Genomic DNA, 131,672 nt, shown 5'->3' on the forward strand with positions numbered 1-131,672 from the left:
ACATGAAAGATTGTTATCTTAATTTAGACAAAACAACTTTACTCACAGTACCTAAAATAATTATTTAATTTTTCAAAAGTGGGGGTTAAGGGGGCAGGTCTTCTTATGCCAATTACTTTAATATTATACTTTATATATATTTTATCTAGAATGCTAAGCTAGCACAAAATCGAATCAATAATAACAGAGGATACAATAAAAATAACTTAACAGAATTAGTTCTCATTTAAAATATGCTTTACGCTATTAACTTCTAAAATGCAATCTAGAAATATTTCAAATCAAAACATATTATATATACTTACTTTTTGTCTCTCGTTTCCCTTGACCATTAAATAATTTGGTTTTAGTTTGTGACACAATTCTCTTTAATAATATCAACATTTAAAACAGTTCCATCTTCTAAAACAAATCCTTTATCTAAAAAGTGGTTTCTCAGTAATTTGAGCCCACCAGAGGCCGAGCGGTAAAGTCGCTGAACACTGGTAGTTCGGTCCGAATCCCGCGAACGGGCTGGCTGCATGGGCGTTTTCGTGGTTTTCCCCATGTGTAACGTGTATACGAGCCAGTTTCCCTTAGAAAGTCCTCCACGAAGGCATCCCTCCCCTTAGGCAGATAGCCCTAGTGTGCTTTGTCATAATTAAATACACCAACACTCAGTAATTTGAGGCAGTGCGCTAAATCTGCAAAAACCCATATTTTTTTCGTTTGGAATACTGGATTTGGAAAATGAGAACTATTAATCGAAATCTGTAACTCTTTCCACAAAGTAGTAGATCCTCCTAAATCAGACACTATTGCTTTCACTTCTACTCTAGATGATTGAATATGTCTTATGAGTGAAAAAAGAAGTTCTTTCTTCATTGGAGTGTTAAAATCAAAAAATATTGGTTGTTTCCACTGCGAAATGAGACCTCTGATTAAAACAAACTGCACTTTTTGAAAAGGACCGATTTTGGTCTAGTTTAGATTCATAGCAGAGTTTAGAATCTATGTGCATTTCGTCGAAACTGAGAACGCATATTTTTTCTACAGAATTCAAATATTGGCATCTTTCCTTCATTACAGCAAGAACATCACTCTGAATTCCCGGACTACATGAAAATTTAGCGCACCATCTCTTTAATGTGCTAGTGCTAGGTAAAGGAATTCCCATTTTTTCTTTCCAAAAATCGTAGCTTTTAGATAACAGAGCTCTTAGGACAATGCAACGTGAAATATCTTCACTAGTCCACCGGATTTTTTCCTTCTTTTCTAGCAATGCGTTAATCTGCGTCTTTGTAAAAATATGCTTTAGACGTTTTTCCAAATTCTCCGATGTGTTCTGTTTTTTCCTAAATTTCGCTGTTTGGGATTTTAATTTCAGAATTTCCGATACAAATTTCTTTCTAGATGTCGTCCACCTTCTTTGTCGCTGAGCAAACATTCTAAAATCTTTCTTTTCTCTATTTTTCAATATTTTATTACAATTTTCTAAGGATATTATTTTGTTCTTCAAATTATCAATATATTCTTGTTTATCTTTACACTTAGGGCACTCAGGGATATTGTCACATAGGGCATTGTCACTTGTGAGTTTTATTTCAAAATGATTCACGTTTGATTTATTATTGTCAGCTTCAATTAGCATGAAATACAATATCTCTTCCTTTCGTATTTCTATAAGTGTTACGGCACGTTGCAACAGCACAAGAAGCCATATTACATAAAGGATACTTTAATTATAGAATTTAAAAGGAAAACCGACTAAAACTATTTATACACAAATTATTTTAAATATTTGCATTATTAGAAAACAAATATGTATGATTAAAATTAATTTGGGATATGCGATCTCCAGAAAATCGTCTCGCAACTGAATGAAACTACAGTTTTAAAGGGGCGAAATCAGAGCAGGTGCAACAAAGATACGTCAGATTACTTCCGGTTCCCCCCTCTATGAGACTCGCGTCGGCGAGGAGTCGAACAAAGGAATGACCTGCCCTTCTATTTATCCATGTATGTGCTCAGTGATGATTACCAGATGTTCACAAACATAGTTTATTCTACATTGCTCATCTACTATTCTATCTTACAGTGATGATTAAAGATAATAATAGATACAGTTACATATATAACATACACTATTGAAGATGTATCATGAGCTTGGCCACTAAGACATGTTCCGCTAAATTTTATCTTCCTTCCATCGCATGCTGACAAAAGTCCAGCTTGAATTACATCAGTTATTTATTATACCTACGCTTATATTCCGCACATGCTTAACGCTTTTACTTTACGCCTGCAAAGCTTTATTATATCTTTTTTTTTTTTGCATACGGAATGAAATTTCTGCTAAATTTCTCTTCATCAAGACTTCGTAGTAGAGATAGTTTAATTATGTTATCAATGCCACGGCTAATGTCATCATTAAGAATTAACATGTTCTTTAGTATTCAATAACTAATATTAAAAAAAAAAAAAAAAAAAAAAAAAAAAAAGTGAAACTTAGTTGCATGAGTTATTCTCAAGTTGCTGTTTGTTAAAATTCTGAAGGATTTTAAGAAAAGTGGGACTGGAATTACTCATTTTAATAAAAGAAGATAAGTTTTTGTGAATGCAATAAGTTCCAAAAAATCCACTTCATCAGTTGGAAGATTGGTTAATTTATTCTTTACGAATATAGATGCCAAACTACACTGCCCAAATATGCTATAATTTTCCCAAGAACTAAGGCAGTGATGAAAGCTTAAAATAATAAATAATGATTTGCCAGGTTGGCGTCCATGCCGAAGTAAAATTAAGAATCAGGACTCTGTCAAGTTTTATAATGAAAAGATGTCAAATGCGGAAGCGTAAAGCATACAAAAATAATTTCTAAAAAAAGGGGAGGTTTTTGGTGAGCCAGAAGTCCAGATTTTAGATCATTCCGGATTTCGGACTTTATACTGCATTTTCCATTCACAAAACAGGAAAACTTAATTTTACTATTATTTCTACAAAGATTGTGTACGCAGAAAACGGTGCAAAATCAAAAGGTCCAAAATGTTATTGTTTGAAAGGGAAATTCTATTTCATAAAAATATCAGATAGCTGCTGTCTTTTTTCTACGGCATTTTTCTCTCCTTTTCTTATAATCTTGCTTGCCTACTTGAGAATCACAGAGCCTTTGTCCCATTGAAAGTTTATTCCCAGCTATTTGTGTCTGTTTTAAAATGTTCCTAAAGCAAGACATGGGATTGTCATTGCAAATATTTATACAACAGCTTACTACTGCTTTATCAGACTGATAAAATTCTATAAAATTTTGTACCTTACCACATTTTACACAAATTTTGTGGGTTCATAACTTCTGTTAGAGGGAAAAAATCATTCTGAAATGAAAATTATTGGTCCATATAAAAAGTCACAGTAGAATGGCTCTGTTTCAGGATATACTACTACTACTACTTTATCCTTTCATGGCTTTCATGCATCATGATGGGGAAGGTATACTTTTACAGAACAGTGCACAATACATGGGATTACTATTACTTAAACACACTTTAAGGAGAACTTACCTAAGCTCTAAATAGAAAGTGATTTCCAAATTCAATGTAATAAAAATCCTACTGGACACCTCTATAGTGCAAATGGAAAATAATTCTGAGACAAATGTTTAGGTTGGCAATGCATATAATGTAGCGACACCAGAGCAGCATGAAGTTCCTCGAAGTTTCTAATAAAATCTCTACGCTGACATATACATGCTATTCGTTTAGAGGAAGACTGGCACGTTATTAAAGAAATACTTCTAATGTTTTGATTTGCATGTATAATTTAAATAATTTAAGAAAATTTTATTAAAAAACTGATATGTTTTATCAAAGAAATCAGAGTAATTACTAAGTTTTATAGTGACACATAGTTGGTACCATATAAAGTAAAAGTTTGAAATGACTAGAAAGCTCAATAAATAAACAAATTTTCATTAAAAAACAATGATTTTATTTAATATATATTGTATGACAAAAAGTAATTCATTTACAAAAGAAGAATCATAAATCTTCATTTAAACTTCTTACAGCAAACTTTAATCTTCATCTAAACCCTCAAGTTCATCTTCATTTCCTCCCATTGCTCTCCAAAAAGCAATTGCTACCTGGAATAAATGTAAACTTTTCTCGGTAAACTTTCAAAACACAAACTTTATACAAATTTATATCAAAGTTGTTTTAAACAATTTTCTAAACTACTTAAAACATATCATCAAACAGGGGAAGTATTCTTTTTTCCTCATTTGTTTAATCTACTGTACATAAGATTTATATCAACTTTATGTAAACACAAAATTTTAAATTAGGATATCAAATAAACAATGGAGAAAATTCCTAAGAATATGGAAATATGCTCTTTCTAATCTTTTTATTAATCTTTAATGAGAAAATGAAATTATTAATACAGAAAACATGCAGAAATCTACTGCAATATAGAATAGACCAAGTGTACATTTAAAGGATTCTAGGTAAATGATTATATGTGTATTTATCAAGGAGGTTAGAATAGAAGGAGGGAGGGTTCGCAGTTTCCTCCACTATCGGGGAATGAAGCTCCACGGAACAAGCGGTGTCCATGTTTGTAAATTCAAAACATTTGCCATACGGTAGTTAAACGTACGTGTTTCTCAGCTGTTAAATGCAGGGATTTTCCAGTAAAAATATCTTAAATTTATAATGAAATGCTTCGCTATGGTCAGTTTTTTGTTTTAAAGTTATAAAGATGATATCCATAATTTACTAAGTACAGAAAATCATTAAGAAATAGTTCGAAATCTAAATGATGTTTCTGCATAACTTCAAGAATTTGTATACGTTTTATTATCAACTTGTTGGGTATACTTTCCAATTGTTTCTTTAAGAAGTGATATTTCTGATTTATTCGCAATATTATTACAATTTATTAAAGAATCATTTAGAATAATTTTTACCTGAAATTAATAGCAGATAATTATCTAAAAAAATGGTAACATGTTGCTTTTTTTAAATGAATGTTTTAAATAGATTTTTTTCACAACCAACAACCTTATATCAACAAGCAAATAAATATTAATAAAATAAACCAAATTTATGTGAATTCAATGATTTCAGTTTATGCGCGTTTCATATTTATAAATCTCAAAGAAATTACCCTGAATTAAGCTGAATTACAGAAATGTACCTATATAAATTTTTGGATATATCTTTTCACATGTTCAATTGTGTAAATATTTTACTTACGTTTATCGCAATACTACCCAGAAATTTGTAAGCTTATGCAAAAACATTTTAACAACTGAACAGTTTATCTCGATCAAATGCACAAATTATATTCGTAACAGTTCACAAAACTTAAAAATGAATAATAATTAATGCATAAAGAAAGCGTTGCTTTATTTAACACTTTTACAATTCATAAAAATAGTAACAATTGATTTCTTACTTTTCATGAAAATTATGAAACTATTTACCTAAGTGTTCAAATCATACAGTTTAATTACTAGCACATATCATTGTATATACCAGCTGTAAGCAAAAACATTAAAATGTATTTAACATGTTTCAATTATTATTAAGTCTTTTTTTTCACATCTGGAAAGAAAACAACATGACATTGTGATATTTTTTAACATATTTATGAAATTACACACACACACACACAAAGAAAATCAATACTTACGAGTAAACAGTAATCCCAGGAATATTTTTTGAAAATCTATTTGTGCATCCATATGCAATATAAGTTGACATGCTTCAAAAAGAAAAGGAAAAAAATGTTACAATTACAGACTTCCTTGCACAAGTCACAGTGATAACAGTTACATAGCCGCCAAGCTTCACCGTTTGAGTTGAACCTTCCCTTCTTCTATTCTAACCTCCTTGGTATTTATCCTATGCTCATTCCTTATTTTCTTCTCTCCTAACATAATCACAGTTAATACTTCTTTCTTCAGATTTTTTCTTAAATGAAACGAGATACAAACCTAAGTAGCACAGCAATGTCGTTCGTCATGGATGTCGTCACAAAAACGTTGCAATATGTTGTCTTTAAGATGACCAGATGTCCGCAAAACTGTTTTGCAACCGTTGCAAAGACGTCTTTGCAGATGAGGTTTTTGTCGCATAGACGTTGTTAGTGCGTCTTTCACAGGTGATATTTTGGTTGCGAAAGCATCGTATCATGACGTCTTAGCAACAGCTAAATTTTTGCAAAATTCCACCTTTTTGCAACAGTTGTGAAAATGTCGTCATTATGTTATTATGTGTTATATACTGATTTATGTAGAAAAATAAGCATAATATATATTTCTTCTTTTTTAAAATTTTGTATTCCTTGTATTTTTATAAAGTTTAAATATTTTATCATTTCCTGAAAACCAGAAGATAACACATTTTTTTTTTCTCTTTAGACTAAATATGCATAATTAATAATAGCCTTAATTATTTTCAGTATTTCAGTATACCATATTTTTTAAATAACTTAAATTCTAAGTTATGATTATTTAAGATTTCATAATTTTTTACTTCGTTTTACAAAGTAAAAAGGAAGTATTGTAATCATGAAAAGTTTCAGACAGCATATTTTAACCCCTTCGCGCCAACTGTCACGTATACGTGCCAACAACGAACACACTTACCTACCGGCCGACACGCAGGCGTGACAGAGCATTTTCCCGTTTACTACCGTCACGTATATGTGCCAGTACTTTGAACGCTTTTCAAACTATACTTTCTGCCACAAGATGGCACTGTATGTCCATATGGTTTCAGATACATGTACATTAGACCTTCTACTCGAAATGAGAGAAGCATGACTCACATACACCTGTTTTTGATTATATAAACAAACAGGGAACTAAATGTTTCCGAATGGAGTGATTTATGACGTCTTTTTAAATCGCACTTTATTCGCACGTGGTAGTTGTTTATTGTAAGTAGAAGATTTATATGCGCTAAAGCGTTGAGTATTTCGGTTTACAGTTCAGTTTTTAGAAAATAATTATATCTTGTTAGACGTGAATTCTTTCTGTTTCTACCGTTGAATGTCAAAGCATCGAAAATGTTTAACAGAGCATGAAATAGCAGAAATGATGCAAAATATTTCAGATATTGATTCTGAAATTCTGATATTCTGATATTGATTCTGAAAGATTAACTGAAAGACGTTTTCCAAAACTTTGTTCAGAAGAGACTGATAAGAAAATGAGACGACGATGCTTCGTTTGTTTACATTCCCGGAAAAATCCTCCAAAACGGCAAATGAGTTATTACGAGTGCAAGGAATGTAACGTAGGACTGTGTGTAGATCCCTGTTTTCAAATTTTTCATACGAAAAGAGAATTTTAAGTAATATATTTAGTTTTCAGATGTATGTTAAAATTCATAAAATGGTGAGTAATTAAAATAAAATGTGTAAAATATGCATTTAAACAAGAAATAAGGTAATTAAAGTATATATATAAAAATATGTATAAAGCATAAGCCGTTTAAATACTCTATAGAGCATTATTAAACAATGCGTTGATACTTCGGAAATTTCATGGATTTAGGCTTAGTAGCAAAAAAGCCCCCGGCCCTGGAGAGACGCTCGCGTAAGACACTGCCGGCCTCAGCGATAAGCGCGCGTTTTCGCTACCCGGCTCAAAGGGGTTAAAGAAAATATCCATTTTGACCGCTATTGAATGAAATTTAACGATGTTTTTGCATGACATATGTATGTAAGGTTAGAATAAAAGACTCTTTTCCTCTAAAAATATTATAAAACTGCTTTAAAATGAATTCTGAAGAGAACTTTTCGTGGTGTCTATACGTACGTATCTCGCATAACTCAAAAACAAGTAGCCTCAGAATGTTGAAATTCTGTACTGCTATAATATGTAGATGTACACCTCGTATTTTGGTAGAAATCGGCCGCACCAAACGTATACAAATATATTTATATATACAATCAAAAGTCGTTAATCCGGACTTGTCGGGATTTCGGCGATTCCGGATTATAGATCATCAGTTTAAATCTCGTAAGATGGCATGCAGAAATTCTAAAATTAAAAATATGAAACAGTAATTTATGAAATAAAGAACAATTATGATCTAAAGGGTATCAAAATTTACAAAAAAAAAAAAAAAAAAAAAAGCTTAATATTTATTTGTTTACTTTATTAAACATTTCTTTTATAGTAAGTTGTTTAAGTTGCTTAAGTTGGTAAGTTGTTTAAGTTTATGTGATAATACTTTATCTTTAATTCTATAAACAGACATAATTTCTTGTTCAGTTACAAAGTTGCGCTGTTCAAGTCCTGTAATTGCTGTGCCGAGAATACCGACTAACTTGTCAATCGAAATTTTTTCATTTTCTTTAACCTCTCTGTCACCTTCTTCATGTCTTTATCCATTTTTTGCAGCAATTTCACTTTTAGTTTGATGGACATCGAAACATACTTTCGTTTTGTAGATCCTTTGGGAGCTCCAGCATCAGAAATTCTATTTGACATAATTGAAAGTTCAAGTTTACTTTTATAAAATCGATCTTATAGTCTGCAAAAAATAGTAAGCCGGATCCAATTCGAAGATTAAGGAATAACGCAATCATCAACATTAACCGAAATGGCTAATTAGATAATTTTAGATTATACCGTTCGTTATACATAAAACGCGCACGCGAAAACGTATTCTGCGCTTGCGCACACGCATATGCGCATTCGTAAAGGTTTTACATGTACGCCTATGCGCATGTGTCAACGCGGCGTATGTGCAGAAAGTTTTTAACTTTGAGGTCCGGATTATAGATCATTCTGGATTATGGGTGTCCGAATTAACGACTTTTGACTGTATATCCATTCTGTTACACAGCTCAGAGATCTCAGTTTTTCTATGTTCATAAATTGAGCATTTTTTGCTTTAAAATTATTGAATTATGTTGTTTTGATCTTCCAGTTAAGGTTTTTATGCCTTTAAGAAATCTGCAAGCAATATTTGTAAAATTATCAACTATTTAAAAGCTGTTTAAGTGCGGTTAAGCCTAATTTTTAAATAACATGGTGGACATATTTGTTTACATTTGAAACAGCAGAATAGTAGATTTGCTGCCAATCTAGAGAAAGTAAGCTTCGCAACAACAAAGATAACGCCTTCATTTATTATTGGGAATTAATTCATGCTTAATCCTTTCTGGAATTTTTCGAGAAAACAAGTGTTTAAAATTTACTTCAAAATTTTTAATATAGATATTTTGAATTTTTATGCATTTTTACCTAGTCGCGAAGTGAGAACTGAATTAATTGAATGAGAAATGCCGAATCATCCGTGAAAATTTGTTTCTTTTTTGTTTTGTTTCCTTAATTTCTTTTATACATCGTTCTAGATTTATTATAGTATTTGAATAAAATATGTGGCAACGTTTAGATAATTCTTCAAATGATATAAATTTTGTGCATTCTGAGTTATAATATGAACAAAATATAATGCTGTTAAGTGAACCTAGCACCAGAGTGTCGCTATGGTAAACAAATACAGTGAATTTATTCTATTGTGGTTTATGCGCTATCGACGAAGTAGATTTAATTCAATCCAATAAGTTTAAATGAAACGCAAGGAAAAAATTCGTATAATTTAATATTTCGTACAAGGAAGTCATGTGGTGTACACATCAAAATTTCCTTAAGTGAGAGTAATTATGAAAGTGGTTATTACAAATATATAACATTAATAGTAGGTTTTAAGTAAATAAAACTCAATTAGACATAAATAAAAGTAAAGATATATATGTGGGTAAAAAAAAAAGAGCATTTCTGATAACAGCATTATCACATTTATTTCTGTTAAATCTCAGACGTTGAAAATTGCCCGTCATGATATATTAAGAAGCGTTTCTTAACCGACTGCTCAATTTGTGGATTGAAACCACTTCAAAAATTGCAGTTGCCCCCCCCCATATTTTGAATCTATATAAATTGGAGAATTGAAAAATGCATTTTTACTTTCTAGAAAATACTTTGTATGTAGATTTTTATCATGAGAAACTATGTTGCCAGAAAAAACAATTTCAGATGTTATCAGCAAAAAAAAAAAATTTTTTTTTAAATAAATCAGTCGAATTACAGTTAATTTCTATTTATTGCATAATATAAAAAAGCAAAATGTATAAAATTTAAGAAAATATAAAGCGCTGAGGGAAAAATACCTTAGAAATGCAGTTTAGTCTGATAAGAGTTCAAAACAGGGTTCAAGGCAAAGTCCAACTTCACAGTTTTTGCACGAGATTCAATAAATCTAATAAATAATTCAATAATCAAGATAATCGCTGAACGTTTTCTGGCAGCCATTTCTGTAAGAAAAAGGTGGCAAAAAGTGAAGTTAAGCGCTAATACCATGTGCCTTCAAATGCCGCAATTTAGTGGACAACTAACGATATCTGTTGGCCAAAATGTAAACTAAACGTCTAATACTGTATATAACTTATTTCAATGCTTAAACGGGGAAAAAACGGGATGCGTTCCTCAATAAAGGAAGAAAAACATATGCCCGTGGGATAAGCAAATTTTGCTACATTTGAGTTGCCTGTGGAAATTGTGGGATGATCAGCCAGAGGGTTAAGGTAACATAATCAGTATTTTACCTAACTCAAGTATAAATTTATTCGCGTTTCACAGTAAAAAATATAACCATTAATTTCTATATCTCCAAGATAGTATAAAGTAGTTAATAACTGTGATCAAAAATATTTCATACAAAAATATACTTAAATCTACTAATAACTTCCCATATTCATATCTAAAATGAAATAATAACCTAACAAACAACATACATGAAAGCACTATTTAAGAAAAAACATGAACTAGTAATGTTTGAAAGTATAAATAGCACAAGAAGGTTTGTATTAGCAAAAATATTTGTGTTTTTCAAATAGTAAGCAATTAAAAATGCAATAATTATGGATTGCAGTATTTACTAGTAATGCTGATGTTTCTTAACACCATTTCTTTCGATCATATGTTAATGTAATTACTTATTTTTAGTTTCTACATTTTAGAATAGTGGTAAATTACAATGATTATTTCATGCACTTTTTATAATCAATAACTTTCCTTTTGTTACTGTACAGAAATAATTTAAACACTATAGTATACAATAGTAAGCTAAGTACGTTAAATAGCACATGATGAAACTTTTGTTTCTATTTATTATGAATTTCTTTGGTATCACCAGCACATATAAAGTAAGCGAAGAAAATAGAATATACAGTCAAAAGTCGTTAATCCAGACTCGTCGGGACCTCCGACGATTCCGGATTATCGATTTTTCTGGATTATAGATCATCAGTTTAAATATGGTAATATGGCATGCAGAAATTACAAAATTAAAAATATGAAACCGTAATTTATGAAATAAAGAACAGTTATGATCTAAAGGGTATCAAAATTTACAAAAAGAAAAAATTTAATATTTATTTGTTTACTTTATTAAACATTTCTTTCATTGTAAGTTGTTTATGTTGCTTCGTTTCATGTGATAATACTTTCTCTTTAATTCTATTAAACAGACATAATTTCTTGTTTAGTTACAAAGTTCCGCTGTTCAAGTTCTATAATTGCTGTGTCGAGAATACCAACTAATTTGTCAATCGAAATTTTTTCGTTTTCAATAACCTCTGTGTCACTTTCTTCACTATCGGAAGCAAATTATAATGACGAGGAACTTGATTTAAATCATATCAAAGACAGAGTACATTGAGAAGAAATACTACATTCAGTAAGGAATTATAAGCCAAATAAAATAAAAACATCTGCTCTGAAGATAGGGATAGTGCTGACAGATCAACTTCAAATTCATTGCGCTCTGCGGCGTTTCCTCCCCCCCCAGAGCAGCGTGAAATTGATAAACAGATTTCGTATTTCGAAACATACTTTCACTTTGTAGATCCTTTACATATTAGTAAATATATGTCGGAAATTTTATTTGACATAATCGAAAGTTTAAGCTTACTTTTATAAAATTGCTCTAACAGTCTGCAAAAACGGATCCAATTCGAAGATTAAGGAACAACACAATTTGCAACATTAACTGAATTAGATAATTTTAGCTTAGCTTATACCGTCCGTTATACATTAACCGCGCATGCGTACACGTATTATGCGCATGTGCACACGCATATTCGCAGCCGTAAAGGTCTTACGCGCACGCATAAACGCCTATGCACATGCAAACGTGAAGCATGCGCAGAAATTTTGTAGCTTTGAGGTCCGGATTATAGATCATTCCAGATTATGGGTGTCCGAATTAACAACTTTTGACTGTACTTAAATTTAATAAAAAATAAAACATAATTTCCAACATTAATTTATTGAGATAATCTAATAAACATACATATTGGCAATATAATTTACTTAAATTTAATAAAAAATAAAACCTAATTTCCAACATTCATTTATTGAGATAATCTAATAACAGTAATATTTAAAAAAACGCGAATTACACAGTGTTTAGAAGAATAGATACCAAACAAAAAGTAATAAAACTGCAATTTGCAAACAATAAAAAATATTTAGTGTTTTTTAATACTACACAATTAAATATCACATAATTATAAATGACAGTATTTCATAGAAATGCTAATGTTTCTTTAACACTATTTTTTCGATCATACATTTCATACACTGTTTAAAATCATTAACCTTTTCTGTATACTATACAAAAGACAACATACTTATAAAATGTGTATTATTATTAATTTTAATGTATTGCTTTTTGCTATTACATATATCTAATTCATCTTCAGGCATATTAAGTACTGGTACCAGTCCAATAATTTTTTTGTATTTTGAAAATAACGAACATACCATAACAGCTTGAATTGTTATTGCTTCTGTATTGATTAGTGATGAGTCGGTACTACCGAACCGGGTATTTTGTAACTGGTACTGAAAATCGGTACATCCAAGTACCCGTTACTTCTGTACCGAAATGGGTACTTTTCGGTATTCGTTACTTCTGTACCGAAAAGGGTGCTTTTCGTTATTCGCTACTTTGTAACGAAAATGTGCGTCTCTTCTCGGTATTTCGGTATTCGTTACTGGAGGATCGCTGAAGGTTCAGCTCCCTTCGGTTTTGGTACGAGGACAGTAGTATCTGGTTGTATTTACGAAATGGTGATATGCGCTCCTTGTGTCCATGAATGACCTTGAAATAGGGCATGGAATGGCAAACATGAAAGGGGGAAACTTCTGTTTCGTTCGTAATGGAGACTAGAGTTTGAGGTAGTATAATTAATTGCCTTTGCGTACGCAAGAGGATGAGTGTGAAATAGTGGAAATTTTTCGAAAGGTGTTGTGTGTGTGGGGGAGAGGGGGGAATAGTAGCATTTGGAGTCACTGTCGCCGGCATTGCTCGCTTGTGATTGGAGTTGGTATAATCAGGAGGGAAAGGGAGGGGAGCGCTAGAAGATTTGTGATCCGAATTGTGCATGTTTTAATTTTTCATTGTTTGTAGGAGAAAAATGCATGGATCTGAAATGATTGATTTGGTAAGTTGCTGTTGTTGGATTGGTGAATGGAATCAACTACCAACTAGATTACTTCCTTTTCCTCAACATACTTTTAGCATAAATCATGAAAAATATTTTTCGTTTGCTTGCTTAATAGGGCAACGTAAATCATATGATCCTTTTTAAATAAATATGATCCTTTTTTATCCCGCTGTACCTACTTCAGAAAATGTCACAGCATCTAGTGGATCACTAAGCCAATCAACATAAAATACAGACGCGATTTTAAACTTTTCTAATGAAAGAACAAAGATAACTGACCCACTTATGATAATTCTTCACCCTTCTAAAAACAGATTTTCATCTCGCCAAAAACTAAACTCAGGTCACGTGCCTAATGCAGGATTGTCAACACCTGCTTTACCCCCCAGGATGTGATGACGCTCCTCCGATAGGAAGAGAGGTGAACTTTGACCTGGCAGTCCGAATCTTCTTCTTTTCTTTTTTTTTCCCCTCCCTCTGAAGCTTATTTGAGGGGGGGGGGGAACTATCGAATGGAACACCGGAAATTATCCGAACATGTTTATGTAAACATACATGTCCCTCCCTTTTCTTCCTTTGCATTTTTTGCTCTTTCATGCCTGATTAATAGAATCATTAGGCGATATTGCACTTACACTTTTCACAGCGTAGTGTTGATTTTAGAATTTGCAGCTTGAGTGAACAGCGGAAGTCATTAATAGAAATTTTTTTATGCTTATCTGACGATGATGATGACCATCTCCCAACTTCGTCACTTTTCCCATAAGATTCATTCTTGTCTCGTACTGGTGAGTATCGGTACGTTATAGAATTGCTATTATTATCGTACTGGTGAGTAACGGTACGTTATAGAATTGAATCTCTATCAGTTTCTTACGCCTCAGGGAAAAAAAAATCGAATTGCAAAATGTCTAGTAAGAAAAGAAAATTCAGCTTGGTTTGGCAGCACTTTTCCTATACTAATGAAGATGAAAATGTTATGTGTGACATTTGTAAAGACCTTTTATCCATCAAAGGTGGTTCAACAGAAAATTTAAAAAAACATTTGCAAAGGAAGCATCCTTGTGTAAATCTGCACGAGAAACGCGCTTTGCCGAATCAAGATGTTGATGATATTGATGCCCAGCCCGTTCTGTCGCCACTAGCCCTGCAGATGGTGGGTAACCATGCACATCCCTAGACTCCAGCAGACTACACAACTTACGGTAGACAACAGTGCTTGTGATATTGTTGGTGTATTTTCACAAAAATCCCAGTCCAGCATAATGCAGTTTGTCCAGAGAAATACGATGGATGTACATAAAAAAAAAAAAAAAAGTAATCGGTCGCACACTGATCAAAATGGTATATAAGGATTTACAACCAATAAGTATCGTAGAAAATGAGGGATTCCGAGAATACTCAAAGGCTTTGAATCCAACCTATTCCTTACCTTCACGGAAAACGGTTTCTAAATCCTTGATTCCTGCTGTTTATGAAAAAAAAAAAAAAAAAAAAAGAATAGTTTAAAAAATGTTCTTAGTGCTGTACAAAATATCTGTTTGACTGTAGACTGTTGGAGCAACCAAAAGGCTGAAAGTTACATGGCCGTGGCAGGCCATTTTATTGACGAACACATGCAAAGGAAAACGGTACTGATTGACTGCTCAATTTTTGATGAACATCATTCAGCCAAAAATATTGCAGAAAATATCATACACATTTACCAACCACATTTTCCGATGGAAAAAGTGTCTTTAATAGTGACTGACAATGCCAAAAATATGATTAACGCTGTCGACAGCGAACTAAAGTTAAAACATTTAGGATGCACTGCACACTTTCTCAATTTGGCTGTCACAAATTCTCTAAACGGGGTTAACGACCTTCTAACGAAAATTAGGGATATTGTGATAGTTTACAGGAGAAGTAATATCGCTGCAAAAAATCTGCGAAAATATCTGTGCTCTAGCGAGGAGAGAAAAGACTTAAAAGTCATCTTAGATGTGAAGACTCATTGGAACAGTACGTTTTATACGGTAAAACATTTCTTTGAACTGAAAGACGCTATTCATTTTACAATGGGTTTGATGAACAACCCCCAGAGGCTCTTGACGTGCCAGAATGGGAAAGTGTCCAACATCTTTGTGACGTTTTGAAACCTTTTGAAAAGGTGACATGCGAGTTGAGTTCGGAAAAATACTTGTCAGCATCTATGGCGCCAGTGTTAATAGGCAGCCTTAAAAAAATCTGTGAAAATCTGCTTAGTAAAAGTGTTAATGAACAAGTACAAAATGTGGTACTAGTACTACAACGTAAATTGTGTAATAGATTTACAACTATCGATTCAAGAGAAGACATTGCTCAAGCCGCTTTCCTTGAACCTCGAATAAAAAAATTGGGGCTCAAATGTGATGTCGCCAAAAACATTGAAAGCGATATTATCTGTGAATTATCGGTAGTTGCACAAACTACCCATAATCTTGTTGAGGATGTGGAAGGGGATGATGAAGAGATAGACGAATCATCGGTTTGGTTCGAGTTTGAGAGTAAAGTTAAAGACTCTCGAACTTTATCAACTCCTGCGGCAGACGCGGCGATCGACAAAGCTACGGCAGAAGTGAAAAGATACCTGCAAGAGCCCATTCTTTCCAGGAAATCTGATCTAATGGAGTGGTGGGAAAAGGATAAAAATGTATTTCCTAATTTGTATGAATTATCACGGAAAAAATAATTCCTTGTGGCTACTTCAGTGCCATGCGAAAAGGTCTCTAAAGCTGGATTAATACTGAATGATCGGCGAAACCGTTTGAGTGGACAAAAGTTGAAACAACTAATTTTCTTACATTACAATTATAATATTTAATCATTTGTTTACCTTCTTAAAATTCCAACCTAAGTACAGCTTAAAATGTTTATATCTATGTTTATGGGAGTCAATTTTTTTATGCTTAATTTTTCGTTACATATTTTAAGTGGTCTTTATTAAAAAAAAAAAAAAAAAAAAAAAAAAAAAAATAGAAGGAATTAAATGCCTAAAATTTCCATAAAGTTAAAAAATTTGATACTTTTATAATGTTTTGCACAGCCTATCAATGTTTTATTTGTTTTAACTAAATGAAATATTACTTCATTCAAATGTCAATTTCTTGAAAAAAAATATTATTTTGAAATTGCATTTAGATTATTAATATAATATAAAGTTCTACAGTCTATTATTTACTTAGCTGTACTCACATATGTTAAGTTCTCATATAGCTAAAAGCATGCTATCTTATTTTCTAGTGTTTAAATCATCTTTAATTTAAATTTTTATATCGAATGTACTTATTGAATTCATATAATGCGATTTTACAAATATTTTTGTTGCTTTTTGCTGTTACAGCATCCAGATATTACGCGTTTTTAACCATTTTGCTGAAATTTACTTATTACTGTAGTACATCCAAACATATTACATTATCTCACTTTTCAAAACATATCTCATTTTCTAGTGCTTTTGGTAATTCAAAATGTTTAAATCAAATATATATGTTTATGCATTTTTAAAAATCATATTTTTTGTTTTTAAAAATATTTCTAATCATTTTGTTGTTTATTGTACGGTGCCAAATCTCCAAAAGTACAAATTTAACTCAAAATAAACCTAAATGTAATTTAAAAAGGAACAGTATAAACTTTTTTTGTGGAAAAGCTCTTCAACCATGTGTATATGAATAAATGTGTAAATTTTATTTTATGCCAGTATTGTACAATTAAACACACAAGGTCATTTATGTCATATTTAATGTTTAAATTATCTTACTTTTTTATTCAGAATTTTTAATATATATAGGGGAGTGTAGAGAATAAGAGATTTATCTTTTTTAAAATTTGGTAGCTTGAAAAAGTTTTATTTCGCAGTGGTACTAAAGATCATTATCTTATCTATAAGTGGGATAAAGGTTTGTGAATATTTTAATTTCTAGACCCTACGCACCCCTATGCCCTTTACTACCGAATTGAAGGTATTAAACGACTTCTGTGGTATGTTATTTATCCGTATAAATAAAAAATATCATGTTAAAACAGATTGATCATTAAATTTCTGATATATACTTAGGAAACTGCATCCTATTGGGTTGCTACACAGCTAGTTATAGTTAATTTTCTATTTTAAATTTATTGCAACATTTTTACTCATAGTATAGTGTTGCATCAAAATTTCTATTTTCCGATTTTTTTCCTTTGTTTCCCTCCAACAAAACAACACAACACAACACAGCCGAAAGAAACATAGTGTACTCCTTCAATATCATACAAAGAAAATCTTCCGACGTTTTTCAAGTACGCAACTATGCTCATTTGGGGCTGTCCATAAATGATGTCACACTTTTCTGCAACATTTTGGACCCCCCCTCCCCCTCTTTGTCACAAAGTGTCACACTTCAACATACCTCCTCCTCCTTTTGTCACATGTCACACAATATTACGTAAATTTATACTTGCAGTTCAAAAACGTAGCACTACGTTATAGATCATATTTCAGACTTTATTTTTAAATTTAAACTATATGTTTTAATGACATCTGTAAATATAACAATAATAATGATTCATGCACTTATTTTGTATGAAATAAGAGAGAAGTTTACAGCAAAAAACATAATTAATACACAATAACAATAAAATTACAATTTCTGCAGCTACCCTATTCTCAAAACCTACTCTGAATGCCTTTTTTTTTTTTTTTTTAGAAAAAAAGGAATGTAAGTGAAAAAAAAAAATCGCATGAAAGTTGCTTTTGCCACAATTAAGGAAATACCTTCAAATTTTGGTAATTTTAAAATAACTTCAAAATTCAATATGCTGATTTTAAACATTTTTATTTTAATCAAAATATGATGTCACACTTCTTGTTACCCCCTCCCCCACCTTGTCACAAACTGTCACAATTTCACTAACCTCCTTTCAAGCGTGGCATCATTTATGGACAACCCCTTTCACGAAATTGATAGAGCACCCATCGATTTTGCTGCACTTGCACACAAGACACAACCAAAAGCGAAAATGTTTCCATCCATCCACTTCCTGCGCCAATCCTCCAACCCCCACTGGCCATCAAAGACAATCTACACAAAAACAACACCAGAAACAACCCGCCGTTCTCTCCTGCTCCTCAGACACTTCCGTAGTTGACATGTTTTCTGATATTCAAAATCTTACTCTGTACAGATAAAATCAAACACATGGTGACGTGGCAGAGTTCCTTCAGTGCGCAAAATCGTTAGCTGCGTATTTCGGTACTCCAAATCATTACTAGGGTACTTCGGTACTCCAAATCATTACTAGGGTACTCCGGTACAGCAAACCGTTACTGGGGTACTCCGGTACAGCAAACCCTTACTCCGGTATTTCGTTACTCCAAATCGTTACTTGGGTACTCGGTACTTGAAATCGGTTTTTGGTACTTTTCAAAGTAACGGTTACTTGAGTAATGGGTATTTTGTATCGGGTACTTGTCCGTACCCGTTACTCTCATACCGGGTACAAGAAAGTACTGAAGTTGCCCATCACTAGTATTGATTGCATTTTCATCAAAACCAGAAAGTGCCTTCCCATTGTACGTTATTTTTGGTTTTATATGAATTAATTCTGAGAATCAACCTTTCAATAGGGACACAATAATCGATTAACATGAATGATATATGATATAGCACTTAGGACGTTATAACCGAAGCACTGTGTGTGTTTGTCTCCAATCACTGTGGCACCACTAGAACCACAGTGATTGGAGATAGACACTATTTCCACAGAGACACTATTTCACGAACGCTATATTGCACAGACCACAGAGACACTATTTCACGAATACTAGATTCAAGATTAGCATAGTAGAATTTCTTGTAGAGCAGATACTCCCAAACAAAATAAGCACAAATTTAGCATTCTCACAATGATTTCTCCTCAATTCAGAAGCTTCCAAACAGGAGCTCACAGCAATGGAATTTCACTTGCTGAAGGCAGTTGAAGTAAATGGATACAGAACAATGAGAAGATTCACAATGCCTTCTTTGACTGATAGTGCATTACATTTACTTTTAATATAAGCAATATTATTTTATATCAGTCATTGCTTGATTCAATTTCACACATGAAGTTAATCTTTTCAAACACTTTACAGATGGCATCTTTACCAAATTACTTGAAAGAACTGCTAGAATCTCAATTAATTGCACAGTTGCTTGTTCAAATTTGGCAGCTAGGCAAAGTGCGCAAATCTTGAGATGTTCGTTTATATAAGCATCCAGTAAATAGTGTTCTGTTCTGTTTTTCCTGACGGCCGATGAGTTTTCCGTCATATATATTGGACAGCCGTTAAATATGCATCATCTTTTAACAATAGACGTTTTTTTGGAATTCTTAAAATCGCCCCATTTTTATCCATGAATACATCTTCACGCACAACCATATCTTCGCAAAAATTGTACTTTTTGCACTGTATGCGGTAAAATGTTTCATATAATGTCACCATATTAATTCAAATAAATTCGTCCTTACTTCAAAAATAATAAATAAAGTCATATTTTAGTAATGAAATAATTGCTAACATACGATTTGCTTTGATTTCGGAAATATGATTGTTTAAAGTATATAAAATACAAAAAATTAATTACTTTATAGATTAGTTTCATTTTTAAATATTTTTCTATAGTATTTATAAAAATATTTTAAGTATTAATTATTTTAACAAAATTTTAAACAATTATTTAGCACATATTTTTAGTACTAATTAAATTTAATAAATCAAAAGTACTTATATTAAATTTACATTTCATTAGATGAATCTACCTTAGATTAATATATTTAGATGAAATAAAGTAATCAAACATTACAAAGTAAATCTTATGTAGACTTAAAATTCTTGAAAAGGCAGATGTAGTCTCTTTTCATTCCAAAAAATTGCCAAAATGCAACTGCAAATATTTTGCATCTTTGCAACGTTGTGAAAACATCGTAAAAGTTACCCCAACCACTTTGCAACCTCTCAGACCAGTTTGCAACGTCATGTGCTACTTGGGAATAATATAATTACAGGTTGTTCTGTTTAAGTTTGAATCAGGCACTTCTGAAATTATAGACATCATATCTGAAACAACATAGGTTAGCAATCTTCATGAAAATGTGGAAAAGGTAGTGGCTTGAAATTAATATGAAAAATACTCACTCCTTTGCAATAATAATTCTTTGTTTCTGATTGTTTAATAACTGCACTAATTCATTCTAGTAATGGTTTGGTTGTATGGGTGTTTTCATGGTTTGCTCCATATGTAATATAAATGTGCTGCCTGAAAGAGAACCTGAACCAAAAAGGTGGAGTAGAATGTGATGTAAACTGACAGACAGAGAATGCATATACAATTGAGTGTTTTTAATTTTGAAAAGATAATGCAGTGCAGTGATGGGATATACAGGGTTATTAGTATGAAGTAGGACCAAATTTTGCTGTGATACAAGCAATCTGCTATATGCTGTGACACAAGCAAGCTGCTACATGCATGGCATTAATGGATGACTTTATGTTTTCAGTCATCCTCCACAGTTTGTCTTTCAACTGAGGCTGGGGAAGATCAAGCAAACAATGATCAATCACATTTCATAAACACTTGACCAATGAAATCAGAATAACTTGGAATCTAAAGAAGCTTCTAGTAGGTATGTTGTAAGGCTTGTCTGCTAATGACTGCTCTGTGTGGTTGGGCGAAAACAGCTTTTTGAAGAAAATCATAATTTTGCAATCACTGAAGATAAAGTAGAACAACCAGCTATAGCAATTTATTTGCATATTATTATGCGATCATTGTACCTCTGATACAAACCAAATATGACCAACTATGCATGATGATGGGACATCAAGACATAATGATGCTTTGTTGAGCAGTATGATAGTTAAAAGTTGTGCCGGCACTGGACCTCTTTCCACATCACATTCAGACACATACTCAGCTACTGTCAGTAAACAGAGAAAAACTCACAGCTGTACACTACCTTTTGCCATTCAATCATTTAAGAGACTGTCTTAACACCACAGCAATCACTAGTGTTATTTATCGACTTTTGTTTCTGCGTAAAGAGCAGCATGATTGCAAACTATTTCCCCCCAATGGCAGATAGTAAACAGTTACAGTTTTGTAACAGATTCCATTAATCTATACTAAAGTCAGATGTGGTGGTCTCTTTATTATGAAAACAGCTAATAGGTGGGCCACCATTGCTCCTATGAAGGGACGGGCAGTTACAACCATGCCTTCTAAGGGATTTGAACCCAGGCCCTTCAGTATCGCAGTCAGGCTCCCATACCACAATAACCATCTGGGTGGCTTGTAAACTATTTTCAACTAACTGTTTAGCTGTTCTTACGATTATCGGCCCATTGAGGCCTCCCTGCATATTCTACATATGTCAAAAGTCATGCTTCACAAAGCTGCCACTACTTGTCTTCGGATGTGTTTATATCCATGAGCACTGACATGCATCTACAAGCACCAGTAACCCTAGCAGGATTCATTCACATTTCTTTTTTCAACCCATCCTCTCCAAATCCTTTGCACAGTGAACTCATGAAAATATGTTTCAGCTGTATTAGGGAGAGACCAATAAGCTATGTGTAAGCCTAAAACAGAGCCTTTCATGTAAACATCTGATTTGCCAAAACGGATTTTGGCTGCATCTACCATACATATCTTCCTTCCCTTTTATCTATCTAACTTACCACATGAAAAACTTGCATTTTAGATCTATATACAGTATAAAGTCTGTAATCCAGACGTCCATAATCCGGAACGATCTATAAGCTTGAACTTTCGATTATGTCAAAAAGAGTTTCCAATTCTGGAGCTGCCAAAGGATCTACAAAGAGAAAGCATGTTTCGATGTCCATTAAGCAAAAAGTGGAATTACTGCAAAAAATGGATAAAGGCCTATCCCTCTCAAAATTATGCGAGAAGTATGGCATTGGAAAGTCCACTATATATGACACAAGAAAAAGGAACTTTTTGAATTTTTTATAGAAGCAACTTACATTGAAAGAAATGTTTAATAAAGTAAACAAATAAATATTAAGGTTTTTTTGTGTAAATTTTGATACCTTTAAATCATTATTGTTCTTTATTTCATAAATTATGATTTCATATTTTTAATTGCATCATTTCTGCTTGCCATGTTACCAGATTTAAAATGATGATCTATAATCCGGAAAAACCCCTAATCCGGAATCGCCGAAGTTCGGACGAGTCTGGATTACGGACTTTGTACTGTATATATATAAAACATTCAGCTACACCACTGCAATTTAGATAATTATAAAACCAAATCTTTGTAGTGTTGCGTTTTTCTTTGTCAGGTAAGGCACAAGATAACTAACTCTCCTTAAGAAGTTCTCCATAAACGCAATCCTCCTCTTGAGAAAAAACATTTATAACACTAAACTTATAAAATGATAAGCCATTAGTAGAATTAAAAAAAAAAAAAAATCAAAGAAACTGACATGAAGATTAATTAAAGTAAAAGCATTTCAACATTTTTACAGTATCGTCTTCATCAGATGCAACTAAATGAAATACATGTACTATAATTATAAAATCAATGTTTCTAAAGAAATTGTACTAGCTACAGCATGTGTTCATGAAAAACAATTGCAGGGCTTTATTTCCTTAACTTCTGATCCTAGGTGCATACTTCTAATTAACAAAATTTTCATACTTAAAGCAGGAGCAGTTTCAGCACTGAGAATAGAATGGTTTTTATATCAAAAATTTAATTTCTTACACAGTCCTCTTAGCAAACGTAAAAGAAACCACATCAAACATGATATACAATGAAGTAAAATGAAGTTCGCTATTAAAAAACATGTGGGCCTAAACTCAAAAACAAAAGGAAAAAGATTAAAAAAAAAAAATACCTTCTCAGCATATTTCTTCCTTTCATCTCCAGAAAGACCAGATGCTCTTTCTGAAACCATAAAAAAATCCTTATTTTTTTTTATTTTATTATTGATTTTTAAATGAATTTTTATTATTATATTTGAATTCTTTATTTTTAAATTTAGTCAAATAAAAAATCATTTTACACATAGGAAAAACCTGAAGCAGTATTTTTATCCTTAATTATATGTTTCCAATCCCAATTACTACACCATAAAACATCACAGCGTCAGTAAAAGAATACAAGCCATGTTTCAAAAGAAAGAATGATTTCACCATTAATAAAATAAATAAATTACTGGTTCAAAATCTCATCCTTTCTTGCCAAGAGTGGTGAGCGACTGAATAGATTAGAGCAATTCTCAAGCTGCTTTGTCCAATGCATCCTTTTACCACTGCTAGAAGATCATCCCCCCTTTTCCATAATTTGAAAAATAAATATATGTGGTGATTTAGTGCATAGAAGGAATCCAGGTAGTGTAACAACTGGCATTCATCATGGCCGGGGTTTGATTATGTACTGAAGAAGATAACAAAACTGGGGTCTTGCAAATCACCAATCTTTGTTTTCTAAGTGGCTAGCCACAGGCTCAGGATTCGATCGCCGGGCTGGGCAAGATTGACTCAGCCTTTCGTCCCTTGAATGGGTCGATAAAATAAGTACCAAGTTCGCTTGGGGACTAAACGCCGGGGGTCCTGCAACAAGCTGACCACTTGCCCCAGGCATATGCTGATGCACCCCAAAGTCAGGAAAGCAGATTTTGGGGTGCTACAGACCACGGCCCACTGGGGCTGTTGCGCCACTCAGTTTAGTTTAGTTTAATCTTTATTTTCAAGCATATCAGATCATTTTCTTAGTAGATAAAATATTTCTAGATCATGTACACTTACAATAATTTCTTATATACACAGATTAACAGGGATATGATGTCATTGATAAAAGGATATTGTCATAGAGATTGATAAAAGTTTAGAATAAGAGAAAGACTGGCAGAGTAGCATAGGGTTGATAGCACGGCAGGAGCTAGGAAAAGAATGACGTAATTTCTTGCAAGCAATATTTACACTAAGTAGATGCACACAGTACTAGTACTCTAAACTATGACTGGTTAATTTTGGGTTTTAGTTTCATTTTTCAAGCTATGTTATATAACATGGAAAGATCTTGAATTTGGAAGAATAGATGAAATTAGGGACAGAGTACCAAATCTAAAACAGTTAATTTTGAGGTTGCCAATTACTTTTTAAAGTAGCCATCATATTTTATTTTATCTTACAAATACATACTTATCTGGATTCAGACAATTTTTTAGCATGTTTTATAAATTAAACAATGAAAAGTGTAGAAAATATTAATAAATATCAAAACTTGAATAAAAGTAATTTTTTATACTCATAAATTAAAATTAAACAGCTAAGTATGAGGCTGACCGCATTTTTTCCCGAAACTATAAAATTCTCTCCTATGGAGGAAATCCTCTCTATTGAGAACCCGTGGACTATAAGGGACTAGGTCAGTCCACGAACATTTTATGCATTAACATTTTAAAGTATATTTTTTCCTAATGTTTAAAAGCATTAAACGGAGCATTATTTTACCTCCTTTGACACGGCAAACCATTCGAGTGTAGTCAGGTTTCTGAGTGAAAAGGAAGAACTGAATTGCATTAGCTCTATGACAGGAAGGACCTTTTCCCTGTTCCTATAGGCTCTGTAGTCATACTGGTATCTACTGGTGGTAGTCTATAAGAAATTAAAATTTTCTAGAGAATCTTACGAGTGAAATTAATTTAACTCTATATTTTATGCTGCCTTCATGAGAGCATTCTTATCGTATTCATTATGTGAAAGAATTCAAAATAAAACATATTAAATACAATGATTCCAAGCTATGGAGAAGGAAGAGGTATGAAAAGCTAGTCCTTCGACAAGAGATCATAATGGAGCATGTGCAAGCAGCCTCCGAAACTGTTTCACCCTGGCATCTTCATCAACTGCCAGTGTTACAAACCCTATGGTCTCAATCAGTTGTCTCTTGTATTCTTTCGGTTAACATATTTTCAAGAGATTAAAAAATAATGATAAAAAGTAGGTCTAGTTTACATTTTTCTTATGTGCAAGCACAGAATATTCTACCATCATGCCAAAGCAGAACGCTATATAATTTCAAAATGATTAATGGTAAAAATAAGAAATAATCTAATTTGTTGACTTTTTGCGATAAAATGTTTAATTAATTATTTGCTACAATATCCATGAAGATTAAAAATATTTATTTACTTATTTATTATAGTATGATAAAATGTTGAACAGCTGTGGGAAGATTCAGATTAATGAAGAGTGAATGAAGCATGGTTCGGCTTCTCAAGAACCTGATCTGTGGAGTTCATGAGATAAAAGTTCTTGCAATGACAAAATTCTTCTGATGCCATATTAAAAGCAATCATGCAAACATAAAAGGGTATGTGAGAAGAACATGAACTTAGGGAATAATCCTGGCACATATTTGGCATTTAAAACACAGGGTTTGTGAAAACAAGAAAAGTCCTATTTCTTAGTACTTTCTGCTGTATTATTGATAAAAGTCTGAAAGCAAATTTGACGTTATTGAAATAATTCTATACTTAAAATCAGGAAAAATGCAACCTTTGTTTAGCATGAATAAAGTTTTATTGATTTTAAGGGTGAACACACTGATCTCTTATCTTCAGGAAGGGGGGATAGCACAGCAATATATTATAAAATACCAAAATACGAAGATACCGCTTTTAAAAAATTAATGAAGTTTTTTCATTTTCCCAAGCAAGAAAAAATATTTGTTCTTAAAGAAGATAAATCTGCTTGATCACTCTAAAAGAATTTTATTAAAAATTTATGCCAAGCAAAAGTTGCTTTTCTTGTCCAATTTAAAATTTTATACTGGTATATTTCTCTGTTATATTTTTCATTATATTTTTCATACTGGTATATTTTTCATATGTTAAAAAACGTTTGTAACAGAATTAACTTATATGCATTTTATGTAAGTATGCTTTTCAGTTTTTTGAAGCATGGTTGTTAAAACCTCAATGATGAAATACAAGTTGTTTTTCTCATTAAAATGCCTTGCTGTAAATCAGAATTACCTTATATATACAACTTAATATTTTACAGATAAATTAAGCTAATGTATCATACATTCTTGAAATTTTACATGATTGTGGGAGGGAACCACTACTACTAATACTGCTACTTAGTTTTTACTTTAAAGTTTAATATTCAGACAATTTAACACAGTCTACATTTATTATAGAAAAATTTTAACACATTAAGCTCATACAAATAAAACAATCTTAAATTTATATGCCCCCCTTGTAGAACACCACTGCATTTCTATCTTATGTAAGGATGTTAGTCAAATATGGTTAATATTTTCTATGCATTAAAGAAAAGGAATTCCGTATTATAAATAAATTTCAAGACTTATGATGCAAAGTTCATGACATGATTTATTGTGTTTTAATGCTTTTAAAGATTTTTTTCCTACATATGAAAAATCACATAATTACAAGAATTTCAAATATGGGGTTAAAACCGAATTGTTGCTTGAGGAATTCAATGAAGATCTTAATGCTCTTGAAAATTCTTTTAAGAAGAGCAAATAAAACATTTTAAAGCATTCTAAACTGGCACTATCTGTAACCTAATTGTTGTAAAACTGGTCTTGCTGTGGCAATTTTCATAAAAACTCTCTAACAGAAAGCTGATTTTGTAAATTAATAATTAACCTTGTAACTTAGTTTGAAGAACTCACTCTTTGCAATGTTCAGTCCTTTTCCAAACAAATATTTCACATTCTTTTAATTATACCTCCTTTCCCACATATTACACAATCTTTGAAAACTTAATAATATAAAGCACAAAACATATAAAATACTCTCATGTTTTACTTCAGTAGTTCACTTATTTCCTTTCAAGTACCTTTCATGCTAGCAAATCTTGAAAAGAGTGCTTCAAAGGAACCACCTGGATCTTCTCCACTGAGTACATCAGCAACCAATTTATCTTCTAATAAAATTTCTGAAAGGTAAAGAGATTTTGTACATATTCATAGTTTTGGATATATTTCAAGCAATTTACTTATTAAATTAAATTTCTTGGAAAACAAAATATTATTACATTAGAGAATGGAACCAATTTAAAAAGCTTCTCATCATAAGATCTATTATCACCCATCCTATAAAAATGCATACTTGCTTCCTATCAAAGATGCAGAAAACTTGAAAACTTTTATAGATAAAGTCACATATTAAACAGAACTACAATACCAATGTATTAAAAGCCTCTTAAACCTATTTCATGCAGCAAACTGGAATTAATAAGCGATTTTTAGTACAACATCAGCATTAAAAATCTTTCATGGCAACTACCTCTTAAATTCAACCACCAGTATTTCTGAAAACATTGTAGAAACATTAGATATTTTGGAAGCAGGAGTGATGAAAAATGAGCAACGCCCTCACCGGGAATCGAACCCCTGACCTCTGGAATACGCGTCCAGCATGCAGACCACTACACTATGAAGGCATGCTAAGAAGGCGGGAGAAATATCTTATAGCATAATTAAAAACTTATATTATCGAATTTGATCTCTAACAGCCACCTTTACAGAATGCTGATTCATTAATATATATAACACTGAATCATTAATATGTATCTCATCTCATGGTTGCTAGTCTCAGGGAAGTTTTAATGCATTTAAAATAATAAATTTTTTTCTGTAACATACAGAAATTTTAAATATGAATAAGCATGACTATTTTTAGTTTTATACAAGACACAGCAAAAAATAGTAGAGTCAAATACCGAAAATCCGCCGACATGAAATCCACAAACTCCTGAAAAGCTTTTATATTATGCCCAAAGGAGCATTTTTTTAATGTTTTGTGTGTTACCTTTATGTATTAAATATCATATTCTTTGCACTTAAAACATAAAATTGAATTCAACAGCAGTACCACAAAAAAAGAAGCCTCATGCATAAAATATCTGTGTTTGAAGATGCCTGTGATGTTAACGTTAATGAAACACTTTGAAAGCATTGAGTTTGTTACTCAAAAATTCATTACAGGTTTACAAAATATGAAATAGACAATAAAGCTAAATTTCAAATTTGGGCTTCCAGATGCCCATATTTGAGTGGAGGACTAAGTTATTCAAAATTTGATGGCTCTAGGTACCATTGTTTTTTGCAATGTGAGAAACATATACATTAATGCAGATTCTTCATTATTTAATTTCTTTAAATATAATGCATGGCTCTAATATTTGGTAGCAACAATTTGAAAAGTGATTCAGACTTTTATAATCAATTAATAATAACACAAAATGCCAAAATGAAATTAATAGCCCTTCTGGGCTAATTTCTTTGGCTAATAATATGAAAACTTGACCATACTGTCACACAAAAAGGTACACATGTAAAGTTTATACTTTGCATTTATGATGAAAGAAAAATCTACATAAAAAGCTATATACAGTCAAAAGTTGTTAATTTGGACACCCATAATCTGGAATGATCTATAATCTGGACCTCAAAGCTAAAAACTTTCTGCGCATGCGCCGCGTTGACACACGTGCATAGGCGTTTATGCTTGCGCGTAAGACCTTTACGACTGCGCATATGCGTGTGCACAAGCGCAGAATACGTTTTCGCGTGCGCGTTTAATGCATAATGGACGGTATAAGCTAAAATCATCTAATTATCTATTTCAGTTAATATTGATGATTGCGTTGTTCCTTAATCTTCAAAGTCGATCCGGCTTATTATTTTTTGCAGACTTCGTAAGAGCAATTTTTTTAAAAGTAAACTTGAACTTTCGATTATGTGAAATAGAATTTCTGATGCTGGAGCTCCCAAAGGACAAACGAAACAAAAGTATGTATTTACAAAACGAAAGTATGTTTCGATGTCCATCAAACAAAAAGTGGAATTGCTGCAAAAAATGGATAAAGACATGAAGAAGGTGATAGAGAGGTTAGTGAAAACGAAAAAATTTCGATTGACATGTTAGTCGGTATTCTCGGCACAGCAATTACGGGACTTGAACAGCAGAACTTTGTAACTGAACAAGAAATTATGTCCGTTTATAGAATTAAAGAGAAAGTATTATCACATAAAATGAAGCAACTTAAACAACTTACATTGAAAGAAATGTTTAATAAAGTAAACAAATAAATATTAAGCTCTTTTTTTTTTTTTTTTTTTTTTTTTGTAAATTTTGATACCCTTTAGATCATAATTGTTCTTTATTTCATAAATTACGGTTTCATATTTTTAATTTTAGAATTTCTGCATGCCATCTTACGAGATTTAAACTGAGGATCTATAATTCGGAAAAATCGATAATCCGAAATTGCCGAAGTTCCGACGAGTCCGGATTAACGACTTTTGACTGTATATATATACACTGCTCGACATTGAAAATGCAACACCAAGAAGGAGAGGTCAGAAATTTAAGCAAATTTTAGAGCAGACGCACGTCACTGAGTTATGCAAATGATGTGAAATGCGCAACTCTCCAATGCACGTGAAGTAAGATATAAAGCAAGGAACATGCAATATTTGTGTCGTTATTTCTGCCAGACGAACTATCAAAGAAAGTTGGTTTTTGTCCTGGAGGATATGTGTAATAGGAGAGAATGGCCAGGCCGCCGTCAACGAAGGCACTTCCACCAGATAGACGATTTTACGCGAGGTATGGTGATCAGACTGAGAAGGGTGGGTCAGTCCTTACGTCAAATCGCAGCTGGATGCGAGCACGGTGCATCGGCTATGGCGAACATGGTTGGAACAAGGAAATGTGGGAAGAAGGAGGGGTGCAGGAGCAGCCAGAGTGATGTCAGCAAGTGTGGATCGATGCATCCGCCGACAAGCTGTGCTGGTCTCGCAAGTTACTTGTACCACTATTCTGCAGCATGTGCAAGATATCCTGGATGTTCCTGTGTCGACCAGAGCCATTTCCTGTCGATTAGTTGAACGTGCCTGCACTCACGGCATCTGTTAAGAAGACTGCCATTCACCCCACAGCATAGACGCCAATGTTTAGAATGGTGCCGGACTAGAGTGATGTGGATGACAGAATGGCGAAACGTCGTGTTCTCAGAAGAGTCACGCTTCTGTTTATCCAGTGACATTCGGCGCATACATGTGTGGGCATCAACGTGGAGACAGATCTAATCCGGCAGTAACTATGGAACGCCTCTCTGCGCGACAACGTGATATAATAGTTTAGGGCGCTATTGCCTATGATTCCAGGTCACCTCATATTCAGGGCACTATGACGGCCCAACAATACTTGGATAATGTACTGTGGCCTGTGGCGATCCCCTACCTTCAGGGGCTGCCTAATTCAATTTTTCAGCAGGATTATGCCTGACCACACAGTGCTCGCATCTACCAACATGCTCTGCAAGGTATACAGATGCTTCCCTGGCCACCGTACTCTCCTGACCTGTCACCAATCGAACATGTGTGGGATGTGATTGGACGCCGTTTGCAGACTCTGCCCCTGCCTCGTTTAGAAGATGAACTGTGGCATATGGTTGAAAGGGAATGGAGAGCCATCTCTCAGGACACCATCCACGACTCTATGTCTAGACATGTTTCTTCATGCATCGCTGTCCGCGTTGGTCCTACATCCCACTGAGCCGACGCCGTTCTCGTCTGTATTCTGACTATCATTTTGAAATAAAGATCACTTATTGTTGCTTGCTGTCTCTGTCTTTTTTCCAAATTCCATCACTTTCTGATCACTCCTTTTTGGTGTTGCATTTTCAATGTCGAGCAGTGTATATATATATTATGTATGTAATGTTCTAATGCATAGTAAAAAACATTGGAAGTTTTAACAGCTTTCAATATCCATCATGGCTGGTGGTTAAGGCAACAAAACTGAATTTCAACAAATCACCAGTCTTTATTTTCATACATATCCAATTAATTTGGCAGACACTTATTCAATCATAATTTAAAATGATAAATTTCTATGTACATTGGATTTTTAAAAGAAATGACGTAGGCAGATGAGAAGCAAAGCGGCGTGAGGATGATAGAGCAGCACTTAGGGAAAGGAATGGAATGAAGTAGCTTATTTTGCGAGTGGTATTTATACTAATAGTACATGCAGAAAGTACTCGAAAGTTATGATTGATTAATTTTAGGTTGTTATATAATCATAGAAGGATCTCAAATATGGGAGAACAGATGAATTTAGGGAAAAAGCACCAAATCTAGAATCATTAATTTTGAGGTCGCCAATTATTTTTAAAGCAGCTATTGTATTTTCTTAATCCTATAGATTAATATATATATATACACACACACATATACACATTTTTATAAAATACCATCATTATCAACTTCTATTTTCTTAGATGTTTTAGACGTTTCTTGTGAAGGTGCACAAGTAGCAGATCTGCTATCACCTGCAGCCTGAACATTTTCTGTCTCTTCCTTTGAATTGTCTTCTTGAGAGATACCTGTAATATACATAATTCACTAATTAAGGACATCTATCAAATTCTCAAGCTATTTAACTTTAAATATCTTACAGATAAAATTTAAAAATAATGTACACTGCACAAAAAAAAAAGGGGGGAGCTGTTCTATATCTCCTATTCTATTGAGCCGATTGATGAAATTCAAATCGCATTTTTCATGTCTCAAAAGCGCGACATAGGATATATATTTAGATTTATATATAGCTTTATTCTAACATAGGTATTTTGACATAAAATCGAACTTTTTCTGAAATGAAATGCCAATTTTCCCCCAAATTAATTGGATATGTATGAAAATAAAGACTGGTGATTTGTTGAAATATCCCCCCCCCCGGTGGTGTACATCCTAAGAAGTATGTAACATTTTCAAATCTAAAGTACAGTAGCAATATTTTATTTTTCATAAATAATTATTCCAAAATTCATACTTTGGCAAAAATTTTTGGAAAAACTTCAACTGGAAAAACTTTGGCAAGATCATTTAAACATGTTAGCCGTTTAGCCTACTAATGCCTTTTACCTAGCCTATAAATCTAAAATTTTTACTTAAGCATATTTAAATTAATCAATCTGCTTACCAATGATTTGGAACACAACACCTATTAATATTATTGGGTTTAATCAATTATGGAACTAAAGCATCACAGCATGCATATGCTCTTCAAATTTACAGTACATGGAACCAAAACAAAAAAATATTCTATTGATAAAAAATAAGCAAAATAATTAAATTTTTTTATTTTTATTAAAAAAATCTTTTAAATTATAAGAATAAATTAGTGTCATTTTTGCATAATGAAACTCGCCAATGTCAAAAATAAATGATGATATATATTGGTGAGAGATTATTCTACCTATGTTTTGAGCCAGAAGTAAAAAAAAAAAAAAAAAAAAAAAACCTGCACTGTACTTCCTTCTTTTTCAGGCTTTATTCATTTTTGGACTATACTCCTGATTACATTGCCTAATAGGTAAGCCTGAAGATGTTTAAAACCTATAAATGAGTGTCTTGCAAGTTCTTTTTTCAACACTTCAATTTATATATTTGATTTGTGTCCTAGTTGAGCTTACCAAACTCTCTAACTTGTTAAGTAAAGATTTCATGGTTATTCTGCCTTATGATTCTTTAATAAAACTGTGGTAAATAAAGGATAGTGAACTTAAACACATGACCTATCATAAATATTTTTATATAAAACATACAATTGAAGTTATTCAAATGAAGAAAAAATTAATAATTACGTTATTTTTCACTTTTTGCTTTACTTATAGATTACATACTTATGGAATAAGGAAAAATAGAATAATTGTATAAGTTTTTATAAATTTACATGGAGAGAAATTTATAAGAACTATATTTTCCTGTAATAGTATTTGTTACAAATACCCACCCTTTATGACAGTGGTTACAAAGTGTGGGGTCACAGGACAATTTTTGGCAAGCTGCAAAAAGTTTTGAAGTACTCTTTTTCTTAAAGCATCATTGTATTAACTTGTACTTATGAATAACTTATTATAATAACTAGTGTATTTTATTTATTATTATTTTGTAACTACACTGTTTTCTTCTGACAATGTTCTTTTTTTGAGTAACTATATATGTTTAGATTACATACTTATGGAATAAGGAAAAATAGAATAATTGTATAAGTTTTTATAAATTTACATGGAGAGAAATTTATAAGAACTATATTTTCCTGTAATAGTATTTGTTACAAATACCCACCCTTTATGACAGTGGTTACAAAGTGTGGGGTCACAGGACAATTTTTGGCAAGCTGCAAAAAGTTTTGAAGTACTCTTTTTCTTAAAGCATCATTGTATTAACTTGTACTTATGAATAACTTATTATAATAACTAGTGTATTTTATTTATTATTATTTTGTAACTACACTGTTTTCTTCTGACAATGTTCTTTTTTTGAGTAACTATATATGTTTCGGTTACAACAGTTACATGCATGTGTGTCACGATAAGATGCAAGTTATGTGTGGATGAGGCTAAAAGTTTGGGAAACAAAATTTCTGAATTTGACTTATAACAATAATATATGAAAAAATTTAATTATTTTATTAAATACAAAGAAATCACACAGAGTTAACTTATATTTGTACACAAACTCAAATTAAATAAGGAATCAGCATCCTTCTATTTTTTATACACAGTAATCACAGAAAAACACATTATTTGAACTAGTAGTAACATATTTCCAGATTATTCAATATTTGAATATAAACAGAGAAATACTAAAAATGTATTTTGCAAAATTTAAAATACATTTGGAAATTACATACATTTGAAATTCTATAAACTAATATATATAAATGAAAATTCTATCAACTGAAGAGTTAAAAAAAAAGTAAACTAAATCAAACTTAATATACATTATCAAAATTTTAATGTCAGTAATCATTTATTGTGTACTGATCTGAATTTTTAATAACTTAACACAACCCTTGTGGCATCTTCTTTTTAACTAATTATTCAATATCAGGTAAATATTTATTAATTTTCAGCATCACACAAGCTTTCAAATGCATAGATATTAGAAAACTTGTCCGTAGTCTCACAGCAGCTTTTACGAAAAAAAGTTGTTTATATGTATAAGTTGATCCCAAAGTCAAAAATATGAATTACTGTTAAAACTTACTCAAGCAACACAGGACAATAGTCAAATAGAAAGACTTCCATTTATGTAAACATTCTGTTGAAATAATATCATCAAAATTACATTATTTATTAATGAGATATAAATAGATTTTTAGCTTTATGAATTTGCAAGTCTTAGACTTTGATCCGCATTCACTACTGCTTAAAATAACTTTCATTTTTAGTAGACTAACTGCCTAAAATAAGAAGTAAAACAGAAAAAATATATAATTTTAATGAATCCAGTCAGTGTAATATCATACAGTTATTTAATATTTCTAATTAGACATTAACTCTTTGAAGGGCACATATACCAGATGTTTGTCAATTTTTTAACCTCCTAAAAATAGCTAATTTTTCTACAACAAAAGCTGTAATCATAAGTTTCTACTGTTTTATTTTAATTCTAAATGGCAGCACTACCCTAGTTTTAAGTTACATATTTTGCAGTTATGAAATTAATATACCTCTTTCAAAGGTATCATGTTTGAATATTCATAAATTCCATTGGAGGATAGGGAAAAATGCACAATCTTCAAATGTATGACACACACATGCTGAACCGTTTATATTTACTGCATTTCAATCAAAACTGATAATTAAAAGAAGATTATGTATATGTTTCTAATACCGGTCTACTGAGGGTACCTTGTTAATAGATGGCAGCACCAGGCTTCTCCTTCTATACTCAGTGACATGACAGAATTTCTTTACATTATAATAGTTTATGATGCAATAATTTGCTTATGATTAATTTACATATTGTTTAAAATTCAGTATTATGTTCATGGGTGTATGGGAAGTTTACTGACCCTGTCCTAGGACTGAATACAAGTATATTAGTTTCGTTTTATTCCTTGTTTACAATACTCGAGTTTCTCATTCTTCTCTCTTTAGCTAAAATTTTAATTTCAGCACCCCACCCTTTCCCACGAGAAAGACTTGTCTGGCATAAAAAAATGTTGCACAACTGTAGAGGTTAAATGTGGCATTGTTAGCCCCCCAACACACCCGTTGTTTCGGGTTTTCCAAAATCTTATGCAGCGAATATGACAGGTGACAGACAACAAATTTGTCATGCACTGGCATATAAAAATTTCACACTAGATTTTTTTGAAGTCTCAATTTTGTGTCCTAAGGGTCTATAAGTTACAATTCATTCAAAATTTTACCACAATTTAAATTACTTTATATACCGCCCCTCAAAGGGTTAACAAATGCATTTTTATTTATTTCAATCAGACTAAAAAGTAGAAAAAATATTCTTACAGAACTGCATTCATTGCTTATAAATCATTTGATTTGTTAATCAATAATGGTACTTTAAATTTAAATGATAAATATCTTACGGTTTATTGAATGGCACAAAGCCAGTACATGGAAGATAAAAGTATTTTATTTCAAGCAGTGGCAACATTGCTTTTAAATAATTGAATTCATTGATTAAAATTGAAAGATAAATATCTTTTATTTTGCTGGATGACAACAGTCTCGTGCAACAGAGATAAAAAATGTTTTATCTCAAACAGTTTTGCCAAGCTGTCTTTCAAACTGATATTTTAATCAAAAATTCATTAAATTCATACAAAATATGAAATAAATAAAAAACAAATTCAAAATTCAGGATTCAAGGGGCACGTGTTTAGGTCCAGGACTATATGTGTTCAAAATTTGTTGGCTTTAGGAAATGCAGTTTTTCCCCAAAGCGAGAAGCATACAAACAGATTCCCTTTTTTTAAATTTTTTTAAATTTAAAAGTAAAGATTAAAAGTGAAAAATTTATACACTTAATTAAAATTTAATTTTTTAGGCGATTACTATATTTGACTTTGTTCCAATGTTATTTAAAATCTTAACATGTAACAAGTTACTTGAGATATATGCTAAGAGATGCTGATAAGGTTCAGTTATAAGGTAACTTAAAAGCTCTGTAGTATTTTCCATTAAAAATACTAAAATTTTATTCTTCCTATAGTCTAATTAGAATAAAACATTTTAAAAATTAATTTTTAAATTCTCATTCTAAATTTAAATATATTTAAAAATATATATATAATAAAATTTATCTCACAAATGTCTTACCTAAGACTTCTACCCCTGCTTTATCTGCACTTTGTTTTGTTTTACTTAGAAACAGAGTTTAATCTAAAAATAAGTATGTATAGTTTTACATATATGTGTTAAACAAACACTTTTTTGGAATTACCAACAAAAAATAAAGCATACTTTTTGATATAAAGCCCAAGCAACAGAAAACGCACATTGAGATAATGTTAAATGAGTAAGAAGTGCACATACAATGAATAAGAAATGTTCTACAATCAAAGAGAATGATTGCATCAAGAATGAATATTTTATTCCATCTCTGATTCTACAAATACTCAGAATTCAACTGCAAAGAATACTGAAACTGAAAACACATAAAATTTTTGGAAAGAAACCCTCAGATAATCACAAGCATATCAGCCTGGATTGACTATCATGCTTTATCAATTCACAAGGCAACCTCCTCATACAAAGCTCTTCTTATCTCTCCAGAATTTGTGAAGGAATTAAGTCTGCTTCATATCCATTCCTTCCACTGTTTTCGTAGCTCACGCTTGAAAATTCTATTAATATCATAATTAATCGCTTGAAAATTCTATTAATTTTACAATGACTGTAAATTTTTGTAAGCCCACCTGATATCATCAAGATATCGATGCTAAGTTTTTTTGCTTCGGATTTTAAAGTATCCACTAAGTGGAATTGCAATGAATCCAAATGATGAGTCCCCAAGGTTGGAAAAAAGGATCTTTTCTTTTCAATAAATTTCTATAGTAGTGATAACAGGTACATGATCTGAGGTGAACTCAGATGTGACTTCAAGAGCGATGGGAATAAATGTATTTGAGAGAATAATGTTCAAGATATCGGAGTGGCTACAATTAGCAGTCTAAATGTAGCTTCTATTGGGACATGCAGAGCAATAGGATGACTACATATGAAGTTATGCAGAGTACATTCATTGGCATTTGTTCGGCGGCAACCTCAGTTGACGTGTTTGGCGTTTATATCACTAGCAATGATGACTTGCTGATCTTTAGGGAGTAAGTTCTTGAGCATGTTATCCAAAAGTCTAAGCCTAGGTGGATTGTAGATAGCAGTAAAATGTATGATATCTTTATTTGGAAGCACGACAGCAGCGGTCACACCTTCATAACAATCAGGACAAACTGTAGAGACAAGGTGAGATTGAAGAGAGTTTTTTATAAGAATAGCAGCTCCACCATGTCTTTGCGTGGTTCTATCACCACGGTAAGTACGGTTAATTTAGCACATAAAGTCTATCGGCTGCAACGAGATGAGTCTCAGAAATCAGAAATCATGCCGATGTCGATGTTATATTCGGCTAAAAAGTTTGTATATTCATCAATTTTGTTCGAAATGCCTGCGGCATTCCAATAACACAATTTGAGTGGGTTTCGGAGATTATTAAATTTGCTCGACTGGTTTGGAAAAATCTGATTCTGTGTTTGTTTCCTGTTTTCAGATGTTTTGTGTTAAAAGTTGGATTCCTGAACTTTTCAGGAAATTAATCAGTGTTTAGATCTTCGAAGATCTTTTTAGCTTCATTGATGAAATTGGTTGTGGATCCATTTATGGTTTTGATGGCATCCGCAAAGGATTTGTTGATGATGAATCCATCTGCATAAGTTTTGGTAGGATCTTTTTTGGTTTGTTTGGGAAACATTTCACATCCTTTAAAGGAAACGGCATGATCCAAACCACAGTTGGCACATTTTGCTGGTGTGTTCTTGTCTTTTTGACACTTTCTAGAATTATGGTTGTCTCCATATTTGACATCATTATGACAGGCGGCTTGAGAATGGTGAAAGCCTTGACATCTAAAGCACTGGACGAGCGTCCTTTACATGGAGTCCTAAAATTTTGGTTTCTTTAGAAATTTCTTTGGATTTCTCATTTTTATTTCCTTGTACGAAGTAAAAAGGAAGAATTGTAATCGCGAAAAGGTTCAGGCAGCATATTTCAACGAAAATATTCATTTTGACCGCTTTCAAATGCAATTTAACGATGTTTTTGCGTGATATCTGTACGTAAGGAGAGAATAAAAGATTCTTTTCCTCCAAATAAATTAAAAAACTGCTTTAAAATGAATTCTGAAGAGAATTTTTTGTGGCATCTGTACTAATGTATGTACGTATCTCGCATAACTCAAAAACGAGTAGCCTCAGAACGTTGAAATTTTGTATACAAGACTACTATAACATGTAGATGTGCACCTTGTATTTTGGTTTCAATCAGCCATGCCAAACGTATATAAATATATTTATAAATATATCAACTCTGTTACCCAGCTCAGTATCTCAGTTTCTTTACTCTTATATGTTTGTAAATTGTACTTTTTTTTGCTTTAAAAATGATTGAATTATGTTGTTCTTATCTTTCGGTTAAGGTTTTTATGCCTTTAGTAAATCTGTATGCAATACTTTTAGAATTATCAACAATTTAAAAGTTGTTTAAGTGCCGCTACGCCTTAATTTTTTTGATGGCGGCCATTGCTTGTTTACATTTGAAACAGCAGAGTAGTGAATTTATTGCCAGTCTACAGAAATGTAGCTTCACAACAACAAAGATAAACACCTTCATTTATTATTGCACTTTAAATCATGCTTGATCTTTTCTTTAATTTTTTCGAGGAAATAAGTGTTAAAGATTTACTTAATTTTTAATAATTAGTAACTTTTAATACAGATATTTTGAGTTTTTTTTTTTATTTTTGCCTTGTCGTGAAGTGAGAACTGAATTAATTGAATCAGAAATACTCAATCGTCTGTGAAAAACTGTTTCTTTTTCGTTTGGTTTGCTTAATTTCTTTTGTACATTGTTCTAGCTTTATTATAGTATTTGAATAGAGCATGTGGCAACGATTAGATAATTCTTTAAATGATATAAATTTTGTTCATTCTGAGTTACAATATGAACAAAATATAATACTGTTAAGTGAACCTAGCGCCAGAGTGTCGCTATGGTAAACAAATAGAGTGAATTTTAAAGAACGCATTTATTCTATTGTGGTTTATGCGCTGTCGGCGAAGTAGATTTAATTAAATCCAATAAGTTTAAACGAAATGCAAGAAAAAATGCATATAATTTAATATCCCGTACAAGGAAATCATGTGGTGTACACATCAGATTTCTTTTGTAAAGAAATAACAGAAATTTTTTAACTTCTCCTTTAAATCTACGAGAAAGTTGATTAACACTTATACTTTATAATTTTTACTTAAAAGTTCTTCTTTAATTTCATCTGGGTCAGTGTCCATAGTAAGATGGCGGAAGACCACTTTGCGATTTTTTTCGTCAGGTAAGAGAAATGAGTGATATTTAATTTCTTTTTTTTTTTTTTATTAAGGATGCTAGTCATAGCTCTATGAGTATTGACATGAGAGACTTTAATCTTGAAGCCTTCCGTTTGTATATATCCAGTATAATTAGATTTATCTGATAAATTGTGTTCTGCAAATAATGCTTTTAGTTGCGACCAATTAAATTTTTTGTCATTTATATATATATGGCAGGTGGTGCTTTGCCTTTTTTATTTTGAAATTCTTCATTTGTCTTGAAGTCGTTTGGAACATCAGAACTTGTGTCCATTCATTCTTGTCTATGAAGGTAGAAGCGACAACTGGTTTGCGTTGAGGAGGATTAATTGGACAAAAATAACCCTTCTTCCTTTTACCCACTGTACTACCTCCTTTGAGTTTTTGTTTCATTTCCTGAACTATCTGTTTCTTGTTCTAATGGTATTTCATATGAAGTGTCATTATTTGGTTTACTTTGTGAGCCTTTCATACGTTTACATTTGACTATTTTCCATTCGCTTTCCTGAGAGGTGGAAAGAATTTCGTCTTGAGGACGTTCTAAAGAAGCTTTGATTTCCTCGTGAGCAGAAGTTAAAGCATCATACACTTTTCGGAGCAGATCGAGTTTTTTGTCTTCTTCGATTGAAAGACTTCCATTTTCTTTCTCGATTTTAAGCTCCTCAACAGTAGCTGCAAACACTTTCAAAAAAGATATTATAATCCATGAACAATCCAAACAAAATGGAGCCTGTGCAAATCCAAACCTTAATGGAGGGAGTCTGGCACCTTGGAACCAGACCCACACGAAGGTGTTCTGGCAGACAGATGAGCCAGCGAACACTCACAAGACAAGCGATCCCTTGTCTTCAGCACTGACAGCCAAAGCTAGAGGGTAACTATGTGAGGGAAACAATCCAATCTGAAAAAAAAAAAAAAAAAAAAAAAAAAAAAAAAAAAAACACAGGATCAAAATCCAGCAAATTAGTGATAAGCAATCAATGGCACATGATAAGCAACCACAAGGGCAAAAATGCAGACAAACTTCAACGCCGAGGTGGGAAAATACATCATCCATTTATGCGCTGTCAAGAACAATTGGTTTGTTATTCAGATAAACCCAGGAATGGTTCAGAACTGGTGAATTTAGGGCGGGTAAATTTTTTTGAGTTTAGTAAAGCCCCCAGCAGCAAAATTAAGGGATGAAAAAAGTTTTAGAATTTACGCAGATACTCAGCAGCAGAATTTTGGACCCGCAGAGATTGTAGCAGGCTGCAAAATGCCTAGCACCAGCCCAAAGTAAGCCTTAAGTATATGTGGGAATTAACTTATTCAGAACTCAGATAGCATTAGGCATGTGTGGAAATTAGGAAAAGATATAATAAATAACTAACGTAAATTAAGCTTAACTTTGTCAGCATGCAACAGAAGCAAAGTAAAATTTAGCAGAACATGCCTCAGTCATCACACTTATGATGTATCACCAAAAGTGTGTAGTGGATGCTAGATCAGCTTTACGATGATAGCTAGGAATTTGAAGTTTTTCATATATTGCAAACGAAAAGCAAAATTTTGCAATTAATGGAATTTTTGAAGAAATGTGCAGAAGTGGTAATAAATGAAGATGATATAACACAAGATTTTTATTGCAATGACAATGCCCTATAATGATCTAATATCGGAAAAGATCCCACATCAGGATTCGGCAAAGTCCCGATGCATCCAAATCTCAGACTTTGTACTATACTGACGTAGCAGGTGTTTAGTTTAATAAGTGCTTTAATGGCCACGTAGGAAATTCAGGTATAAGGTTACCAGACATACAGGATTGTTCTGGGTAGCACTGGATTCTTAATTAAATGAAAATGGAAAATGTCTGCAATTTTTAAAAGTGATATGATTGAAGTAGATTAGGATATTTAAATTTTGTCCAAGTACTTGAGGGTTATTTGCCACAAGCCTTTGTGGAGGACATTTTAACATAAATAGCTGGTATTCATGTTAAACATGTGGAAAATCATGAAATCTCCCATGCAGGTTTACGGTTTGAATTTGGGTCTACCAGCATACTGAGTTTTACCACTTGGTTATTGGTAAGCCAGCTGAAGAAGAATAAATAACAGCACAAAGTCCATAATCCAGACTCGTCGGGATTTCAAAGATTCCGGATTATAAATCATCAATTTAAATCTGGTAAGATGGCATGCAGAAATTATACAATTAAAAATATGAAACTGTAATTTATAAAATAAAGAGCAATTATGATCAAAAGGGTAACAAAATTTACACACACACAAAAAAAAAAAAGCTTAATATTTATTTGTTTACTGTATTAGAAATTTCTTTTAATGTAAGTTGCTTAAGTAGCTTCGTTTTTTGTGCTAATACTTTCTCTTTAATTCTATAAACAGACATAATTTCTTGTTCAGTTACGAAGTTCCACTGTTCAAGTCCTGTAATTGCTGTGTTGAGAATATCGACTAACTTGTCAATTGAAATTTCTTCATTTTCAATAACCTCTCTGTCACTTTCTTCACTATCGGGAGTGGTATTTTCTGGATCTAGAACCATACTACAGATTTCACCATCCGTTAATTGATTGATGATTGGGGCTTTATCCTAACAATGAAAAACTTTTGTTATATCATCTTAATTTATTACCGCTTCTCCATCTTTCTTTACAAAATCCAATACCTGGAAAATTTTACCTTTAGTTTGTGATGTCAGAAAACCTTCAAATTCTCGGCTATCATTGGAAGCTCCAGAATGGAAACTCTTTTTGACATAATCGAAAGTTCAAGCTTAATTTTTATACAATTGCTCTAACAGTCTGCAAAAAATAATAAGCCTGATCCAATTAGAAGACGAAGGAACAGCGCAATCTGCAACATTAACTGAAATGCCTTAAAAAGATAATTTTAGCTTAGCTTATACCATCTGTTATACATTAAACGCGCATGCGTAAAGCATACAAAAAAAGTTTGAGGCTTTGAAGTCCGGATTATAGATCATTCCGGATAACGGACATCCGGATTACGGATTTTGTACTGTATCAATTTACAAAAAGGAGAAAAGAGTGTGAAACTTTAGTGAAAGTTTTAGAAGAAAGCAATTATTTTAAGATAAAATCAGGTATTTTTTATTAAGTACCATTGCATCATTCACTTGTCGCAACAGATCTACAGAAAAACACAGTCTACTTTTCACTATTTTTGTTGAGTTCTTTGCTGTTCACTTGCCTTTGTTTCCTCATATCAACTTTTCGTTTGTCTCATGATCTTAAAACACTTATTTCTGTCTTAATATTGAAATTATTTGTTCATGTGTCCTAGGTTAGCTGTTTTAAAATCTGAGAAGCCTATTCATATATCATAAAAGAAATAATAAACAGGCTTACATTGAGACTGAAACCTTATTAAAAAAAATCTTTAAAAATCTGAAAGCTTTTAGATTTTATATTATGCAAAAAGGGGCGTTTTTTTTAATGATTTGTGTGTTACCTTTATTTATTAAATATCATGTTATTCGCACTTTAAACCCTAAAATTCAATTCAACAACAATATCACAAAATATTTAAAAGAGCATATTTTTAGAATTTCCGATACAGTCTCATGTGCTGGAGATAAAAATGTTTCCCATACAGTGTTGCCATTGCTCGCTTTGAAATCGTCGAGTTTGTTAATAAAAAATTCTTTAATGTCTGAAAAATATGAAAAAGATAATAAAACAAATTTCAAATTAGGGCTTCCAGATGCCCATATTCGGTAGAGAATTAAGTTATTCAAAATTTGATGGCTCTACCATTGTTTTATCACAATGCTAGAAACATACATACATTGATGCAGATTCTTCATTATTTAATTTCTTTAATACAAGTTTATACTATTATGTGGCAACGATTTAAAAAGCGACTTGCCAAGTGAATCAACTCAAAATGCCAAAACGAAATTAATAGCCTTTCTGAGACAACGCCCTTCGGGCTAAAAAAATGAGCAGCCACTATTCATAATGCTTAACAATATGCAGTGATCACCATGTGAACAACAGTACAGTTTACCATAAAAGGACACAGAATTTGTTAGTAAAAGTTAGAATGGACTACCAACAAAATGACCACCATATTTCCAACCTTTTTTGCACTAGAAGATGATATCATAAACTAATAATATCAAAGATTTAAATTCTTTACATACCTTTTATAATTAAATTGGCCCATGTATGAGATTGTAATGCTTGAATTATTCTTTCATAGCCTTTGACATCTTTGATCAGCATATCATCTGAATAACAAAACAGGTTATAAATACATATATTCAATACTAAATAATACAACAGAATAAAATAACTGTAATTTACCCTTGGTAAATTATATTCATATAATTGCATTTCCATACACACACACATATACTATAATAAAAATGAAAATTCAATAATAAAAATAACTCCCATTAACAGTGAGTCAAATGCTGCTGGAAAGAGAAAATCGCAAGATTTTTTTTTTTTTCTTTTGGCAAGCTAAGAGCAAAATAAAATTAAAATAAATAAATAAAAGTAGAAACATATATGTTAAAAATAGAAGGATCATGTAAAATTTTAGCTCTTCAATTAAGGAGCAGACCACAAGTTCATATGATCTCCTACACTTCTAAATTTATTTCTGGAAGACTTTAAATAATATTTTAGAATATGTAGTTAATTAAAAGCTACATTACATTCCAGAAACAAATCTCCTCTAACCCAGTCAGAATAAACAATGTAAACATGTAATTAGAAAAATCTAGAAAGAATTACTAAAATTTGCTAGACGAATAAAAGCAGAAAAAATATGTAAAAAAAATTTTTTTAGGTACTTAATATATCTCGTCAATCTGCCATGTAGCACGATTTAACATAAATTAAGAATGACCATGTCCATTATAATTCTGCAATAATGACTGGTGACCATTTTCAAAATTTCCAACAATGGTTGACAGGAGTATCATTTTTTACTTGTACAAAAAAGAAGTAATATTTGAACCTTACTTGAAATTGGTCAAAATTTAATTTATAATTATAAAACTGGCAAAATAAAACAATGTCAGCATAGCAGCAGTTTAAAAAACAACAGCATTATGAAAATTCAAAAGAACTTTCAGAAATAAAATGAAACACAATATCAAAAATACAAAGCTTCCAAAATCTGAAATACTTAAATTTAGGCTAAGATATGTAGGTAAATTGAAAAATAAGTTTCCCCTGTAGACTGTGGTCAGAGTTGTGTATGAAAGTCAAAAAATAGAATGAGACATTAAAGATATGACATACCTTTATTTTTCCACATAGGTACCAAGTACATTGAGACATTTGTCATATCGCTTGATAAGCTTCAAAAAGTCCTCCAGGAAAAAAATCAGGTTTTTGCTTATGGAAGAAGCGTTGAGCGGCTATGGGCGAAAGGCGACACAGCAGGAAAAAGCGCAAGTCACCGATACACCATTGGTTAGAGGTTGCTGCAAATCAAGCAGATGGCACTGTTGCAGTGCCTGTGCAAAGTGGAGACCAGCCTCTCATTTGAGCCCCAGTAGGTATGGAGAGAAGGTGCGTTTTGAATTCGTGGTCAAAGGAGGAAGTGAGAGCGGTTATCTACTATGAATGGGCACGTGGAGTATCAGGAACAGAAATTCATAACCGCCTCGTGGAAGTCTATGGCCCAGGTGTGATGTCGAAGCAAATAGTGCGGAGATGGTGTCGCACATACAGTGATGGACGTCAGCAAGCGGAGGACATACCGAGAGCTGGACGGACGCGCACGGCCACTACAGATGCAAATATCAGGAAGGTGGATGACATGATTAGAGCGAACCGGCGTATCACCATCGATGAAGTAGCGGAAGAACTTGGAATCTCACATGAGTGAGCTCAAAACATCATCCACGATATTCTTCGATACAGAAAAGTGTCAGCACGATGGGTGCCCCGATAATTGACCTCGACACACAAGGAACAACGCATGGGGGTCAGCCTGGAACATCTCGTGTGTTACCATGAAGATGGCAATGACTTTCTGTTTCGGATTGTGATGGGGGATGAAATGTGGGTCGACCATTTCATGCCAGAATCAAAGGCCGCATCTATGGAGTGGAAACATCCGTCATCACCTGTCCGAAAGAAGTTCAAGACAACTCCCTCTGCAGGTAAAGTGCTCCTCACAGTTTTCTGGGATGCCCAAGGAGTTTTGTTGCTGGACTTTTTGGAGGTTGGAACCATCAATGTTACGCGCTACTGTGACACCCTGTCGAAACTGAAAGAGGCGATTTGGAAAAAGAGGCCTGGCCTTCTCACATCTGGCGTTCTGCTGTTGGATGACAATGCCAGACCACATTCGGCGACGGCAATGCAAAACCATATTGCAACTCTTGGTTGGAAGCGCCTACACCATCCGCCAAACAGTCCTGATCTCGCACCAAGCAACTTCCATCTGTTTCCGGCTTTGAAGAAAAATCTCAGGGGAAGGCGCTTTGGAAGCAATACTGAAGTGAAACAAGCCGTTCAACGCTTCTTCCATATGCAAAGCCCTGATTTTTTCCTGGAGGGCTTTTTGAAGCTTATTAAGCGATATGACAAATGTCTCAATGTATTTGGTACCTATGTGGAAAAATAAAGGTATGTCATATCTTTAATGTCTCATTCTATTTTTTGACTTTCATACACAACTCTGACCACAGTCGACAGGGGAAACTTATTTTTCAACTTACCCTCGTAATATAGCAATACCTCACATAGTGCAGGTAGTTGGTTCTGCCAGTATCCTGGACTGCTTGAATCTGAACTAATCAAGACACTAAATACATATGAAAAAAGGGGGGAATTAGTTCCCCTTAAAAATACTTACTGTTTTTCAATTAAAAAAACAAAAGTACTTTGATCAGAAAATTTTTTTTTTAAATGCATGCTTTTTGTAATTCATTTTTTATCCTTTAAAAATTGCAATATGTACTTTTTTTTTTTTTTTTTGTTAGATCTTTTGTCCTAATATATTTCTCTGTAGCAACAAACTGTGATGTTTATTATTTAGCAAATAAGGCTATATTCTGTTAGTGGAATAGGGTATTTTGCATAATGAAATTCAGCAGTTTAATAGGACGGTGTTATGTTGTTATAACTTTATTTTTCGTACTCAATTTGAGCAGTTTTCTTAAAAGTTTTTACACCACATGCTATTCCTTTCCCCCTGCATTACAGATTAAGATTTTTACCATCTTAATAGTGTCTAAATGCATGAATGTCAAGTTCAACACTGAGATCCATAATATGCTCTGACAAGGTTTTAATAATTCAGTAACTTTTTATGGCTGTTTAGCTGTTAATCCTCATGCAGACACTTCAGCAGAATCATTGCTACTGTCTAGATTGTCCTCCCATTCTTTCATTAGCCAATTGTTTATCTAAGTTAATAAATATTTCATTGTTAATAAGTCATCATTTACATTTATCAAGTTGATATTTAGTTTCAATCCTCTATTAGTAACTTCAAAAAATGAGTTTCAAAAAGCAATGAAATCATTTGCACAATGTGGTATGATAAGTTTCCATGCTTTCATATTGCTTTGCCTTTAAATCATGCCATGCTTTGCCTATATTTTAGACAGCATTTTTTATGTTGAAGCTCTTCAGAAATTCTTTAAAGCAAGCCCATTTTCCTCTGCTGTAACATTTATGGATTGCAAAAAAGTGTGGCACAAATAATAAGTCTTAAATTTTGCAATGACACTTAAATCCCTTTCATCTAAAAAAACACTTCAAGTGCATAAAGGCTAAAAAAATTATTCATCATTTATGTAACAAAAAAAAAATAATTTTATGTACAAATTTTAAATTCAGTTTTTGCTCAGTTAAAATTTAGTTTGTTTTGAAATTTTCAAACCAGATTTTATACTAAATCCCGACTGACTGAAGCCAGCCTATGTGAGGTTTTGCAGCAATCTGGGAAAATAAAAGTATCAGAATGTACATGCTACTGCTTTAAAATTAAATGAAATTTACTACAAATTATTCAACAGTATTCTAACACTCAAAGCTATTAATCTATTATATGATCCACTATCTATGATCTTTAAGTGGTTAAGAGATTTTAATAGTTAAAGGCAGACTTTTTAACCCATTTTTACCAGCAAGTTCCTCATTCAAATCTTATTTAATAAAGTAAAGATTTAGATTGTTTTAAAATTTACCTTTATCTTCATTTTCATCAGATGGATTTAATTCAATTAGTTCAAAATGATTTTTAACACACCAATTCATGATGTCTTTTCTTGCCTGTGCTAAAGTATAATTAAAAACCAGACAATGATAAGCATAAAACTATACAGCATTGAAACTGACTGCAAATGTTTTGTAAAATTAAGCAAAAAATTAATAAAAAGATAAATTCTTTGATTAAACTGCCCCTACTTAGAAGTAATCATGTAGTAGCATATTATGTCACCAAAATAGTTATATGGCAACTCATGACATGAATAAAATATATTTACATGGCAACTCAGGGGTGTACGCCGGCACCAGTCTTGTGTTTAATTAAATGTAAATTTCCACCTTCCAAATTCAACAGTCTTTCTCTGATTACAGTTTGTTTTTGCACTGAGTATATTTTTTACTCGTAATAAATCACAATGGGACTGTGAAGTGTATTCAATGAAAAGTATGTGTTGAATTTCTTCAGAAATACTGCAAAAATTTTCAATGCATGAAACTATACTTCTTAATCGATCAAATTTTATTGAAATGCATTGTGAAAATTGCAAAAGGATGCTAAAATTGGATTGTTTGAAGTTGTACTTCTTAAACTTTGAAGATAGCCATATCTTGTTTACACCAGTTATTGACTTCATTAATTGTTGGACAAAAGAATGTAATTCAGTGAAGTTCTGTGAAGAACCCAAAATTATCCCCAAATGCAATTACGGGACTGATATGCATGAGAACAGCAATTAAAAAAAACAAAAAATTGCATATGGATTTCTTGAAAAGGGAAGTGTTTTATTACAGATGCTTCTTGCTCTTTTAATTTTATTAATTTATTGCTCTTTTATAGAGTTTTTAGTGCACCACTATTTTGATAATTGCTGCTGCCTTTTAGCTATTAACTTGATAAAAAATTAGTCAACGATCAGTTGAAAACCTTTCAGGAGAGGAGTGTGGATAATCAGAAAGTGCTAAAATAAATATATAAATAAATACAGATTTCATTCCTTAATATAACATTTTGATATTAGGAAGTCGCACTGTAAAGAACAGTACAACTTAAGCTGTTGGTTATGCCATTAACACAATGTACACATAGTGAAATATTCTTCAAACTTAACTCTCTATGGAAAAAATGGGTTAGGTATAGTACAATTATGAAAGTACATTATGTATAATTTAAAAAACCTAAATATTCTTGGAATTAAAAGGGAAAATAAAACTGTTTATTCAAAGGATTTTTATTAATGCTTAATAAGCAGATGCATGGCATAATTATTTTGCTTTAAGAAAGCTAAAAATTTTCCTTGGGACAATGACTGATACAACACTTTAAAAAAGTTTTAAAGCATGTTCAAAGTGCTCATAAAATGTTCTCTTCTTTCTTCATTTGGGTCAATTGCAAAATCAGACAGTTCTTATACCCTTTTTAAGAATTTGTTTAACTTCTTATCTTAGGCGCTTTATCTTATTTTCACCACAGCTGCTTTCACTGTTGGCTGGTGTTTAAAATCATCCAGTTCTTCATCATTTTCAATTTTGACTTCTCCATTCATCTTTGATTTCTCCTTCTTCCAGATCAGAAATTTTTTTGCTGCCTATTGCTTTTGGGATCTGTACAATTTCTATGGCTATAGCAAAATGGCCAACACTCTGCAGCACACCACGTATAAATGAACTTCTAATGATGGAGAAATTAAATGAAAATACATATGCACTAAATCACATTCTAAAAATCTGTGCTTGGTAAGGGTTTATTAAAATAATAGCAAAAATATTTTTATGCTTTCTAAAATAGCTTCAGATACTTATGAATTCTTGCAAACAACTTAGTGTCATCAAATTTTCAGAATATGTTTTTAAGAATGAGAATTTAAGTATCTTATATTTTAATGTATAATGCAATCCTTATTCAATAATTGAAATCTGAATTTAAAATTCTTAAAGTTTGTTTTACTTTGATACGCTGATAAAGCTTCTTGACTTAAGACAAATATCAATACAGTTTGGGAATAAAAAAACAAAATAAAATAAAAAAATGCAAAAATTGTCAGCTAGTACCCAATTAGCAATTTTGACTTTTTCAGTTGTAAAAAGTCACCAAATGGTAGCAATGCAGTTGCAAAAATTAGTACCTATTTTCATATTTTTCCATTTAAAACTACGTCAAAGCATTTTATATAAAAAAGCTAATCGTTCAAAAACATTGTTATCCATCTAAATCGTTACACTATGAAAGAAGTGCATAACAAATCTAAAAGTTGCATGAAAGCTAGAAAATGCTGGGATGTGTAATGAGTAGCATTTTATGACACATACACATTACAGGCAAATATATAACACATGGAAGCAGTATAAAAATGTAGACTAAAATGATGATTATTCATTTAAAAATTATGTTTACTCATACTTTTTTGTTGGAAGTTATGCTGTGCTTTGAGTGATAATGAACTTAACCAGGACATCTCAGAATTTTACTGAGCCTACTGGGACTGCTCATTCTTGTACAGCACAACTGCTGCTCAGATTAATTGAGATTCAGTTACTGTTATATGAATTTCTATACCTGTTTTTAGACCGATATTATAACTAGAATTTAAAATTATGATTTTTAAGCAACTGTAGGCTTATATTATTAATTCTGTCTTTGTCTAACTTTCTGTACATTTTGAACCTTCATATACACATATCGGGAACAGCTTTTTTGGGAAGAACGCCACTATCTTGCGGGGGGGGGGGCTACGCGTATCACTTACAACTTTTCTAACAGACTAAAAAATATTAAAAAGGTAAAAAAATTTTATTTATAGGCTGATTACGGGAATTTATCTAAGTCTGAGTAGTGGGTATTTAAAAAATAATATAATAAATAAAACATTGTACAAACTAGGGTTTCACTGTTAATAAACATTTTTAAAGGTTCAGTCAGTTAGGTTATGTATAAAATAAAAACGAATAATTTGAAACATTTAATTCTTAATAAATATTGAGCAGTCAGTACTTAATTAATGTGGTTTCTGAATATGTAATTTAATCTTAGGATTAGTTCTTGAAGACGCTTAAAAAATTAGATGTTTTGGGTTTATATCAGTTAATCCTTGAACAATTTTGATTTTATTAGGTTCATAATACAAAACATTTGTTCATATGTTGATCCAAATTTACAACAGTATCTGATAGCCAAACAGTGTAAATTTGGAATATTGCTTGTTGGTATAAATGTTCAAAATTCAATATAATCTGGATCATTTGCAGTTGAAATAAGTTCCTTGTATTTGCTTTTCAGTTTGGCAGGCTGTTAGATCAACAATTTTGATTTGGATTTCAGTTAGGTAACAATTGACATCTTGCAGAGAGAAACTGAAAAAGGATTTGTGAAAAGATCAACAATTTTTTTATCATCTTGAAAATCACATAACCTAGAACTGAATGAACTCTGCGAAATGGATAAATTCTTAAACCTATTACAGTTCGGAGCATTACTGAATTTGGTAGCTAGTTTCTGCATTAATGTGAAATGTATTAATATTTTTTCTCCAAAATCGAGATATAAAAGCATAAGTTTGTTCACAAAAGAAGATATGTCTAACTAGGGTAGAAAAAATACAATATTTTCCCTGTAATTTTAAATTTAAATTATTTAAATATCCCACAATGTCGATGAAAATCTAAATCTCACACTCAGTCTTCATTTTTAAGTAGCAAGCACACTAAGCAGTTCATCGTTTTCTTCCAAATATTTTAAATATACTCCCTCGAATTCTGTTGTTCAATTTAGTTGAACTTAGAGAACAGTGCTGGAGTGTCGCTACAGTGAAATAAACTAAAATTCAAAGAGTTAAAAAAAAATTATATATATTCTAATGTGTTTATATATGTATCTATCAAAGAAATTGATACAAATGATGATATTATTTTTTCAAATCTTTTAATTTTTCAATAAGCCTTTGCATGCCACTGTTAAAACTCCACCATGCTACACTTTGGTACATGTGCCGCAGGTTGGCCATCCCTAACATATGCAATCAGCAATTATGCACTAAAAAAAAATACTTAAAAATTACCAGAACTCACATTCCTGACAACAGTTATTGCATACTAACAGCTGAACCTCTGAATCAATGTCGCTTAAAAATGGCATCCAGTTTAAGACATCTTCGAAGCTAGAAAACTGTTTGCGAAAAGAGAAAAGTAAAAAATTGCAGTAACAGTTTTATGATAAATTATTGATGAAATTTAATTTTAAATAATGCATACATTAATATATGGTTGCTTTTTAAAAAAAACATCATACAGATATTAAAAAAATGTAAAAATAAAGACAATTAAAATAAAGAAAAATACATTTTTTTAAAGAACATAACATAATACAGACCTTTTTTTTTACCTGCTAACAGAGTTATCATAAGAAACAAATTATTTTTGTGAATTCTATATTAATTATGAAAATGCTTTTCAGTTAGCTAATAAAATTATACACATGTATATATATATAATCAAGTTTCCTTATAATAAACACTAGCCCTGTGTTGCTTAATTTAATGAGTTGTTTCAAGCACCTTTCAGTAATTAAAAAAAAAAAAAAAAGCTGATTTGTTTAAATTTTATTTACAAGCATATTTGTTATTAATTTTTCATTTCTTTCTCTCTCCTCACATCTCTACAATGCTTGAAACTATTTCATTAGTAAATATTAAAAATCTGCTAAACTTTCATTTGTTGATTTTGTAATAACTGAGGGTATATATGGATGGATTATCTGTATTTTAGCATATATGGTAACATGCAATATAAGGTATCAGAAAATTATTTTTATGCAAAAGCAGATCAAATAATTTATGTTTTGTAGCTGATATATTATATTTTAATTTATGCAAATATTCTGGCACTAAAATACACAGCTACTTCTAAAAATGCTTCAATTAAAACATCACCATTATCCTCAACAATAAAAACATAGCCAATGTCTGCTGTTTCTGCCTACAAAGAAATATAATGAATTTTATTTTACAACTTATACTTGATATGATGCAATCTATACTTGATACAATGAAGCTTATAATCTAATCAATCACCAATAAAGACTCCAACTGCTACTTAAGAATTAAGTCTCACACACAACAGGCATAATGTTTCTAATTTAAAAGCCATATCAGCTATGTGTGTTTCCATTCAGAACATATGTGCGTCAGTAATAGTTAGTGTTCCTTGCTCAGTGAATATGATAAAATATATTTTTTATTTCTTTATTTTCAAAATGTTAATTATTTAATTTACTTTTTTATTTCTCATATTCTTCTATTTAATGAAAAATAAGCACATATGTTTTTATAAACATAAACTGAATTTCACCTCGTCTCCCTAAAGTACTTTAGTGTAGATCATAATATACATGTACCCAGAAAAAACTGAGCCACAATTACAGACTTCAGCATGCATTTGTGGTTTGATGAGTTGTGTAAATGATCAAATTTGCAGCACCAATCAGCACTGAAGAGCGATACAACATATGTATAAAGTACGCAGCTGGTAAAAGGGCAGGTGTGGCAAGTGATGAGCATTTACAACTATGTTGACGGTCATTATTGAAACCAGTGGCTCAGCAAAGGCATTGTCAGTCACTGCAGAGCTTCAGGGTATCTCCAGGCCTACCAATGTTCAAGATGATCACATAATCAGAGGAGTTGTCTCGTCTGCACCAAAAGTTATGTTATCATCTATTCAAAACCATTTGTCAACTTGCAGGGGTCCCGGGATATGATTTTCAGAACACTAGTTGATGTTGGGCTTAGATCTCAACATGATATTTCAATACAAGCAGGGTCGTCTTGCATGATGCTGCTCTCGTTCAAGCTAGACAGTGTCCAATTGGACAACTGTGATCTTCAGCAATGAATCACACTTTTCACTCAATGCTGATGACCGACACACACAGAACTGGAGATGGAGAAGTAAATAGTCTAATGTATCATTTGTTACTGAGCAGCACAAAGCCAGAACACAAAGAGTGTGATAGTCTGAGGAGTGATAAGCTGGGACAGTTGTTCACCATTAGTCATGCTGCGAAGTACTCTGACTCCTTGCAGATATGTTTAACAACATTTGCAGTGATACTGCCTCTGCTAGCAGGTTATCCAGCTTCTGTTTTCTAGCAGGATAATGCTCAGTCACACATAGCATGACTTTCCAAACAATGTCTCTGATGTATTAATTTCCTCAACTGACCTGTTAAGTCTCCAGATCTGTCACCTATTGAACATGTTTGGGACATGTTAGGCAGGCAAATTCAACCACGTAGAAACACATCCCAACTCCCTGATCCATTGCTCCACTTGTGGCATAATCTGCCATAGAGAGACATTGAGAATTTAATAGACATCATACCCAACTGAGTATCAGCTACTGTAGCAACTAATGGTGACTTTACCATCAACTGATTTTCACATTCTTTGTATTGTTATTGAAAATGTTCTCCAGGAATGGGTTCTACTAGCAGCGAAGGGCAGGAATGGGTTCTTACAGTGATTACTGTGCTTGAATCACCATTTACCAACTAATGTAGTGATAAAAATTTACCAAGATAGAAGACAATATTTTTATTTATTACATGTGATGTTGCAAATGGCGATCCATCGACGTCTGGATTAAAGACTTTTGACTGTATATTTTTAATTTAGACAGTAGAAGAATGCAAGAATACATTTAAATTTTAAAAAATGTACCAGCTGAAAGAATTAATGACGATATTTACAACAATCATACAGAAAAGAAAGATCTTAAAAGGCAAATGTGTAAGAATAAACTAATAATATATTTCTTGCTCTCAAGAAATGTTTTCTATAGAAAATCAAATTTACAAACATGCCATGCGGGTTCAAAAGACGGATAATTTCCCCTTGTATATTAATGGACTCCAACAAAAGAATGCACTCTTTGGGGTATCATAAAATAGTCTTCAAGCCTTAACCGCTAGAATTCCTACCCTTGAGACTGATAAAAATGTGTCCCAAGCCCCCAGCAGATATGCAACTTACTCAGGAAATCTACTCCAGGAAAAGGTTAAATAATTGTGCGATATCTGTGCAAGAGCAAAAATGGTAAAAAGTTTATGTGATAAATAATAATTTCAAGTCATCAGCATTAAATGAGATATTGCCAACACTAATTAATGATAAGTATATTCATGCTGACTTGAATGCTAGCATTTCTTTTCTGAAAATGTTAAGAATAAAGGATCTTTACCTTTTTAAGCTTATTCTTAAAATGTGAAGCAATGAAAAACCATTGCACTTATACTTTTATTAATATTGCACCAAGACTATATATTACATGACAGAACATTGAAAACTACGATCTTCCACCAAACAGTAAAATGCTACTCCAAATCATACATGAATAGTCATGTCTGGGATTGGTGTGAAAGGATAGCATTTGAGCACTATATTTCTCTGCCATGTTTTGTTCTCACTTACCATTCACTCATTTTTCAATTAGTTCTTTCTGCAGTTTTCACTAATTTCTTTGAAAGGCCAGAGCTTAAATTGCACTTGAGTTAGCTGGAGCACACAGGAGCTCTAAATAAAAGAGCCCTGGCACTTCTTTTATGTAAGTTAACCACAATAAAAATCCCACCTATACACCAAAGTCTTACGAGCGGGTTAATTTTTCATTCCTGAAAGGTTTAAAAAGGCATCACCCTAGTCTTGCATGTACTACGCTAGTAACTTCCTACTGCAGAGTTCCTGTATACTCTTTGAAAGATATAACCAATCGTGAGGGACCACTACTGTCATCTGCATAGAGAAGTCTTATGTTTATTCTCACATTATTATTGGATCATATTCAGGGAAAATTTCTGCTTGATGGTTAAAATTACATCGACAGGGCCTGATCAAAAAGTGTTGGACTTTTCTCTCTTTATTTTCAAAGCTACTTTTTTCCATTAAAATTTCCTTCCATATCCTGATACTGTTTCTAGAATCCTCACCATTTTCCTTTCTGACACTTTAATCATTTTATCATTGATGTGCTGAAAAGAATTATTGTTTTTGTATCTATCATTCCTTGAAATGGTACATAATGTATGATCAGGGCTTAAATTCAAACGGAGATTCGCTGAGATACTTCTTAGCTTTTGAGTAGAATTTTAATTTCATCTGAAGCCCAAAATAAGACGAGGTCTGATAATTTATTTTCTATTTATTTATAATTAATTTAATAATTTATTAAATTCCTATTTATCTCTACATTTCTTTCATTTTAAATTAACTACTTAATAATTTTAATTTTTATTTATCTTTTTTATTTCTTGTTCCCTTCCTTCATAACAATCTTTCATAGGTTTCTGGCATTTCTAAAGTCTAGAAGTTAAGCCATATGAAAGGCAATAAGCCCCAGAAAAAATGAAATCATGAATACTCACTCAATAATACTGGAATAAAGCTGCACCTGCAAATCGGCAATTTTATAACTGTACATAATAAGCAGTGCTTACATAATTATTTTCTTAGCTTTGTTAAATACTAATGTAGATCTTTAGAACACAGTATGATTCTTTACTTAAGCTACAAAATAAACCAGAAATTAAAATTGCTACAAATCAGTAACTAGAAATATATAGCATTTTATTCATTTTCAACTGAAAATCTCCTTTATTAGCATTTAAATTATTTATCAATAAATTTAAGGTTTAAAGTATGTCTCATACTTTATGTATAATTAGTTTTACTGCATATTTAAGACAAATGAAAAATTAGAAAGTAAAAACACATATAATACCTTTTGACTGTCAAAGTAGAAAATAATGGCTCGAATTGAATCTACGAATTCTTTATTTAATGCAGTCTTTTCTTCTAAAGCATATAAATTTATTTCAGCAGTATAATATTTGGTTTCAAATTGCCACAGGTATCCTTTTACATTATGAACAGAACAAGCACTTGGAAGAGAGTCCACTCCAAGAATTTCTGCATGAAGGAAATAATTAGATACACAGGGGGGGGGGAGTCTTATATAAATTACAAATAATGTCAAAATATTAATCAACACATAAGCTTATCTTTGCATTATTGACAGGAAATCAATGTGTATGAACTTAAAAAATTTTATATGTAAAAGATAAGTTGATAAAAAAGCATTTCATTAACAATCTACTTCAATCGCATTAAAAATTATTTACTTACCTTCAAATATTTTTAAAAATCAAAAATATTTGATTAAGGATAATTTTTCTACTACAGTTCCATAATTACAAGGTTTTTGTTATTAGAACTTAAAACAGTTAAAAATAATAACACATGAGAAACTATCGCATACATTTCTCTACATTCTCTATTCTTTGAATATTCTTATAATATAAAAATTATCCATGTAAAATAAACTATATGACATCAAAGTATCCAACACTGCAATTTTAAGTTTTATATCTTTATTTGTCTTATTGATGAATACCACCCCTAAGTATGTGCCAAGAGAAAATTTTAAAAAAAAGGCAGCTAAAAGCATGTTTGATAAAGCACATAAAAATATGAAAATTTGGTATCTTTGCTAATTATCCCCCTCCCACCTCGAAAAGATGACAACTCTTTCTTGACTAATTTTTCTTCAAGTTAATATACAAAAGGCAATAGCCATTTTGAAAACTGGGGTGCATTAAGACTTCCATAAAAAAAATCAATGAATCAATAAAATTAAAACAGCAAGAAACATCCATAAAAACCCATTTATTTTTCAAATCTTTTTATGATTCATTTTTTGCACTCTGTTCTTCCCATGTACACAGCAATCTGTTTTCACTCAAAAAATATAAGATAATTATATAAATTTGGCACTGCACATGCTGCTGCTCTCCTCATACATATAGTAATCTGCTTTCATTAAAAATAAATAAATAAAAAATCAGAGCATTGCATAAATTTTGATCATTCAAGGAATACAACCTCACCGAATGCAAGATTCTGAATTTTTTTTATTGTGCGGTAAAGTGCCATATTTCTGAAGAAATTCAATGCTTTCATTTTCATCAGCTAACAAAGTTCCATTATGATTTCTTACAAGTAAAAATGTACTAAATTGGGGGGGGGAGAATCCAGAAAAATGACCGTTCAATTTTAAAGTAAAAATTCATGCTCATCTGCTACATGCAAATGGGCATAGTTGGGTTGCATATAAATGCAATTTCGTGAAATCACGAATTGCCCATTTTAGCGACATTGTGCATTGCCTTCTGAATACTTTTCAGGGAGATGCGAATAATTAGGAAGAACCTTAAATTTATTACAGATCCTTCACTGATTTTTGATTACTCTTACCAAGGATCTATAATAATATGGTGAATACAGTACAAAGTCCGTAATCCGTACTTGTCGGGACTTCGGCGATTCCGGATTAAGTGTTTTTCCGGATTACAGATCAGCAATTTAAATCTGGTAAGATGGCATGCAGAAATTATACAATTAAAAATATAAAACCATAATTTATGAAATAAAGACCAATTATGATCTAAAGGGTATCAAAATTTACAAACACACACACACACACCAAAAAAAAAAAAAAAAGCTTAATATTTATTTGTTTACTTTAAATATTTCTTTCAATGTAAGTTGTTTAAGTTGCTTCGTTTTTTGTGCTAAACGGGCATGCTAAACATTAAATGTGCATGCATAAAGCATACAAAAAAAGTTTGTGGCTTTGAGGTCCGGATTATAGATCATTCCGGATAATGGACATTCGGATTACAGACTTTGTACTGTAATAATAAATATTTTAATTAGATTTTCACGTTAAAATTTATGATACTACTCAGAATTACTTTAAGATAGCAATCCTTAACTTCTCATATGAGCCTATATGTATAAATTGAAGATCTTGAATTTCAGACATTTCCAGAAAATAGCACTGAAGATAAAAATCTATTCATAAGATGGCAAATTATGAAAGAAGCAAAACAAGAATGGTAACAGCTTACTTAGAAAATTAGAATCTAATACAGTACAAAGTTCGTAATCCGGACTCGTCGGGACTTCGGCGATTCTGGATTATAGATCATCAATTTAAATCTGGTAAGATGGCATGAAGAAATTATACAATTAAAAATATGAAACCGTAATTTATGAAATAAAGAGCAATTATGATGTAAAAGGTATTAAAAAAAAGCTTAATATTTATTTGTTTACTTTAGTAAACATTTCTATCAATGTAAGTTGTTTAAGTTGCTTCGTTTTTTGCGCTAATACTTTCTCTTTAATTCTATAAACAGACATAATTTCCTCTTCAGTTACAAAGTTCCACTGTTGAAGTCCTGTAATTGCTGTGTCGAGAATACCGACTAACTTGTCAATCGAAATTTTTTCGTTTTCAATAACGTTCTCTGTTACTTTCTTCATTACCGGAAGCGTGCATGGGTAAAAGCTTTACTGGCTTTACGCGCATGCGTAGCGGACACGCGCATCAAACGAGCATGCGTAAATGTTTTACGAGCATGTGTAAATGCATTACGTGCATGTGTAAGTTTGTGGCTTTGCGTAGAGTAGACTTTAAGGTAGACCTTGTATTATGGCGAAGCTCTTATCGCCAAGTTGCTATTTCACTTATGGTAGCCTGAGTATTTGAATGTTATGGAAACCCTATTGTGACGTAATCGGGTGCATTATTCTGGGAAATTTTGAATCATGGGATGTTTTGTACGCGTTTTTGTGGTGTGTGTTAAAACCGTTTAGTTGGATTTGAATGGGTTTGTAGGAAGAAAGGCTCAGATAGTCACTATGTGAAGCGTTCGATCAGAAAGAGTACCTGGTTTGAAAAAAGTCATTTGAGTATGATTGATATTTTGATTTTTACGTGGCTCTTGAGTGTACGAAGCGAACTCGAAAATCATGTTAAGTGAATATTTGCTTTTGGTAGTTCTTAAATGTATAACATGTTTTTCGTTTTTTATGTTATTTTATTGTTTGGTTTAAAATGTTTTTTATTGAGATTATGTATTTTTTGTTTGCCTATATTATAGACTTTGGTGCTCCTTTGACTTTTTAAGTCAAAATATATCGATGTGTACATGGACAAAAGTAAAGGGAGTGTGCAATGCAAGTTTGTGCACTTCTGGGATTTTTTGTAAGTGAAAATATGTCGACGTGTACATGGATAAAGTTAAAAGAATGCACAATGCCATTTTTGTGCAATTTGTGGTTTTTTTTAAGTGAAAATAGGTCGATGCGTACATGGATAAAGTTAAAGGAGTGCGCAATGCCATTTTTTTGCAATTCGGGGGGGGGGTGTTAAGTGAAAATAAGTTGATGTGTACATGGATACCAAGTTTGTGCAATTGTTTGTCTTGTTATTTTGGCTTTGTGTAGCGGCGATTTTTGGGCGAGTCAAAGAATTGCATAAAATCGGTATCCATGTACCGCCAAAAATCGCCAAGGAGTACCCTAAACTATACTTTTATCGTGGCTTTCAGGTCCAGATTATAGATCATTCCGGATAATGGACATCCGGATTAGACACTTTGTACTGTACTTGGTTGTAACACCAAAGCATAAAAGCCTTTTATTTATTTTAACCTTTCACTTACAAAATAATCCATTATTTATAAAATATGGTCTATTTAAATCTTCCTTTCATAATATCAACACATACTTAAAAATTTCACATACATGTTTAGTATTAATTACAGTGCTTTCTCATTACCTGTTCCAATATATGGTAGAGTTGCTATGTTTTTTGAGTATTTTCCAATATGCATGGCAATAACCAACCCATGAATGTGCATATGAATTTACATTTAATCAGCTTTTGCTGATCAGTGTTCAACATTACATTGAAAATATTGGCCACATATATTTTTATTTTTTTTCCTAAAAAAAAAAAATCTTGCTTTTTATTTAAAAAAAATTAATTATTATTTATGAAAAGAACATTACCTATGAGCTGTAAGATAACCAAACAAATGTTCGCACTTCCTGATTAACCACACCCCTACCGAAAATCCATAAAATGGTATCGATGAGGCAATACAGGTACAGGTACAGGTACAGGTACAAGTGGAGGGGATTTTAAGAATTTTGAAGGAGAAACTCTAGGGGGGGCTTTCTGAGAGTCGCCACTTCTCTTCCCTTACTGTTAAGTTTAGGATTGTGTATCCATAGATCGCCAATAGATGGCATTAGTGTTTGTTTGTAAAAAGAAACTGATGCCAATTATGTATATGTATCAGTTCGTCTTTGGTGTGCGTGAATAAATGTTGTGTGGAAGAACGCTCCTCTGTTTATTACTTTAACTGCGATGCAGTCTGTTTATTAGAGATTTACACATATTTTGTTTATGGTGCCTGCAAACCGGGATTATTACGAACCAAAAAATCGACAGACTGAATATTTCGAAAATGGAGGGCGTTCTTGAAAATTTGAAAAAGAAACGATCGGTTGTTAGACAATTAACTACGAAACTGATAAGCAAAGTCGAATCGAATTTAGCAAATAATATTCCGCTAAATGAGAAAATTGAGATAATCGAGGATTTATATGAACAGTTAATTGAGAAAATCAATGAACTGAAAAGTTTAGATTCAGAAATAGAAACGAAAGTAACTTCGGAGGAGATTGAAAATGAAGTTACCTTAAGTCAAGAATACCAGGATAAAACTGTTATATGGAGAGGAAGAATGCAACGATTTTTGAAGAAGAATTCGGAATCTTCTAGAAAAGTTCATCAGAACGAAACGGCTAATGTTGCACTTCCAGTTGAAACAAAACCAGTGAAGTTACCACGTCTGCAAATCGGAACTTATTACGGAGATTCGTGGAAATGGTTAGAATTCTGGAACCAGTTCAAAAATACAATTCATAATCATAGTGGATTGAGAAAAACTGAAAAATTTGCGTACCTAAAATCCTTACTTGGAGGTAATGCTTTAGCTGCCATTTCCGGTTTCGCTTTAAGTGACCTGAATTATGATTCCGCAGTAGAAATATTGAAAGAACGTTTTGGAAGACAAGATGTTGTTATCACTTCGCATATGAATAAATTATTATCCCTTGAACCAGTGGGAAACATTTCAAATGTTAAAGCACTGCGTAAGCTGTACGATGAATGCGAAGTCAACATTCGAAGTTTAGAATCGTTAAACGTTACTTCTGGAAGTTATGGAAATAGTCTCTGTCCTATCATTTTGCAGAAATTTCCAGAGGAATTAAATTTGGAATTTAATCGAAGTCGAAATATGGAAGCAGGATTTGATATAAAGGAACTTATAGAATTCTTAAAAAAGGAAGTTAACTGTCGAGAAGCTGCAAGTTTAATGAATTCTGCGAAAACGAATCAGAAACCATACTTTCGTCAAAATGAACAACGCACGAAAGTTTATTCGAATTATAAACCGAAAGTTCCGACTGCTTCAGCTTTATCAACAATTGGATATAAATGTATATTTTGTGACAAAGAAGATCATACGAAATATAAATGTACTGAGGTGAACTCTGAAGAGAAACGAAACATTTTGAAACGTACAGGAAAATGTTTTCTGTGTTTTGGATGTAAACATTTAGCTATCAACTGTAAGAACAAACAGTTTTCCTGCAAAAAGTGCCGCGGTAAACATCATGAAAGTGTGTGTGTGAATCCCGCATCAGCTGTCTCCAGTGCAAAAAATAAGGAAACCGAAACATCGGCGGAAATTGTTCAAAATTCTTCTGCCAAAACTGGCATGATCTAATATTATGCTTCAAACGGTGTATGCTGTGGCTGAGGGCAGAAATAAGAACTGTATTGTGAGATGTCTTCTTAACGGCGGTAGCCAAATCTCTGCAATTCGAGAAGATTTATCAAGAAAATTACAGTTACCAGTGAAAGGAGAAACTGTTTTAAATCTGCATACCTTCGGTGAAAAGAACGGGAAACATTGGCGTCGAAAGAAAGTTGAACTTACGCTCCAAAATATTAATGACCCTGAAAAATCCATAAATCTCGAAGTCATTGAAGTACCAGTCATAACAAATGCCGATATACGAGTACCAGATGTAGAAATCAAATCCAACCTCCAAGCATTCGGCATCACTTTGACAAACTGTGGTGGCGCCGATGGAATGAGTTATATTTCCGTTTTAATCGGCGCGGACATTATGTGGAAAATAGCAAGCGAAGAAATAAAAAGGATAAACAGAAATGCCGTAGCGATGAAAACCTTGTTTGGGTGGTGTATACAAGGCAAATTTCCTTCATCAGACTTTGAAATCCATGATGCGTGTTTAAACGTAAGTGTAGAAGAGAAACTTCTAAAAAGCGTCGAATCGTTTTGGGATATTGAATCTATAGGAATTAAAAATATTTCTGACGAAGAACAAAATGAAATGGTTATGTAAATATTTAACAACTCGATTACACAAAAGGGTAATAGATACGAAGTTAGACTTCCATGGAAAGATCAGAATGTGACTTTAAGAGGCAATTTTAAGAATGCTGAAAGACGATTTTTAAATCTGATCGAACAATTTAAATCAAACTTGAACTTTTATGCGCATTATAAAGAAGTGATTGACTATCAGCTTAAGGAAGAAATCATAGAAAAGGTCGATCTTGGTACTCCATCTGGGAGACGAACTTTCTACATACCTCACCGTGCTGTCATCCATGAAGATCATAATTCTACGAAACTTCGCATTGTTTATGATGCTTCTTCAAAGGAAAAAAATCATGAATCTCTAAATGATAATTTACTACAAGGACCAAATCTTCTTCCTGAACTTTTGAAAGTTTTAATAAATTTTCGACTTCATCGAATTGCATTTACGTCAGATATTGAGAAAGCGTTTTTACAAATTTCTGTTGCACCTGAAGATCGGGATTCAATGCAATTTTTGTGGATTGATGAGAATTCAAGTTTGAGCAATCCGAGAATTCAAGTTTATCGGATGTGTCGTGTAATTTTTGGAGCAAAATCAAGTCCATTTTTGCTGAGCGCTTGCATTAAGCATCATATAAAGAAATTTGAAGACATCCATCCCAGAACTGTAGAAATGTTAGAAAACTTCATGTATGTTGACGATTTTATTTGTGGATCAGATACGGAGGAGGAAGCTATACAGATATATCATGAAGCCAATGATATAATGAAAAAGGCATCAATGACTTTGACCAAATGGAATTCTAATTCAGATACTGTAAAAAACCAGTATAAATCAAGTGACAACTTCGTTAGCTTTAAATTGCCTGACTGTGATTCCCCCTCAAAGATTCTTGGACTTCAATGGGATACAATTAAGGATATCTTCTGTTTTAATGCACAAGATATTATTGAGTTCATCCAGTCAAATGACCAAACAAAACGCTGTGTTTTAAAAGCTGCTTCAAAAATCTTCGATCCTGTTGGGTTTCTAGCTCCATATGTTATTCAAGCAAAAGTTCTGTTTCAGGATTTATGGCTGAAAGGTGTTGATTGGGATGAAATTATCCCACCAGAATTGCAAGACAAGTGGAACAAATGGTATAGGCAACTATGTGATCTACCTAATATCCAGATACCTCGGTGGTATTTTCGTGATGTTGATGAAACGCCTGAAACACTGGAACTACATTGTTTTTGTGATTCATCTCAAAGTGCTTACGGAGCAGCAGTGTACGTGAAATTCCGTAGCTTAAAATATTGTGGAACAAGTTTAGTGATAGCCAAGAGCAGAGTGGCTCCCCTGAAAAAATTATCTTTACCAAGACTCGAGCTCATGGCAGCAGTGTTAGGTGCAAGACTTGTAACTACAGTCCGTGTGCATTTTCCTCAAGCTAAGATTCATTTATGGACAGATTCCCTTATTGTGCTTCATTGGATAAAGAACTCACCACAGCGATGGAAAACATTCGTACAAAATCGAGTGTCTGAAATTCAAGACAAAACATCCCTGAGCATGTGGCATCATTGTCCTGGCTCAGATAATCCGGCCGATAATCTGCAGTCGCTTTCAAGAAGCAAAAAGCCATCAGGGTTTGAAGGAATGCTACATGCATACCTGAAGAGCTACATAAGTGCTTCTTGATGACATCTTGGATTGTCACATAAATACTTTTTGGCAGCATGATACGTTGCCTCTTCCCATTCAGCCATTATTGTTAGTGAGACTGACTGTCAGACCGATGGGACCAAGTTCAAATCCTGAAGAAGGCATAAATAACTGTATCCATGCTTTCTTCAGGATTATGCTGTCTGTGTGGCAAGGGAGCATTCAAAATGTATGGTGAGCCAAATGTCCTATCTAGAGTTTAGTGGTAAGTAAACAAAATATGTTTAAATCTCTAATAAACAGACTGGATCGCAGTTAAAGTAATAAACAGAGGAGCGTTCTTCCACACAACATTTATTCACGCACACCAAAGACGAACTGATACATATACATAATTGGCATCAGTTTCTTTTTACAAACAAACACTACCGCCATCTATTGGCAATCTATGGATACACAATCCTAAACTTAACACTCCCCCCTATGCATCCGCAACGGATGCATCAATTTTATTGAACTTCAAGATTATAAAGTCTTTCAATTGGTCTTCTAACAACACCCTTATCCAACTGAATCTCACAAGATCTAATTCTATCATCTCTTCCATGAAATAATTCCTTAATCCTACTTATCTTCCAGTTACAGCGTTTCACATTATCTTCCCGTACAAGTACAACATCATTAATTTTAAACACGGGAGAATTCTTTGGAGTTTTTGAAAACATGACTGATCTTAATTCTAACAAATATTCTTTATAAAACCTTTTCCAAAAATGCTCTAATATTAATTGCCTATGCTTCCATCTTTTAATCAACTGAGATCTTGTAGATTCTAATTTAGATTCAGGTGAAGGTAAAACAGTCAATCTAGATCCAGTTATAAAATGAGATGGTGAAAGAGGATCAGGTTCATTTGGTTCATTGTATACATACGTTATAGGTCTAGAATTAATAACAGCTTCAACTTCAACTAAAACAGTATACAGTTCTTCATAATATAAAGAAGCTTTACCTAAGATACGTTTTAAACAAGTTTTTACAGATCTTACCAAACGTTCCCAGAATCCGCCCCACCAAGGAGCGCCTTCTACAATAAATTTCCATTCAAACCCATTTTTACCAAGGAAATTTAGAACCTTTTCATCTTTACATAATTTATACAAATATTTTAATTCACTATCAGCAGTCTTAAAGGTTTTAGCATTATCAGAATATATAACTCTACAAATACCCCTACGTGCAAAAAATCTACGTAAGGCTTGAATGAAACACTCTACACTTAAATTTGATAACAATTCTAAATGGACTCCTCGAGTCACTGCACAGGTAAACAATGAAATATACACTTTTGTACCATCCTTTAAATACAAAGGGCCAGCGAAATCTATGCCACTTACCTCAAATGGTTGAGCTTTCTCCACTCGGTCAGCTGGAAGAGGAGCCGATATCTCGTGTCCAGCTTTAGCATTATATTTTTTACAAAATCTACAATCATGTAACACAGATTTTACAAAACGTCTAGCTTTTAAAATACAAAATTTCCCTCTTACTTGCACTAAAGTTTCATTTACACCACTATGAAGTACCTTTTCATGACAATTCAAAATAATTAAACGAGAAAAATAATTATTTGGTAATATTATAGGCTGAATTTCATCGACATCTAATGATGATTTTACTAATCTACTTCCAACTCTTAAACAACCCTTTTCATCAATCACTGGATTTAACCCAAACAATTTGGAATTATGAGATAATGGTTTTTTACATTTAACATCATTCAACTCTTCAAAAAAATACTCACCTTGTGATAAGATAATCCAATAACGCATAGCATTACATATTTCATTTTTGGTCACAGGACCAATCACTCTATTTTGTGACTTTAAATTATTAATGAATCTAAATACATATGACGTGACTCTTAAAAGTTTACCTAAGTCACTAAAGTTTTCTATTTTTAACACAGGTTGTAAAGGTTGAACACTGCTAGTAACTTGAGTCACAACTCTTTCTTCAACACTATCTACTATGTTACAATGCTCGTTCACTTTAGGCCAATTTATTTCATCTTGATGAAGCCATGAAGGTTCATGCCACCACACTTGATCTACTACAAGATCACTCACTTTAACACCGCGTGTATGGGAAGAGGCAACGTATCATGCTGCCAAAAAGTATTTATGTGACAATCCAAGATGTCATCAAGAAGCACTTATGTAGCTCTTCAGGTATGCATGTAGCATTCCTTCAAACCCTGATGGCTTTTTGCTTCTTGAAAGCGACTGCAGATTATGATCCCTCCCATGGAAATTTCAGTATTCTAGCATAGTGGTGAATCACACACTACAATTTTCATCATCTTCGCTGAAATCTCAGCCTTAGCTTTCTGCATGCATAGAGCATAATGTGGCTCACTTAAGGCATCATGGGCCTTTTTTTCCTTCTCATTTTAGAATTTTTATTATTATTTTATATTAAGGTTTGCTCAATGCCAAATTTGGTAATTCTCTAATTTCTTAACTGGTTGCTGTGTATATAGGAAGAACAACCTCTCCCCTCCAAAAAAAGCAAGAAATCTGCATGTCTTGCATGGAAAAAAAGAGAAGACAGTATTAGATGGATCTTTGAAACAGATGCAAAGATACCCAAATATTTTTGTCTAATGTCACCAACAAAGTCTTTTATTTTCTCATGGGGAAAACCACGAAAACGCCCATGCAGCCAGCCCGTTCGCAGGATTCGAACCTCGGACAGAACTACCAGTGTTCAGTGTCTTTACCACTCGGCCGCTGGTGGGCCCGTGGGTATATGGGTCAGAGCATATATGGTGAATGGCTATAATCCTAATTTAATCTATTATGAGATGTTATGATTTATTTTGCATTGGCTACAACAGGCTATATAAAATGTCTTTTCATTCATTATTCTTTCTTTTCTAGAAACATAAAATTAAAACACATATATTTTAAAAGTTACTGTTTAAAATACTCATTACATATTCATATACAAATGCAAAAAATATGTCTGCTTAGTTTAGCAAACACAAAGTTTTTAAACTTAATCTAAAGGCATACCTATTTTTCATATTAAGAATTGTGCAGAGACATTAAAATATATATGCTTCACACTGACAAAACTGATAAGCTTGAACTGTTCAAATATACCCTACTCTATAATCACTTTTGTTAGCATTACATAAATTTAAGAAAATCTTTTAGAATTATATTAATTTCTTTAGAAAATATAAAGAGAGTAGGAATTCTATGGTGTCAGGCACTGCAGTAAATCAAAAGATGTTAGAAATTTTTAAAAAATTACAAATTGAATTATAAATTTTTCTACCATTTAATCCTTAATTTACCTTCTGAAGGCTAATCAGTATACTAATAAAGCACATAAAATAATTCCAAAAATTTGCTGAATACTGAGAAAATGATGGATAAATTCAAAAGAGGAATAAATTAACAAGGAAATCAATTTTACCTTATCCCAATATATAATATTTAGCTATTGAGAACTTGGAATAATTTACAAATCATCCATATTTTCCAGAACTTTGAAAAAAAAGTCATTAAACTGCAATCTTTGTTGAGAAAATAATGAAACATTCAGCTTTTTTAAACAAAAATTCAAATGAAATTACAATTATGTGTAAATTACTAATATAATCATGTATAAAATAATGTAATGCAACACTGAATAAATCCAAAATGCAAAATTTATCTGGATATCAGTTGTATTTAATTCCGACAAAAATATTTTTCAAACATTAGCCACATTAAAATATCCAAATGTTTTCTTACAACGAAGAGAACGTGAAACTTTAATTTTGTCAATGTTATAATTTCAAAAATAAACAATTACTCCCCACGAATAATATTTTCCGGAGGAAAAGTATCAGTTGAAATAATAACTGCACCTTCAATTTCTGCAGAACTCATTTTGATACAACACCAAACTCTAATTACATGATATAATTTTAAAAAAAAAAACTACTCACGAAGAATAATATTTTCCGGAGGAAAAGCATCGGTTGAAATAACAACTGCACCTTCAATTCCTGCAGAACTCATTTTAATATAACTCGATACTTTAATTATAAATTTTTATAAGTTATACAATCAAAATCAATGCTACGCTGAAGGCCTTAAAAACAGAATAATTTTACAAAACATCAACTAGAAAAACTCAAGGTTCTTTAATATACTAAAAGAATATACTATAAGAAAAACTATATACCGACAAACAGACAGACAAAGTAGACAGATGTCTTGTTTTGCACCCGCTAAGTCTTTCTGCACCGATGGGCGAAAAATCAAGCATAGGTGCGAAGGAAAGGTATATAGAAAGAGGGGCAATTTCGTATTTGAGGAGAGTAAAAAGGAACTTCGTACATTTTGTACGAGTTCAAAAGGCCAGAAAGAAAAGATGGGACAAAATGAAATTTAAATTAAATGGCCTAAAAATAATAGAGGGGGGAAAAAAAAGGGCCTACAGAAAGAAAAGGAAAAGAAGTAGAAAATACCCTAAAATACGATTGTGTCCATGAGTGTAGTTAAGGAGTTCATCTGCAAAAATTCGTGTCTTTAAGAAGCAAACTTTAGCTAAGTTAAAAAAAAAATAAATGAATGAATGAATGAATTACTACATGGTAATGTGTATGCCGTTATCTTGAGACCTAACAAGAAAAGACATATATCATCACAGAGATGTACATAATATTTTAATTAAAGTAACATTAAATATTACCGTTCCCAAAAAATTCATGTATATTTCATAAAAACAGTAATTGACAAAATCATAAATCCATACACAGTGTGAGAGCATTTCGGCAAAAATAAATTACACAGTTTATTTTTCTTAAATATTAGTTAAATATAAAATTAATTTATTAATTTAACCATTGTAATTTATTATAGTACAACTTTAACAAATTCCGTCACACTGTATTTTTATTTGCTCATAATTCTAAGTTTGAGACCTGAAAAAAAAAAGTCGGGGATCTTAGTTACAAAAATCACAATCTATACCCATCGTTGTAAGGCTCCTCTAAACCAGGCTGAATCACCAACTTTTCTCTCTTGGCGAGTGAGTGAACGCGCTGCCAATTTTGGCGCGTTTATCGCACACGCTGGCTGAATGTCTGCTGTTTTTTTAAAGATTTATTTTATAGACGCGCGGCATTCAGCGCATATAATCTTTTCGGATAATTTATTAATTCTCGAATAGTATATAGACGTTTTCACTTAAATAAAAATTTCGCGTATATTTTGTAAACATATTCAAAATAACTTATTCTTTAGATGTTTCAGTTTCGTTAGCAGACTAAAATAAATAAGATATGAATAAAAACTTTCAGTAGTGTCATTCTTAAGCCCAGGCAAATCATGACAATAAAAATCATTTAGTCTTATGATTCACTATATTTTAAACCCTAAATTTGAATTCTGCACCAAATTATTTACCTATATTTTAACATACTTTATGAATTATTAGAAGCGATATGGCAAATATCTTCTAAAAATAACTGTAAAATATTTGTATCCATTAATTGATTCAGATACACACTTTTATTATTTAAGTATATCAAAATAACAGTTTCATGTTCCTGAAATACAAAAATTATGGAAAAAGTTAAAGTAATATTCTTAGAAGCATATGATATTAGTCACCAGATGCAAAATTATAGTAAATTTTTTGCCCTAAATACAATTTTATTACACAGTAGTCAAATGTGTAACTTAATAACATGTTATATAAAAAATTAATGATAATAAGTTTATCAGAAATGAATTAATTCTGCAAATAAACTTTCTGCTTTTGAAAATTTTCTACACCTGAGGGGAGGGAGAGATCTAGTAAAATTAGATTTATTATAACTTCAGTTGGACCAAACACCTTCTCTCTATATATATGCATCACTAAAGAAATAAATAAAATTATCATGCTTAAAAAACAGATATACCATAACAGTTTTTTTCCCCCTTGTTACCCTTTACATTGAGAAATAACAAACACTGAAAAATACTATCCTTGAAATTTTGTTTAAATGAAGAAACACACACCATCTTTTTATTTAAGCATTACACTTCAAAAACAAATACACATACCAATTTATTTTCACTAGCCTTTATACTGATAACATGCCATATAAAAATGAAAAGAATTATCCTTAAATTTAGATAAAACGAAGTAACACAATGGGAAAATTTATGCACACGGACATCTTTTTTCTATTGCATGTTGTCTGACATGATCCACAAGTGCCTAAAAATGTACCCAATGAAACGCATTTCAATATTAACAAAAAATTGTTTACAGATTAAAATTCATTCATTTCATACCAGTATTATAAAGATCATGCATGAAACAAATCTGCTTTCCCATACTTTTAAGTAAAACTTTTATACTGGAAAATAGACTATATTTCTATATATTAGAAACAAGAAAATACTAATTTGAATGTTCTGCATTCATTTCTAAATCTTTACTCCATTACCAAATTGTATAATACTGTGATTATAAATAAACTTGCACAATCCTTGCAATTATTGAAGTCAGATTATGTATATTTTGTCTCACACTATTCAATTTATTCTATTGACTTCAGATGTCAATGTCAAAATTCTGGAAGTTATTTTAACCAAGAAACAGTAGTGGGCACCGTGCATAAACAACTCATCTAACTTTTTAACAATAGTGATTATAAAATAAAGAAAAAAATTATATATCATTCCAACGATATTGCGACTATAGTATAATGTTACATATATCTTTAGCAAACATTCAGATTTTATCTTGACTTTCCAAATTATTATTTATTTTTTTAATAAATTTCAATATGCTAATGATTTTCATGTTACATTAGTATAAATTCCACAATTAGCACAGGCAAACAAAATCCGCGCTTTATATTTGAAGAGAAATTTCTTTTCCACATTCAAAACATCTACATTGGCGATGTTTGGCGACGGGTACATTAACCCTAGACTAATTTAATTATAGCTATTATTACAGAAATTAGCAGATATTCAGGTTATTGTACACAAGAATTTCACTTTACTTGCACATTATAAACATCAGAGAAGATATAAAAATGAAGGCGTAATTAACATTATACTTACTAAGCAAAGTTCAGCGCCTGGACCAGGTTTCCAATTGTCTCTTCGGCAATTATTTACCCATATTTTTCTTCATTTTTAGGAAATTTTACCAATGTATGACCTTTCCGTGAATGATTTGAACAATTAATAGCTGTACATCCGCCCATTTTACACAAAAAAAAAAAAAAAAAAAAAATTGTTTTACCGTAACTACACAGCCGCCATTAAATCTCCCACTTGGGAGCGCGAATGCCTGATGATTCAGCCTGGTATATAGGAGCCTTACATCGTTGGTCAAGAGATCCCCATTTTTTCCCTCTCAAGAAATTTCTAAGCACGAAGAGGGGGGCCTCCGAAGGGTGTGAATTGCTGATAAGAACGGACTACTGATAAGGGATGTGGCGTCTCTACGGAATAGTTACGAAGAAAAGAACCACATGACTTGCTACTATTACTAACTATTGTATAATGCTAGAATCTTATGAAAAATAATAAATAAAAAAATTTAATTGCACTCTAGTGATAGAGAAACATATATTGTATAGAGAACAGAATGTTACTTATCTGAATATTCCGTGTCAGGGCCTCTTTTGGATTTCTCGTGTTGATAGTAAACAGCTAACAAAACACCTGAAGTTTCGATGAAGCGAAGTTTCCTTTTTCAATTTGATGAATGAGACATTGCATAGGAAAGGTGCATTAAACTTTTTTAGAGAGTTGAAAATATTTACTGAAACAGTTATTTAAAAAATTTCGGAGCTATGTTTAGACACTACCTCCAGCTTTCGTGATCGCAGCGCCAGCCCATCTCACCCTCAAAAACTATATACCACGGAGTATAAACAAAACCAAGGAGGTTAGAATAGAAGGAGGGAAGGTTCAACTCAAACGGTGAAGCTTGGCGGCCATCTTCCTGTTATCACCGTGACTTGTGCAAGGAAGTCTGTCATTACAACATTTTTTTCTTTTCTTTTTGAAGCATGTCAGCTTGTATTGCATATGGATGCACAAATAGATTCTCGAAAAAAATTCCGGGCATTATTTTTCACACGTAAGTATTAATTTTCTTTTTTATGTAATATGACAACTATGTCAAAAATATCACTATGTCATGTGGTTTTCTTTCCAGATACGGAAAAAAGGACTTAAAATAGGTTATATAATATAACTATAATCAAAATATATTAAATGCATTTTAATGTTTCTGTTTATAGCTGGTATCTTCGTTCCTTAAGATACAATGCTATATGGTAGGATTTAAATTGTATAATTTGAACGTTTTAGTTAATTCGTTTTATAACTTTCATGAAAAGTAAGAAATCAATTGTTACTATTTTTATTAATTGTAAAGGTGTTAAATAAAGCAATGCTTTTCTTTATATATTAATTATTATTCATTTTTTTAAGTTAAGATAAACTGTTCTGTTGTTAAAAATTTTTTGCATAAACTTACAAATTTCTGAGCAGTATAGTGATAAAATTAAGTAAAATATTTACACAATTGAACATGTGGAAAGATGTATCCAAAAACTTATATAGGTGTATTTCTGTAATTCAACTTAATTAAAGGCAGTTTCTTTGAGATTAATAAATATGAAATGCGCATAAACTGAAATCAATGAATTCACATAAATCTGTTTTATTTTATTAAGATTTATTTTCTAACCTAAGCAAATCCGTGAAATATGCAGAAACATCATTTTTTAAAGGCTTTAATGTTATGCGCATGCATTTAGATTTCGAACTATTTCTTAATAATTTGCTGTACATAGTAAATTATGGATATCATCTTTATTACTTTAAAACAAAAATTAAACAATAGCGAGGGATTTCATTATAAATTTAACATATTTTTACTGGAAAATAAATGCACGGAACAGCTTAGAAACACGTACATGTCACTGCCGTAATGCAATGTTTTGAAGTCACAAACATGGACGCCGCTTGTTCGGCAGAGTTTCATTCCCCGATAGTGGAGGAAACTGCAAACCCTCCCTCCTTCTATTCTAACCTCCCTGAACAAAACGGACACTTCAGCGTAGGAGGTCTTTTTGCCTATTGCTTTAACAAGCGTCTAAAAAGACCACTACAATCTCAAATTCCAACCAGATCCTTTTGATCTTTGCCGCCTTGTAAAGTCCATTAAAAAGAGCGGGTGTGGAAGAAATATTGCTGAGGTGGGTTTAAGGGGGCCACAAGAGCGATGCGCAGTGCAGGGAGAAAGTTATGCCACATACGCATGACGTCATGTCGGTGACAGCGTTAGTTCTTGGCGTTTGTTTACTTTCGTTGCACACACAGATCGTATTTTATTCTCGAGTGTCAAAATGTAGAAACATCTTTTTACTCGACTTCTGATAAAGATCGGTTGGGGGTAGAAAGAGAAGGGGAAAGGAGTGTGGGAGGCGGATGAAAGAGAGTGAGGTCCGCACTAGAGACGGCGAAAAAAGGGGGGTGTCAAGTTCAGTGTCGTTATAAGATGTAGCCGTGAGTGGTAAAACCGCAGAGTCAGTTTTGCGTGAATGAGTCAATTAAGGTTGTGATTCTTATGTGGGAAGGACGTCACAAGGGTAACGATGTTTTTCTCTGGGACGCGGGGAGTGTCTGAGAGTGATAATAAGGCTATTACTGTGGGTTTGTACTGAATAAAAGAAGTTGACCGCTAATCGTTTAATATACTCTTGAATAAGTTCGATTCGAAGGTCTCTGTGAATATAGATGTTGGGAATATACCAAGGAGTATTGATAATTTCTCGTAGAATTTTATTTTGTAGAATTTGTAATTGCTTAATATTGGTTTTAGCTGCATGTCCGCAGATCGGTGCTGCATAAAGAAGAGCTGGGCGCAGTATGGAACGATATAGAATTAATTTGTTAGTAGTAGATAAGTTGCATTTTCTACTAAGAAGAGGTCGCATAGTAGCTGTGGTGATTTAAAATTTTTGTACTTCGGATCGGAAATGGGTTCTGAAGGTAAGTTTTTGGTCAAGGGTGACTCCAAGGTATTTGGTTTCATTAATCCAGTCTATTTCTTCATCAAATATTTCAGGGGGTGGAGGATAGTATTTCATGTTTCCTTTACGGAAAATTATTGCCTTAAATTTATCAGTGTTAATTTTAATCCTCCAAAGGGTAAGCCATTTTTTCAGTTTTATGAGATAGCTTTGAAGTTGGTTTCTTACGGCGATAACTGTGCAAGCTTTAGTAAGTATGGCGGTGTCATCGGCAAAGAGTGCAAGATGAACAGAGGGTCTTTAGGGATGTCTTGCGTATAAATATTAAAAAGGTACGGCGAAAATGCCGACCCCTGTGGGACACCAGCATTGATTACTCTGGAGGTAGAGTAAGCAGTACCGATTTTGATTCTGAATGTTCTGTTGCTGAGAAAAGAGGCTATTAAGCGAATAAAATGATCTGGAAAATTGAGAGTGATTAGTTTGTAAATAAGGCTTAGATGCCATACCCTGTCAAAAGCTTTCGTTATATCGAGAAATATAGCACCGGTCGGAAGCTTGCAGTTGTAGCCTTCAGTGATAATGTTGATAACTCTAAGAAGTTGGTGGCAAGAGCTATGATGATTACGAAAACCGAATTCTTCTTCTGGGAGAAAATTCATGGAAGGGTGAATTTTTTGGATATGGAAAAGTAGGATTTTCTCAGTAACTTTAGACAGGTGGCTAAGTAAACTGATAGGGCGATAGTTCTGTGGGAGAGTTGGATTTTGTTGCGGTTTAGCAAAAACAATTATTATAGCTTCCTTCCATGAGTTAGGAAAATGAGCGAATTTGATAATGTTGTTGATTATCTTAGTTAGGCAGGTAAGAGGCAGGTAAGAGCGACGCTTTTGTGAGGCGAAAGCCAAAGAAGAAACAACCCAGAGCCCATGAGGCGAGGTCGATGAACTCGGTACAGTAGCGGGGGTGGTAGCAACGCAAGGAAACGGAGAGCGAAGCGATAAGACGTCTATCTCGAACGCTGTCCCACCTCGGAATGAGGAATCAGGAGGAAACTAGCATCTGAGGGGCTAGACGCTTGTTCTAGCACCCAAACCTCACTTTTGCTCAAGCCCGGTTTCGGAATGAGAGAGGGAAAAGGGATTTCGTCCAAGCGGGCTCACAATCGCTCATGTTCGAAGTTGCTAATTTCATTTAATATATTATGTAAGATTAATTGTGTGTATAATTTCACTTTGTGAATTTCGCAAAAGTTTCTCTGAATGCAAATATTTTGTATGTTTATATTATCCAATATGAGCAGGTGATCCCATGCCAGCAGGTGACTGCATTTTGGCTAAATATTTGTTAATTAGATTAATTTAAATCTCATCTCTATAATGACTAAATAAGGGCATTATAGGAGTTAAGCAGAAGCAAAATAAAGAGTTTTGTTTTTCATTAGCAGCTTTAATTTATGAATGAAAAAACCTTTCTTTGCATGAGATCAGAGCTTAAATTGCACCGGCTCCGGTACTTCTTCGTTTTAAGGATAATTCACAATGTGTCTTGCGATGAATATAACAAAGTAGACATATGTCTTGTTTTGCATTCGCTATCTCTTTCTGCCCGCAGGGCGAAAAATCAAGCTCAGCTGAGGAGTATAGTTCGACCGTCTGAAGCGCAACTCTGGTTGGCATTCTGCCAAAACACATAGACTCGTCCAAAAGGGGCGGTATTACTTGCTGCGATGTGAAAGGTCTTCTCTTCTCCGGAAGGGGCTATGCTGGAAGGAAAGAAAGTCCCCATCCTTCCACCCTATTTTAAGAATAATTCGGTTCGAATGGCGCATGCGTGTTTGAGGCGGTCGAACTATAGTATATTTTTTCGAGTTTATGCTATCGTACGAGAAGGTTGTTTTCGTCTCATCTCCTGCTTCCGCTACGGATTATAATCTGCGTCGCTTCCCCCTTGTGGATATTTCTGCGCATACCTGCCTTTCTACATCTGGATAACAGCATCACACCTGGAAAACAGCTTCAAACCCGCCGTTCTACATTTGGCTTACAGCTGCTGTGCCTGCTTCCTGGCAACACACACACAGATCGTAATAGGAACAATAGTATGGAAGGAGGTGTGGGAGGGGGAAAGATAATCAGGTCCGCGCTAGCGGCGACGAATGGGGCCGATGCTATTCACACCAGCGGTGCGATTAACCGAAAAGAACGGATTCTAGGTACGCGAACTGCCTAAGTATTGTAGTGAATCTTTTTTTTTTAAAAAAAAGGCGGGTTACTACCTTGGCGTAGTTTATCATTTTTTAAGCGTTGGCGGCTTTCAAAAGATTAGAAAAGAAAATGGGTTCCTTTTCTTATATGTATAAAAAGAAGGAACACATTTCCTTTTATTAAAGTATATATTAAAAAGGGCAGATTTTTTATGTTCGCAATGTTTATCGTTTTCCTGAACGGTTGGAATAGATTAAATGCCTGATTTGGGGGGAGGGACAAAATCTCGTTTACATTTTTTGTACTTAGAATACATTTAGCTTCAAAGATGTGTTTTGCACAATCAAGACTTTAATTCATTTATCTTTGAAAATTTTCGTCTGAGAAAAGATAATAAAAATGAGAGTATTTCTGTGTAGAAAATTTATGACTCAGTGAACTTGGATGATACTGAAGATGACCACTTCTAGTCAACCAGCTATAAGAGCCACCATTCGAAAAATTACCAAGAAAAAATTCTCTGAAAATAAAACTCAAAAGAATGAAGTTCCACCCATAAATAATAGTGGAGAACATTGTCAAAGCCGACGAATTTCTTGCAAATTTAAGTAATCAAACTCGAAAAAAGGTAATGGGCACTCTTAACCCCCACGAGCGTAACGGCTTTTTCAGGAAACTGCATAAAAAATAATCGTGTGTACTTACCAGGTCTGTCGGAAAAACGGCAAGTATTTTTACTCTAACTGCTTCAAAAGCGGCCCCTCTTACCATGTGAATATAATTAAGCTAATTCTACTCTTCGTTGAAGTTAGCGAGTGAAATTAGTTTTTCTCTCTATGGTATCTTCGTCACAGGACTGGTTGCTAAAATGGTATTTTATCTAGTATTTGGCTATTTTATAATTTGTATACTAACGCATATGCTGTATATTACTTGTACCTTAATCAAGATATGTGCAGAATACAGAAAGTTAGTCAATATACATCAGTAAGAGAAACTATGTAAAATGCTTTAAATTTTCAGTTTCTTTAAGGAATTGTTTCGATAATGGTGAAAAATTAATCTTGCATTTTTTATCGTTATTTTCTGAGAAAATACTTTTTAATATACAAATGGAATTTGTGAGAATTTTTTTCTCTCGTGTTCCAATTTTTCGAATAAAAATTATTCGCAACTTATTTTAATATTATGTTTATACGAGGGCAATCCCCCCAAAAAAGGTCTCCTATATTTTTAGATATACAAAGAACCGTTTATTTTCTATAATTGCTACATCACTTTAAAGATTGAAAAATGCTTTATTTTGCAACATAATCGCCATTTCGGTCGATGCATTTTTGTAGACGCTGTGGCAGTTTTACAATGCCCATGTCATACCAGCTTGCCGCCATGCCCTTCAGGAAGTGTTGAGGAGCTTCAGGAGCATCCAGATGATCCTCCGATCTTTACGCATTTTACGAACTCAACAATCGCGAAACTCAACGAATACGAACTCAATCGCGAAAGTTGAGTAACTCAACTTTCGCGATTGTCTCATCGGCAATTGACGGCCTCCCGCTCCTTTCTTCGTCATGAATTTCAGTACGACCGGCTGGAAACTCGCTACACCACTTGCGAACGTTTTTGACATCCATGCACGACTATCCATACACTTCCGTCAATAAGCAATAAATTTCAACCGGTTTAACGCCTTTTGCGTTCAAAATCGAATAACTGCCCGCACTTCGCATTCCAGTGGAGCGGTGTTTTGGTACACCAGGGTACCTGGGCCGAAGGCCCTACCCCTTCCCACATAACACAAAAATATCCTTGGGATATCCCAAGGATGTTGCTCGCGGGATATGCGCACATCCTCAGGACATCCCGCAAACCTCCTCCCGAGTGCTTAATGTCACATCCCGGGATATCCTCAGGACATCCTAACCAAGTCCCATCGACAACGTGCGGGATGTTATTAGGATATGAACTCCTACATACTACATCCTCAGGACATCCCACAAACCTCCTAAGCACATCCCATTATATCCTAAAAACATCCTATCTATGTCCCATCGACAGCATATGGGATGTTATTAGGATTTAAAGTCCTACTTACTACATCCTCAGGACATCCCGTAATATCCCAATTTCCTCCTAAACTCATCCTCCTGAGCGCTTAATGTCACATCCCAGTATATCCTTAGGACATCTTATCTACGTCCCACCGACAGCGTATGGGATGTTATCAGGATTTGAAACACTATTTACAATATCCCTTTAACCTCTTAAATACATACTCTCAACTGTTTAGTGTCACTTCCCAGTATATATACAGAGGAAAATTCCAGTGAAAGTATGTGAAGGTGTGATGATCTAAAACCTACTTTTTTTACACAGATAGTCTCAAATCCTTCTCCTATGGTTACTATGGAAAAATCAGAAATGTTGAAAATATTTATACAACTTATTTTGTTTTTAAATCTGAATTTGTGAATATATTAAAACTGAGCAAGGAAATTAAAATGAATTATTAATACAAAATATTAAAACTGAAAATTTTGCTTTTATTTTTAAGATATTAAAAATCTTTTGATCATTTTTAAACATCCAATAGCCCCCAAATTGAATTATTCATAATTAAATTGTTTTACAAAATCAGTTTCTAATTTCAGTTAATTTGTATTAAAAATTGAATAATAAAATTAGCCATTTAATAATCTTTACATAAATGAATCATCTTTCTTTAAAACATGTAAGGAATTTATAGTGTTTTGATGACACTGTTGGGAAATTGTTAAAAGGAATAAATTGTATTTTTAAAACTAAATCAATTCCTAGCCTCAGAATAAATAAATATGTTTTCGTAACATGAGAATGCTGCAGGCTTTTTTATATATTTAATATTTAGTTGTAAAAATTCGACATTATGTTAACAATTCTTTATATCATTCAAAAGGTAACTCAAGAAGCTCTTCTAAAATTCTATCTTTCTGCTCACACAATTAAAAAAAAAATCTGAAAGGCCTCAGATTTTAGCAGTCACTCAAAGAGGCTAAAAGTTTATGAATGCATAGATTATCAATACAGATGGGGCAGTGGAAATAGCAAAACATTTTATAAGATACTGACACCAGAAAGTTATATATCTTCTATATATTTGAAAAATGAAGAAATATATCATGTAATTATGTAGAAATATTAAAATGTTTTCAATTAGATATATCATGAATTAAATGCATTTTAAATCAATCAGATTAAAATTTAAAAAAAGCATTATTAAGAACTGTGTGTAATGCTTTTAAATAGCTTGGCTTGTTAGTCAATAATATATTAGATTTTAAAGATAAATATGTTAAATTTTGCCAAATGGCAAGACTTGAATGAAAAGCGAAACAAGTTTACGACTGACGATATGAAGTCACATTTCAAAACTAATAGCCCTTTTAGATTAAAAAAAAAAGTTCTGAAAATAATTTGCAATGGTTCATTGGTATTATTTTAAGCAAAATTCAGTAAAATGAAATTTACCCGTTGAAATCAGCACCAAATTAAAATTTGTAAATTCTAGCGCATGTTAAAGGTTGTCTCATCCAGAATTTTATTACTAACCATTCATTTCAGAGCAAAATAAAACAATAATTGCCATTTATATGACAATCAATATCAAAAATTTAAATCTGCATTTTACGCAACATAGAAAAACTTCAAAAGATCTACTGTTTACCATGCAATTAAGGCATTTTATTGTGCAATCAACTCTACCAATTATTAATTCCATTAAGTATATTAAGTTTACTCTTTCTGCTCAATATATGCTATGTAAAATTTTCCATAAATTTATTAATTCATTTTATTTTGAGGTGAGCTTTTATTCAACTCTCAATGTCAACGAGAATGTTTAGTTCATTTTTTATTCGGTCTCAAAAGAGAAATCAAAATACGTGGATTTATGTATGTGTATTTATGAATCAAAATACATGAGAAATCACAGTGAGAAAAGCACTGCTACCTTAAATTGTGATTATATATAACAAATACAGTGAATTATAGTTAAAAAATAGTGAAAATATTTATATTTCTGAACTATTTCATATATAACATTTTCAGTTTCGCATATGTGGCAATTTAAGAACTTTTTTACGTATACCAATTTTTTGAAATATCTGCAAATTTTTGTATCTTCAAGGAAAGCTTATTCTTTCACCTTTAGTATATAAGTAATGGTAATTTACCAGATAAAATTACTTAATGGGGAATACAGAAAAATATCTAACCACTTACCTTTGTGACTTCATCTGCAGAGAGACTAAAAAAGCAGTTCAGCTAAATCTGCTATAATAAATATTTATAATAATGCTAAATTATGCAATATCTATTAATATGACAAATTTTTGTAAAGCTATTTATTTGGATGAAAAATAAACACATTCAGAAATTTATGGCACTATATTATGATTAACAGAGGAAAAACACTTTTCAAAATTCAAAATAGTTTTTATTAATCTAATTTATCACATTTTATTTGAATTCATGAAAAACAATCTTATATCCATGTATTCTTATGTATATAAGAACTCTTGATAAATTGGATCTCTGTCATTGCCTTTCACAGCACCTAAAATAAAAAAAAAAAACACTCACAATTACTATATGTGAATATAATTCATAATTAAATTTAAACAAATGACTATTACAATGCAAATTAAAGGAAGCATTTAAAATATTTTAACATTTAATACCTATAAACAGAGTAGCAATTATTTGATTTTTCGATTATAGTAAAATAAACATGAGGGATGCCTTTTAAAATTTTTTATGTCAGAAAATAAACTCAAACCACCAGCTGAACATATGAGCAGTTTTATCAATCAGCCACTGGTAGGTAACCTGGATACTGAATCAACATATAAAGTTGCCAAGATAAAGAGAGAAACAAAATTATGATAATCACATCTTACCTATTCATAAAACTATTTTAAATTTAATGTGTAGGCAAGTCCAAAAAGAGTGAGAATGAATTTATTTTGCAACACAAAGTAAAGTCTTGCAGGAGCAAAAAAAACTTGTCTCATGAGATTGGCAAGTAAAAAATAATTAACTGCATCTGGTAACATATATCTGACAACACATAAGTAATTGTTAGCTACGTGCAGAAAATAAAATCTGATCAGAGGCGTAGCTAGAGAGGAGAAGGAGGGGCATCTGTCCCCGGGCGCAGAATCCAAGGGGCGCCAAACTGATGTTAGAACATTTTAGAATTAAATGTTTTCCATCCTTGGCAAGCAGTAGGGGGCGCGAAATCTTCAGTTGTCCCTGAGCACTGAAAACCCTAGCTATGACTCTGAATCTGATCATGTTAATGCAATTTTAAACTTTTGAATTTAACCGCAGAAATTTACCAAAGAAGTACTTGTAACAGTAGTAAATGAAGATGTGGCTAATCTTTACTGTATGGTACACCTTGGTTTCTGTCTGAAAAAAAAACCCCAAAGTGGTTGTTTGTGAAATGTGGAAGCCCATTGTGTCAAATAAGTTTTTCGGTAACCCTAATGTTGATAATGTTGGCGAAAGCAGCCTTTAGGAAAAAAAAAAAAAAAACTTTTTTTTTGTCAATAAAAAGGAGTTATTTCAAATATTGCCAACGTGTTGTGATAAATTTAGTTTTGAGCTACTTTTTTTAATAGTAAACCTTTTGTACGGTCCCAGGTTTTTGGTTCTTACCATTCTTTTCAATTGCTGTGTTTGGTTGTACGGAAGTGGTATGGTCTTGTATTTTGAACATGCTATTTATTATTTTGGTGTGGGTACCATCGGTTGAGTATGTCTGAGGTGACTAAGAGACGAAAAATTGAATTGAATTGCTTACCTGGAGGATGGTGGTGGGAAGCCTAAACATATGCATGTGAAAAAAAAGGTACGTGAAAAAAATGACGTTTCATTTATTTTTTTGTCTCTGTGTGTTAATTTTTGTTAGAAGATTTGTTGTTTAATGTTTTTATGTTAGGAAATATGTATTTTTGGTAACTTATTCCTCTCTGTTAGTGTATTTTTGGTTGTCTGTATGTTAAGACAGTGGTGAATTTTTTCTGGTAACTATGATATTTTTAACTTTCTGATTTTCTTAAAGTGAAAATAGATCAATGTGTACATGGACAAAGTTAAGGCAGTGCACAATGCCCAGTTTGTGCAGTTCATTTTAATAGGTCGATGTGTACATGGACACAGAGTTTGTGTATGTCTTTGACTTCTTATTTTGGTTTTGTGTAGCGGCCACCTTGAAATTGGTGCCGATCCTCTCAGGTGACGATCTTGATATAAAAAAAAAGAAACGATTCGCCAAGGGTTACAGTAGAGTAAATTTTTACCAAAGATGTTGTATCATAATCACCATTTCAGTGGTTTAAACACTAGTGGAGCAGTATGCAGAGATGAAGATTTGAGTTTTGTTTACACAGTATGATGGTTTAGGCACTCCAGCCATTACAGTGAACAAAATTAATAGCCACAATAATTGCCTATAAATATTGATGTATAACACTGCATTAACTAATATATTTCTTATGCTAGTATATACAGAATCCTTAATCGAAGGGAAAATCAGAAGACTGTGCATGCATTTTCCTTTAACTGAAACATGGATTTGACCATACAAATCTCAGTCTTACGGGACATGCCACACTATGCAGATAGTCAATAAAAAGTGCTTGCGTTGTTTTTATTTGTTAGAGGTATGAAATAAATATACTTCTAGATTTTAATTTTTTCTTTTCTTGTTTTACATTTGGATTACCTATCAAAAAGTAAGGAATTTTGATATTATTACAATATCGGAGTTAAAATAACAATTATGGACATGTTAAAGTAATGAAAATTTTAAATTAGGTTAAAAAGTAACCCTTAATGTGGCATATTTTTGAATTAAACTCTATCGACATTAAAAACAACAAAACGTCCCTCTTTATTAAGGACTTTAATTAACTAATTTTAAATACGGAGCTATGAATGAATTTTTTCCCTTGCATGTTATAATAATTGAAACAAAATTACTCTGATACAGTCGAAATTCCTAAATGCAAGTACATAAAATTTACTTTAGCAATTTAAAGAGATGAGACACACTGAACACATGAATAAATTTCTATCAAAGAATAATTTATTAAATTTGGCCCATTCCATAGTAAACTTTAACCATTAGATTACATTATTACACCATGTTATCAGTTTGAAAAGCAAGTCATATGCCAGATCTTGGATGTAAAAGAAATGCACAAAATAATATACAGATTATTGAAAAATGATGTATACCAATGTTTATAGATATGATTAAATGTAACAGAAAATTTACTGTCACAACCACATTTTTAAGTGAAATGTATTATTTTAACATTTTACAATATTTAAGGTATGGCATTAAATGCAACATTATGTGCCTGGACATAAGTTAGTAAATAAAAAAAATAATAATAATCAAAGAATGAATGTCATGAAAATTTTCAAAAACAAGCAGAATTTAATTTAGAAGACCTTTAGACACTTATGATAAATAAATTTGAGAATTCTTCATCCAAAATTAAATTATAATTAACTAAAACCAGTTTGACTGACCTTCTACAAAATCCTTCAGCTGCAATTTTTTCTAGCTTGAAAACCAAATTCTTCTCCACATGGTAATAACATCTTAACCAGTTGAAATTCCTGCAGAAAGTTTGATAACACAGTAATAGAATTAATAGAATAGAAAAATTAACACAAAAGTATAGAACATCATTTAAACTTAACATTATTACAAAATTTGGTGCTTTCTGACTATCTGCAAAGCTGTGAAAATTGGCAAAATGGTTAGTTTACGGTTCATATCTACTGCTCTGTTCACAAGTAGTAATTCAAATAAGCACTTTATAAGAAACAAGAAATTTTAGGATGCACACACACAAAAATATATATATTGGGTCAATATTCACATATTTTTTCATCCAATGGAATACTATTCAGAAATAAAGATTAAATATAAAACATGTAAATACATGTGTGTGGTATGCATATTCATAGTTTGCTATTATTGTGTGCATACTCTTGCTGTTTTAGCATAAGTTGAAGCTGTGAGGGCAGATGATAAGAAAGTATCAGAATTTTTCATGTATAAGAAAAGATTGCCCTGAAAATAGTATCTCAATTGTTTAGCATTGACATTTACATAACGCATTAGAAATATATAGTAATATATGTATAATAAAAAGATAATTGCATATTATTAATTCATTTTTTTTAAATGCCAAACTTTAACAATTCTTTCACATATAATTAAAGAGAATTCTTTCACATGAACATCTAAAATCCATTCTTAACTAAAGAATAAATAATAAAACCATGTAAATTTCTTATCAAGCCCATCATTTCCGAAATGTCTACTTCTGAAAGTTTCCAGCATTTCTCAGTATATTATTAAATTTCTAAACTAAGCATCAATGATCGTCATGTTTGCTAATGTGGCAATATCTTTCACACTTCTTTGTTACCACAAGTAACAAGTAGGCTTCAATAAATCTTTTAACTGTTACATGCTACTTTTGTCTAAAATTTGTACAAATAATAAAATTAAATGAGCTCTTTATAATATACTCAAAGAAATAATTTTGTATGAAAATTTGTATGTTATACATTGGCCTGATTAATGATTCAGGAAATAATTCGGGTTTTCAAAGTGCTTCCAATAATTCAAATTTCAGCTTGTGTCAAAATAAAATCTATAACACAAAGATTTCCTTATGAACAATGCATTTTAACATTATTCAATCACTAGCAATCACACAGTACTGATTGCTTCAATAAACATTACTGTAACTGTGTTATTTAAAAAACTGTAATGTTTTAATTTTTTCCTTAATTAAAACATTACAGTCTTTTCCTCCTTCTAACACCAAAAGAAAACCCAGATAAGAAATATAAAAATATCAGTAAAAATAAATTATATTATTGAATGACACTTTACATTAATTACACTTATGCATATATTATTTTATTATAAATTATTTCAAAATCAAAGAAGAGAAGGAGAAGAAACTTTAATATTGACATTTCTAAAATGATATAAACATTAATCATTTAGCACAATTTGTTATTTCAGGCAAAAAGAATTCACTTTTCTGGATAGCATTTATATTTCCATCTCACTTTCAATGAAACATTAAGAGAAATGCATATAATTTAAACACCAGTTTATTTTATTTATCAGACAGATTATGTCAACTCGAAAAAAACCTATCAGTAAAATTCGGTAGTAATAATTCTGAATGTTAGGCAACTTGCAAGATTCAACAAAAATTATGAATACTTTTACTATAATGACAATACTACAGTAACATGAACATAAAATTAAACTGCATATAACTATAAAATAAGCCAGCATATAATAATGGTGCATTGGTTTCTAAAACAATGGGCTTGATGAAAAAATACATGTATTATGGTAGCTATTCATATTCTTCAGCTTTCCTAATATTCTCATGTTCACTTTACATAACTAAAGTATCTAAAATACAATAAAAATGCAAACAATATTTATGAGAAAATGATAAAAGCATTCATAAGCATTTGATTGAATGACCATATTTTGTCTTCCTGCAAGTCGAATCTTAAAATGATATGCAGTTTGAAAAATGCTTAATCCTTTTATAAAATATTCAAAAAAGATTAAAAAAAGGTACTGTTCTGTTATCAGGACCGGGTTCAGAAATGTATTTATGTATGCTTGTATATTTGTATGTTCGTGTGTCTACATATACACATCTATGCACACACTTACGAACACAGGTTCATACATTTCCGATTCTGGTCCCAATAACAGAACAGTACCCCCAAAAAAACTTGAATTACAAACTAGATTAAGATAATGTTTCAACCATACATATTTTGGACAAAACAATGCAAACTCTTATTTTTATACAATTGTTCAAACTATTTAACATAAATTTATTGCTGCAATAAAATAATAAGCAATCTGATCACACATATTATTTTGAAACTGAATGCATAAACTAGACTAAAAAAAATTCAGTCATAAACATTTGGATAGCAGGGCAAATTAGATATTTGAAAAGACAGCCAGCCATTGAGATACACGTAATTCACGACAGAATGGTAACAATTCATAAAGCTGTGAAACATTTAACTGTCAAAATGACATAAATTCGAAAAGCAAAAAAAGTAAACATACAAGTATTGCAATTGAACTTACCTTTCATGCAACAAAAAATATCCATACAAGTTAACCTCATGGCACAGCCATTTTGGATTTCGTTTCAAATCAAACAGATGTTTACGGATTTGCGGAAGAATACAAGGAACTAGTAGTTTGCCGGATACAATGTGAAATGACGCGAAAGAATATAGTTCTGTAGAACTTCCTACATTATTCCGTAATAAACAGTACTATTTCCTAATTTTTTCTTTATCTAATTAATTAATTAATAGGGAAATAGTTAAATAACGCCGAATTCATTTTTGATGTGAAATGACAATGTGAAATGACGCGAAAGAATATAGTTCTGTAGAACTTCCTACACTATTCCGTAATAAACAGTACTATTTCCTAATTTTTTCTTTATCTAATTAATTAATTAATAGGGAAATAGTTAAATAACGCCGAATTCATTTTTAATGAAATGTAAAATTTTGCATGTATGGGACGACCACCTTCCATCCAATGTTTCTGAGAATATAAACAAAATTTGGAATCTGAGAGTATCAGTAAATAAATATATAGAATATCGCCTCTCAAACGACCACTTCTGAAAGTGACCAATAGTTCTGAGATTATAAATAAATATTGATATTAAGCATTATTTCTATAAGACGACCATCTCTATATAAGACCAAAGTTTCTAGAATCTTGGATAGTCATCAGAGATGTATCTTTACTGCGAAATTATCGCACGACTGTAATTCAATATCAATAACAGATCGCGCGATTGAAAAACATTTTCTGTTCTGTAATTAGAGGAAAAAAATTTTCCTTATGAGGTATTTCTCCCGCTTTCCTAGCGTGCCTTCGTGGTGTAATAGTTCTGCACGCTAGGCCGGTATTTCAGAGGTCCGTGATTCGATTCACGGCGAAGGCGGTTGCTAATTTTTCATCTCTACGGCTTCCCAAAAAAATCCTAATGTCTCTACAGTGGCGCCCGATGGCGCCACTGTAGAGAAAAGGTGTTGGATAAAAAAAAAGGTGTTGGATGAGGTATATCCACACCCAGGATTTAGTGATTGGATCCCCTTAAAAAAAAGTCGGCCTTTAAAAAGAGAAGTAATATAAGGTATTTCTCCCGCTTTCCTAGCGTGTCTTCGGCCCACCAGCGGCCGAGCGGTAAAGTCGCTGAACCCTGGTAGTGCGATCCGAGGTTCGAATCCCGCGAACGGGCTGGCTGCATGGGTGTTTTCGTGGTTTTCCCCGAGCCACTTTCCCTTAGAAAGTCTTCCACGAAGACATCCCTCCCCTTAGGCAGATAGCCCTAGTATGCTTTGCCATAATTAAATACACCACCACCACACCTAGCGGGTCTTCGTGGTGTAGTGGTTCTGCACACTGGGCCGGTATTCCAGAGGTCCGTCCTTCGATTCCTGGCGAAGGCAGTTGCTAATTTTTCATGTTTCCTGCTTCCAAAAAAATACCTAATGTCTCTATACCCAAATTAAAAAAAAAATCGTTTCCGTAATTAAATATATATATATCTAATTTTACCTATATTTGTAGTAGGGTTTGTAATCTGTAAGTAATTATACATGTAATTTATACATTTTTTATGAAAAAAATATGCTATTTAGAATTTTGCAAATATTCTAGAAAATGCTAATCCATTGAAAAAAATCTTTTCCATAACTAAATAAATTTTTAAAAACGTCAGAAAAAATAGCAGTTAAATTAATAACAAAATAACAAGAATAAATCATCAATCATATCAATATTTTTAATGTACAGCATTTAGAAACAACTTAGTAAAATACATATGAAAAATAAAATAATGTGCAAGTTTTAGATGTGCAATGTCAAAAAATTAAAACTGGTAAATTTGAGAACAAATATCCTCAAAATGTTTGACAACGAAAGTCCTCCGGACAATGCAGAATGAATGTCCTCAGGATGTGAAATTGGTGAACTCCTCAGGACATCTGAGAATCAACATCTTCAGGACATCCTGTCATATCCCGGGACATAGCGACTTAAATAAGACATCCTCAGGATGTTAAATTACGATCTCCTCAGGACATCTGAGAATCAACCTCCTTAGGACATCCTAAGTATGTCTCGGGATATTGCGACTTAAATAGGACATCCTGAGGATGTTTTGTGCTATGGGGGTAGAACATATCTAGACATTGCGAATTATTGTAAAAATTAACCAAATATTAAAAGTATATATATATATATTTTATTTTATATATATATATATATATATATATATTATTTTATATATATATATATATTTATGTTTTATAACATTTTTATGATTATATACATTTATATATATATAATATTTTTTTTTCTATTAGGATCAGAAAGCCACCGAGCTGATGTCCTGCAAGGCAGAAGTTAGTGGTGCAAGGAGTACAAAAGTGCTACATGCCCATACTTAAAATATAAAGGTGACAGGTAAATAAATAGGATATGCATACATGATAGAACAAATAGTACATTGCAATGGTAATAAAAAATAATGAAGGTGCTCAGAGAGAAGAACATTACTATGCTATGCAGCACACTTACATTATCCATTCGTTAAGAATGGCCAGTGGTTGATTTTTATTCTCGAGGTCATACTGATCATAATCAGGGATCTTAATGGCAGGGTTGGTGATAGTGAGTTGCCTACTGTGAAACCTCTTGGCTATTCTGTAGTAAAATGATTTGAGGGGACGCACTTCCAGTTCCTCATGTAATTTGTTATTACGCACATACCAAGGTGCGTTGACAATTTGGCGTAGCATACAATTTTGTGCCACCTGAAGTTTCCCTCGGTATCTGTTACATGAATACGCCCAGACAGGGCATGCATAGCATAGTAATGGACGCAAAATGGATTTATAAATGAGTAGCTTATTATCTATTGATAAAACACTGTTTCGAGCAATTAGGGGGAAGAGTTTAGCTTTACGCGCTCGAAACTTGTTAATAATATTTGTAATGTGTGGGTTCCATGACAAAGTTTTGCTGAGGGTCACCCCAAGGTAAGGGACTTGCTTGGCCCAGGGGATAGAATTTCCGTACATCATGAGGTTTCTTTTGAATTTTTCTTTTCTAGTAAACAGAATAGCTTGAGTCTTTTTTATGTTTACTTTAATTTTCCATTGTACAAGCCAAGTCTCTAATGCTTGTATGTAATTTTGTAAGTGTTGTATAGCTGAACCAGCAAATGCACATTGTGTGAGGATTGCTGTGTCATCTGCATACATAGCCAGTGTTGTGTCATGTGTTGTAGGGATGTCGTTCACGTAAATATTGAAGTAAGTGGGTCCTAAAAGGGATCCCTGGGGGACCCCAGCCCGTATGTGATGCACAGTAGAGTTTGTACCTGAGACGTGAACGACGAAGTTTCTACCTGTTAGGTAGGACTTTGTGATGTTTGTGATGTAATCTGGGAAACCCAGATTGTGTATTTTGTAGACGAGTGCCTCCAGCCAGACTCTATCGAAGGCCTTGGCTATGTCAATAAACAGTCCTCCAGTAACTTTCTTCTTAGCAAAGCCTTCGGAAATCATCTCCACAACTCTGTAAAGCTGATTTGTAGTTCCCAGGCCTTTTCGGAAACCAAATTGGCTTGGGATCAGGATGTTGTTACTCTCTAAGTGACTATCAATTCTCTGTAATAGAGTTGCTTCAAAGAGCTTGCTCATTGATGATAAAAGACTTATCGGCCGATAAGCCTCAGGATCTGATCCAGTCTTCCCCGGCTTCAGGATTGGTATGATTTTGGCCGTCTTCCATGCAATAGGGAAATATTGCTGCTGGAGGATTTTTGTGAAGATCTTGGACAGCAAGAAGATGATCTTGAGCGGCAGTTTCTTCAACATGATGTTGGTGATGTTGTCCAATCCTGGACTTTCCTTCTTCTTAAGTTTATTGACATAGTCAACAACCTCCGAGGGCATAACTGGAGGCATGTTGTTTATGTTTGTATCTGTTGTGATACTGTTATGAAAGGTGTAAACAAGATTTTCTGTTGTAGTGTCATGTATGCTGTTTGTGCAAAACTGAGATTCCAGCTGCTGTGCTAACAATTCGGCCTTCTCAGTTTCAGTGTAGTGAATCCTCGTTGGGCCTTTAAGGGGCGGAATGTTATTGTAGCATTTAGTATACCTAGAGATTGCTTTCCACAGTGAATTATCATCTGTGGAAAGTGAGTTAAGGTAACTGGTCCAGCTGTGTTGTGCTTGTTCACGTGTAAGATACTTGACTGCATTTGACAGGCGATTAAGCAGTTGTTTGTCTTCCCTGTGCCTTGTTTGCTGAAACCTTCTTCGTGCAGCATTTCTCTGTTTGACAAGCAGTTTCAATTCTCTATTCCGTACCTCTTTCCTTTTAGGTACTTCTACCTTGGCATCGTCTCTTGCCATAGTAATTTTTTGAGTAATCTCCTGAATAAAACTGTCAATGTCATCCCCTAACTGTATCGTAGGAAGAGTGTATGGCATGTTGTTGAGAGCTTTGGCAAATTTTTGCCAGTCAATCCGAAAGGCTCTGTTGTCTGTTGTGGTATACCCACTAATGTCCAGAATCATCCTAACCGGGTTATGATCCGATGATAATTCATCCAGCACGGAAATATCCAATGGGACACTGGTATTTCCGAACAGGAAGAAATCGAGGATCCCGGTGGACCTAGTGGTGTACCGTGTTGGGGTTTTTGGAGCTGCTATGTGTAATCCAGCCGTGTGGGCTAAGTTTAGAATTACACGTCCAATGCCGTTTGAGTTATAGCAGTTCCACGCGCGGTGTCGTGCATTTAAGTCTCCACCTAGGATAATGTGTTTTCCAAGATTGAGTAAGATTTGTAGGTCAGCCCGGACTGCAGACACATGACGTCCCGGGGGAATATAAATGGAGACAAGAGTGTATGTTATGGAAGTGTTTGTTGTGAGTGAGATTGCAGAGGCCTCCACGACCGAAAGCTGCGGAATTGTGACAGGGATATGTGGGATGCAGCGTTTTATCAGGAGTGCAGTGCCACCCCCTCTAGGGCGGGAGATGATAGGAGCTCTGTTGGATCTGTAGACTGCATAGTTCTGCACGTAGATAGGTGAGGCTGGGCCAAGTTTGTGTTCTTGTAGGAACATTACATCGGGAGTGTACTCATTTATAAAATCTCTCAGTTCGTGAATTTTCTGAGATAATCCATTTGCGTTCCATGTAATCACATTCAAAATATTGCATACATTATTCATGATTAATTACATTAACAGAGCCAAAAATTTCTTCAAACAATTCAAAAAGAAGGAATAACTTGTCTACAGTATTTTGCGTTGCCTGTAATTCAGGCATCTTATTAGTGATTTTTTTAACACAGTTATGAAGGAGATTCCATTAAACATATTAATAATGTATATTACATACATATCATAAATTCATAATCATAAATCATACAAATCATACATATCATAAATTGTATACCAAAATTTTTAAAATATTGAAAAATGCGAGATACATGGATATCACTCTCGTGATCCTATTTTGAATATTTTTTGCTTATAAACTTAAGCCCTGGTATAGTAGTAACATCTACTGAGAAAAATAATAGCTAAAATAGATTATTTTTAAAAGATTAGAAAATTTCTAACGGAAATTGCTAACTGAGAAAATAAATATTAATTAAGTGGGACATATATTGACTCACCATGCCGCAAAGGGTTAACGAGTTTAGTAACCTCAAATAGACCAGAGAGGCCTACCTCATTTCTATTCTTAATACTATTGTTAACATTGCCATTTTTGTTATTTACATGAACTTCATTTTTGTTATCAGATTTCTTAGGATTAACAGTTTTAACATTGGTGGTGCTTGCCTCAACTTTTGTATCAGTTCGTCCACTAGCAACATTTGCGTATGACACACCTGGTTGGACGGGGTTGCTGTTTATTGTAGTAGATTTAATGACAGAGGGAGTAGGTTTTCCTCTATTAGTCTGGTTTTTGGCTCCCTGATGTACTGGAAATTTGGGACACCCACGATAATTCGCGGGATGCCCCGTTTGTCCGCAATTACAACACTTAACATTATCGATGAATTTACTGGAGCAGTCCTCCGTTTTATGTGCACCAGCACATTTGACACAGCGTGGCTTGAGTTTACAATTGTCGGAAGAGTGGTGGAAGTGCTGGCAGTAGTGACACTGCACAACACTTCCATTCACTTGGTAGGGCTTAAAGTTGACATAAAATCCTAAGAATTTTGTAATATCATAAATTTTTTCAATTTCAGGCATTTTTTCAATCTGAATTTGAAACAAGGGCATGGGGACTCTTGTTCGTATCCTATGCATCTGTGCAAATCTTCTGACCTTATATCCTAGCTGCATTAATTCTTCGTGGATATCCTCTACCGGGCAGTCAATGGGCATTCCTCTCAAGACAACTTTAAGTGGTTTGTCCATTTTCGATAGTATGATATAATGGTCAATTTTTTTGTCATCTAAATATCTAGTGATTGCACGATGATCGTCCTCGGATTCGGGAAAGATCTTCAAGAAGTCCCCCTGCACCTTGCCTGCAAATTCACATTGAACATCTTTTTTGAGCACCTTCATGAAATCATTAAATTTAATCTCTGGTTTTACCATAATCGGTTTAGGCCTGAGAACTTTTACATTAACTGTATCTTCCATATGATCATCATTAGCATTATCGTTTTCAATAATTTGAATATCATTAACATTTGTACTTAGTTTTTGGAATTTGTTTTCCAAAGGAATATCTACATTACATTTTATCAATTTACTGGGACGGGCGGTTTTCTTTGGCAGAATGAAACCATCCGCATCCCGGTCATCATTAATAGAACGCTTGGCCACTTTTTTTGAGGGCCGTTTGGGCCTAGGTTTAGTAACAATGTCATCATTAACATTCGGGCCAGTTTTAACAGAATCTTTATCATTATCATTACATATATCATTTGCAACTGAGCACAATCTTTTAACTAACACATTATTAGATACACATTCATTACTGTTTAATTTAAGGGCATGAGCACTTTCGCACTTACCTTGTATTTCTTCCTTGAGGGCACTTCCAATAAGCCGTTGTTTCTTCAGGTCACTCATCATTGCTGCAGCACAGTTTTCATCCGCGACGAATTTAATTAACTTCGCACAACAATTTCCGCGTGCAGCCATATCCTTGTCTATCGTAACCAAGAAGTCTAAGCCCCTGCAGACGTCTTCTTGGGTCCATGGGTCTTTCATCATAAGATCTTGCCAATCCGGGTCAAGCGTGAGATTGTCGTACTCCAAGACATCAGAGCTGAGTCCGCAAAACACTTCCTTACATGCCGAGGTCACTGGATCCATTTTTGATTTATCCAGTAGCGGGGGAAACGCATTTCCCTCCATGTAGCTGAGCATCCGAGCGAAGCGCCTGCGTGCTTATGTGGTAGCGGAAAAGGCACCACTCACAACAGTGTTGCCAACAACCGTATTAAAACTTTCTCTACCTTCCCAAAAAATAGGAGACCTTTTTTTTGGGGATTGCCTTCGTATTTAATTTTCAAATATTTTAAGTTTATTCCAGTTTAAAGTATTAGATTTAAAGAATTCTTAAGATTTCATCATAAATTTATTAGTAGTTAGTTATTTATGACACCGTTTTTACTTGTGACAAATAAATAAAATATTGTAATCGCGAAAAATTTCGATTTTCATATTTCAAAGGAAATTTACATTTTGATTAATTCCATCATGACGTTTACACGTACGTATGTCGCATAACTTCAACATTAAATGTTGAAATTTGATATTTGGGACTTATGACTTTAGCGCCACCGTATGTCCGTGCGTATGTATGCATGTATATCGCATAGCTCAAAAACGGTTAAACGTAGAATGTTGAAATTTTCTGTATGGGATTGGTATAACATTTAATTGTGCACCTCTCTTTTTTATTGTAATTGGCAGTGCCAAAGAGGCATTTTGAAATGGAACATCATATTTCATTTTCAAACGAAATAGGCTTAAATGAAGTTTAGCCAAAATTGCGTTTAATTTATTTGGCGTACAAGGAAGTCATCTGGTGTCTACATCAGATTTTTTAAGATATTTAAAAATAAATAAATATATGGTTTGAATATCAAACGATCTCAAATATAAGAGCTTTATTTGTTTATAAAAATTTTACAAGAAAGATAAGAAGTAATCCAAATATCATACCTTGAAGAGAAACACATTAAATACACTTTTTTAAAGCAAAATTTAAAGAATAAGTGATTAAATCTTCTTTAAATGTCTTTGGTAAAATATTATATATGAAACCAGATATTGTTTTCAGAAAGACAATTTGTAGAGTGATTACGTTTTTTTGATGCTAAGGACGTAAAAAATGAGCAATGCCCTCGCCGGGATTCGAACCTGGACCTCTCGAATACGCGCTGAGGGTGCTACCATTACACCACGAAGGATGCAATGAGCAGTAAGAAAATACCTTATATACTCGATACTCCGCCTTTTAAAAGCCGACTGTAGAGTAGGAGACCCAATTGCCAAATCCTGGTGATGAAGAATCATCATCCATCCCCCCCTTTTTTAGTTCGGATGCCACTGTAGAACATCAGGTTATTTGTGGAGACACATAAAAAAATGAGCAAAGCACTATCCGGGAATGGAACCTCTCGAATATACGCCGAATGCGCTACATTACACAAAGGCAGGCAGAAAGGAGGGAGAAAATACCTTATAACTTTAAGGAGGGAAGTATTGTTTTAAAATGAATATCGCACAATAATTTCCGCCTTAAATTATCTTTCTGAAAAATATTTTTTGTAATATTCATTCTAAAATTCATCTAAAGGAATATTTCTATACATAAATTTGATATTCTTAAAGTTATGTTATCTAAATGTATTTATAAGCAGTCAGTTAAAACACAATATAGCAACTGCACAAGATCTACGTAAAGATCCACTTCTATCGTCTATTTCCATCTATTCTATTATCCGTTTCTATGTATTCTATGATCAGCCAAAATAGAGTTATAATTATCCTCTTGAATATTTGAACGTGTAAAATATGCCAATATGGCATATGCGAACAAGTAAAATCATCTCATTACTGCTAGGGAGGCTGAATGTGAAGCTTCCTTTAAAAAGGCGGCAAAATATATGACAGTTTTAGGTTTACAGTGGCGTAGCGAGAGGGGGGCATGGGGGTGCATAATGCCCCGGGCGCCGTTCGTAGAGGGGCGCCAAATGGTCTCCAAACAAGATTTTCCGGAAAATTTCAGTTTTTATTTTGACCGATTTCTGGAAAATATATTTAAACTTAATAACTATTTTAATTAATTACATATATGATTAATTATTTATTTTCTTGATTTGTCTGATAAAATGTGTAATAAAATGTTTGCAGTACATCAACCAAAACGTTCTTCCTGACCACTTTATTTCTCCAAAGTAGAGACATATTTATATTTTTTTAAACGAAATGCACGCATATGTTTTGCTTTTATTTTAAAACGATTTCTCAAACATATCCAGTTTCTAAAATCCGATTCCATAATCTGGAAATGACATTTTGGGAAAATCCTAACGCTTCCGCTACAATGGATTGCGTTTGACTCGCCTGTAAACGACTGATGGCCTTCCTGGCTACCGATTCAACTATGTCATCTTGCTGAGACATCGTATATTCACTTCTACGAGGCATTCAACGCATGTGAATTGTTTTTAATCTCCTATTACAAAAGGAATACTGCAGGTCGCTCCTCACTCCTTATCTAAAACGCATAGGTTTTGACGTCCCAGACTAAATTTGCATATTCCCAATTTTGTAAACGTTATAATTTTCCTTTAGAATCTCTTATATTTCCTTTTGTTCAAAAAGGTTGTCGATTATATGGTTATTTCATACCGAACCCACAATATTCCCTAATTGTTTAAAGCAGTGAATGTGACTGTATGGCGTTACTCCGCAGTAGAAAAGAAACGGAACCTAAAACTCCACTACAGATCTATAGAGAAAATGTTTTTCCAAACCTAAGAGTCGCACTTCAAATACTACTTACTATTTCATTATCAAATGCTAATTATGAACGTTCGTTCAGCATATTAAATAAATTTTCACATATTTACGATCAACGATGGGACAAGATCCTCTAAGTCATCTAGCATTTTAAAGTGTGGAAAGAGAAAAATTTGAAAGGGTCGACTTTGGTGAAGTAAATAATAAATTTGCTTCATCCAAGGTAAGAAAAATGTATACATATTAATTAATTGCATTCATGTATTATATTATTATTAATAAATATAAGTGCCCGACAAGTCGAGGTGCACGTGATTGAAGGGAGATGAGGGCAAATTAAAATTTTTAAGTTGGCTGGTGGTGTGTCTGACAATTTTAGATCTTTGGCACTCCAAGCACGAACGTGTCTAGTTGGCTATGTCCTTTTGCATGCTAGGCCATACGAAACGTTGGTGTATCATTTTTTTTCGAAGCCTTGATGCCAGGATGTGACAGACGATGTAACTGACTAAAAATGGCATGGTGAAATCCGGAGAGAACATAAGGTCGAAATCTTCAATCCTGAGCATCACAATAAAGTGATTTTCCAGGTGACAGCTGCATAGGCTGCAAGTTGAGATTGGTGGAAGATTTGCTTTTCAAGAGGTTTTGTAGTTCTGAATCCTGGTGTTATTCATCCGCAAGGGCAGCAAACTTTATTGGCGAAGGAACGGCTAGTTCTTCAATATGAGACAAGGTGTTTGCAACAATATTCTGCGAACCCTCAATAAAACGGAAAGCTGTTGAAAATTGCCCTATGAAGTCTAGGTGTCTCATTTGACGAGGAGAAGTTTTATCCTGTTGAAAAGCATAAAGCATAAGCCTTTTTAAAGGGCGACTGGTGTTTTCAGGGAACCCCATCGCCAAATCCTGGGTGTGGATAATCCTCATCCTTTTAGTTCGAGCGCCACTGTAGAGATATTAGGATATTTGGATATTTGGAAGCAAGAGAGATTGAAAAATTAGCAACCGTCTTCGCCGGGAATCGAATCGCGGACCTCTGGAGTACCGGCCAAAGAATCTCTAAGGAGAAGAAGTAAAGGTTCCCCGGGGCAAATGTGGCTCCGTCAGACCGAAGAGACACATTATGTATATCCCTGAAGTTTACTTTAAAGGGGCAAACCATTCCAAAGCTATCCACCCTCCGTACCTCACTGCGCATGTGCGAAATAATATCAGGAGTCAACAAAGCAGCATCAAAGAATGCAGCATGCCGTCGGCCATGTTAGCAATCTTTTACCACGTTGTTCGAAAACGTTCTTTTCGAAGCTATGTGAAATGTGCTATGTGTGCTATGTGAAATTCTTTTAAAGACTTTTTAAATGTAATGCTGTAAGTGAAATGGTTTTGGCTATTGGGTGAAAACTTTGCTCTTGGTTTTCACAATGGTCATTCCAAATAATTGTCTAAACGTTTTCATGGTAATTTGTTTTTAAAGTTGTTGTCGGATAATTATAATGTATTTCAGTGTTTCCAATTTATTTAGGGGTGCCTTTAATTGTCTTTAAATATTTTTTTCTGTTTCAGTTAGTTATTGCAAATTTTGCTTTTAAAATTTCACTGTAAAATTTTAACTATGGATCCATAAAAATTTATTACGGTTTGTATGGCATGTGTTTTCCCCCCTTTTTAAGTTTACAGAAGAAAGGAATTAAGAAATTTATTTCATTTAAATTTTGTCTTCGTACGGCTCGCTGTTTAAATTGAAAGTAAAAATTGGACAGGATTTCTATAATTCGCCCCAAAATTCCAACTAACATCATTTTGCTCATAAAACTCCAGAAATGTATGAAAATAAAACATTTTGAGTTATTTCAAAGTAAAAAATTTACTATCTCCTCGAACTGCGCTGTTTAAATTTCACCCTGCGCTGGTGTTTCACTGCATAGCCGTGGCTCTTCGGTACAGCGGCGCAAAGGCGAAACAGGTTTACATTGCGTCTATGGAAGCTTTCATTCTTCTCCTTAGAGATTCTTTGTACCGGCCCAGCGTGCAGAACCACCACACCACGAAGGCACACTAGGAAAGCGGGAGAAATACCTTATAAACGTAGAGTGATAATGGTTAGATGTGGAAGGATGCTGCAAATTTGTTGCCGAAATTAAATCATTTTTGCATTTTTGGAACGCTTCGCGAGATTCTGCGGTCCAGGTTATAACACGTTTATCATTTTTCTTGCTTCCAACCAGAAAAGAATTTAGAGGTGCTTGTATGGTTACTACATGAGATAAGAAACGTCGATAAAAATTGAGCATAGCAAGAAATCTTAAGTTCTTCACTGTAGATGGTTCGGGCATATCGCGGATAGCGGTGACTCTGGAAGGGGTTGAACGCCATCAGCGGAAATTTCATGACCAAGAAAGGATACTCTTGGTTGGCCAAAAACGCATTTGGAAGGATTAAGACTTGACACCGTACCTTTGAAAACGTTCAAAAACTGTTCTCAAATGTGATAGGTGTCCTTGCTCTGAAGAGGAGGCGATTAAGACGTCATCAAAATAAAGTACACGAAAGTCGAGGCCGATTAACACCTGATTCATGAAGAGTTGGAACGTTTGAGCAGCACTGCATAAGTCAAAAATCATGACCGGAAACTCAAATAGTCCAAAAGGCGTAATAACCGCAATTTCAGCTGGGTTAACAGCTGGGACTATTAGCTGGGTTAACGGGCATTTGGTGATACGCCCGCTCAAGATCAAGGGTTTTGAAGATAGCTTTTCCCTCTAAAACTTGCATACAGTCTTGAATGCGCGGGATTGGGTAACGATGAGAAATTGTAGCTGCATTTAACCGGCGATAATCGCCACTTACCATTTCGTTTCCGAACTAGATGGAGCGGACTGGCCCATGAACTTTTTGAAAGACGGCAAATTCCCTGTTCCATCATGTATTAAAATTCCTCTTTGGCGGCTTTAAGCTTGTCCGGAGGTAAGCGTCTAGGTTTAGCGGCAATTAGAGGTCCTTTAGTTTCAGTATAATGTAGTACATCGTTCTCGGGTTCGGAAATACCCATAACTGTGCGCGTGATTGTAGAGAATTCTCTGAGAAGTTGATGCCATGGGGAGTTACCCGAAATCAGTTTAATGCTCGAATTTTCACTATTGCGAATTACTCCCGGATAAGTTAATTTGGTTATGGAATCTATCAAACGGCGATTCTTAATATCGACAAGCAAAGAAAATTTATGTAAAAAGTCAGCGTCAATAATAGGACAGTAGCAATAATGAATTGTCATTGGAAGTTGCGGCGCAATCCTAAATCAACAGATATCAGGCGTTCACCAGAAGTTTGAATAGGAATTCCATTTGCTATATAAAGTTGTAACTTAATAAGGCGCTTTTGTTCGTGAAAATGTGGTGGAACGACAGAAACATCAGCCCTGGAGTCTACAAGAAACCTTAAGCCCGAATTCTTTTCGATGACGAAAAGGCGTGCAAAATTCCGGCCGCTGTCATTCATAACTTCGAGCAACGGCCCTTCTCGTTTGCCTGGTCACGGTGGGCGGCATTTGTTGGCACGGTGGGTCACACGGTGGGTGGCATTTGTTTGCCTTGTTTCTAAATTTGTGGTGGTGAAAAACAAATACCCGGAGGAAGGCTTTCATAACGTTTCCTCAGTGGGTTAGGACGTGTATTTTGACTACGTGATGTGGAGAGGTTGCGGTGAAAAGGTTCAGCTTGGATGGCTACTAACTGAGCAACCTGTTTGGACATATCATCAATTTGAGCCTGTAACGCCACAATACCTGGACCAGGAGCCTGCACTGCGTGTATTTGCGCAGGAATGGCCAGTTCGTGAATTTTATCAGCGATTTCGGGAAGATTTTTAAGTGGCTCGCTACTGGCCGCTATAATGGTTTGCATGTTAGATGGGAGTCTATTCATCCATAATGTTTCAATAATGTTATCCGTTAGGTTACCGGCGGCTAAGTCTGACATTTTAGACAGCAACTAAGAAGGCGCCTTATATCACTAAACTGTAAATCGTGCAACAGCTGCTTGATTTTAACTACCTCGGATTCTTCATAAACAGAAATAAATCTTTTTTTAAAGATTTGTATTTGTCCGTCGCCGATGGATTCAAAATTATTTCACGAGCTGATTGCAGTACCTCTGATTCTATAACGCGGCGATCGCTGTATAAAATTGAGTTTCGTCGGCAGTAATGTAACTCAATTTAAACTGCGCATCCAATTGAATGAACCATAAGGATGGGTCTCGGGGACAAAAAGGCGGTGGCTTAACTGCCACTTCGCGCCAATTGTGAAGCAGCATCGTTGTCAACCACTTTAGATCAATCAAATATGCACAGTAATAATATGTTTAGAAAAATAATCATTATGTATATAGTGACATAGTTTCTTGGTACTTGAAATCAGAGAAGTTGGCGGCTCAAATGCAGCAGGCGATACATATATCCGCTGAAATTATGACAGAAATATATTGACTCGCTGACGGAATGCGGCACAACGCTTGAAATACATATATCCGCTGAAATTCTCATCACACTGGATAACTTACTGGTGCTCAGAATTTTGACATATAAACTCCATATTCGTGCAATATTGAAGATTGCTATTCGTAATAAATATGGGTCACCAATTATGGTAGTACAATTTTTTGAGACAAATCGTTAAATAATTATAACAATTGAATAGAATAAATATTATTTTGTTTTTGGTTGCTATGGGTTACCAGACTGGCAGAATTGAGTTGTAGTAGGCAAGTTGCCACATATCTATTTATCTATAATGTATATTAAACTTTTAATTGTTTAAAAATTGTACTTTTTAAAAACACTTATGTAAATATGTAAAATAAATAACAGCTTTTTAACTAATTCTAGATCATCGTATGTCTGATTTTTTTCGCCGACGCAGATGCATTTCCGAACCCAAGGCTAGTGTAGTTAGGTAGTGACTATTCTTAATATATTTTTGAGTACTTTATGGCAGATTCAGCATTTTATTATTATTTGCATAATTTTCTTATTACGAATATATTCTATACATTATATACTGAAAGTTTTTTTGGCGGGGGAGCGCCAAAAAGGTATTTTGCCCCGGGCGCCAGTTATGCTTGCTACGCCACTGTAGGTTTAATTTATTTGATTACGGCAAAGCAAGAAAGTGTTAGCTTACTAATGAAAGTACGTCTTCGTGGAGAACTTCCCAAGGGAAATTGGCTGGTATTGACGTTACACAGGAGGAAAACCACCAAAGCGTCCATGCAGTCAACCTTTTTGCCAGAACATGAGTCCGGGTCGAACTACCAGTGTTCAACGATATTACTTGACCATTGGCTAGCCCATATCTATTTAGGAAAATGTGACTTTGTGTGCTATGTTAGAATTTTTAAATCTATGTGACGCGCAAATTATTTAGCCGATGCAATGTAATAGCAAATTCTTAAATGACTTGATTCTTGTAGTTTTCTACGAAACTGGGTCTTCTGATGGCCGACTGGATAAGACCACAAAATATGATCTTTCGATACGGATTCGAATCATGGCATACAGCCTAACTACATAGGAACTTTTTAGAATTTCTCTGTGTGAAATACAATTATGAGCCAAGTTTCTTTTCAAAATCTTCCACGAAAGCATTCCACTTCTTAGTCAGATGATTCAAGAATGTTTCATCGTTTTCAATTAAAAACAAACAAGCTTCTTAGGAAGTACGACGTAGAAGTATACATTAATCATATAATTTTTCCAAAATATACTTATTAAAAATCTATTTAACAATGATTATGTTGTTTATATATCCTAGTAAATTATGAATATTTGTTTAGTTTCTTGTTATCTCTGTTTCTGCGTATTATAAAAATTCAAGCATTCAGAATTTTACACAAAAATAATTTTTTTTTGTAGTAACAAATATAACGTTTGCAGTTGAAATTATTTAAGAAATTATTACAGCAACAGTATGCTTTGGCTTATTTGACTAATGTAAAGCATGCTAGGGCTATCTGCCTAAAAGGAGGATGCCTATGTTGGAGGACTTTTTAAGAATTCAGGATTAGTATTGCATACTTTCAATGCCAAGACGACTCCTGAAATCTTTGTCATAAAAATTAAAATTTTAAAGCCCTAAATCATAGTAAATACAGTTTCTGAAACTTGTTATATTCATACAACTGTTTTGCAGTCGAAGAACACTTATTTTGAAATTTCTCGCTGTATGTAGGTTTAATGTAAAAGTTAAATTTCGTAACTTAGTGTATGAAGATAAAATTATTTCTATAGCATCTAGATACGAGGGTTGGAACTTTAATAGTGGCAACACAGCTGAAAAAACGCTACGCAAGAAATCCAAATGAATATCGCGTATACCACATGTAAACTACATACCTACCTTACCTCTCAGCAAAAAGACTCGTCCTGCCTACGTCACACGCATGCGGAGTGACGCGAAGAATGGATCCTTGTATTAGCTCGTGGTCTAAAGTAAGTGTTGTCAGGATGTTTCCAAAACAAGAACAACGATGTTGGATAAAAATTGAATGTGCCAGAGGTCGTACAGCACGACAGTGTCATCAAGGGCTTCAAGAGTCTTGCGGGGAATCTGCATTGCCTTACAGAGCCGTAGCAAGATGGGTGAAAGCATTCAATGAAGGATGCCAAAACGTGGCAGACATGCTGCGGCCAGGTCGTCCGAGTGTCAGCGATGCAGACGTGCAAGCTGTTGCCGCACTAATGAACAGTGATCGCCGCCAAACGATTCGTCAGCTGGCCGGACAAACAGGATTAGCGCATATGACTGTGCTGCACATTCTGAAGGAACGCCTGTCCATGAGAAAAATTGCTTCACGATGGGTTCCACATCAATTGACGGAAATGCAGAAATGGCTACGATACGATGCTGCCCGAACCCACCTGGAGCGCTATGAGTGCCAAGGAGATGCTTTTTTACGCCGTATCATTACGCTGGATGAGACTTGGGCCCGTTCGTACCAGCCAGAATTGAAACGCCAATCAAACGAATGGCGTCATCACGGGTCACCACGACGTTCGAAATTTCGTCAGAACCCCAGCAATGTGAAAGTTATGGTGATTCTCATGTACGACTGTGATGGTGTCATCCTAACGCATACTGTTCCCCCATAGCAGGCCGTCACTGCACAGTATTACTGCTCATTTTTGGAGCACAATCTCCAACCAGCTTTGAGAAAAAAAAAAACGGCGACACTTTCTGCAGAACGCTCCTCTCATTTTGCATGACAATGCTCAGCCGCATGCAGCGCAAGCTGTGACTGATTTGTTCAAGCAATGGGGCTGGGAAGTGCTTTTCCATCCACCATACTCCCCAGATCTAAGCCCTTGTGACTATGACTTAATTCCTAAGATGAAGGAACCATTTCGTGGCACTCGCTTCCTAACTGTTCCTGAGATTCTTGCGGCAGTAGACCGGTCCATTCAAACTATCAACAAAACAGGCACTGCTACATTTATTCTGCGACTTCCACATCGTTGGAAACGGGTTGTACACAATGCTGGCGACTATACTGAAGGACTGTAAAACATGGTGACATGAATCACTTTTGTATTCCTTGTAAATAAGTAGTTGCCACTATTAAAGTTCCAACCCTCGTATAATACAAAATTTTTTGGATTGAAAAGGCGACGATCAGTTTAGAATCAACAAGTTAAAAAATAATCGAACATAATATCCTTTTGGAAATACATTCCATATAATTTTCGAAGTTAAGATGTCCAACAAATCATATAATGCTGTCGTACTGGTACATTTATAAAGACTTACCCATTTTTGCCTTGCGTCCTCTGGTGGTGCAAGTAGTAGCAGATCCAACTAGTAGACTGAAAGATCTATGATTCGAATTTCTGTCTTTAAGAGAGAAGAATATATGGAATTAACAGCACATCCAGCTGAATAAGTTTGAAGATTCAGGATTGTGTTCAAGGCCTCATCAATGGCCGAACAGTTAAGACCTCTGAATACTGGCAATTTGGCCTGGTTTGAGTTCGATTTCAGGCGAACGGGCTGACTGCATGGTTGGTTTTTCTCATGTATAATACGCTAGCTTTCTTCAGAATATCCTCCACGAAGGCATCCCTCCTCTTAGGTAGATAGTCTTCATAGCTTTTCCATATTTAAAAAACCGAACCGACCATGACTGTGATCCTGCCGAGTGCGTTGTCAAGTTTACCTGTTTAATGGCTTTAAGCACTTGATGGATTCTATATATTATTATTATCAATGAATTTCTCTCAGGATGTTATCAAAAATGTATTAACAGTACAGATTTTTTGAGGATATTTTTCTTTCTGTGAAAAGTACTTAGTTAAAGACGGATTTGGAATTCGAAATTTTTATAATACTAGGTTAGTAAATTAATTGATATAAAGTTATTAATGTTACTACTTACTTATCTATGCCTTCATTGGAAATCCTTTAAGAACATGTTATAACAGCGAAAATTAAAATTATTTTTGTTCTTTTTTAAAGTTCCTCTATGCATTATAATATTAACAAGAAAAGCAATATTTGTGTTATTGCTGCCTCACAGTACTTACATTATACAATAAAATAATCATTGTAACACAGCAACAACGATTAAATGCCTTCTTACATAACAACCCCAATTAAAACTACTAACTAAAAACTGCAAATGCATTTCCCAAAATGTAGACTTTTCTAGTATGTTGTAAAGTAAGCTTTAAAATATTTTGGAAGAGCTAGACAGAAATTATGTGAAAGAAAGTGAATCCAGTTTTAATTTTTACAAACTTTCGTATAATGCATCAATTTATTTTAAGCCATTTTAACCAGTAATTACAACTTAATATTGTTTCAAATTAAAAATAATGAATGGAAACATTCACAATGCTCGAACACAGCATATTTAAAACAGTACAAGATTTTGCTAGGAATCTCTGTTAGGAGGAAGCAACTGATTGAAAGCATACGTTCAAATTATCACATCTGCCATTTATGTTGTGAGAAAAGGTGCGTCTTTTGCATGCATATGTTAAAAAACTTGTTTTTCCATTCCGTAAGTAAAGCAGTCCCTCGGGGATGTAATTACTCTTTTATGACAAATCTGAACTGCTGCATTTCTTCAAAACCGCAAACTGAATGTACCTACGATGACTTTACTGAATGATCAAAGCCATCCGTTATTGTTAACCGTTTCAAGCTTTCCTTTAGAAATACAGAAGGTTACAAGTACAGGTTTTTTACACATCTACAGCTATTCTTTTTTAATCACTGTCATTTAACATAAATGTAAAATAAATCAATATTTAGTCATTCCTTCGCGTAGCATGTCAAAACAAATTTCTCTTAAGTCATATGTTCATGGTTGAAGTTGCTATGTGTATTTCTTTAATTTATGCTATGGAAGGACATAGCGATCATCTGCATATGTGAAAATAAAATTATGGTAAAATACTTGATCTCTAATACAAGAGATTATCAGTTCTTGCTGACTAAAGAATGTAGTACTTTGATAAAGAAATTAAAATAAGGTTAGCTTTTATTATTTCAGTAATTCTAAATATTTTTTAAATTGGAATAATCCAAGTTTTATTCAAAATCATCTAATGATTCGAAAAAGTTCTTCAGATTGCTGACGAAGTTATTTAAAAGGAAACTGTATTTGATATGTTAATCAAGTTAAAATATCATTCCAGCTGTCTAGACAACATTCAGTCTAAGGCTGATACTATTTTAGAGGAAATTTATATGCATTTTAAATAATAAACAATACACATCATTCTTCTTTATTATGTGTAATTTGCCAATGATAACTTCACCATTTGCCAACAATATATATCCAAAAACAATAAAATAAGCTAAACAAACATAAAAAACACTTTTGTGATTCTTTTCTTATTAGTATTTCGTTTTTATTATTTAATTACTACTATTTTTTATTCAAATTTGTAACTCTTAGAAAAGTTGCGGGTTACATTTCAGAAATTCAGATGTTATGCTGTAGGTTATTTTAATAATTTATGAAACAAAATATGGAAATTTTTACTCAACTCTTCGTTGCTACTAGTAGTTACATTGCATTGAGCAAAGTAATATATATTATGTAAAGCATGAGCACACAAGAAAATCAAACTCAGTAAAATTTTATCTAATGAAAATCACATTCATATGAGTGTGCATTAAAAGCATTGGATTATTTAAAATGCATTAGAACAAACTTTAGCAAACCAGTATTCCAAAAAGAATAATTAATTCGCCATTATTATATTGACTATTAAATTAGTTTGTGTTTTATAAACCCGTATCAAGAATACGCTTATTATAACTTATTAAAATAGACTATTGATTTTCTAAATTTCATCTGACTTATTGCTTAAGTAATGTTATTCTTTATATGCAATTGCATGTAATTCAGGCTAATTGAATGCAGTATTATTTGGTTTGTGCGAATTAAAAGTTTTTAACTTGCCGGCTTTATGCATATACATAATCATAAGTAAATTTAGTTAAATAATGCAAATATTTTGAAATGCTATTTTTTAATTGAATTCACAAGGATTTTGCATATTTCTGAACATTTAGTTTGAAATCTAAAGGATATTTTATGAAATTGTTATTTGTTTAAACATAGCATTGGAAAATTTTTACATGCTGCTTATTTATTTAGTGAAGAATGTTCGCGTCAGTTTGTCGTATGTCTAAACACTTCTTTGGCGATAAAACATAGCAGTCTAAAACGAAGAAGAGTAATCCTCTTAAGACTCTTACTGAGAGTTGTCATTTACAGATCTCCAGGGTTCCAAAAATAAAGGCGGTATAACTAACAAACCAAGGTTTTCCCATTAATCATATCCCAGAAAGGAAAATAAGCCAATGATGCTTTTCTTACTTCACCTTCCTAAGGCTGAAGCATCAAAAACATTTATCACATCAAGCACATTGGATATATGAATGTCACTACTGAAACCTTAAAACAGAGGCCTGGCTTTCCACAATGCTATCGTTGCCAGCAATACTTCCACTTTATTATATAGGCTCACTTTTATGCATTCGTGACTGGGTTTGTGTGCATTGTGGTGGAAATCATGAACTTAAAAACTGCCCATTTGACAAAGATAAGTGCACCACTTGCTGCCATTGTGGTGGCCCACATCCATCAAACTTCTTCCGGTGTCCAGCTAGACCACAACAAACCAAGCAGAAGATCAAACCCAGCAATCCATCAACCAAAAATCCTTGAAATTTACAAGCCAACAACCATCCACCTCTCAAAAAAGAAATGGATTCTCCGGAGTCTGAAAATACCAAGAACACCAACTTATCTGAAACTCCAACCACAAGCTCCACTTTTCGAGAATTATTTAATTTGGGTTCATTAAAAACAATATGAACTGTTATTATAGAAGGCCTCAAAACTATGAAGAACCAAATCTCACCTATTGAGAAAACAAATGCAATTGTGGGCATTCTTGACAAAATTAGTAATTGCTTTTAACATGCTACACAGTATTAATCTAAGAAACATCAAAATTCTTTCATGGAATACTAATGGCCTATTTAACAAAATAGACAAATTTGGTGATCTTCTTCTGGAACTTGAACCTGACTTGACTGGAAACATGTTTGAAACCTGCACTGAAAGTGCTTTACGCAAACTATTCTACTTATCATGCGGATCGAGAAACCAGAATCATGACTTTTGTTAAAAAGAGCATCCAACATCAACTCAAATTTTTCTCTCTTTTGAAAGCAATACTATAGAAATTCAAATCGAGCACAAAAAATTCATTATCTCTAATATCTACATACATCCTAATAATAGTCCCATCATTTTTAAAATTGAACAATTACTGGATTTTAACTCATCTGCTTTAATTGGAGAAGATTTCAACTTTTCATATCTACTTGTAATTATACTCTATTATCAAATATCGATAGCACCATAGGATCGGAGTTGTCCTAAAAGCTAATGGTGGCACATTACCTTCTAAGTCGTTCGTAGGAGTTTAGATTTTTAATGCTAAAGTCTTGAATTAATAGCTACTATTTTCTGACACTTTATTTTCTTACAATTTAATGAGCTTTGTAATATATGCGGGAATGATGGAATAGGTGGCTCTTGGTGATAACGTTAGAAGTTATGTTTATTATATCATAAATTTTGGTATTATAGTTGTATGTTCTGTTAAATGGTGTTTATGTTTTATTGTTTAATCAATTACGGAAACGCACATGAAAGCTATTTGCGTAAGCAAAGGGATGACTTTATGGAAGGTCTAGAGGATACCGGCTGGTTTTTACTCTACAAATAAGGCAAATCAGGAAAACATATTTAGGAGTACATTTGGCCCAAGATTCGAACTTCTAGTGTTCAGTTATCTTACACACATACTAAGTCATCAATTAGCATTTGATTGAGGTGATTGTTTCCGCATTTCTCCCATTCTCGCTTACTTCTAGCTCCCAATGTTTTTCATCAAGGTTACCATTATAGAGCTGTAAGTCATAAAAAAGAACTTATTCAATTTAGTAATTAACAGCTTTTATTTGGTCCCATAAAAGAGCAGTTTCACCTATCTCTACTCTAAACCAGTAAATCTTGTAGAATGCTCACATTTGCCATCCAACTTTGAAATGCTGCAGAAATTATACACATGCAAAGAGCATTAGTTCAGATTTATTAAATACAGTCCATGAACACAATTTTTTAAGCATAATGAATAGTTGTTTATGAAGATATCCATAGGTTTTTAATTGGCAATGAAAAGTATTTTAAAAACTCATATATATGTTCATTATTTTCAAAGGATTATATGTCTAAGATTTCATTACCTTTTCAGAAAATGCTTCTCAGTGACTTCCCCCTTTATATGTACTTTATCCCAGACCAAATTTTAATTTTTAAATTTATTTGTATGACATTTGTGAAAACACACACATCACAATTTGCACAGAGCAATGCTATCATGCATTTATTAGCAATTCATTATTCATTACAGAAATCATAATAACTGTACTACAATAAAATTGGCAAAATTATGCAATTTTTAAATATATTCTCTCAGATTCACATGAAATAAAAACGACTAGAATTCAAAATACTTAAAAGCACAAATAAATAAGATACTTAAAAAATATTATCAATATAACTGGTTAATACAACACATACAAGACTAAGTACAATATATACTCATGGCACATACATAGCATAAACATGTATACAAAATATATATTATTAAAATACAAAAAATACTATGTACAATATTCCACAGTAAATAAATGTGAAAGACTGAATAATACAGTACATTCTATGTGTGAAAATTTCCCATTATTAGAAAATCCAAAACATCATTAACCTAAGTTATAAGAGGTTTTAGTTTAATCATTTTCACAAAGTGTACCTAGAAAGTTTTCAGACTGAATTTTTTTTTTTTTTTTATCAATCAATCCCCATGAAGTTGCAAATGTTAATTTCTGGTAAACATATGAAGTTACTTTCATTAAAATATCATTTATTTTAATGAAATTCATAACTGCCAACCTTAAAAATACAGAAAATTGGAGTTTTCATGTAGCACAGGCCATGATTTCAAAAGAACTCCAAATTCACTTTTAAATGCAAGATTGTGTTCAATGAACTATCTATAACATTATTCTGACATAAAATAAATGAATATTTAAATAAATATTCTAAATGTTATCTTCTTTGGCTAATTTTGTCAGACATTTACACAGAGAAAATACAGAATAGTGAAGAACTTTTATTTATCAAAGTACTTTTAAAGACAAAAGAAATAAAATTAATAATTAATGAGCATACTAGTGATAATGTAAAACAAAATTAAATGTAAATGTTAATTGATTAAATACTTATTATATCTTCATAAGTTCTGTACACATCTACGGTAGATTAAGAAAATTCAGATCAAATAAAATTTAACAAGAGAAATTATGGTGAAAGTCACAAGGAAGGGAATAAAATCTACGCAGTTTATTTCCTTAATTCAATATTTTCCATTTATTGTTAGGAAATATCTTCCTCAATAAAAGCTAAAAATATAAAGCTGGGAGATTCAGTAATCTACTGGATGATGTAACGAAAAATCGGAAAAGTTGACAGCTATTTATTCAGTGATTGAACAGCATGAAGGAAAATGTTTTCTTTGCACAATGCATTTTTGTCAAGCAGCTTACTAAAAACAAAAGTGTAAATTTTCTTAAATATCTTCCTAATTAACAAGATTCGATGCCTGTGGATTACTTATTATTCTGGAGCCTAAATCTAAAGGGCATTATACTGAGAAGAATTTGCAAAAACTATTTTAAAGGAAGGAAACAGAACCATATTAATTGAATGTTCCAAGAATTGATATCCATAAAGAAATCCAGATGATCCATAATATGCCAAAAATGCACAATATCAAAATTTTTTCTCTATATATAGATATATATATAAAGCTAAACAATGCCTAAGTTGTTTTATTCAAATTTTAGCTTTTTACTAATTCAGTCCTAAAACTTCAAGGAATGCACTATGTATATTGATCACTGAATGCAATACAAGTTCCATTAATCCTCACATTTGTCAAGGAGAAAAATCAAACAGTATAGACAGATTTTTTCCTTTTAATTAATTTTACTTATATTAACTTCAATATTACATAATGTTTTGTTTTCAGTGACAGTGTCAAAATGAATAATGAGATTTAGCATATGAGGAGGTACATAATTTACTTTTGGATTTTCAATTTGGTATATGATAATATACAGTACAATATAAATATTCAGTTCACATACTAGACATATAATTTTTTTTATCATAAGATTTTGCAGTGTTGTAGAAATAACTCAATTTTAATCATAAAACCTAGAACCTCTAAAGCTTTTCTTCAAGTTTCCATTTTCCACCTTAATCACATTTAATATTTTGATCCCATATTGTCACATTTAACATACGTAAAGTACAAAAAATTTCACATTGCACAGTATTTAGTGAAATCATGGTACACTGAATTCTACATCATTGTAAAATCATGTTTTGAATGTTCAGCAGTTTTTGCATATACCTGAAAATATCAGTATTTCGGACATTAATTAGTCAATCTCACTCCTAAGGAATGAACACCATATATATTGTTTCTGTACTATTTAAATTTGGAAAAAAAAAAAAAAAAAAAAAAAAAAAAAAAAAAATCTCAGAAGGAGCTTTTACATTGATAAAACTAAAAATCTTATTTAATAAAAACAAAAAATTTCACATTAATCTCATTTAAAGCCCCACATAAAATAGATTCTAATTAGAAATTTCTTATTTAAAAATTTCCAAATTTCAAAATCTTAAGTTATCACATCAAATTTAGAAAAACAAAAAGTTTAAAAAATAAAAATTATCATGCTTAGGAACTGAATAGACTATTATTCAGCAACATGCAAGAGCATATATGATAAAATCACATATAACACAATAAAATAATATAGATAGAATCTTTCAGTAATAAATCCACGAAAATGCCAATATAAATTTTGAATGTTCATATATGATTACATACTTTGTGTCATGAGTTGCATGACAATATTACAGTAGATACTGAAAATGCTAGCTCACCACACCCATCTAGACACAGCTAAACACCATGTTTCATGTTTGAAAAAGCAGACTGAAAGATGCCACTAATCACTGCAATTTCACATTGAATGCTGTTTTCCAGTTTCTGTATGGCATATGGCTTGTTAGCTTTATTTTTAAAAAGTTTCTACAAGGAAAAAAAAAATCTGTCTAGCATACCTCAGAAAAAATAAACCACTCATCAAAAAAGCTTTTATTTCCCTTGTGTTTGTTGTCCAAACAGCGTCCTGATTGATGCCAGAACTTTCACACCTCCATTACCAAGTCTCACATTCTTTTGACAAATATTTCATACACTTGCATTCCATAATTTGTTGAATATTAAGCATTTTCTTGGGATTAACATTGAAAGAATATCCTCTATAACATAACATTATATACTTAATCCATGCATTTAAAAAATACTTTAATTAAGCTGTAAATATGGTTGTAGGAAAAAATGTCACCCGGAAAAAAGGGAAAGGGAAAGAATATCCCAGGAAAATAAGGAACGGAAAAAACGTCACCCTTCATTTGCAATGGGAAATATAAGGCATGTTTAGAAAGATCGCCAAGCTGGGTGATAAAAGTTTTATCTCAACAACCTTAACTTCGGATGACTGGAAACATGTGCGAGTAGAAGCAAGAAGATGTGTTGGCTGCTTGTTTCTTCCATGGAGCCTACCTCCATGGTTTCTTCGTTAAGGTTAAAAATAGAGGTTGTTTAGAGAGGGAAGCTTTCGCGATGGAAGCCAGGGGGGAAGGCGGGTTGTCCAGCGTCGGTCATTGTCAGGTCTTTAGTAATTACTCTCCTGGCACCGCATGTTGTTATAGCCTTAAGCTGTGGTTTAGATAAACATTTATTGACGCACAACAGAAAACTAATTCATCCTGAGCTTTGGTATAAGAAACAGTTGTAGATGCAATTTCAAGTTACGGTTTGCGATAAGACTAGGACTAAATTTTTTACCTAATTAATTTTTGCATAATTTTTTTTTTTCTCATTTGATTTTAATTAAAAGTAACGCATCTGCACAGGAAACAATTGTTTAATTTTGCACTTAAGTTTGAAAACAAGAATACCACAGTTATTAAAATTAAGAGGTTTATTTCAAAATTATTAGTCCCTGAGGGACTAATGTCATCACTCTGAATGTCATGCGTCGAATCACTCTGAATGTCCGTTTCACTTTTCAAACTGTTGCCACCAAATATTGTGATAAAACAATGGTACCTAGAGCCATCGAGTTTCGAATGACGTAATCCTACTGCGAATATGGGCAACTGGAAGCCCAAATTTGAAATTTGTTTTATTATCGATTTTATATTTTGTAATGGATTTTTGATTAACAAACTCAAGAATTTCAAAGCGAGCCATGGCAATGTTGTACAGAAAAAACATTTTTATCTCCAGCGCGTGAGCCTGTGAATCGGAAATTCTAAAAATGTGCTCAATTTAAAATTATTTTGCGATACTGCTCTTGAACTGAATTTTATGGTTTAACCCGGCGGAAGGCGCACCAAGAAAAGTTACTAGAGTGGGCGCGTGGGGTATCACATACCCCGATATTTAAAATACGATAAAAATAGTTTTATTTAGTTTTAAAGCTGTTTTTCTTATTCTCGAGTATTATAAATACGAGAAAAATAATTGGGTTTCAAAAAATTAATTTCCAAAATAATCTTAGAGTTAAAATTAAGATAAATGAAAATAATAAAAAATAAACATCATGCCTCTAAGTTTCATTGCATCTCTAATACAGAATGCTTATTTTATTTCTTCACACTTTGAACGAAATAAGTTCATGTGTTCTTGGAACAGAATGTTTTCACATTTTAAAAATTGCATTCACGTTCTTCTGTCCTTGGCGCGAGGGCAAAGAATTTATCTTTCATACTTAGTTGTTTCGAATTTCATGTATTCGTTTTAATTCTTCGTCAAAACTTCTGCTTTTGTTTTGCATGCAGTACGTTAGTTTCTCGGTAAAGTATTAATCTCTGATCTTTGTTCAATACTTTTTCATTAATTGTAATGCTAAGTCCTTCAAAAACAGACTTCTGTTTCTGGTTGGTGGATTAGCAGTTGAATGTAATATAATTCAAGCATTTATTACAGCAACATTCAGTGCAGGAAAGAAAATTACAATTGGCCACCTCCTTGTTATTCTGGCAATTGAATAATTTTGCTGACATTTCATCCCCCATATCCACTGCTCCTTTAGTCATAATTATAAAAACATATAATTCCTGATGACAGTATTATTTTCTCCGATAGTATCATCTATAGTATGATCGTTATATAATGTTGAAAGCATAAGAACGGTTTTTGCTTTTTTAGGAACATCAGGAATTAATGTTTTATCTTTTCGAAACCAAAACACTGTAGAAAATATTCCTAGTTTCATCTTCAGTTTCCGAAATGAAATCTTCATCGCTTTCAAATCTTTTTAATAAATCTCACAGGCGTTGCATCTCCAATTTATAGGGAGTCATCCTTTTCACCATAATGCATTAGAAAATTACCATTGGAAATTTTTAAGAATTTAATGTCAAGTACTTTAAAATCCCTTGGGAGTAGAAATATTTACTGTTACACTCTAGGAATAAATTTCTGAACTAAATGTTCAATCAGAAAAACGCTTACGCGGACAGGCGCGTGGTGTGTGTCATACCCCAGTTCCAAAAAAATACCGATAAATCTTTTTCTGAAACACACAGGCAAAGAAAAAGTGGTTCTGAAAGTCAACCACAACTAGAAACTCAGCTACTGAAAGTAGCACAGAATTTCAGTTTCACAAGTTAGGAATATTCCACTTTTATGTAGGGTTGGGGTATGATACACCCCACGCGCCTTCCTGCGGGTTAAGTGCGAAGAATATGATATTTAATAAATAAAGGTAACACACAAAATGTTAAAAAAAGGCCCCTTCAGACGTAACTTAAAATCTGAAACCTTTCAGATTTTTTATTTTACTAAAATTTTAAAATCTAAGTAAAATGGATCCTATAACCACGCGATCTGGATTTAAACATTTAATATGCAATGAAACCTCTTATGGCAACCTCTTCCAAAATAATTTCTCAGAGTAGAAATTAACACTTGTACCGAGCATTATCTCTTTAAGACGACCACTTCCACCAAAGACCAAAATAATTAGAAACGTGGATGATCGTATTAGAGAGGATTTAATGCATTTTACAATGCACCAATGCGTAACCTACTCAGAGCTGCACCATCTAGTAGCCCATAAACGATTGGCGACCATCTCCTTAAGACGATCACTTTCAAAAGTGACAGGCATTTCTATGGGTATAAACAAACGCTTGCACTGAATATCATCTTTCTAGGGTGGTGATCTTCACAGAATACCAAAAATCAACTAGAAACATGGATGGATTAGGACTATTCAATTATGGCAAAGCGCACGAGGGCTATCTACCTAAAGGGAGGGATGCCTTCGTGGAGAACTTTCTAAGGGAAACTGGCTCATATACATATTACACATGGGGAAAACCACGAGAGTGCCCATGCAGCCAGCCCATTCGCGGTATTGGAATCTCGAACCAAACTACCAGTGTTCAGCGTCTTTACCGCTCGGCCGCCGATAGGCTGAAATCTGATGGATGGCTGATGGATATCTTAGAAAGGATTTTTACTTATAATAGTTATATTAATTACAATTACGTGTAAAGCTTATGGAAACTTAAAAGCGGCCGAGCGGTTAAGTTGCTGAATACCCTGGTTGTTAGATCTGGGTTCGATTCCTAGCAAAGCAGCTTTTCGTGGTTTTTACCCTATATAACGTGGTTATGAGCTAGTTTTCCTTAGGAAGCCCTCCACGAAGGCAACCATTCTCTTAGGCAGATACCTTTCGTGCGCTTTGTTATAGTCAAGTAAATCAAACCAAATTAAAGAAGCTTATTCATTCTACTCTCCAAACTGAGCTCCAAATAAGTCATACGTGGGAGCTTTTCATATTCATAACGTAAAACGTATCAAAACGTAAAATTAAATAAATTTAATTATTTAAATTGGTTATCTAGAATTCCAGTTTTTAATTTATCTCTTGTTTCCAAAAATCTGAGCATGAATAATTGTGTAATAAAGCATAAACTGATAACTTTGAAATTCAGAGAATAACTTAAATGGCCTTTGACCACTAGCAGCCGAGAGGTAAAAATCGTTGAATATTGGTAGTTCGACTGGCGTTCAAACCATGGCGGATGTGCTGCTTACCAGGAAATTTTCGTGTTTTTCTCCATGTGTAACATAAATACAAGTCAGTTTCTATCCGAAGTATGAAATAATTTTTGTCAACTACCCGCTATAAACAGTCCTCCATGAAGGCATCCATATTCACTTCGGCAGATAATCTTATGGTACTTTGCCATACACTAAATAGTCTGATTTGATGATCATGCTAATTTTTTCTCATACTGAAGCCTGTGATGCTTTAATTAATGTTTTATTTATCATAAACTGTGTTAACTGCTTTAAATTAACCAAATCAGGATTTTTTTGTGTTAGATTTCCTTTTTGAAATTTTTGACATCATTTTAGAAGCCTAAATATGTCAGATCGTTTTAGCAAGACGTATTATTTGTAACTGTTTTACATATAAGTACAGAGAATCTCATGACGGCGGACTCTAAAAGTGTTTCCTACAACATAAATAAACAGGCTTTTATACATTTGCCTCTCTAATGCAACCATCTATATAAGTGGCCTAAAAATCGCTTGAAGCGGCCGTTAGTGGTCGCATTAGAAAAGTCTCATTATATTTGCATTTTTGTGGCATTTAATAATTTCATTTACATGTCTGCCTTATAAATTATAATATTGATTTTTCAAGGTCGTGTAACAACTTTCAATATAAATTAGAATAGTAATAATCTTTTACATTCCATTCGGATTATTGTATTCGTATGAAAGCCTTCAATCAATTGTTGATCATTATTTTGTACGTATGCTATTGCAAAAATTTAAAAATTCTTAATTATGATATTTTCCAATATTCGGGCTTTAAATGCCCAAGTTATTTAATTTTATGCCAAGATTTAAACTTTGTGCATTTACAATAAGAAGATCTTAATTCTGGAACTTTTTAACATCTGAAGCTGGTTAAAACTGGTTGAAATGTGTTGCAGTCGCAGTTCGTATGCAAAACCATTCTCGCACTGCTCAATTTATAGCAATTTCCCTAAGTAATCAAATTTTAGATTTATATAATTTTTTTTTTTTAAATTGTGAAAATAAACAAAAAGAAGGGAGAACATTTTTCTTTCTTACATTATAATTATTTTCAGTTCATCTTTTATGATAAATAGTGTATTTTCCAATTTTCCTCAACTGTCAAATCTTGTTGTATTTCTAAATATCTTTAGATTATTTACAGTCCCTGCAATTTTAGAGTTTTTATGTTAAACTCTAAAATAGTTATTAGAAGAATTAATAGAAGCATTTGATGTAATTAATGATGCACGTCGCCCATAGATTCGCAAATTTTGAATTTTCAATATTGTTGCAAGCATTTGAGCAGAAAATTCGTCTTTTCTAGCAAATTGCAAATTTTAAAATTCAAAAAATTCAACTCCATCAATCTAATTAAGGCACTGAAGTTATTTAACATTTAAGAACTCTCGGTGATTTAGAACTCCCCGGAACTGGTATTCAAGAAATGATTTCAAAAATGCTCTTCTACATCTATTAATAATTGTTCTATCACTTGAATAGCTAGTATCTACTGCATTTTCTCCTCATTTCTTCTTTGGTGGTTATTTGAATCATGGCAAAGCACGGGAACTGTATGTCTAAGAGAAGGGATGCCTTCGTGGAGGACTTAACGAAGTATGAGAAAGGGAAACTTGATTGTATTTACCTTACACATGAAGAAATAACTAAATTATCTTGCAACCAGCTTGTTTGCTGGGATTTGAGCCCCTGTCGAACTATCAGTGTTAAGCGACCGCCAGAGTCGTAGCTAGGGTTTTCAGTGCCCAGGGACAGCTGAAGATATCGCGCTCCTTACTGCTTGCCAAGGATGGAAAACATTTAATTCTACAATGTCGTAATATCAGTTTGGCGCCCCGTGGATTCTGCGCCCAGGAACATATGCCCCTCCTTGCCCCCTTCTAGCTACGGCCCTGGCGACCGCTGGAGCGCTGATGAGCTGCATTATGTATTCTGCTTAAGAATATAGAACACAAATTACTGTCAATTTTATTATATCATCAGTGTTTGGTAACTTTCCCTATGAAAATAAAATTGTTAGAAATATGAGTGAAAAGACATGTAAATATTTTGAATTTGGATTCAATTTAATCCCCTTCATGTAACATATAATGTTGTAATTTACGTGATAGCATTTAAAATTTTTGAATATATTAACACATAAGGATACGGCAATGCTGTTATGGCATTCGACAAAATAAGTCTCGTTTACGTATATAACAATCTTTGCAGAAGGAAGAAAATTATAGCCAATGCAGAAAATTTCTAAATTCAATTTCGCCAGATAAATTTTACGTAAAATGAAAAACAAATTTCAGTACACATAAATAATTAATTGAATGAATGTAAATTTTTACTGCAGAATACATAAACTTATTTTCAGCTCAATGTAAAACTGTTCCCTCGCAAAATTTATATTATAAGAAAAAGTTAAATGTCTGTTATGTCGAATATTTCTTCACTTAGATTGCAGAGACATTCGATATTTTATGGAAGCAGGAGACTTGAAAAATGAGCAACCCCCTCTCCGGGAATCGAACAACGGATCTCTGGAATACGCGCCCAGCGTGCAGACCACTACACCCTGAAAGCACGTCAAGAAGGCTCAAGTCTAAAATTTATGCATATTTAGTATTAATTCTATATTTTGCATATTAACATTTAAAAAAATACCTGACTAAATTACTCCTGGACGGTTGTGTATAAGCCTATGGTTTGTTTGATCAAGTGCGACTCATTTGTAAAGTATTGAATGGTGTACTCGCTTGCAAAACCTTGTGAATTTTGTGTTTCTTGAAAAATCGGCAATACTAAGTATGATTGCTAAATATTACATTCTTTTTAAGGGAACAGTATAGTATAATAAGAAGAATATTTTCTCCTGGGATATACTTTTATCAATGATATGTTACTGCAGCACAGTTTTGCTAAATTCCTATAAATCAGTTTTAACTAAGACACAATAACACGCCGAATAAATACTAATTCAGAAGTCAAACAACAAAAATCAGCGTTATATTTACAAAATTTTTCACAGGACTAGTTTCGATGGTTTTACCGAACCACCATCCTCAGCTGCAAAACCGCAAATGGTAAGAAATATTGCGGTTTTGCAGCTGAGGATGGTGGTTTGGTAAAACCATCGAAACTAGTCCTGTGAAAAATTTTGTAAATATAACGCTGATTTTTGTTGTTTGACTTCTGAATCAGTTCTAATTATTCTAAGCTGATTTACTAAGACTTGGAATGATGCTCAAGGCCGGCGCTAGACGTTTTGCCGCACGGTGCCTGCTTTACAACTTCAAAATTCTGCTGCCCAGCTCTTTCCAAAGTTCTAAAAATTTTGCATTCTCTCAATTCTGCCGCCCGGTGCGGCCGCACCGAATGCATATGCTCTGGCACCGGCCCTGATGATACTAGGAATGACTAGGAAACGATAATACTTATTATCTGAATTGTCATTTCCTCATAAACATGATGCTTATTAAATTACAGATGTTTTAATTAATAACAACCTTTAAAACTGGTTGTTAGTAGCTTTAATTTTGACTCCATACACTTCAACAATTAAAAAAGCCAAAAGATAGGAAGTTTCCTTGTCAGCTCTTTTTGAGTCCTTTTCTAATACTGCTAAAATTCTGCTTGATATTTGTTTTAGAACTGCTAAGAAACTGCTAACAAAATTTTAAATACAAAAGTTATACTGCAACTAGCGGGCTGAAGCCCGCTTATCATTGTTCGTTTTTAAAAGAATTCCTAATGTAATTTCGCGGGTATTGGAAATTTGAAACGAACTACCAGTGTCCAGCGGTTTCGCGCTGTCTGCCCCAGCTTTATTAAATTTTGCATCCAGAATATACTGCATACACGATACACTTGCGTAAAATCACGAAAACACCCATGCAGCCAGCCCGCAAATTTTCGGGATTCGAAAGTTGGAACGAACTAACAGTGTCCAGCGGTTACCACTGATGCAGCCAGCCTGCTCGCCGGAACTCGTAAGTTGGACCGAACTACCAGTGTTCAGCTTTCTTGCGCGGGCTGCGCCCGCTTTATTCACTTATGCATACAGAAGACACTGCATACATGATACACATGCGTAAAATCACAAAAACACCCTTGTAACCCGCCTGCTCACCGGGATTCGAAAGTTGGACCGAACTACCAGTCCAGCGGTTACCACTCATTTTCGGGTTTGTTATTCAAACAATAGATTCGTTATTAAAATTCGTAAAAAAAATTTTTTTATAAACTTCAACATAATCACACACAAAATTGTATCAATATATATATATTAATGCGATAAATAATTTATAATTCTTTGTAATAAGAAAAGTTTCTATATACTATCTCCAAGGAACACATATTCAAAAACCCTGAGCGAAAAAAATTTTTAATCAATATTTAAATTAGTATTTTCAACAGTAATTTAAAATTCTTGTTTAAATATCTGCATAGAAAATCTTTAATCTAAAAAAAAAAAAAAAAAAAAAAAAAAAAAAAAAGTAAATTCTAAATATTGAAAAAAAAGTGGCTATTATCATTCATAGCAGTTTAATGCACTTATCAACCGGATAAACCAATCTACAATCAATTAAAAACAACTAAATGAAGAGAGTGTTTCTATTTATTGTTTTATTTTATTACACAAAGAATTCAAAATGTATAAAATGTGAAGGCAATTTTTAACAATAACAGAAATAGATATATCACGAATGAATAGCTGTTTAAGAAAATAGGAAGCAAAACATTAAATATATCGCAATAATCTAAAAATTGATACTTGTTTCAAATCGGTAAGTTAATTAGAAGCAAAGATATTAATTTTTAAATAATTCTCCACGTGGTAATCCGTGAACTTTGACCTTTCCTCCAACAAAACGCTTGAGCGGATGCCAGCTGTTTCTCCCCCCCCCCCCGTCGATTCCGAAAAGCAATTTTATCTCATCTACTTCCGAGACAGTTGCCACTCCGAAAAATGAAATAACGTTGTCCCAGTTTTTAATTAATAACTCTGCCGATTATAGTCGTACGAAGATGGGACCGGTATCGTTGGATTCGTTGATTTTTTTGGAATCCGGAGATATGCGTTTCGAATTCCAACTCCGCGCCGTTCCCGAGATATTCGAGAAAAACGAATTTGGCACTCGGCCAAATCTCTAAATTGGGGAATATCCGCGAAAACGTAGGGAAACGTAGGGGAAAATTAGTTTTTAATTAATATCTCGGCTAATTAAAGTCCCACGAAGATGCCGATGGTCAATATGGCGAGCCACGGAGCTGATGAATCCAACGGTACCTACCGCTAAGCTCTACACCCAGCCGTTCTTGAGAAGATGATGTTACAAACAAACAAACAAACAAACACACAGACGCGCACAGATTTTAATAGTATAGACTAGCGGGCAAGCCCGCCAGCTGAGCGGGCTGAAGCCCGCTATATATTGCTCGTGTGTAAAAGAGTTCCCGTGTTAAATTTTCCCGGTCAAATTCGAAAGTTTGACCGAAATACCAGTGTTCACCGATTTCACCCGGGCTGCGCCCGCTTAATTCACGTATGTATTGAGAAGATACTGCATACACGTTACACATGCGTAAAATCAGGAAAACAACTTGCACCCAGCCCGCTTGCCGAAAGTTGGAACGAACTACCAGTGTCTAGCCCCGTTGGCCTTTATTCGAAAGTTCCAGTGTTCAGCGATTTTACCCGGGCTGCGCCCGCTTTATTCGCGTATGCATCCAAAAGATACTGCATACACGTTACACATGCGGAAAATCATGAAACATACATGGAGGCAGCCCGTTCGCCGAGATTCGAAAGTTGGATCGAACTACCAGAGCGGTTTTGAGCGGGCTGCGCCCGCTTTATTCACATATGTGTCCAGAAGGTACTGCGTACACGATACACATGCGTTAAATCGCGAAAGTACGCATGCAGCCAGCCCGCTCGCTGGAATTCGAAGGATGAACCTAACTACCAGTGTTCAGCGCGGACTGCGCCCGCTTTATTCGCATATAAGTCCAGAAAATACTGCATACACGATAAACATACCTAAAATCACGAAAATACCCATGCAGCCAGCCAGATCGCCTTTATTCGAAAGCTGGACCGAACTACCAGTGTTCAGCGGTTTGCGCGGGCTGCGCCCGCTTTATTTACGTATGCATTCACTATATACTGCATACACGTTACACATACTCAAAATTACGAAAACACTTATGGAGCCAACCCGTTTGCCGGGATTCGAAATTTGGACTGGACTACCAGTGTTCAGCGATTTTACTGCTCAGGCTTTTTGCCAAGTGTAACCGCAAAACTTTTCGGGTTTAATATTCAAACAGTACATTCGTTATTAAAACTCCTTTTGATAAACTTCAACATAATCACACACAAAAGTGCATCAATATATATATTAATGTAATTAATCAACAATAATTATTTATATTAAGAAAACTTTCCATATACCATGTTCAAGCAACAATAATTTAATTTAAAATTCTGAACGAAAAAATAATTGGTCGGAATTTAAATAAATAGTTTATTTATGTTTATATTTATTTTTTTTGCAATTAAAATTTCTTAATTAAAATTATATGTAATATTAGCTTTATGCGAACAGAAATATTTGTTACCAAAAATACGACAGTATATATAATAATGAACTTATATATAATAACAAAAGCAGTGAATGATTACGTAGCTCAGTAACACAAATGAGCACGCTGATTTAAGCTATTAGAAATATTAATTTGTATTATTCAAAGTTGCTTTTCTTATTCAGATCCAAAAAATCACGAATTGTTCGAAAAATGCACAAAATTAACGTATCTCGGCAACTAACAGGCCGATCGGCTCGAAATTTAGAATCTTATAATTGCCAGATTTTGAAAAGAGGTTTGGTCTTTGTTCCAGAGAGATTGGCAAATTAGAAGATTAATTAGCATAATGAATAAAAATCCTCCACTGCGTTAATTTCATCCATGGCGAATGGCCTTGACGATTCCAAAAGTACTGTGGACACCCATCTTCCCCTCCCGGACACCTGTCCCTTTCGAATCAAAGGCCGTCAACCAAGAGTTTGGAAGGGGAAATGAAGGTAGTAGCGCTTTTTTAGTGAACCTTCTAATTAAGCTCCTAATTAGCAAAACAAATTAGCAAAACAGTTTACAATGAACGCTAACCTCTATTTGATCATCCGGGAAGTGCAAAATTCAAAATTTGAACGATATCGGTTAATTCTTTCAAAAGTTACGTGCGAAAGAAATACCAAAAACGTAGGGGAAAATGAGTTTTTAATTAATATCTCGGCTAATTAAAGTCGCACGAAGATGCGAATGGTCAATATGGCGAGATACGGGAATTCTGAATCCAACGGTACCTTCCGCTAAGCTCTCCATAAAGCCGTTCTTGAGAAGATGAGGTTACAAACAAACAGACGCGCACAGATTTTTAATAGTATAGATTTTAAGTCTGAAAAGTAATTAATTCAGACTTGAAAGCTCTTGAAACATAGAACTTGAGCTCAAAACAATAAGAATAGAATTTTGCATTCATTTTTTTAATTATATGATTGTTGCTTCATTGATAACAATGTTATAAATAGTTCATTTAAAATTACACTACAATTGCTGCATTAGAATCCATATTTCTTACTAATTATTTAAACATGAAAAATGAGAACTATAATGTTTATATGCACTTTTTAATCTCCAAAGTCATAATAAAGTTTTCTCATAAATAGGAAATTGACTGTTTTCAACAGTTTTCACCTCTTCGTCAAGAAACATTTCTTTTACGGTCCTAATTAAAAATTAGAGAACAGCAGAACATAATCTATCTCACGAAGTTTGCTAAAACAAATTCTTTCGCATTAATTTTGAATTTTATTTAACTCAAATTTATTCAATACTTCGAGTTCTGGATAATCAAATTAGCGGTATCATTCTAAAGCTGCAAAATGTAATTAAGAAGCTCAGCTTCGTTTTTAATGATTCATTTTACCACGCCACTGGGGAAAAAAAAATATCTGAGTTTTCAGATTTTCAATTACGTCCAAAGGGCGTTTTTTTAATGTTTTGTGTGTTACCTTTATTTATTAAATATCATGTTCTTTGCACTTAAACCATAAAATTCAATTCAATAGCAGTGCCGCAGCATATCTTTAGAATTTCCGATACACAATTCCGCGCGCTGGAGACAAAAAGGTTTTTCCCACCCGTAGAGTGTTGCCATTGCTCCCTTTTAAATCGCTGAGATTGTTACTCAAAAATTCGTTAAAGTTTTGCAAAATATAAAATCGATAATAAATTAAATTCCAAATTTCAAATTTGGTCTTCCACATGCCCATATTTGTAGGAGGATTACGTCATTCAAAATTCGATGGCTCTATGTACCGTTGTTTTATCACAATGCGAGAAATATACATACATTTATGCAGATTTTTCATTATTTAAAGGAAAATCTGAAAGCTTTCATATTTCATATTGCGCCCAAAAGGATTTTTTTTAACGTTTTGTGTGGTACCTTTATTTATTAAATACAATGTTCTTCGCACTTTACCATAAAATTCAATTCCACAGCAATATCACAAAATATTTAAAAATCGCAAAATTTAAGAATTTCCAATACACAGTTTCGGGCGCTGGAGATACATTTCTTTTTTCGTACAGTGTTCCCGTTGCACGCTTTTAAATTGATGAGTTTGTTAATTAAAAAATTCGTTAAAGTTTTGCAAAATTGGGAATAGCTAATAAAACAAATTCCAAATTCGGAATTTCAAGTGCTCATGTTTGGTTGGAGTACTACGTTATTCAAAATTGGATGGCTCTAGGTACTGTTGTTTTTTGAAAATGCGAGAAACATTCATGCATTCATGCAGAATCTTCATTATTTAGTTTCTTTAAATATAATGCATGGCAATAATATTTTTAGCAACAGTTTGAAAAGTGAATCAACGCAGAAAGTGAAACCACGCAAAATGTTGTTTTGAGACTATGTACCGTTGTTTTATCACAATGTGAGAAATATGCATATATTTATGCAGATTTTGCATTATTTAATTTCTTCGAATATAATGCAGGACTCTAACATTTGGTGGCAACAGTTTGAAAAGTGATTCGCCGTTTATAGTGATTCAACGCAAAATCGCAAAACGAAAAGAATAGTCCTCCAGGATCAAAGTCTCTTTGGACTTAATGATAAACCGTTAAAGTGGAAAAAAAAAAAAAAAAAATGACACTATAAAATATCTGTCGTTTTATAAATTAACTGATGAAAAACCATTAGTGTTCAGAAAATTATATTTCATATTATGGATAGATTAAATAATAACGGAATGCATAATATAATATTATTGCTAGATTCGTTAAACCGTAATAAAAAATAACAGACTATACTATGCCAATAGCTCTGTTTAGCAGCTTTCGTGTGCCGTCTTTACTAACAATTCGTCATTTATCAACACTTTAATGTGAACAAGCTGTTAGCTTCCAGTTAGGGATGGATGAAATTTAGTTTAAAGACCGGCAATCATTATTTAACAGAGGAGAAACATTTGCTCCCCGTGAATTCTTTCCTTCCGGGTGAGGTGGGTCGGTTTCTTTAAGGAAACGGGTGAAGCAAATCACGGGGGAGAACATACGATTTTCCCACAGGCAAGTTGGAAAAACCTGCTGTCGAAATGACCTTGCTCAGCTGCAGCCAGCTCAACGTCTTACCCTTAAAACCTCCCTCAAGAGAGCCCGTTATAACCCTGCCCATTTGGCAGGTTTCCCCATCTCCAATCCGTGACATTATTTGGCGAGATTTTAGAGTTCCTTTTTTTTCGTTCCTTATTTTCCGAGTGACATTTTTTCCGTTCCTTATTTTCCGGGGACATTCTTTCCTTTTCCCTTTTTTCCGGGTGACATTTTTTCCGCACACCGTAAATACACACTAACATGAAGAAACAATTTATACATAAATACTGCAGAAAATACGTAGAACACTGGGCAGACCTATCACAATAAGACAATAATTATATGATCAATAACCACCCAAAAATATTAAATAAAGTCCAAAATGTAGTTCCAGGTTAAGATTTAGGAGATTCAATGCTAAATATTAATTCAATTTCATGTAAAAGTATCATTAAGGATGAAGTTAAAACAGTATAACTTGCATGGCCTTCTTCATCTGTAGATGAATGAAAAACCACACCTTCAGCATAAAAATAAGAAGACTAAAGGAGGAGGACCTTTGAGACATTTCTACTACTTAAATAATGTCTTTTCAGTAAAAGGAAAAACACACAATGCCCTAGATCAGGGTTTCTTAAACTTTTTTCAGTTGCGACCCTTTTTTATCAGAGATTTTTTCGCAACCCCCAGGACACTAATATTATGAAAATTTTGTGGGACCCCATAAACATTGCGCAAATCCGACACATGCATGTGTAGAACTGTCATTTTTTTCACTTGTACTGTAATATACTATTGCAGTTTTAGGTTATTAACTTTAATTTCTAATTTTAAGACATAGAACAATCTGAAAATTTTAAATAAGTAACAGACAAAATGACAGCGTCACGTGCAAAGGAAGTAAAATGAATGTTTCCATTATAAAAACAATGCATTGAAACGTCTTCCTTTTTTCTTCATCTTCCTTTTTGTCTGTATTGTCTTATTTTTATTTATTTTCAGATACATTGTGTAAAAATATTTGGTAATTGTAAAATTATTATAAGTTAAAGAAATATAAAAAACTGCTAAATTTTTTGGCGACTCCCTGCTGCAGGTCCAGCGACCCATAGTTTAAGAAACGCTGCCTTAGATAGATAAAATACACTCATGTCCAAAATTATGTTTACATGCATAAATTCACGGATTTCTCAGAGACTATGACTTATAATTTAATGAATTTTCGTGGAATCATACATAACATGATGACACATAAATGCAAAAGAAAAAATTGAAGATCACCTCATATGATATAAAATTGTAGTATGAAACAATAAAAATGGTAATAAAGTGTTACAAAGAGAGTTAAGAAAAAAAGAATGATTCAGAAAAAGAATTAAGTCTTACGAATTTAATATGGAATATGATCTCCCCTGACTTGTACACACATATCACAACGTGTTTTAAGGCTGGAAATAACGTTGTTAACCACAGTTTGGGGAATTAATCTCCACTCTTCCAGCAATGCCGTCTTCAGAGCATTTACATATCTAGGAGGAGGATGTATACGTGCAATTGCTCTTCCAAGGTAGTCCCATAAGTTCTCTATCGGGTTAAGGTCAGGAGAGTTTGGTGGCCAAGGTATTCGCTTAATGTCTTCACTTTCAAGGAATTCATCAACGAGGTTTGCTCAATGTGGACGGGCATTATCATCCATAAATAAAAAGTCAGGTCCATATGCACCCCTGAAAAGTCTTACATAAGGATTTAAGACCTCATCTCGATATATCTGGCCTGTCACAGATCCGCTTCTGAACACGTGTAGGGGCGTAAGTCCATCGATCATTATTCCACCCCATACCATCACACCTCCACTACCGAAACGGTCACGTTCCACAATGTTCGAGGGATCATTTCGTGTTCCTGACTCCCTCCAGATGTAAACACGTTTAGAATCACCAGTTAAACTAAACCGCGACTCATCAGTAAAGAGAACATGGGACCATTGATGTTCAGTCCAGTTTTGATGTTCTTTACACCAATTAAAGCGATCCCTCTTTTTCTGTGAAGACAGTAAAACACATACCCTTGGCTTTCTGGCATAAAGGCCTTTTTCATTAAGCCTTCTGTATATTGTTTGCCGTGATGCAACAGTTCCAGTGGCGGCTGCAAGCTCTGAACTTAACTGGCGAGCAGTAGCCTTTCTGTTACGAAGGGCAGTAAATGCCAGATACCAATCTTCAGAAGCAGTTGTCATTCGTTTCCGACCTTGTCCACGCCTCCTTACAACACTTCCATCATTTTGAAACTGTTTCCATAGCTTAGAGACTGTCTGTCTTGAAATATTCAGACATGTGGCTGTTTCCATGATTGACTGCCCTGCTTCTAAACGGCCGATAATTCGCCACTTTACAGATTATTCCAAATGATACTTCGAAGCCATAACAAACCGCTTTGAGTCCCTACACACTGAAATCAAACGCTATGTTGCAGAAATTCACTCAAATATTCAGTTTACGCAAAGCGCTTGATTCACCCTTGGATGACGTAATGCCTAGATTTGCATATCACAAACCTTTTGATTGGATAATGCTAATTAGGCTTGGTTTTCACACATTCCCTGCAAATACGGATCACACTGATTCGATATTTCATTGAATATCATCATTTTTGGGTATGTAAAGATAATTTTGGACATGAATGTATATAAACCATGGACCACGGTAATGAGTAACCTGAATGAATATACAGATTAAACTTTAAAATATTAGTTAAATTAGAAAAATGTTTATGGATGTAGAAGTTATCTATTAAACATCCATCATTTTATGAAATTCTTTAGATAATTATGAAAAAAGGGGGGGGGACATATTCACAAACAAACTATGTTGTGTAATAAATAAAGGTATCTTCATTTAATGACTGCTAAAGATGACATTGTAGTTAAATTGTCAAAAGCCCACCCCTAATCTTCAATTACAAACATATTTTCACCCAAATTCATTTAGTGTATTAATCAAAACAATTCACACCATCTTTAAAAGAAACTTAAGCTGGTGAGTGAACGCATCAATAACTGTATTTGCTTGTATCTCCCATGGTAAAATGAAAAAAAGTAAAAGTGTTTCCCATCTCAAAATCAAAAGGTGAGCAATCTTATTTATGTATATACTGAAATCACATTACTAAAATAATCATTTAAAAAAAAAACATTATTTTCTAAGTACAGTAAGTGATATCAACTTTGCACAGCAACTTGAATCAATTGTAATGCAAATGTATATACAAACACACAATAAAACTAAGTACTTGGGACACACATATTTGCTCTAATTTCCACTCCAAAGCCTGGGAAACAAAGAATTTGAAATAAAAACTATCTTCATATATTTTTTTGAATATATTTTAACTATAAAAAATGTACATTATTTTATTCCCAAACTATTATTGCATGGAGAATGATATATTTAACAGCTATTTAAATAGAATTAATAAGCAAAAGTTATTAAGTTAAATTTTAATCATGAGAATTGCATCTATTTTAAGCTGTCAAATTTTCTCTTTTAAAATCAGCAACACTTCAAAAATGTTAATTGGATAATGCATAATCATCTCATGCAACATAATTGATATACACACTCTGCATAGGGATTAGGACTCATGACCAACACTAAATATTTAACAAATAAATATAATAACACACTGTTTTAAAACAAGACAGTGTGGGGGGAAGAAGCCAGATTTCACTGACAGGAACTATTTGATTAAATTCTCAACCCAGCAAATATTTTCTTAAAGAAAAAAGTCACAGTAATGAATAACCATCTTGAAAATGTAAATTATCAAGGACTCATAGTAAAAGTATTCTTAACTTATTTTTCATATATATCACCATTAGTTGTTATAAAAAGTTAAAACTATAACAGGATTTATAAAAATTAATTTAAATCAACCAATTTTACAAGAAACTATGAAATTCTTTTACAAAGTACTTTCAAAACTAAATGATTGTATACATAATTTAGGGAAATGCAAGAATGCATAGTATAAAATATAGTGGGATAAAACTATGTATATAATTACATAACTAATAAAAATATATCAATTATAATACATAATAAAAGATAAAACTAAATTATAATAGTAACAAAATTCAAAAATAAAACTACAAACAAAAATAAAAGGTAACTTATACAGAAAATTTTAATAGAATGATATATATTATCACATTTACTGTCAATAACCAGATTATCACACACACACACACACACACACACACAAAAAAAAAAAAAAAAAAAAAAAAAAAAGCGCAAAAGAAGACAGTAGTATAAATTATGGCCTACTTTACTAGATTTCTTTCCTCAAATGCCAAAAATAATATACATATAAGGATTTTACATGCATTATGAAACAACAGATGTTTCAGTATCCAAACTATTTACCAATGCATGTGTACTTCAACAACCAATTATTATAAACGGAACAATTTAAAATTTTTACGTATTTATAAGCAAAG

The 131,672-nt window shown here is 33.1% G+C and overlaps 1 protein-coding gene and 1 long non-coding RNA gene across 5 annotated transcripts; both read right to left on the reverse strand.

The window, feature by feature from the left end:
* Nucleotides 1–3,943: 3,943 nt before the first annotated feature.
* LOC118202321 (alpha- and gamma-adaptin-binding protein p34) lies at nt 3,944–69,445 on the reverse strand. Of its 4 annotated transcripts, XR_015040313.1 has the most exons (10): nt 69,213–69,445; nt 57,006–57,193; nt 52,302–52,398; nt 48,218–48,307; nt 44,201–44,287; nt 31,842–31,973; nt 27,414–27,512; nt 25,053–25,196; nt 23,432–23,481; nt 3,944–4,120 (listed from the first exon to the last, which is right to left on the reverse strand). XR_015040313.1 is itself a non-coding variant. In XM_085813496.1 (9 exons), the coding sequence occupies exons 1-9, from the start codon at nt 69,283–69,285 to the stop codon at nt 4,052–4,054; spliced, it is 885 nt and encodes a 294-aa protein (XP_085669622.1). In that variant the 5' UTR covers nt 69,286–69,445; the 3' UTR covers nt 3,944–4,051. The 4 variants fall into 4 exon arrangements, 3 of the variants coding, with proteins under 3 accessions (XP_085669622.1, XP_085669623.1, XP_085669624.1); XM_085813496.1 differs by lacking the exon at nt 25,053–25,196; XM_085813497.1 differs by lacking the exons at nt 25,053–25,196; nt 31,842–31,973.
* A 12,483-nt stretch (nt 69,446–81,928) lies between these two features.
* Nucleotides 81,929–87,795, reverse strand: LOC146998136 (uncharacterized). Its single transcript, XR_015040314.1, has 3 exons — nt 87,690–87,795; nt 85,061–85,150; nt 81,929–82,070 (listed from the first exon to the last, which is right to left on the reverse strand). It is a non-coding gene; the product is annotated as an uncharacterized LOC146998136 (long non-coding RNA).
* Between the last annotated feature and the right edge of the window lie 43,877 nt (nt 87,796–131,672).

Source organism: Stegodyphus dumicola, chromosome 3, assembly GCF_044657685.1.
Source record: "Stegodyphus dumicola isolate Sdum_Otavi_A_Nest chromosome 3, ASM4465768v1".
Lineage (NCBI taxonomy): Eukaryota > Metazoa > Arthropoda > Arachnida > Araneae > Eresidae > Stegodyphus > Stegodyphus dumicola.

Bases quoted from the DNA above. Each gene is read 5' to 3' on its own strand.
- LOC118202321 (XM_085813496.1), bottom strand. From the start codon at position 69,285: ATGAGTTCTGCAGGAATTGAAGGTGCAGTTGTTATTTCAACCGATGCT. The intron at 52,399-57,005 runs GTATTATATGTG...TTTCGCAAACAG, and splicing joins TCTACTTTGACAGTCAAAAG to TTTTCTAGCTTCGAAGATGT. The intron at 44,288-48,217 runs GTAAATTTTAAA...TTTGTTATTCAG, and splicing joins TGATGAAAATGAAGATAAAG to ATGATATGCTGATCAAAGAT.